The sequence below is a fragment of the Bos indicus x Bos taurus genome, chromosome X, assembly GCF_003369695.1.
Source record: "Bos indicus x Bos taurus breed Angus x Brahman F1 hybrid chromosome X, Bos_hybrid_MaternalHap_v2.0, whole genome shotgun sequence".
Classification (NCBI taxonomy): domain Eukaryota; kingdom Metazoa; phylum Chordata; class Mammalia; order Artiodactyla; family Bovidae; genus Bos; species Bos indicus x Bos taurus.
The window spans coordinates 66915096-67036991 of record NC_040105.1 but is presented as its reverse complement, the minus strand read 5'-3'; the positions used below and the strand labels follow the sequence as shown (position 1 = coordinate 67036991).

The following is a 121896-nucleotide window of genomic DNA, read 5'->3' as shown; positions in this document are numbered from 1 at the left end:
TGCTTCCTTCAACATAAAATGTTATCTTTATTCAAAGACGACAAGGCACTTCTCCATCTACTTCTAACATTTGACTACAATGGTTTCTTCCTAGATTAGTATAGAGGGTAGAAAGAATCAAAGAGTAGCTTAAAAATGTTAAAGCTTATTTCATTTTATACACAATTTATGGGGGTAGAGATGCATAATGGAAAGTCAGAGAAGGAACAGTTTTAACTTGTAACCTCAAAACTTTGTAAGATTTATATAGTTCAGCAGATACATGTTATTTTCTCTGGAAACATCCATAGCAGGTTTCACAAATGAATATTATATAACAAAGAAAACTCAAATTTGTTTCTTTAATCTAAAAACAACTGGCACAAAAATACTTCATTAACTTGATGTGCTCTATCCTGAGGATATAAGAAAAAAGTCAGTGAGTGAGAAATTAATGTCCACAGTGTACTCTGTCATTTCAGCATTCACTGCTGCCAATATCACTGAAAAGAAAACAAGTCTCTTAAAGGACTCAAAAATACTCAACTGCTAATTAGTCCCCTCCAAAGGAAAAGAGCTTGAAAAAGTAGTCATAGAAGAAAGAAAAAAATTGGGTATTTTCTGAGTAGTTCAAGAAAATAAGTCAATCAACATAATGAATAATAAGATAATAAATTTAAGAGTTACTAGAATAGGTTTTAAAATTAAGTTTACACATGCTGGTAAATTTTTTTATGATAAATACTACTGTAACTTGAATTATATACTCTGTTACCTCCAGATGCACTCTATTCCTGTCTCAATATTTGTTTTATAGAAACAATTCACCACTTCCTGCTGTTCTTTGAGCAAAACAAGTGTGATCTATACATGGCAGAAAAAGTTACTATGACCATCATATGGCCAAATTCTAAGTTTACAGGAAAAAAATGAGATTATAAGGGTTGACTCAAAGTAATTATTCTATCAGTGATAATTAGAAATTTTGTATTATGCTGAAATCAATTTTGGTATTAAACTGTCATAATTTGAAACCTAAACATGATATTAGCTGGAACATAAACCACAGATGCAATTTTTCCCCGTATTAATCTATAAAACAAGACATTTGGTACACATTTTCAGAGGTTTCCACTTTGTCTATAAAAATACACCTTCAATTTTGCAGCAGACAGACAAATGATATTTGCAGGCACACACAATATATTAAAAGTTAGAGATTCTGGGTGGTATGGGGGTAACAGGGTTCTACAGAGAGAGGTGGAAAAGTTGTTCATGCAATTATATTCACATATCAAAAATCTCTTTTTTCCCCTCTTCTTTTACTGGTCCAGGACTGTGGATTTCAAATTAGGCATAAATTTTAAAAGTGGCTTTAAAAGGCTTGACCTTGTATGAAAAAATGATTGCTTCTTCATTGGGATTAATGTTTGCCTAAAAAAGTTAACTAATAGACTAAAATAATAAATAAAATATTATTCAGTCTCAGATACTTTTATTTTTAACACTAGGAATTACAAATAGTGTCTGCATACAGGCATAAATTTGCAGTTGAACTAATGCAATGTAAAGCTTTCATTATGTTAAAAACTCAAATTCTAGAAGAATTAAGAGTGCCTGCTCTTATTCCAATGTGAAGAGAAATAGAGAAATATGCACATACCAATGAAAAGGCTGCATGTGTGGCTACTTTAGAAACTATTTTAGTTAAATTCTTGTCTTTCCTCATTAATAGTATCCATACCTTTACAAAAGATCCCCAAAATGAGGACTAAGAATATTTAATCAATTATGAATCTGCCACTTTAGGTAGAGCTTTTCAATTAGCTCTCTCTTTCTCAAAGTGGATCATAACTCCAGATAGGGGTTAGCGGTGGCTTTCCTGGGGATGGGGTCTGCTGCTGCTGCTGCTAAGTCGCTTCAGTCCTGTCTGACTCTGTGTGACCCCACAGACGGTAGCCCACCGGGCTCCCCCATCCCTGGGATTCTCCAGGCAAGAATACTGGAGTGGGTTGCCATTTCCTTCTCCGATGCATGAAAGTGAAAAGTGAAAGTGAAGTTGCTCAGTCGTGTCCGACTCTTAGCGACCCCATGGACTACAGGCTACTAGGCTCCTCCGTCCATGGGATTTTCCAGGCAAGAGTACTGGAGTGGGGTGGGTGGGGTCTAGATACTTCCTAAAACACCTGAAACTTGAGACACTCCTTAAAAGGTCATAATCCTGTGTATTTCCAAGTGAAGAAAAGGATACATAAAGGGAGACAAATGAGGAGAGTGAGGCTGTGAAATGTGTCAGACGTCAAATGAATTCTTTTGTAAGTGGAAGACAAAATGGGATGTATTGAACTAAATGGAAAAAATAAGGTTCTTGGTTTCAGGTGCAATGCAGAAGATCTCAGACAATGATTTCAATTTTAATCTTCTCATTACAAAGGGCCATCCTGCCCACACCTGAAATTTTTAACATACTTATTATGGCTTTGCCATAACACAGCATGTTAACAATCTATACATTCGAAAGGATGCTTGCAAACTTCATTCACATTAAAATTTATGCAGAATTGTTGGCAACATATTAAGAATAACAGTACATTCTGTAAACCATGACATATCACATTTTTTTACTTTATGCAAAGAAACAATATTTACAGGTCTTTAGGAGTTTAAATATTTTATCTACTAATGTAAGTGATAATTAAGCAAAGTGCAGGACAAAACCAGTGCTATTAACCGCATGTCCTTTAAAAGCAGGTAAGAGTAAAACCGTTTCTAAAAGCTACCAAAAGCTTATTTATGTATGTTCAGTAAGGGATTACAGAGCATTAAATAGCCTAGAAAAATGATGCATATTTAGAAACAGTTAAGTATGAAAATTATAAGGCAGCATGCTCAGAACATGTTTTTGTTTTTTAAACACCTGCACTGATGTTATATTTAGTGGCAACTATATATATATATATACACACATATACACACACACACACACATATATATGTGTGTGTATTTATTTAAAAATTGACAGTGCAAAATACAAGCCTCATTTAACAACAACAAAAAGGATGTGCAAAATTTCTTCTTAAACCAACACAAATGAAGTGTGAGGAGAATATTCTACGATTATAAAGAATAAATTGAAAACAGCAAAGGAGACCATCTTCATTCCAAAATCATCTACAAGGCACTAAGGGTAGGAAATGACAGGTAAAACAGAAGTGACTGAATAAAATTCCTCAGTCAGGTCGGAATATGGGATATTTTGGTAAGAATTCTATTAGTATTACCTGTAAAATAAAAATAAACAAGAATATATTGACAAAATTTTCATTTACTGTAACTTATACATAACCCAAAAAGTCTATAATCATTTCTCACAGGACTATGTTTTGGTCTTATACTATAAAGCAAGTGAAATATATAAAACAGTTACAAAAGGAACTTACCACAAGTTATTGTTAGATTGGCAATTAAACTGAAAAACATAATTACTTGCTATAGCTCATAGTTTTTATTATCTGATTTACAGTAACCGTTTAGTTAACAGAAAAGCAAACCCTATTATATTTTAATGTCTTTTCCATTTTCCCTTGGTTCCCTTTTTTTGTAGCAAAGTGGAAGGGATTAAATGGGAAGGATACAAATTTTATTAGAATCTCTAACAAAAATTTATTAGGATTAGGATTAGAAAAAAATACCTTCACTTATATTACATTTATATATTTTTCAATTAAAACAGCTGATATTGGTTGAGTATTACTATCTTTTAGAAGCTTTTTTGTAAAAAATAGTGTTCAAATGGATTGATTAAAACATTTTAATTTAAAAAAGGTTTGGGAATAAAAACAATATATTTATAAAGTTACATAAAGTTACAATAATTTATACAAGGTTTTACCTACAGAGAATTTTAGATTTGTGGTCATTTGCACATTATCCTCAAGACTATTCAAAGTGGAGAAAGATACATAATAATCCTTACTTATGAAATAGAAATGGAATGTTTATTATTAAATATATATTACATGTCAGCAACTTAAAGTTTGGATAAATTTCATATTCTTTTGAATGTTAATGATATTCAATTTATCACATTGGCTATATGTGACTTTATGCATTGTGACTAAGATCGCAGATCTTTCAGTTTAAAAAAATTAGAATCTATAGTTTCTTCACTGAAAGCTATTAATAAATATCAGCTAAGGGAACAAAAAAAAGCCAGGAATATGAATCCAGAAGTCAATTCCTATTTTATGTAAGTTTTGACAAGATTACATTTAGGAATATTTGTTCATCTGCGCCCATCAACATGTGTTATGGTTTGCACCCGCGTTAGAAGATTAAGGTTTTACCACGTTTTCATCTGAGCATAGTAGCTAAAGTTTCTCTAAGATATAAATAATTGTCAGCTTTCAAGATATTTTATGTTGGCTACAAACCTAAAAATGTGGAAGGAAATCTCTATGTTCCAAATGACAAAAGTTCAAGCTGAGAAGAAAAAAGGTAGAAAGAAGATGTGACAAATGATAAATACAGTAAAATGTAACATTCAGGATGGAATCCAAAAATACGCAATTAAAGATAACTGCATACTTACATACTCCATCATATTGCTAGTTTCACATTTCCTTTTAGTCAACTTCCAGTGCAAAGCAAGCTAAGAAGGTAAAGTTTGTTAAGAATTTTAACAACAATTTATATTAATTATTACCTACACATTAGAATAAACCACTGAACAACAATCCAGGAATAAGATACTTTTAAAAACACTTTGTAAAGAATAAATATTAAAAAGTGAGTATTCTCTAATCCATGCTTTTGTGGCTGAAAACTTTCCATTTTTTCAATTTATTAATGCAAATATGAATGGAATACTTATTTGCTTAAACTTTCTTACCTTGTGATACAATCTGTTATTTTCCCATTCTAACAACTTCTGAATTGATCTTCTGGTCTATGAGAAAGAATAAGACTTTGTTACAAGATGAAGAGCTTTGTAAACTATGTGTATATTCTTCTGCATACTTGTAAGATCCCATTATTTTCTCCTCTTGCCTTTTCTTTTCAAAACAAAATATGTACAAATTACTCTGTGTTGTGAGTCCATTAAATGGACTATATAAAAACATTACCAGTACTGCTAGTAGTCCATTTATGAACCTAAATCTAGACTTTCGTATATCTATTCACAAGGTTAGTTTTTTAATATACATATAATATGCCAAGCTAATCTGATTACTCATCAAATGTTTTCCTATCAGAGTTCTTAGCATAATACCTGACAAATAGTAGTCAAGGTCTACAAGTTCAGTAAAACAAACCAACACATATCAGAATTTACACTGAAAAGAAGTACAAAATCAGGCAGTTGAAAAATTTGTATTTAGAGGAAAAAGTAAAAACAAGAGAAGCAGTACTGTAGTAAACAGGAGGACAGAGGCTGAGTTTATCATTTGGAGTGCATGTATTTTGAAAGGAATAAGAAAAGTTCGCAAAATGTTCCAAAACATTAAAAGACTGTTAGGCATTTTTGATTTTTAACCAAACTTGGGTCTCCTGCATTGCAGGTGGATTCTTTACCATCTGAGCCATCAGGGAATCACAATAAATGGAGAGAGACTAAATATTTTCCTCCTAAGATTAGGAACAAAACAAGGATGTCTCCTCCCGCTAGTTTTATTCAACAGCATATAGATGTTATAGCCAGGGCAATTAGACAAAAATAATAAAGGCATCCAAATTGTAAAAGGAAACATGAAACCATCTTCATTTGCAGAGGACATGATCTTGTATAGAGAAAACCCTATGGAATCTAAAACATTACTTGAACTAATAAATAAGAATTCTGGCCCCCATGATCTTTACTTCCTGGAGTTACACCTGTGAATGTTATACTACATTGCAAAAGGGACATTGCAATTGTAATTAAAGTTATTAATCATTTGGCTTTAAAATAGGGAGATTATTCTAGATTATTTTGGCAGACCCAATGTAATTCCATGAGCCCATAAAAGCAGAGAATTTTTTCCAGCTGATGGAAGAATACCCAGACGGGTCTGAAACACAAGAAGTACTCGAACCATCATTGCTGGCTTTAAGATGGAAAGGTCACATAGAAAGTCTAAGGAGGAGATGATTTCTGAAATCTGAAAGAGGCTGGGAGTAAGTTCTTTCCCAGAATCTCCAGAAAGGCATGCAGCTTTGCCAACACCCTGATTTTGGCCTTATAAGATTCTAATAAAAAAAAAAATGTGAAAGTGAAGTCACTCAGTTGTGTCCAACTCTTTGTGAATAAGAGAACCCAATTAAGCCACACTGTACCTAGACTTCTTACTGTGAATTAATAAAATAGTGTTAAGTCATTAAGTTTGTGGAAATTTGTTATGCTAGACAAAAAAGTAATACAAGGTTCTTACATATAAAAATCAATTATATTTCTATATACTATCAGTGAACAATCTGAAAAAGAAAGTAAAAGATTAATTCCATTCACAATAGATTTTTCTTTTTATATGTTAATCCCATACTCCTAATTTATCCCTATTCACAACAGATTTAAGTATAAAATATTTAGGAATAAATTTAACAAAAGAAGTATAAGATGTGTAAGGTGAAAACTAAAATACATTGCTAAAGGGAATTCCCTGGTGGTCCAGGGAGCCTGGGTTGGATCCCTGGTTGGGAAATTAAGATCCTGTAAGCTGCACAGTGTGGCCAAATAAAAACTCCAAAGAACAAAAAACACTGCTAAAATAAATTTCAAAAGAGGTAAATAAATGGAAAATATCCCATATATATATATTCATGAGTCAGTCCTCACATTGACATTCTGGGTGGGCTCTTACTAACCTGATGTTATATTTGACACATAAAAACTTTTAATTTGATTAAGTCAAATTTATCTTTTAAAGTAGTGTATGCACAAAACTAACTTAAAATGGATCAAAGACCAAGTCATAAGAAACATTAAAACAACTAGAAAAAAACACAGGAGTACATCTTTTAAATCTTGAGTTAGGCAAAGCCCTCTTAAGATATGATATAAAAGGCACAAGCAACACTATTTTAAAAGATAAATTTGACTTAATCAAATTAAAAGTTTTTATGTGTCAAATATAACATCAGGTTAGTAAGAGCCCACCCAGAATGTCAATGTGAGGACCTTAGGGAAATCTCTTTCCTGGAGAGACAACTATTAAGCTTATCAGTATTACCAAGTACAATCATTCAAATGTTCTAGAGATTGATCAAAGGGTTTACAACAGATTGAGAAGTAGTTATTCAACAAAATCTATGGGAAATAAGTAATAACAGTGGGAAGCCTTGGCATTGGAGCTAGACACTATACTCATATCTGCCTTGTGGAAGAACTGCTTCAGTGTAAGGCAGTTTCCACATCTCCCAGATACGTGGAGTAGAACAGTTCTTCTGGTTAGTTTGGGCAGACAATGAAAATAGGTAGATCCCATTTTCTATAGTTCTGTGCAATAAAAGGCCTAAATCAAGTGGGTGATGTCAGGAGAGCAGCACCTATTTCCCTACCCACAGCTTCTGAAAAATAGGCAGGATAGTTGGCAAAGAATGCAGTCCCTCTTTCTGGTACACATCTATGTTGTAGGTGAGCTGTTACAGTTGCTCTGACAACTGAGTGGCAGTTGCTATCTTCCCAGCGTCCTATGGCAGACATATTCTGGGTAGATATGAAAGATGGGGAATATTAGCAGACCCCACTCTCCCTGGCTTTAGGTTAAGAAAAAAGCCACAACTAATATCATACTAAATGGTGAAAGATTGAAAGCTTTTCCTCTAAGACAGAAAGAAGACAATGATTGCCACTTTTATTCAACATATTACTGGAAATTCTAGACAGAGAAATTAAGCAAGAAAAGAAATAAAAGGCATCCAAATCAAAGAGGAAGAAATAAAATTATCTCTCTTTGAAGGTGACATTATATTATGTGTAGAAAACCTTAAAGAATCCACAAAAAACCCTGTTAGAGCTAGCTAACAAATTCAGGAACATTTCAGAATATGAAATCAACATGCAAAATTCAAATGCATTTCTATATAACAGCAGTAAACAATTCAAAAAAGGAATTAAGAAAACATAACATTTCTAATAATATCAAAAGAAGAAAATACTTAATAATTAATTTAAGCAAGGAGGCAAAAGACTTGTACATATAAAATTATAAAATGATACTAAAAGAAACTAAAGACTTAAATAAATGTAAAGAATCCCATGTTCATAAATTGGAAGACTTAATATTGTTAAGAAGACAATATTATCCAAAATGACCACAGATCCAATGCAATCCTTATTAGAATCCCAGTGACTTTTTATATAGAAATAGAAAATTTCATCTTAAAATTCACATGGAACCCCAGAAGACTCTTATTAGCCAAAAAATCTTGAAAATGAGAAACAAATATAAAGGACTCACATTTCCTGATTTTAAAACTTATTACAAAGCAATAATAACCAAAAGAATATAGTACTGGCATAAAGATAGACATATAGACCAATGGAATAGAACAGAGAGCCTAGAAATAAACCCCTCAAATAAACAGTCAACAGATTTCTGACAAAAGTGACAACCGTTCAATGGGGGAAAAGGACTTTTAAATACTGCAAAAACTAGATATCCATATGTGAATGAATTAAGTTGAATTTTAAATTTATGCCATATGCAAAAATTAACTCAAAATGGATCAAAGAATTAAACATAGGAATGACAATCACAAAAGTCTTAGAAGAAAATACAGGAGACAATCTTCACGACACTGAATTTTGCAATTATTTCTTAGATATGACACTGAAGCACAGGCCAAAAGGATGGCAGAAAATATCTGCAAATTACATATCTATAGGGAATTAATAACAAGAATATATATGCCACAACTCAACAACAAATAACTAAACAAGCTAGTTACAAAATGGGCAAAGTACCTAATAGACAAATGGTCAATAAGCAAATGTAAAATGCTCAACACTACTAGTCATTAAGGAAATACAAATCAAAACCACCATGAGATATCACTTCACACTCATTATGGTGGCTATTATCAATAAAATGGAAAATAGTGAATGTTGGTGAAGATATGGAGAAACTGGAAACCTTGTGCACAGTTTACCAGAGTAGAAATGCAGAAGAGGAAAACTCTGTGGGAACTAGGACTAGGATAGCAATTTTTGTTGTTGCTGTTTGTTTGATATCAATGCCTGAACTTTAATTGATGAATTGTTGGAAGCTCAGTGGGGACAAGTTTGAGAGTTTGAAATTCCAAAGGGGTCCAGTCTTGGTGGAGACTCCCACACTTTTATGACTTTATTACCAGGAGACCTATCAGGTTCTCACAGTGATTGCAGAAAAATCCCCTCATCCTTCCAGCAGGAGAAAGGGAAGAACAGTCAGTCACATTTATATATGCCCATAACATTCTGTTCTTCTTAGCAAAGCCTGCTCTTCAGAGAAACTACTGTACCAGAGCCTAATCTACTAGGATATTACTAGAGCCTAACCAATCTCGGAGAAGGCAATACACAACTCTAGCATCCTCTAGCTTTCCTGTCCCACCTAAAGGGGAAAACAAAACAAAAAAAATCTGAGAAGCACTTCTGTAGGGTACAGCCGAGGAGCACAGTCTCAATAAAAAATTAAGCCTAAACAGAATACAATAGAACATGTCCAGTCCCCCAACACCTTGTTTAGTTGTTAAGTTGGTCCTACTCTTTGAAACCCCATGGACTGTAGCCTGCCAGGCTCCACTGTCCATGGGGTTTCCCAGGCAGAAATACTGAAGTGGGTTGCCATTTCCTTGTACTTGGGATCTTCCCAACCCAGGGACTGAACCTGCATCTCCCTCATTGGCAGATGGATTCTTTACCACTGAGCCACCAGGGAAGCCTCCTTCCCCAGCACCTTACTACTAAATCAATAAGGCTTCTGTATTATAATACAAGGAATACAATTAAAAGAACTGTGCATCTCAGATGATATCTAAGAAGTCTGTAGGGAAATCCAAGGAAAATAGGCCAGACAAAAACAAGGACACTAAGAAATATTTAGCCTTCGATTTCTAATAGCTATGTGCATGTGTGCTCATTTGTGTCAAACTCTTCGCAACCTCACAGACTGTAGCTCTCCAGGCGCCAGTGTTCATAGAATTTTCCAGGTGAGAATACTGCAGTGTACTGCCATTTCCTACTCTAGGGGATCTTTCCGACCCAGGGATCAAACTTGTGTCTTCTGCATTGGCAGGCAGATTTTTTTTTATCATTGCACCACCTGAGAAGCCCTGTAACAGCTACAGTAAACAGTAACACAGTCAAACAAAAAAATAAAATCTCACTTTAAACGCCTATTTATCTCAGTTCCTTTTACCTAGGACATCATGTATAGCTTTCAAACAAAAATCAGAAGTCATACTAAAAGACAAAAAGTTTGAAAAGACAGAGCAAGCATTAGAATCAGACTCAGAAATGGCAGAGATGTTGAAATGATCAGACTGGGAATATAAATCAACTATGAAAAATATACTACATGCTCTAATGAAAAAAGTAGATAACATGAAAGAACAGATGGATAATGTTAGAAGAGAAATGGAAACTATAAGAAAAAAATCAAAAGGAAATGGCAGAGAGCCAAAATATCATAACAGAAATGAAGAATGCCTTTGATGGGCTCATCAATGATTGGAAATGGCTGAAGAAACCACCAAAGAAGATTGAAGGCATATCAGTAGAAACTTACAAAACTAGAAGAAAAAGAAAAGAAAAAAGAAAAACAAAACAGAATATCCAAAAACTATGGGACAATTACAAAAGGAGCAATAGACCCATAATAGAAACTCTACTTCTGTGCCACCAGGGAAGCCCTACATAATAGAAATATCAGAAGGTAAAGAGAAAAAAGAGGAGACGAAATAGTTAAAGCAATAATGACAATGACAATACAATTTCCCCAAATTAATGAAAGGCATCAAACTCATAGATAGAAAAAGCTCAGAATACAAAGCTGGATGGTGGTGGTAGTTTAGTCGCTAAGTTGTGTCCCGACTGTTGTGACCCCATGGACTGTAGCCTTCTCCAGGCGAGAATACTGGAGTGGGATGCCATTTCCTTCTCCAACAAAGCTAGATAAATACTCCAAAATCTACACCTAATCATCTCATATTCAAACTACAGAAAGTCAAGGAAAAATGTTCAAAGATGCCAGGGGAGAAAATACCTTACATATAAAGAAGCAAGGATAAGAGTCATATTAGCCACCTCCTTAGAAACTATTCAAGCAAAGAAAAAAGTGGAATGAAATGTTTAATGTTTTAAAATAAAATACTACCAATCTAGAATTCCATCTGTGCCCAGCAAAACTGTCCTTCAAAGATCAAAGGGAAATAAAGACTAAGACCAAAAATTAAGGGCCTCTGTTGCTACTAGACCCTCCTTGCAAGAAATGTTAAAATAAGTTTTATTTAGAAAGAAGTAAAGCCTGACGTGCTGCGATTCATGGGGTTGCAAAGAGTCGGACACGACTGAGCGACTGAAACTACTGAACTGAACTGAAAACACTACAACTAAGAAATCTGGATCTACATACAGAAAGAGTGTAGAGAAGAAACAAATGGATATAAAATAAAATCTTTTATTTCTTCTATTCTCAACTGATCTAATAGCAGTTTGTTAATAACAATAATGTATTCCATGATTATAGCTTATGGATAAGTAAAGTGAATGACAGCAATGTTATAAGGGATTGGAGGGAAGAGCTGGGAATATTCTGTAATAAGGTAATTGTTCTACCTGGGAAGTGGTACTGTGTTATTTGAAAGGGGACCTGGATTGGTTTTATATGTATATATATTGCAAACTCTCTTTAGTGAGCAACCACTAAAAAGATTAAAAAGTAGGATTAGTGATATAGTAAGGGAAGATAAATAATACTGTCATACAAAAATAATTAAGCAGAAGGCAAAAAGACTGCAAGATGAAAATATGAACAAAGAACAAGAGTAATGAATAGAAAACAGTAACAAACAAGGTAAATATTAGTCAAATTATAACAATAATCACTTTAAATATCAAAGGTTTAAATATATCAATTAAAAAACAGAGACTGTCAGAAGGGATCAAGAAATAAAACAACTAAGTGCTGTTTACAAGACAACCACTTTAAATATGAAGACATACAGAGACTATAAGTAAAAAGACGGAGAAAGATACACCATAGTAATACTAATCAAAGGAACGCTAGAGTCACTTTAGCAATTTTAAACAAAGCAGACTTCAGAGTAAAGAAAATATTCAGAAATAAAGAGATATTACATAATGAAAAAGGGTCAACTTTCTAAGACATAACAATTCTTAACTGAATTTAACTCAGATGACCATTATATTACTACTGTGGGCAAGAATCCCTTAGAAGAAATGGAGTAGCTATCATGGTCAACAAAAGAGCCTGAAATGAATTACTTGGATGCAATCTCAAAAATGACAGAATGATCTCTGTTTGTTTCCAAGGCAAACCATTCAATATCATGGTAATCCAAGTCTATGCCCCGGCCAGTAATGCTGAAGAAGCTGACGTTGAATGGTTCTATGAAGACCTACAAGACTTTCTAGAACTAACACCCAAAAAAGATGTCTTTTTCATTATAGGGGACTGGAATGCAAAAGCAGGAAGTCAAGAAATACCTGGAGTAACAGGCAAATCTGGCCTTGGTACAGAATGAAGCAGGGCAAAGGCTAATACAGTTTTGCCAAGAGAATGCACTGGTCATAGCAAACACCCTCTTCCAACAACACAAAAGAAGATTCTACACATGGACATCACCAGATGGTCAATACCAAAATCAGATTGATTATATTCTTTGCAGCCAAAGATGGAGAAGCTCTACACATTCAGCAAAAACAAGACCGGGAGCTGACTGTGGCTCAGACCATGAACTCCTTATTGCCAAATTCAGACTTAAACTGAAGAAAGTAGGGAAAACCACTAGACCATTCAGGTATGACCTAAATCAAATCCCTTACAATTATACAGTGGAAGGGAGAAATAAATTCAAGGGATTAGATCTGATAGACAGAGTGCCTAATGAACTATGGACAGAGGTTCATGACATTGTACAGGAGACAGGGATCAAGACCATCCCCAAGAAAAGAAATAGAAAAAAGCAAAAAGGCTATCTGAGGAGGCCTTACAAATAGCTCAGAGAAGGTGATGGCACCCCACTCCAGTACTCTTGCCTGGAAAATCCCATGGACAGAGGAGCCTGCTAGGCTGTGGTCCATGGGGTTGCTGAGAGTTGGACACGATTGAGCGACTTCACTTTCACTTTTCACTTTCATGCATTGGAGAAGGAAATGGCAACCCACTCCAGTGTTCTTGCCTGGAGAATCCCAGGGATGGGGGAGCCTGGTGGGCTGCCGTCTATGGGGTTGGAAAGAGTCGGACATGACTGAAGTGACTTAGCATAGCATAGCATACAAATAGCTGTGAAAAGAAGAGAAGCAAAAAGCAAAGGAGAAAAGGAAAGATATACCCATTTGAATGCACAGTTCCAAAGAATAGCAAGGAGAGATAAGAAAGCCTTCCTCAGCAATCGATGCAAAGAAATAGAGGAAAACAACAGAATGGGAAAGATTAGAGATCTCTTCAAGAAAATTAGACATACCAAGGGAACATTTCATGCAAAGATGGGCTCAATAAAGGACAGAAATGGTATGGACCTAATAGAAGCAGAAGATATTAAGAAGAGGTAGCAAGAATACACAGAAGAACTATACAAAAATTATCTTCACGACCCAGGTAATCACGATGGTATGATCACTCACCTACAGCCAGACATCCTGGAATGTGAAGTCAAGTGGGCCTTAGGAAGCATCACTACAAACAAAGCTAGTGGAGGTAATGGAATTCCAGTTGAGCTACTTCAAATCCTAAAAGATGATGCTGTGAAAGTGCTGCACTCAATATGCCAGCCTATTGGGAAAACTCAGCAGTGTTCCACAGGACTGGAAAAGGTCAGTTTTCATTCCAATCCCAAAGAAAGGCAATGCCAAAGAATGCTCAAACTACCACACAATTGCACTCATCTCACACACTAGTAAAGTAATGCTCAAAATTCTCCAAGCCAGGCTTCAACGTAAATGAAGCATGAAATTCCAGATGTTCAAGCTGGATTTAGAAAAGGCAATAGGAACCAGAGATCAAATTGGCAACATCCACTGGATCACTGAAAAAGCAAGAGAGTTCCAGAAAAACATCCATTTCTGCTTTATTGACTATGCCAAAGCCTTTGACTATGTCGATCACAATAAGCTGTGGAAAATTCTGGAAAATATGGGTATATCAGACCACCTGACCTGCCTCTTGAGAAATCTATATGCAGGTCAGGAAGCAATAGTTAGAACTGGACTTGGAACACAGAGTGGTTTGAAATAGGAAAAGGAGTACATCAAGGCTGTATACTGTCACCCTGCTTATTTAACTTATATGCAGAGTACATCATGAGAAACGCTGGGCTGGAGGAAGCACAAGCTGGAATCAAGATTGCTGGGAGAAATATCAATAACCTCAGATACACAGATGACACCACCCTTATGGCAGAAAGTGAAGAAGAACTAAAGAGCCTCTTGATGAAAGTGAAAGAGGAGAGTGAAAATGTTGGCTTAAAGCTCAACATTCAGAAAACTAAGATCATGGCATCCAGTCCCATCACTTCATGGCAAATAGATGGAGAAACAGTGGAAACAGTGGCAGACTTTATTTTTTTGGGCTCCAAAATCACTTCAGATGTTGACTGCAGCCATGAAATTAAAAGACACTTACTCCTTGGAAGAAAAGTTATGATCAACCTAGACAGCATATTAAAAAGTAGAGACATTACTTTGGCAACAAAGTTCCATCTAGTCAAGGCTATTGTTTTTCCAGTAGTCCTTGTATGGATGTGAGAGTTGGACTATAGAGAAATCTGAGTGCCAAAGAATTGATGCTTTTGAACTGTGGTGTTGGAAAAGACTCTTGAGAGTCCCCTGGACTGCAAGGACATCCAACCAGCCTATTCTAAAGGAAATCAGTCCTGAATATTCATTGAAGGACTGATGTTGAAGCTGAAACTCCAATACTTTGGCCACCTGATGCGAAGAACTGACTCATTTGAAAAGACCCTGATGCTGGGAAAGATTGAAGGCGGGAGGAGAAGGGGATGACAGAGGATGAGATGGTTAGATGGCATCACTGACTCAATGGGCATGAGTTTGAGTAAACTCCAGGAGTTGGTGATGGACAGGGAGGCCTGGTTGCTACAGTCTATGGGGTCGCAAAGAGTCTGACGTGACTGAGTGACTGAAGTGATGCCTAACAAAAGAGCATCAAACTACATGAGGTAAAAACTGATGGAAATGCAAGGAGAAACAGAGGAGTCCCCTATTATAGTTGGCAAATTCAATAGCCCTCTATCAGAAACAGATCAAGTAGGCATAAAGTTGGTAAGGACACAGGTGAACTCAAGAGCACTACTGATCTACTGGATATATTTGACATCTACAGACTACTTTATCTAACAACAGCAAATGATAGATTATTCTCAAGCTGAGGTGGAACATATACCAAGACAGACCACATTGTGGGTCATAAAACACATCTTTAGAGATTTCAAAGAACAGAAATCATACAATATATGCTCTCAGACCACAAGAGAAAAATAGTGGAAAATCCACAAACACTTGGAGATTAAACAGCACGCTTCCAAGTAACACATGGCTAAGAAGACATCTCAAGAGAAATTTTAAAATATTTTGAACTAAATGTAAATGAAAACAAAACATCAAAATTTGTGGGATGCAGTAAAATCAGTAGCACTGAATGTATATATTAGTAAAGAAGAAATACCTTGAATCAACCATACATACTTACACCTTAGGGGGAAAAATAGCAAACCAAAGTAAGAAGAAAAGAAATAAAAATTAGAGTAAAAATCAATCAAACTCATAATAGGACTTCAATAGAGAAAAGCCAACAAATAAATAACTGGCTCTTTGAAAGATCAGTAAAATTAATGTGTCTAGGCAGGTTAACTACAAAAAAAAGAAAGGAGACAAAAATGTTACAAAGTTTCAGAAACAAAATACAGGTTATCACTACTGAAGCCATGGAGATCAAAAGGAAAATATAGGAACGTTATTAACAAATCTATGCCCATGAATCTGATAAGCTAGATGAAAAGGGTGAAAGACACTGTCTACTAAAGCCCATGTAAGGAGAAATAGACAATCTTGATAGGCTTATATCTATTAAAGAAACTGAGTCAATAATTAATAACCTCCCCAAATAGAAAACATCATGCCCAGATGGGTTCAAACATTTAAGGAAGAAATACCAGTGCTCTACTGTTGCAGCCTGGTGGAACAGAGACCAGACTCGAGGGTGTGGCAGACTGTGCCCTTGTGATCATCCAAGTATGCCGAACAGACATTCTTGGGGTGGGACCTGCTCTCTGCTCCACTTCACTGCATAACCCTGCATCCATCTCCATGGAAACAAAACAAGATATTCCTGATCAACAGCAGAGCCTGTGCTAATCAAACTCCCCAGTATAGCTATTCCCTAATGAGCTCATGTGACTTCTGCCAATAAAAGTGCAGGCTGAAAGGAGCCATTTTGTCTTCCTGCCATGGAGAGCAGGAGGGCCCCCTGATTCCTCATTTGCCAAATTATATGTGTCTGTCTTTTCATTATGTGCTCACCCCTGTTTTAGGTCTTTCTCACCTGTTGTGCTGGATGTGGCACTCTACAATCTCTTCCATAAAACAGAAACAGAGAGAATATTTCCTAATTCATTCTATGAGGCCAGTATTACAGAACCAGACAAAGGTATTATATGAAAAGAAAACTGCAGACCCAATATTTCTCATGAACATAGATGCAAAAACCTGTACAAAACATTAGCAAAGAAATACAACAATATACACTACAATAAGTGGGTTTATCTGGTTTATGTAAATCTGGTTCATCATTCAAAAATCAATTAATATGTAAGCCATCCCATTAACAGATTAAAAAATAAAAATCACATAATCACATCAACGGAGGCAGAAAAAATATTTGACAAAATACAACACTCATTTACGATAAAAATTCTTGGCAAACTAGGAAGACAGGAACTTCTTCAAGTTGATAAAGAACATCTTACCAAAAAACCTACAGTTAATATCATACTTGATGATGAGAAACTCAAAGCTTTCCTATTAAGATCAGGAACAAGGCAAGGATATTCCCTCTCACCACTGCTTTTCAATATCATTCTAGAAGCCCTAGGTAACGCAATAAGATAAGAAAAAAAGGTACACATAATAAGAAAGAAGAAATAAAAATTATCTTACTTCATAGATGACATGATTGTCTATGTAGAAAACCTGAAAAATCAACAAAACTCCTTGAATTAATATGCAATTATAGAAAGGATGCAGGATACAAGATTAACATACCAAAGTATACTGGTATACATGATGGTACACATCTTTATACATCGTCAAAACCCATGGAATGTACAACATGAAGAGTGAACTCTTATGTAAACTATGGACTTTAGTTAGTAATAATGATGTGTCAATACTGGCTCATCAGTTTTAACAATTGTACTTCAATAGAGCAAGATGTTAATAACAGGGAAAATTGGGGGTTGAGTGAGGGAAGTATATGGGAACTTTGCTTTTTCTCAATTTTTTCTGTAAACCTCAAATTGTTCAAAGATAGTCTATTAATTAAGATATTATCTATAAAAAGTACTAATGAAATGATATTCTTGGATAAAAACTGAGAGAATCCACTGCCTACAGACCTACCATATAAGAAATACTGTGGGGAGTTCCTCAGGCTGAAACCACAGCACATCAGGTATTAGTATGAGTCCACATACAGAAAAAGGAAAACTGAGAAGCTCAATGAATTCCAAGTAGGATAAACTCAGAGACCAATACTTATAGAAACTTTATTCAAACTTTTGAAAGCCAAAAACAAAAAGAAAAATCTTGAAAGCAGCAATAGAGAAGCAACTTATGTATAAAGAGCTCTTCAGTCAGATTAACAGCCAATTTCACATCAGCAACCAAGAGGTTCAGAAGAGGTAGAATGACATTTTTAAAGTGCTAAAGGAAAAAAAAAAATGTCATTCAAGAATTCTATACTTAACAAAACTATCCTTTCAAAAAAAGGAGAAATTATGATACTCCCAGATAAGCACCGAGGGAGTTCACTGCTATTAGAATTGCCTATAAGAAATGATCGGAGAAGGCAATGGCACCCCACTCCAGTACTCCTGCCTGGAAAATCCTATGGATGGAGGAGCCTGGTAGGCTGCAGTCCATGGAGTCGTTAAGAGTCAGGCATGACTGAGCGACTTCACTTTCACTTTTTACTTTCATGCATTGGAGAAGGAAATGGCAACCCACTCCAGTGTTCTTGCCTGGAGAATCCCAGGGACGGGGGAGCCTGGTAGGCTGCCGTCTCTGGGGTCACACAGAGTCGGACACGACTGAAGCGACTTAGCAGCAGCATAATAAATGATAAAAACTGTCCTTCAGACTGAAATGAAAGAACACTGGACAATAACTCAAGCTATATGATGAAATAAAGAACATTAGTAAAACTGAATAAATAAATACAAAAGCCAATATTGTTGTTTTTGTTTTGAAATTTATATTTTCATCCTATATGATTTAAAAGACAAATGTATAAAATGATAATTATAAATACATATTAAAAGATATATAATATATAAGATGCAATTTGTGATAATAACACATATGGGGAGGTATATGCATGGACAGAAGCAGAATCTGTGTATTACTGAAGTTAAAGTGGTATTAATTCAAACTAGTGTGTTATAAGTTTAAGATATTAGTTATAAACCCCAGGGTAACAAATAAGAAAATAGCTAAAAATACATACAAAAAAGGAAATGAGAAGGCACATGGCACACTATAAAAATTATTTAAATATAAAATAAGGAAGTAATGGAGTGAGTATAAAAAAAAAGATATGACACATGGAAAACAAAAGACAAAATGACAGAAGTCCTCCCTTATCTATTACAGATTGAATTATGTTCCCCCCAAATTCATATATTCAAGTGTCACAATCACCAGTACCTGGGAATGTGACTATATTTGGAGATGTGGGCTTTAAAGTGGTAATTAAGCTAAAATGAGATAATTAGTGTTTGTGTGTTTAGTCACTCAGTTGTGTCCGATTTTGCAATCCCATGGACTATAGCCCACCAAGCTCCTCTGTCCATGGGGATTCTCTAGGCAAGAATACTGGAGTGGGTTGCCATGCCCTCCTCCAGGGAATCTTCCCAACTCAGGGATTGAACCCAGGTCTCCCACACTGCAGGCATTTTCTTTACGATCTGAGCCACCAGGGAAACCCCAAAATTAGGGTTTGCCCTAATCCAATATGCTGCTGCTGCAATATGACTAGTGTCCTTATAAAAAGAGATTAGGACACAGATATGTATAGAGGGAACCAGGTGAAGGCACATGAAGACCCAGGGAAAAAAACAGCCATCTATAAGCCAAGGAGAGAAGATTCAGGAAAAAAAATAAAAAGCATCAGCTTTCCGAAAACCTTGACTTCAGACTTACAGCTTCTGGAACTTTGAGAAAATGCATTTCTGTTGTCTAAACCACCTAGTCTGTGGTACTTTATTAAGGCAGCCCTGGCAAACTAATATATTATCATTAATGACTCTAAATGCAAATAGATTAAACTCTCAATTAAAAGGGAGAGATCTACAGCATGGATATAAAAATATGATCCATGAGTCTACAGGAAACTCAGTTTAGATTCAAGACACAAGTAGGTTGAAAGTGAGAGGACAGAAAAAGACTTTCCACTGTAAATAGTAACCAAAAAAAAAAAAAAAGGGCTAGGGTAGATAGTACTGGACAAAATAGATTTCAACTAAAAAAAAGTTACAAAGATGCTCAGTATATGTGTTAATATACTCAGGCTACTATGACAAAAGACCATATTCTAGGTGGCTTAAACAACAGCTCTAAAGTATGGGAAGTCTTAGATCAGAGTATCAACATGGTTGGTTGAATTCTTATGGGAGCACTCATCCTGGCTTATGGATAACTTCCTTTTTGCTGTATCCTCACACAGTAGAGAGATAGAGAACAGCTCTCTGATCTTTTCTTATAAGGGCATTAATGCACCATGAGGACCCCATGTTCATGACTTTATCTAAATCTAATTACCTTCCAAGGGCCAAAGTACCAACCACCTGTAAATACCATTAGATTAAAGGGGAGGGCTGGAACATATGACTTTTGAGGGAACACAATTCCATAACAATATATAGTGATGAAAATAAAATCTTTCATTTCTTATACATGTTTTAATGCCATTCTCCCAAAAAAATAAAATAAAATTAAAAAAAGAAAAATAATAATAAAATCTTTCAAGAGGAAATGACAATTATAAACATATATACAACTATCAACAGATCTGCAAAATACATGAAGCAAAAACTGACAGAACTGAAGGGAGAAATAGACAATTTTACAATAATAGCTAGGACTTCAATACCCCACTTTCAATAGTGGATAGAACAATTATGCAGAAGATCAATACAGAAAGGCAGGACTTGAACAACACTGTGAAACAACTAGATCTAACAGGCATATATAGAACCTTCCACCCCACAACAATACAATTTTCTTCTTGAGTGTACATGGAGTATTCTCCAGGATAGGCTATATGTTATACCACTAAATAAGCCTCAATAAATTTAAAATGATTAAAATCATACAAAGTATCTTTTCTAATAACAATGGAATTAAATTAGAAATCATAAGGAAAACAACATTATTGGTTCATGTTGTAAGCCTGAGATAATAGTCCCTTCCCTCTGAACATCCCTCTCAATTTAGTAAATATTATAGCAAAAACAAAGGTAAATGTTAAAAGTAATTTCAAATTTAAGGATGGTAGTATGCTTAGGCCTGAAAATTGATGTAATATCACTGTGGTAAATATAAAAATGGTTAAGTGAAAACCTTCATTTCATATATCATGTAGCCATAGAATCCTATCAGAGCCAAGAGAGACTAGGAGCAGCTCAGGGCATTCTGGTTTGTATTTCTTTTCTTTCAACTAATTTGCTAGAAAAATAACCATGATGTATACTGGCAAAAAATAGTTTACAAGGCAGACTGTTTACATAGTTCTTTCTTGGAAACATTTTATAATCATTCATTTATACAGCAATGACCTTTGACACAGGGCAGATTAATTATATTATTTCCATTTTATTTTGTGGCTAAACACAGACATGACTGTCATGAAGCTAGATTCCTCATTAGAAAGGCAAGAGCCGCTCTTAAATTGTTGCATTTTATTTTTTATTTCTCCATGTAGACAAAAAAAGCAGTGAGGTATCTTAAATCTCTTCATCTTCACAACCACCTTAAAGTAAGTAATATTATCTGGATTTTATAGGTGAAGAAGTTGAGGCTCCAAAAAGGACAGTGTCTTGTACAAGGTTACTAGAATATGCTTGCTGCTTCATTGTCTAGTGTGTTTAACAAGTTAGTATGTACAACATTGAGGGTCCTAACGATAAAGTGTACAGAGCAAGGCAGATAATGTAAATGCTGGGTAGTTCTGTGGTGAATCAGAGACCACATGTCCTATTTAAAGGAAGCAGCCACCACTCAGCAAGGGCCAACTGCTGAAATGTAGGCATGTGGGTCCCATATTGCCAGACTTTTAGATTTGACAAGAGACACTGGCTATTTCAAATTTTATTTATATATGGAATTTAGAAAGATGGTAACAATAACCCTGTGTACGAGACTGCAAAAGAGACACTGATGTATAGATCAGCCTTATGGACTCTGTGGGAGAGGGAGAGGGTGGGGAGATTTGGGAGAATAGCATTGAAACATTTATAATATCATGTATGAAACGAGTCGCCAGTCCAGGTTTGATACACAGTACTGGATGCTTGGGGCTGGTGCACTGGGACAACCCAGAGGGGAGGGTAGGGGAGGGAGGAGGGAGGAGGGTTCAGGATGGGGAATGCGGGTATACCTGTGGTGGATTCATTTCGATATTTGGCAAAACTAATACAATATTGTAAAGTTTAAAAATAAAATAAAATTAAAAAAAAGAGAAATATTCTAATTTTTAAATGCTAGCAATTGATTTAAATGTTTAAAGAACAGAGTGGGCTGGATTTAGCCCACAGGACTACAGTCTGCATATCTGTACTTAATAGACTGTAAAAATTGACAGATCAGTGATCTAAGAATATACTGATACCTTAATTTCAATATGAATACTTAATTAACCATAGAGGGCGTAGGGAGAAATCATAGCATCAGCGTTAATGTCAAATCAGTAGTGCTCATAGTGAAATCACATGACTGAATAAACTGCTTCTATTTCAGGCCTTGTGGTGGAGGTGTTAATAAACAGGCAACTATGTAAACAGGTCATCAGAAAAAAAGATCCTGGATAATATTAAAATCAAAAACTCTGTTCTTAAAGTAACTGAAATTGGCTATATCTGTGTGATGAAAAAAATCCCATAATTTAACTTACAGAAAGCCATTTGAGAACACTGTTCATGCTTTGACAAACAATAAACTAAGCTCTATTTAAAATAAAGCTCTGACCTACTGGTAGTGACCAAAACGATTAATAAAATGTCCAATTTTCCATTCAAAAAATGATAGGGGTGGCAGCATTTTATTTTTTGAAGCAGACATTAAGAAGGGCAGGAGAAAGATGGAGAGGAAAATATGAGTACTTGGTGGGAATCTTTCTGGTTTTTATGAAACAACTGTACCATTAATTATACCCCATCAAGGTGCTGTGAATTTGAATATGCTTATTATTTAGAAGTTTAAGTGAATCATCAATGTTGTACAGGGAAAAGAATTGGAGGTAAATGAATTAATTTTCCTCACTGACTTGAATTAAAAAGTGTAAAGATATCTTTCCAGTGGGTAAAATATCATTCTGAAGATCAAAATAAAATTTTAAAGAAAATCAGATTAAGATAGTAGTCTTAAATCTATGCTGCAATGAGTAATGTCATGCCAGAACGTTGTTTCAACATGTTCAAAACTAACCAAGATTTCCCCCACCAACTTTGTAGATTACTTTCACTTCTTCAGATCAAGAAAAAACTCTCCCGTACACTTGTGACTTGGAAATACTTTAAATCATAACTTCAGATTTTGTAAAAAGAATAAGTAGCCAAGTTACATTTACTTAAGCACTCCACTTACTTTGTACTTATTTAAAATAATGACTGGAACCCATATTAAGTAATAAAATGTTGATAAAGATTGGACAAATGGCTCAGTATCACTGGCCCTGAGTTTCTTTATGTCTAGAATGAGGACAGCATTGCTAGGAGAATTAAATCCTGTAAAGTACTTGGCACACAACAAGTGTTCAATAAATGTTAGCTCATTATTATTACACAATAAAATGGTTACTCACTCTTTTGTTGAGACAAATAACAGGCCACAGGCTGCAACCCAATGTGCAACAGCAGCAGAGACAACCACAGAGCAACCATTTCACATTGACTGGGAGAGCCTTTTTCAAACATGCATTCACACGGCCAATGCTGGTCTTAAATTCTTCTGGGGCCACCTACAACAAGGGCACAATCTTTAACACTTTGAGGGCAGCTTTCTACTATTTATCTCTAAACCTAAATAAAATGTTTGTCTTATTACAAACACTTTAAGGAATTAACATATTTATTTCCTCCCTATCTTTTCCTATAAATAGGTATTACACGCTCTTGGATGACATTAGAAAGCAAAACAATGTAATTTCATGTTTACAGAACTTATTCTGATGTTTGAAAACAATCTTCTGAAATTACCAATAATAAAATGACAACAGTAAAATTCGTAGTAAAGGATACCGTCACACAGTTTTCTTACCAGTTATTCTCATTATTATGGCAATATTATTTATAGTTTCCAGTCACTCTGACTAAAGGTTGAATAAGACTAGAAGCATAAAATAACAATAAAACCTCAATACTACTAGAGGAAATAGAATTAAATTTAGACCTCGGTAATATTCCTGGATTACTTTTAAAAAGGCAACTCTCAAATCTTTTCTCCCTGGTAAATTTGCAACATAACAACTTAAACACTTGCCATTGTTTGTAGGGAAAAGGTACATTAACAAAAGACAGTGAGAAATGATCACATTCAAAAAACACTTTAGCGTAAAATGGATTCATAACTGCTGTAAATTTTAGAAGTTGAGAGATCCTTAAATATACAAATTTAATATTTTTAATTACTACCTCCATTCCTGGAAGTGGATGCTTATGGTTCTCTGTAAACAACGACAAAGTCAGTTCAAAGGCACGATCATGACAAGCATAATTAGATTTATACCGAAAATTCTGCTTGAAGGTTATACAATTCAAAGGTATACTAAAAAGACTGCTTTCAGTGAAATCACATTTCTAGATCACAAAAATGATTCCCTTTCATTTAGAAAGCTGTCACACTGTAAAATCTATAAGAAAAAATTCTACCATCTGGCTATGCAGGCAAGAATTAGGAAATTGTTAAGAAAAATAAGTTGCTGTAAAATAAAAATCCCATTAGCATGTTTGGCATCAAAAATATAGAGCTCCACAAACCTTCTAAGTAAAAACTGTTCTACAGGAATCAAATTATTACATTTTTGTCTTTTAATAGACATGTCTTAGAATCAATAATACATACTGATTAATGGATGTTAGAAAGATACACGACCACAGAATTCAGTACCATCATGATTAAAACATTAAGTAATTATATTAGCTTTATTAGAATTGTTCATGCTACCTAATAATGCTGCTTGCTTAACCTATAAATTTTCCTTTTCTCCTAATATGTTAATTAGTTATGAACTTGTAAGGCTCAAAATTGTATTTACAAGAGGAAAGTAAATTTATTTCATTCTCCAATATGATTTAAAGACAATCACCGAGGAAAAAGAGTTCCAAATAAATAACTAAATTTCTAGAGTCAATATGAAAATAAATTCAGGGAACTATGGCTGACAACTGGAAACAAAACACCAACAGGCTAAGCACATTAAGACAATAAATCAAGATCTAGATTCTTTCTTATTAGTTATAAAAAATTCTAGGTAAGTTCATTTAATTTTTGTGAGCTTTAGTCTCCCATCTGTAAAATGAGAAAAATAATATTTCTATTATATACCTCATGGGGAATGGAAATTATACCTTAGAAAGAACCTCCTACCTAGAATGCTTTGAAAAAGGACGATAGTGAATCATATCTCTGCTTAGATTTGGGGAAAAAAAGCAAGGCTTTTTTTTGCATGGAGTATCAACTGAAGGTTTGGATCAGGTAACTTAACAGTGTTAAACTCCACAGGTTTTCTACACATTCTATTCTACATAAAAGGATAATCTGCTACATTTTGAATGCAAATTTAATGGTTTTCAATTCTTTAGAGAAAAAAATGTTCTTTTTAAAAATCTAGGTACTAAGTTGCTATCTTCATTTACCTCTTAAACAGTGACATTCAGCTTCTTTTTTCCTAGTGAACCAGTGAGCAACCAAATGGAAGCTAAAATAAGGAAAATGTATTTATATATTTAGCTCTAATCTGTAATACACCATTATCAATTTTCTTTAAATTGTGTATCTAGAAACACTAATACATTTTTAAAATATGGCAAATTTTGATATACTCATATTAAATCTGTCCATTTACAAATTTAAGTACCTGTAATTAGAATTTAAATTTTGTTTAAAAAGTAAAATTTTTATATATAACTTTTATTTAAAAGTGTGTAATGTAAGCACAGATGAAAAAAAGTAAAGAATGAGGCTAAAGCCAGAAAAGAATCAATCCAAAAAGTAAAACTTGATTTTTGTTTAAAACACTGTGAATGAAATAAATTGCATGCCAAGGTATGTAAAATTTGTTATAAGATTTATCTGTCATTACATGCTTCTGGAAATGAATTAATAAAACCATTTCTAAAATGTGGCAATTTTCCTTCTTCCCCACCAATATTTTCCATATGTAATACATAATATTCATAGCTTGTACTCTATCACTATGGACAAATTAAAAACTAAAACATTCAAGTTTCTAAAAATGACAATTCAAATTTTTTGAAGTCATAACATAAACATACCGAAAATAAAACTTTTACTAGAATTTCACACAATAAACTAAAATCTGCATTTTGACTTTAAAAGGAAGCCAGAATTGTCTTTGAAAAAAAAAATCTGTATTTGAATAACAGTAAAAGTCATAAAACAGAAATAAAGGCATAGGAAATGAGAACTGGTTAACTCCCAATTTTAAACAATGTGAAAGAAATGTTTAGTTAATTGTGTGGAATCAGAGTTAATAACATTTTACTCATTTACTTCCATATAATTTGAGTATCACTAGTAATGAAGGTTAGATGGAAGTCTTTTACTTTGTAGCTGAATGGCAGGTTGTAAAGAAACATTTAATTCCTCTTGACTTTCTTAGAAAAAAGAAAGTCACATCATGAAAGTGGGGGAAAGGGTCATAATATTTTATAACAGGATGCAAGAGACTTTGCAAACAGAAGAAAATCTAAGCAAAACCCAGCAGGACTGATTTGCCTCCTTCAGTCACGGGGAACACAACCCCATCAATCACTTGTCATACTGGATCACAATAGTAAAGGTGGATTTTATGGTTTACAATTCCCAACACTGCACGCTAATTTCCTTGTAACACCATTTAACTGTTTCAAGCTGAGGGCTGAAAGCTTTTATTTCTTTTCTGAAATTCTGTGGTTCTTTCATTTTCTGGTCACCAAAATTTGTATGTACACACCTGTTCCATACATCCTATCATGACAGGACTTATCTTAGTGAAAGATGGAAACAATCTTTGCTTAATTTAATGTAAAAGATTATCTTTTTATTTATATTAAAAGCACTAACACATAAGAAGCACAAAATTAATACTAAGCCATAGAGCTTAACAAAATGGCTTTTGAGATTTTTGGAATTCACCCTGCAATTTTGCTTAGTTTAGGCATAAAAGCTATTTAAGAATTCCATTCATGCTAGAATACTGGTTTTATAAAATACAGATTTAATTTTCTATTTTAGCTACTGCATTTATTCATTGTGAAATATATTTACACTGCTGCTCAGTCTGGAATTCAAACTTTTTTTCTTTAGCTTTTTCCTGAAACATGTAAATTTTTTTTTCTGCTTCTTCTTCATAGTTATCAGAGATGCATTTTGATAATCCAGAATAACCTTTACACGTGAAATAGTGCCTACTGGAGAAAAATAATCTCATGAAAGGGAAAATAAAGAGAAAACAAAGCCACCATATGATTTTTCAAAATCAGATTTTCAGAATTCCTTCAGCATTTTCCATCATCAAACACTAAACTAGGATCACTGTATCATTTATGCCTCATTCAACATATGAGAAATTTTGTGCATTTAAATAATGTACACTAGAATAAATATCCAATCATTATGTGTTACAAAAGTGGTCACCTGAAAAGAACGGATGTCTTTAAGAACAGTTCATATCCAGCTTAATATTCCTGGTGCTTCTGCTTAGTTACTTCAGTTGTGTCTGACTCTGTGCGACCCTATGGACTTCAGCTTGCCAGGCTTATGTCCATGGGATTTGCTAGGCAAGAGTACTAGAGTGGGTTGCCATGCCCTCCTCCAGGGGATCTTTCAGACTCAGGGATCGAAACCAGGCCCAGGTTGCAGGCAGATTCTTTATCAATGAGCCACCAGGGAAGTCCAATATTCCTACTTCCCTAGTTTAAAGAACTGTACTATTCTTTGCGCTGGTGGAATTTCAGTTTTTAGAAGACTTGGAAAGGTGAAGAAATATTCTGAAGATTACTTGAGCATATAAAACTGGCCAATTTCAAAGATGGAAAGATGGATAAGTCTTATACCTGGAAACTCTATTCTCTGACTTTTTCAATTATTCAGTTTTTAGAATTACTTGGAATTGTAATTCAAACTCTTTCTAACTAAACCAATATTAAAACTGGATGCAACTGCTAAGACCACACATTTGGCAGCAACAAGGGAAATATAAAGAACAAGTTTTCCATTGGAGACATCTTAATTCACATTGTCTTTAATTTTAATATTGAATTTGCCATCTTTCTACAAACCAATTATTATTCAAGAGATTTTTTTTCCCATAGCTATTTTTCCTTGGAAAAAAAGTTTATCTAAAACAAATCTAAATCTGAACTGCTGCTTAAACTGGTGAACTATTCTATATGATCAGGACAGGAAGGTATAACATACTAGAAAATGAGGCCAAAATCTCAAACCAAAGGGCTCTTTGTAACCTAAAAAGATAAATGGCCACATATTTTCTAATGTTCACTTAGCCAGGGACTATCACTACTTGTTTATTACTGTATGGAATGATTTGACATCATATATCAGGAGAGAGAACAAATTATTGGTGGGACTGAGAACAAAAAATTACTCAGAAGAACAAGGTTAAAGTAGCAAAAGCAATTAAAATGGAAAGATGTTGAGTAGAGAAAACTGGAAAAACAATCAGGGTGAAACTAGGATATACTGATGAAGAATTGTCAATAACAATCACAAACTTACACTGTGAAACTAATAAGTACCTGACAATACACTAGGCGTTCTATATACTCTCTTTTGTCTTATCACAGCCTTTTCCTTTGGGCTTAGAAGTTAGCATTACTGTTGTAAGAGGATTTTCCAAACACTTTTGAATCCTAGAAGCTCTCTGAAGATTGAACCTCAATGCTAGAAGATACTACTGAGTGTAGAGGAACCAGGAAACAAAAAGGTTGGTAACAATTTATTGCAGTGAGTCTAATTATAGAAACTCAAACTGTCTAAAGTGCAGAAAATTTTGATTTTTTTTTTTATGTACTGGTATAACAAATCACATCACAGGATACTTTAAAATTCACAGAGTGATACAAAGTTGAACAATAATTTTGTTAACTCTAAAATCACTGGAAATTACTGATCTAAATTAAAACAATCATAGCTACCAGTGCTGAGAAAAAAAAGCAAAACTGGAAAAACTGAATAGATAAGTAAATGATAGCTGGCATTATTAGACAATGAACAAAATAACTGGTCATAGGCTAGTAGTCACGGAGACAGTTTTCAGTCACTAATGATACAGCCTAAAATTATCCTGGCCTCTTACTATTAGACTTCATTACAGTGCATCAAAGCACCTGTCATAACACTAAATCAGCCATACACCAATGCTTTTAGAATTGAAAAGTTCAATGCAAACTCTCACTTACCTTCCCTGTTAGAACTGAGGGAAATTCAGTATCAAACTTGTTGCTCAAGCCAAACCTTAAAAACAAAGAACAAAATACATTCTACCCAGCGTATTTAACTCTTTTCCTTAAAAAAGTTACAAAGCCATGCATTTTTCCTTTGATTCTGTGACCTAAAAGCATGTCCTATAAATAATTTTATATTTATAGAAAATAAGTGTTTGACTATTAATCCAAATTAAAAGTAAAAGGAACTTAAGGAGCCAATGTTAAAGTAGGATTCCAACAAGAGCCATGATATGAGATTAAAAAATAATACAGAAACACTGATATAGAGCTGGAAATATTATACTTTTTGATTGAAATATTTCTATTAAAACCCATTGTAGTTGATAACTGTTGGAACTGATGGGTTGTATGCGGGAGTGGATTATACTGTTTTCTTCTACTTCTGTGGATATTTCTGGTAAAACCCATTTTAGTTGATAACTGTTGGAACTGATGGGTTGTATGTGGGAGTGGATTATACTATTTTTTTCTACTTCTGTGGATATATAAAAATTTTCCTAATAAAAATTAATGCAGCTTTTGGAACTATAGAGCTTGATAACTTATGATCAGTGACTATTCAGATAATCAAAGGTTGATCCTTATGAATGGCTTTTATGTATATGCAACCAATTTTAAGAAGACAGATCCCAGCCTCAAAAGCTCTGACTTTCTTTAAGTACACTTAACTGAAATCTGTACTATGTCAAGATGATTTTTATAAGCCTTCCTTCACCTCCTTGTTGATTTCAGTAGGAACAACAAAAGTCACTTCCTGCACATTAGATGATATATCAGAGCGACTACAATTTATGTTAGTGTAAGCAAAAGGAAAAAAAAAAAACATCCAACAGTTAATAAGAACTCATTGTGAGGTAGACAATAATAGTAACAGTTATTAGTAACTATCTATTTACCATGAGTTAGACACTGTTATAGGTAAATATATTACCTCTAAACTTTACAACCCTGCAATAGAGGTATTGTTATCTCTGTTTTACAGAGAAGGAATCTGACAGAAAATTTTTATTTCAAAAAGTAATTAAATGATTTGCCCAAAGTTATTATAGTAAGAGATTGTGCTTATTTATTTATTTTGTATTCTCTTGTGCTCAGTCGCTCAGTCGTGTCCAACTCTTTGAGACCCTGTGGACTGTAGCCCACCAGGCTCCTCTGTTCATGGGGATTCTCCAGGCAAGAATACTGGAGTGGCTTGCCATTCCCTCCTCTGGGGGATCTTCCCAACCTAGGGATGGAACCCAGGTCTCCCACATTGCAGGCAGATTCTTGACCCTCTGAGCCACCAGGGAATAAGGACAACCAAAATTCAAATGCTAATCCTTAAATTCTTTCTGTTCTATATTAAGCTCCTGAAGAACAAAAACTATGGCTTATTTACTTTGCTATCTTCCATTATGCTTAGCAGCACAATGGAATCTAAGTGCTTAATAAAAGTTTGTTGAAAAATGAGCTACTGTGTGTACTGTTTGATTCTACTGATGTATGGCATTTCGGTCTTAGGGTCATTTTATAGACATCTTAAGAATCCAATGTCCTATTAAAACTCTGTGAGAATATCATAGTCTCCTTGTATTATTTATGCTAATAGCTCCTTTACAAGGACCCAAGTGAGTCTTAAACACAAAGACTCTATACTTAGTAGCTAGCAGCAAGGAACACATCCATACATAAATAAATTTTACTTTATATGTTTAAAATGTATTTTAAAACAAAAAATTCCAGTTTTTAAAAGAGTTGAGAAAATTAATTAGCAATTATAAAAAGACCATAACTTCATTAAAAATATCATTACTTCTCTAGGTGTCAGTACATGTAATGAAAACATAGTATTTTCAGGATAACATCCTCATAATAACATTTTCTTTAAGTCTTTACGTAGAGGAGTACAGTCAAACTTAAAACAGTACTCTTGTACATAAATTTTTATGACAACTTTCATGTGCTGTTAGAGAAATTGATAACTCTAGTATTATTTATATATTTGCAACTGTGTACTAAGTGATCAGTAAAACAGCAAATATTTAACAGAGCAAGAAACATTTCATTTAAATAATATTTAGCTAAACAGTGGCTTTATCACTAGTCAGGAAGGTGTAATTCAATTCATTATTCCACAGAATTCTTATTGTATAACAAAGAAACAGATATAGTTTTCATGAAAATAGACATGATACATTTGAAAGTAGAGTTCTATTTCCATTCTTTTACCTTGTCTTTTATTTTTCAAATCCAATTTTATTTATGTATTCATTTATGACCATGCCACCTGGATGTTAGTTTGACAGGGGATCAAACCCATACCCCCTGCAGTGGAAGTGTGGAGTCCTTTTCCTTCTTGTCTTTTAGATGCAATGTTTATAATTTGTTTCTACCCCTATTAGAGATTGCCGCCATTATAGATTTTTCCAAGTTGCCATTCTTTTATCATATACCAAATACATAGAGGATATAGACATATGTGTTCCTCAAAATGTATGGAATATTTCTATTATTAAAAAAATTAGCTTTGCTATTCTCTCTTTGCATTTATCATCAGACAAATGAACTCAGACAAAAGAACTTTTTGTCTCTGTTTCCATTTCCTTAATATCCCATCCTTTAATCTTTTGGTTTGTCTTTTGATATTATTTTACTGAAAATAATTCCTTATTTGGCAAATTTATTTAGAAAGACAAGTTAATCTTACTGCTAAGTCTCTTCAGTCATGTCCAACCCTGGGCGGCCCCATAGATGGCAGCCCACCAGGCTCCCCCATCCCTGGGATTCTCCAGGCAAGAACACTGGAGTGGGTTGCCATTTCCTTCTCCAATGCATGAAAGTGAAAAGTGAAAGTGAAGTTGCTCAGTCGTGTCAGACTCTTGGCGACCCCATGGACTGCAGCCTACCAGGCTCCTCCATCCATGGGATTTTCCAGGCAAAAGAGTACTGGAGTGGGGTGCCATTGGCTTCTCCGAAGTTCATCTTATTTATTGCTAAATTCAATACCCTCTTTTCAGAACTTCCCCTCCTGACTTTGCACTCTGTGATGCTGTTTACCACTCCCTTCTCAACACTCTCCCATTTGTTCACTCTCTCCTAACACTCTTATCTTTTCCCAAAATTTAGCTTTTAGTCATCTGCTTCTCTTTCTAAAGGAATTATAACAGTTCATCTATTTTAATAGCTTTGAAAAATCACTTCTATTCTGATGACCATCAAATCTATATCTCCAATTCTATATTTCCCAACATGCTCTAGACCCTCACCTCTAACTGCATACTAAAAATTTCCATTTGGAAATAATGCCTTTTGCAACAAGATGGATGAACTTAAAGGTTATTTACTAAGTGAAATAAGTCAGAAAGAGAAAGACAAATACCATATGATACCACTTATATGTGGAATCTAAAATATGACACAAACAAACTTATTTATGAAGCAGACACACAGACATAGAGAACAGACTTATGGTTGCCAAGGGGGAGGGGAGTGAGGGAGGGATGGAGTAGGAATTTGGGGTTAGCAGATGTAAACTAACATACATAGAATGGATTAACAAGATCCTAATATATAGCACTGCTGCTGCTGCTGCTGCTAAGTCGCTTCAGTCGTGTCCGACTCTGTGTGACCCCAGAGACAGCAGCCCACCAGGCTCCCCCGTCCCTGGGATTCTCCAGGCAAGAACACTGGAGTGGGTTGCCATTTCCTTCTCCAATGCATGAAAGTGAAAAGTGAAAGTGAAGTCGCTCAGTCGTGTCTGACTCTTAGCGACCCCATGGACTGCAGCCCACCAGGCTCCTCCGTCCATGGGATTTGCCAGGCAAGAGTACTGGAGTGGGGTGCCATCACCTTCTCCGAATATATAGCACAGAGGACTATATTCAATATCCTGTGATAAACCACAGTGGAAAAGAATATGAAAAAGAATACATACATATGTAAATGAATCACTGTGCTGTACAGCAGAAATTAACACAACATTGTAAATAACTATACTTGAATACAATAAATTAAAACAACAACAAAAATAAAAACTTCCATTTGGATAGCTTTATACCTCATGTGAACACATGTAAAATTAAATGTTACCTTTTATTTGAAACTGGCTCCTTCCTTTCAAATCCTTCATCTCTTTCAATGGCGCATTGACTCTCTTTAACCTAGATCCTGGTATCATTTTTGTACCTTTTATCTCCTACTTTTCACACCTTGCTTATATCCAAGTGGTCCCAAATACTGTTATTTGTTCCTTTGAAATCATTCTTATAACATTTACTTCCTTTCCACTGCCACTGTTACATTGGCTCTTTGCTTATGAGGTTTCTCTTGCTTCCTCAGTTCAGTTCAGTTCAGTCTCTCAGTTGTGTCCGACTCTTCGCGACTCATGGACTGTAGCACGCCAGGCTTCCCTGTCCATCACCAACTTCTGGAGCCCACTCAAACTCATGTCCATCGAGTCAGTGATGCCATCCAACCATCTCATCCTCTGTTATTCCCTTCTCCTCCTGCCTTCAATCTTTCCCAGCATCAGGGTCTTTCCCAATGAGTCAGTTCTTTGCATCAGGTGGCCAAAGTATTGGAGTTTCAGCTTTAGCATCCTCTTGCTGGTTTTGCTTCCTCTCCCTGGTTTAAATCCAGTGCAGTCTTTATGGCTCAAGCCAAGTTCCAACCCTTGCTGCAAGTCTTCATGGATTTCCCTTTCTCTGAAAACTGATAGCCAATTTTAATCTGTACTATACAATTCAAAAGTATTAAAGATATTTTCCTTTATTCTTTGCTGATCCACATGAGTTTCTTAAAGGCAAATTTCCTGTAACTTTGTAAAGCAAGACCTATTCTTTGCTTTTTCTGTATTCTTCATAGTGTTTATCTCAGTGCTCAGGTTCTCAAAAAATTCTTTCTAAATTCACATTACAAATTTTCTTCTCTAATATAAAAAGAGATTGTCTTTTCTAACACATAAAAAGTATATTAGAAATGGTAAAGCAGGGAATTTCCAGGCAGTCCAGCGGTTAGGACTTCGTGCTTTCACTGAGGAGGGCCCAAGTTCAATCCCTGGCTGGGGAACTAAGACCCCACAAGCTGTGCAGCATGGTCAAAAAAATTCAAAAAATAGAAACGGTAAGGGAAGGGAAGGAAATGGTACGGAAGTCATTTTACTTCTTAAAATACTCCATTATGGCCTACATTTATCTACTTTAAAAGGTATAAAGGTAGGCAAACTAGGGCCAATATATTCTCATGCTACTGCTAAGTCGCTTCAGTCATGTCCGACTCTGTGCGACCCCTTAGATGGCAGCCCACCAGACTCCCCCGTCCCTGGGATTCTCCAGGCAAGAACACTGGAGTGGGTTGCCATTTCCTTCTCCAATGCATGAAAGTGAATAGTGAAAGTCAAGTCACTCGGTTGTGTCCTACTTTTAGCGACCCCATGGACTGCAGCCCACAAGGCTGCTCCGTCCATGGGATTTTCCAGGCAAGAATACTGGAGTGGGGTGACATTGCCTTCTCTGATACATTCTCATAATTTTGGCTAAAAGGCAGTAGCAATTGCATTCTTGCCTACCAGCGTTTTTTTCCCTTAACTTTTACATTAGATATTTATTAAGCACCTAAAATGAGGACTTAAATAATCTGTGGTACAACATTTTACTTAGTAGTTACTAGGAAAATGTTGAAATGGCTACTGCTAAATGATGAACATCTCAGCACCATTAAGTTAATAAGATCTGTGAGTTCACAGAGGTTAGATAAACTCATCTACCCATTAGTGAGTGATCAGTGAGAGACATGAGTAAAGATGTGGAGTTTGTCAGCATTAGACAGAAGAATTTGAGAACTGCTCACATTTTCATTTTATCAGGTTCATTAAATAAAGAGCATATTATGTGTTTGAAGCTGACCCACTGGTGGTTCTTAATGATTGTATTTGTCAAATGTCTGCAATGTCCCAAGTTTTAATTTCTTGGACAATTCTTTGCAGTAAAGGAAATTGAGGCAAAGAAATGTGGGTCCTCTAGTTGCTCTTCTGCTTTTCTTCCTCTTTACACCTTGCACTGTCTTTAATTCTTTTGAAAATGGCTGTACATCAGCCTCTGAAAATCCTGCACAAATTTTAAGTTTATATGTTAAGTTGTTTAAGAAAACAGATAAAATGTATTAAAATTCTGCCAAAGAAAAACACATTTCACTAGAAAACTTTGCACTTATAGTAACACTGTTTCTGAAGCATGTGCATTGAATTCTATTTACTACACCAAGAAAAAGGAAAGTCTATGACATATGATTAAAAGATATTTTGAAAAATTAAATTTCTCTAATCTTCCATATGGAAATATGTCTTGCTGCTTTGTAAAATGACAAATTACTATAGCTTCAGTATTCTCAAAGCCTAAAATCTTATAAAAGATTTACCTTATACAAACACAAATTAACAATGCTTCACTGTTATTTCTCAAAGACAGCTGTTTACAGAAAAGGCAACATTTGCATTGCTATTTAACTTTTTGCAGAAATGCACTGTTTGACAAATTTGGCTATCTTTTGAAATTCTATATGTAATAACTTCAGCTTTTTTAGATTAATTTTAATGAGAATTTTATATATCTGAGCATTGACAAACTCTCATCTCTACTACTATATACCTCTACTATAGAGGAACCAGAGATCAAATTGCCAACATCTGCTGGATCATGGAAAAAGCAAGAGAGTTCCAGAAAAACATCTATTTCTGCTTTATTGACTATGCCAAAGCCTTTGACTGTGTGGATTATAATAAACTGTGGAAAATTCTGAAAGAGATGGGAATACCAGACCACCTGATCTGTCTCTTGAGAAACCTGTATGCAGGTCAGGAAGCAACAGTTAGAACTGGACATGGAACAACAGACTGGTTCCAAGTAGGAAAAGAAGTACATCAAGGCTGTATATTGTCACCCTGTTTATTTAACTTATATGCAGAATACATCATGAGAAACGCTGGACTGGAAGAAACACAAACTGGAATCAAGATTGCCGGGAGAAATATCAATAACCTCAGATATGCAGATGACACCACCCTTATGGCAGAAAGTGAAGAGGAACTCAAAAGCCTCTTGATGAAAGTGAAAGTGGAGAGTGAAAAAGCTGGCTTAAAACTCAACATTCAAAAAACAAAGCTCATGGCATCCGGTCCCATCACTTCATGGGAAATAGATGGGGAAACAGTGGAAACAGTGTCAGACTTTATTTTTCTGGGCTCCAAAATCACTACAGATGGTGACTGCAGCCATGAAATTAAAAGAGGCTTACTCCTTGGAAGGAAAGTTATGACCAACCTAGATAGCATATTCAAACGCAGAGACATTACTTTGCCAACAAAGGTTCATCTAGTCAAGGCTATGGTTTTTCCAGTGGTCATGTATGGATGTGAGAGTTGGACTGTGAAGAAGGCTGAGCACTGAAGAATTGATGCTTTTGAACTGTGGTGCTGGAGAAGCCTCTTGAGAGTCCCTTGGACTGCAAGGAGATCCAACCAGTCCATTCTGAAGGAGATCAGCCCTGGGTTTCTTTGGAAGGAATGATGCTAAAGCTGAAACTCCAGTACTTTGGCCACCTCATGTGAAGAGTTGACTCACTGGAAAAGACTCTGATGCTGGGAGGGATTGGGGGCAAGAGGAGAAGCGGATGACAGAGGATGAGATGGCTGGATGGCATCACTGACTTGATGGACGTGAGTCTCAGTGAACTCTGGGAGTTGGTGATGGACAGGGAGGCCTGGCGTGCTGCGATTTGTGGGGTCGCAAAGAGTCGGACATGACTGAGCGACTGATCTGATCTGATAGAGGGTAAATAATTATATACTTTAAGAAAAATAAGGAGTTTAATAATACCTAAAAATAAGAAAATAATCTCATGAGATAAAATTTTTCTTGTATTTCAATACACTGGATCCAAATATTTACCCTAAAAATATCAAGAAGAAAAATCATAGCTATTAAGCTATATCACTCAGATGTACAGTGTTTTTGAAACAACTCTTACAAGAGACATTTCATTATTTCTGTTTTCTAAAACCTTAAATCTGTGGGAGCTAATTTAGCCATGTATGTATTTTGGAAAAAGATCATTAAATATCCATTTATGATCATCATCATCTCAGATTTAGAACTACAATTATTGTGGTTAGGTTATTCGACTTCCCCAAAATTATAATTCATTGATAAGGTATTAAATAACTCTTGTTAAATATATTTAATATTAATTAGAGACTAAAGATCTCTTCAAAAACATTAGAGATACCAAGGGAACATTTCGTGCAAAGATGGGCACAATAAAGGACAGAAATGTACGGACCTAAAAGAAGCAGAAGATATTAAGAAGAGGTGGCAAGAATACACAGAAGAACTATACAAAAAAGATTGTAATGACCCAGATAACCACGATGGTGTGATCATTCACCTAGAACCAGACAGCCTGGAGTGAGCGGTCAAGTAGGCCTTAGGAAGCATCACTACGAGCAAAGCTAGTGGAGATGATGGAATTCCAGCTGAGCTATTTCAAACCCTAAAAAGATGACGCTGTGAAAGTGCTGCACTCAATATGCCAGCAAATTTGGAAAACTCAGCAGTGGCCACAGGACTGGAAAAGTCAGTTTTCATTCCAATCCCAAAGAAAGGCAATGCCAAAGAATGTTCAAACTACCGCACAAGTGCACTCATCATACACGCTAGCAAAGTAATGGTCAAAATTCTCCAAGTTAGACTTCAACAGTACATGAACTGAGAACTTCCAGATGTTCAAGCTGGATTTAGAAAAGGCAGAGGAACCAGAGATCAAATTGTCAATATCTGTTGGATCATAGAAAAACCAAGAGAATTCCAGAAAAACATCTACTTCTGCTTCATTGACTATGCTAAAACCTTTGACCACATGGATAACAACAAACTGTCGCTGCTAAGTCGCTTCAGTTGTGTCCGACTCTGTGCAACCCCATAGACGGCAGCCCACCAGGCTCCCCCGTCCCTGAGATTCTCCAGGCAAGAACACTGGAGTGGGTTGCCATTTCCTTCTCTAATGCATGAAAGTGAAAAGTGAAAGTGAAGTCGCTCAGTTGTGTCCGACTCTTAGCGACCCCATGGACTGCAGCCCACCAGGCTCCTCCATCCATGGGATTTTCCAGGCAAGAGTGCTGGAGTGGGGTGCCATTGCCTTCTCCAACAACTGTGGAAAATTCTTAAAGAGATGGGACTACCAGGCTACCTTACCTGCCTCCTGAGAAATCTGTATCATGTCAAGAAGCAACAGTTAGAAACGGACATGGAACAATGGACTGGTTACAAATTGGGAAAGGAGTATGTCAAGGCTGTATATTGTTACCCTGCTTATTTAACTTAAATGCAGAGTACATCATGAGAAACGCTGGACTGGAAGAAACACAAGCTGGAATCAAGATTGCTGGGAGAAATATCTGTAACTTCAGAAATGCAGATGACACCACCCTTATGGCAGAAAGTGAAGAGGAACTCAAAAGCCTCTTGATGAAAGTGAAAGTGGAGAGTGAAAAAGCTGGCTTAAAACTCAACATTCAAAAAACAAAGCTCATGGCATCCGGTCCCATCACTTAATGGCAAATAGATGGGGAAACAATGGGAACAGTGACAGATTTTATTTTCTTGGGCTCCAAAATCACTGCAGATGGTGACTGCAGCCATGAAATAAAAAGACGCTTGCTCCTTGGAAGAAAAGCTATGAGCATGCTATGAATAAGAAAATACAAGCAGTAAAGGGAAATGTCAGGAGATTAGGCTGATGGATAGGCAGGGTCTAGTCATATATTCCATGCTTTAAAGCTTAGACTTGATCCTACAGATGAAGAGAAAATGACAGAAGTCTTAAAGAGGAAAGTGGTGTCTCCATTTAGCAGCAGACTGAGGGACGACTCGATGCACATGAGTTTGGGTGAACTCCAGGAGTTGGTGATGGACAGGGAGGCCTGGCGTGCTGCAATTCATGGGGTCGCAAAGAGTCAGAAACGACTGAGCGACTGAACTGAACTGAGGGATCGATGTGAAGGTGATTAGGATGAAGACAAGATGATGAGTAGAGTGGTGAAAGGGGCTTGAATCAGGGAAGTAAGTGGTGGTAGGGAGGAAAAGAAGAAAAATTTAAGCCATATATTGTTTATACTCACTGATTTCTTAGATGTGAGAAGACTGAATGGGGAAGATGAACCACTTGCCAGAGTTAACTGGGTTGGAGAACTCAGAAATAGAAGGAATTTTTTGAGGGGTTGGGATGGGGGTGTGAGGATATGTTGTAGGAGAGGGGAGGATGAGTTCTGTTTTGAACACGTTGAATTTAAGATGTCAGTGACTCATTAGGTGAGGAAGCCCAGATAAGAGTCTTAGCAGAGTCTGGTATAGCAATACATATTTGGGAGACATCAGATAACTGAAACCATGGGAATCAAGATGAGGCCACCTATCTAGAGTAAGGAATGAGAATAGTGGGATGAGAACAAAACTCTGGAGATCACTGGTATTCAAGGAGCAAAGGAGGAAGAAAAACCCATGAATGAGACAGTTCAGGAATAACCAGAAAAATAAAAGGAAACCAGGGAGAGTAAAGTGGCCAAGAAATTCCTAGGTTTGTTTGGCTGGTAAAATGTTTTGTTTTTTAACAGAATTTGAAACCCTTGAGGCAAAACACATACCTTCCAGTTCAACTAAGGCCCATCATTACTCAAGCTGCAACCATTTTCTGTGACCTGTCTTGCCTCTGAAGGCCTGTGTGTTTGTGACCCCTGGAGTAAAAGCCTCTAAGAGAGAGTCATTATAAGTCTCATATGCAATAGAGAGGACCAGAAAGATAGAAAATGGAAGATGCCCATTAATTTAGCAACAGAAGGTCATGATGATCTTATTGATGCCAGTTTGTCTGAGGTCATGGTGGCAAAATCCAGGTAACAGAAGGGTGAAGAGGAAATAGACATGGTGAATGTAGCTACTCTTAAGAAATCTGGAGAAAGAAAAGAGATTAGACAGTAGCTAATGGGGAACATAGGTCTAAGAAGGCTATTTTATTTTTACAGAATTAGATTCTGAATACAGTTATAGGCTGAGCTAATAGAGGACAAGTGAGGTAATAGTATATAGAGAGGGGCTGCCTGGAAGGAGGTTGCAAAAGAAGGTTTTGGAAGGCATCAGTGGAGGGGTGAGCTCTGAACAAGTGGAGGGACTCCTTGACCTCTGAAAGTGGAGAAGGAAAGCATAAAATTCAAACCTAATTAAGATCCAATGCAGGTTTTTCAGCAGGAAAGTGACATTTTAAACTGTGTTTTAAGAAAATTAGTTTGGCATAAGCATCCAGATGGATTGGAGTGGGAAGACGCAGCAGACTGTGGCTGCAATTCAAGTAGAAGATGATGATGACCCAAACTAGCAAGGTGCCAGTAGAAATGGAGAAAAATGAATAATCTAATAGACTTTTTAAAAGGCATGAAGACATAATTCTGGGACAGACTGGCAATGGACAATTGAAGGAGAAGGAAGAGTTAAAAATGACTCAATAACTTGAAATATTACCTGGGAAGATTGGAATGGTAGTATCAGAGTCAGAAATGGGGCAACTGGAATACACAGACAATGTAAGGAGAGAAAATATTAGGTTTAAGATATACTGAATCTGAAGTGATGGTTCTCAGATCTTAAACTTTGAAAAGAAACAACATCCTCTAAAGAACAAGTGACTACACAAAGAATGAAAAAAATAAGGATGGGAGAGAATAAGAAATATTTCATTCAGATAGGGCAACTAATACTCCCATGTCAGAAAAAATTAAACAAAGGCTGATATATTAGACATTTCAAAATTAAATTTACTATTTCCTAAGGACTTTACTTTATCTGTTGTAAGGAAGATTTTACTATCATAGAAAGACCAGTTTCTCAGATCCAGTAAAACTTTCTCCTAAACATTCAACCTTTTTTTTTTTTTCTCCAAATCTCAGACATTTAACATCAAATGTTCTCTCTAGGTCAGAGAACATGTACAACGAAATACTTTTCCAAACTATGTACATTGGTTAGCAATTCAAGTACTGGTTTGCTGCTTTTCAGGTTTTGCCTTCAATTAATGCCAACAGTTACTAAGAGCACCACTATTTCACGCTCTTTATTCCATAATTATTAAGCTAGGAGGGACATTACACTTATCAAAAGGGCCTGAGCATGGCAAGTGTCATGGCAAGTGCTTTTAATTGAAAATAGATTTATAAGTTGTGTGAAGAGTAAAATGAAACCACAAATAAGTTTTGGAGAACTTAAATTCTGTTTTCTTGCTTGTTCTTTGTTTTCTGAATTTTAGAAAATAATGAGGGGAAGGAGTGTTGGAATATAAAATTACAGACTAGAATAAAAAGTCTTTTTCTGTTTAGTCATGTGAAATAATCTGCATGAAAGTAAACTTTGGTGCCAGAATCATAATCAATTTGAGTAATAGATTGTCTCCATAGTGATGAAAGGAATCTAAGTAAAACTGTGTAGTAAGCTGGCATCTGAACATTGTAGACTATCTGCAAAATTCTTGAACCAAAAAAATTGTGTTAAACTTGCCTAACCAAATGGCAGATCTAAAAATCTCCTCACATTCTTCCACAATTTCAAAATCTTTCTTGCAAAATCTTTTCATGCAAAGATCACAAAAGTATATTACAATCAAGATACTCAACATCTTAAAATTAAAAGCTAACATGATGGGGGGAGGTGGTGCATATTACATGATTTCAGATAATATGGACTCAATTTAAAGTCAATGTGGTAGGTGAGGCATTATCAAAATTATAGGCAGCATGACTTAATAGGAAAAAATAGTCCTGTTTTTTAAATGCAGTAAATGACAGCATATTTAAGATGATGAACATGATATAATACTCAAACTTTCAAGTATTTACAGTCCATTGCATTACATAAAAATGAGAAAGCACTCTTCAAAGCCCAGAAAACCACTACATTTTTCTCTGGCTTTGCAACTACTATGCTATGAGGGCCCTCTCCCTTTTATTTTCTCAAATATGATCCAAGATTTCAATTTTTAAAAACTCTGCATAAGTTTTCAAAAAATCATCCTCAGCTCCTAGGGGATTCATGTCCATACATATTTAATGTTTGCATATTTACTATTTGCACATACAAAATCTCCTGAAGGTATCTTAAATTATCTCAGAGGTGAAAGAGTTTAGAAACCATCTAACTCCAAACCCCTCATTTTATGGATAGAGATATTACGGCCCAGAAATACGAAGTAACCTGACCAAGGTCACAGGGCCAGTAAGAAGTAAAGCTGGGACTAACATACAAGAGCCCTCACTCTCAATCTATTGCTCTTTCAACGTTTCATAGCTGCCTCTCAACCTGAACATCTAATTGTGTGATATTCAAGGAATGTCAGAGTGATCAACACATAGAAAGGATTATTGTATTCATTTACATAAGAATTAAACAGAAGAATGGATGCAAACGTAGGTGAGTGGATATTCTATAACGTTATTCACAAAATATATCCTGTTTCTGTTTTGAAGAGTCCAAGCCTCAGTCTTGTCACTTGTTACAGCAGTCACCGTTTTCCACTAGACACCAATCTTAACAGCAAAGAATCCGCTGGTACATCCTGCAGTTTAGACTATTCTCGCCAGCATACACAGAAGCAAGGAGACTCACCTCTACTCCAATCCCTCTGGCTCCGAACCCCAGACTTCCCTGTCTTATACTCACTCTTTACCTGGTGTTGGTGCATCGCATTTGCATTCTCCTCACTTCCTTTACACCTATCTCCCTCAGTTTCTCCATTTAGACTAGGTGTCCTTTTCTAACTGTATGCCTCAGTCACCCTCCCCCACACCACACGCCCCTCGATCGCCTTATTCCTCTGTCGCCAAATCTCAGCCTTTTCAAACCCCATAGCTCCCTCTGGCTTACACAGTGATGTGGCCGGCGCCCCGCACCAATACAGGGTCGGGGGCATATCTCCGTAGATGCTCTTCGCTCACTACCCGAGGCGGGGGCGGCGTTTCCTCCACCTGCTCCTCTTCTTCCTCCTCCTCCTCTTCGTTTTCTTCCTCCTCCTCCTCCTCATCTTCCTCGTCATCGTCAGGCCCTGATACCGACGACGACGACGACGGCGACGACGACGACGACGTTGCCGCTTCTTCTTCCTCCTCCTCCTCCAGTTCCGAGATGGTATCGAACTCCGCCATGTTGGGCAGCAAGATGCTCATCACGTGACCTCTCTATCGCCGCCACCCTCACGGAGAAGAGTGAACCTGCTGAGGTGCAGAAAGAGGAGGGAGAACTTAATGCAGGCAAACAGGAGGGGTGTAGGGACTGGATTTAAGGAGATGCGCCTGCGTGGTGGGGTGGACGTAGGGGTGGCGGGGGGAGGCGAGGGCACAAGGGAGAGAGGAGCAAAATCAGTGTACGCTTGCGCGGCTCCAAGGGAAAAGGGACGTTAGAGGTGAACTCCAGGGAATTATCGAGGTCCGGTATGCGGGTGCTGCTCTTAATACTGCTGTTTGGGCTTCTGCTGCTTGTCTCCCAGGGATGTATCTTCTGATTTTACTTCCTACTAATTAATAATGGTATTATTACCCGGTTTGCCTCCAGTGCAGAGAAAGGATAGTCTATAAAAGTGAGGTTAGAACTTTGCATCATATATCTTAAAATATTCACCAATCCCTTACACTTGTTCAGCATTACAGTTTAAAAGACTTGCTGCAGAACTTTGCCACACCTTGGGAGGCATTTTTATTAACATTTTACTGAAAGGGAAACTTTCTATTACTTCTTCTACTATGTAATACTTATGGAGGACTTACTAAGTGTCAGGGACTGTGCTAAGTGCTCTGTGTACATGTCTCATTTAATACTAAACAACCCTATGAAATATGTACCATGATTTCATTTTATGCATGGGAAACCTAGATGCAGAGAGGAGAAGTAACTTGCCCAATGCTTCTGATTCCAGAAGCCCAGCACTCTTAACTAAAGGGCTATACTTCCTAAAGTTGTTTGGAAGAGCTTCATGGAGTGGTGCCTTTTGGGCGTCTTGAAAGATGTTTGAATTTTGAAATTTATTTCTTTTTCCGCGGGGAGGAGGGAAATGGGGGGAGTAAAGGGAGCGTTCCAACCCAAGGAAACATCGATAAACATCATCCATTTTCCAGACATTGGGCTAGACTCTAACATACAATATCTCAATTAACCCTTAAACAATACTGTGGGGGTAGGCATCATCATCATTATTTTATAGATGACAAAGCAGTCTCAGGAAGTTTAAATAATGTCTTAAGGTCTCTGGTGACCTTTCGTCTAAGATTTTCTTTTTCAAACACCTCCTTCCTTACATCTGCTAAATGTTACAGAGATCACATATTTTGAGTTTCCAATCCATGTCTCAAACTATTTCATATTTGGCAATAGCACAAAAATTCATGCCATAATTCAAGGATCATTAAGACAAAGTAACACAGCTGCTAAGTGATAAAACAAATACTGTAATCCAGGTATTCTAATATCAGTTTCACTGCTCTTTCTGCTACAAGACGGCTGCATCCCAATTAGTTGATGAGACTGAAGAAATAGATGTAGCCAAGCCACACTTTAATGTATGGTGAGTATTATATTAACAGTATAGCAGTGAAAACAAAGCATTTAGGCTGTCTGAGTCAAATCATCATTATTATCAAGAAATTTGTGTTATTAAAAAAAAAAAAACTTGTACTCAAAAACTTGATTATTTTGGAACTTTAAAAATAAGTTGCAACACTCTCAGCAAAAAAATCTAGGTTTTTATAACAGAGAGAACTTTATCTACTAACCAGAAATTGTAATTAAAGATGGAATGTTAAAGAATTTTATAATAGACTTCTGTTAGGTCTGTTATCTTGGGCATTGATAATTTGTCATATGTCATTTATCAGAGCAAAATACCTTAGACTTAAGATCAAATCAATATTCTGCACCAGTTCTCTTTCAAAAAGCAAAAGACAAAAACAAAAAACCCCACAGGCAATATTTAAAAAAATTTCCAAACATCTTATATTATCCATGAAAGTCTACCAAGTCAATCTCTAGAGGGAAGTATTATGCTGATGACTACTTAACTGGTCAGTCGGTCAGTCAGTTCAGTCGCTCAGTCATGTCCGACTCTTTTAGTTTCTTCTTTTCACCACTCAGGATTAGACTAGGTAGGGATATTTGAAGGGAAAGGATTATAAGGAGTGTACTTGTGATAGGTATAAAATAGGTATTGGAACTATGGTGAAAGTGAAGAAATTAAGGCTGTGGGAGATGGGAGGGAAGGAGAGGAACAGTGAAATTCCATAGTCAAGATGCAAAGAAGCCCCTGACAGTCAGATGTCAAAAGAACAAAGCAGTTAAGAGAAGTGCTATGCTTTGAGAAACTCACAAGTATAGTTAAATTTGCGCATCTGTTTTTACTGTATATATGGTGGGCTGAAAAGGCATATATGATTTCAAGCTTAATTTGTTTTGCAGAACTATAGAAGAATTTGGAATTGGTCAAGCTGAGAAAAACACATTTTTTTCAGCAAAACACAAGAACATGATTTTCAAATGATACTTGAGCTGCCATCAAGGATAGTAAAGCTAGGAGTGGATGGAGAAGAAAGCGCACAACTTCTGTCCAACGTGCTAAGCAGGGCATGGGGGTAATTGTCCCATCTGATGGCAGGGGACCTGAGGCAAGAGATCACAAGTTTAACTATTTGAGGGGGTGGATTTCAACCTTAAAACAGCTGAAACCAATTGCAACTTATGAAAAACAACTTTCATCCTCCCTCCCTCCTTCTGTTCCTCCCTTCCTCTTTTTCTATTTAGATATTTATTTATTAAAGCATATGACTTGGTGATTTTAGTGAATTTGCAGAGTTGTGCAACTATCACCACAAACTACTTTTAGAACATTTCTGTCACATTCAACAGAAATCACAGTCCCACTTTCAGTCATTCCTCACTCTTTACCCCAGCCCCAGGAAATAATTAATCTACTTTTTTTTTCTGTATAGATTTCTTTTCTGGGCATTTCAAATAAATTGGACCATACAATATGTGCTCTTTTGTGTCTAGCTTTTTTCACTTCAGTTCAGTTCAGTCGCTCAGTCATGTCTGACTCTGCGACCCCATGAATTGCAGCACGCCAGGCCTCCCTGTCCATCACCAACTCCCGGAGTTCACTCAGACTCACATCCATCGAGTCAGTGATGCCATCCAGCCATCTCATCCTCTGTCATCCCCTTCTCCTGCCCCCAATCCCTCCCAGCATCACAGTCTTTTCCAATGAGTCAACTCTTCGCATGAGGTGGCCAAAGTACTGGAGTTTCAGCTTTAGCATCAGTCCTTCCAAAGAAATCCCAGGGCTGATCTCCTTCAGAATGGACTGGTTGGATCTCCTTGAACTTAGCATAATGTTTTTGAGGTTTGGTCATGTTGTGTCTTGTATGAATACTTCATTGCTTTTAATTGATGAATAGCATGCCTTTGTAAGGATATATCACATTTGGCTTATCCATTCACCAATTGTTGACATTTGGATTGCTTCCACCTTTGGATATTATGAAAATGCTGTTACGAAAATTCACATACAAGTCCTTGTATGAACATATGTTTTGATTTCTCCAGGGTGAATACCCATGGGTGTAATTGCTAGGACATATGGTAAGACTGTTTTGAATTTAAGAGAACTGACAAACTGTTTTCAAAGTTGCTTACTCAGTTTACATTCTCATCAGCAATGTATGAGGATTCCATTTTTCTCCACATCCTCTCCAACATTTGTTATTGTCTTTTCGGTTATAGCTATTCTTGTGGGTATGAAGTACTATTGCTTTGTAGTTTTACTTTGCATTTCCTGAATGACTAATAATGTTAAGCATATTTTCACGTGCTTGTTGTTCATTTACAAATGAACTTTCTTATACTTTCTTTGATAAAATGTCTATTCAAATTTTTTGGTCCATTTTAAAAAATAAACTTTAAGATAACTGGAGATTCATATACAATTGTAAAACATAATACAGAGAAGTCCCGTTTAATCCTTTACTTAGTACCCTGAATGGTAACAACTTCCATAACTATAGTACACTATCACAACCATGAAACTAACATTGACACAATCTACCATCTTACTCAGATTTCTAGTCATACATGTACTCATTTGTGTGTGTGTATTTAGTTCTATACAATTTTATCACAGATGTAGGTTCATTTAACCACCACCATAGTTGAGATACAGAAGAGTTACATCACCACAAGGATGCCAGTTGTTATCCTTTTATAATCACCTTCTCCCTTCTCATAACCATTAAGCTGTTTACCACCTTTAATTATTAGAGTTTCAAGAATATTATGTAAATTGTATTATACAGTGTGTGACCTTTGGGCCTTGGCCTTTTTCACTCATTATACTTGTGAGAATCATCTAGGTTATTGAGTACATCAGTGGTTCATTCCTTTTTATTGCTGTGTACTATTCCACAGTATGACTGTACAGCAGTTTGTTTACTTATTCACCTACTATTGTTTCCCCACATTTTAAATATTATAAGTAAAACTACTATGAACATTTGTGTATAGCTTTTTCCTTCTTAAGACATTGGTTATTTGTTTACATATTATTGGGTTATAAGGTGCCTGTTCTTTATTCTAGATAGAAATTATTTATCAGATATATGGTGTACAAATATTTTCTCCCAGTCTGTGGCTTGCCTTTTCATGTTGTTAATGGTGTCTTTTGAACTAAAAAAGTTTTAAATTTTGATGAAATTCAATTTATCAATTTTTCTTTTATCACTTGTACCTTTGATAATATATCTTAAGAAATTTTTGCCAGTGCATTGTCTAAAAACTTGGTCTTTGTTTACTTCTAAAAGTTTTTCTAAATATCTGTGATGAATTTTGAGTTAATTTTTGTGTATGGCATGTAGCATGAGTCTAAATTCATATTTTTGCATGTCCCAGCATCGTTTCCTGAAGACTGACTTTTTTCCCCCTGTTGAATTGCCTTGATACCTTTGTTGAAAATCAGTTAACCATAAATGTATGGGTTTATTCCTGGACCCTTAATTCTATTCAGTTCATCTATGTCTATCTTCATGCCAGTACCACACCATCTTGAATACTATAAATTTTGTTAAAATTGGAAAATGTAAGTCCACCAAATTTGCTCTTTTACAATAATATTTTGCCCCCCGAATATTTTACATTTCCACAAAAATTTTAGGATCATCTTATCAATTTCTTATAGAAAAAACAAGTGGAATTTTGATAGGAATCACATTGAGTCTGCATATGAATTTGGGAATATTGGCAACTTAATAATGTTAACGCTTCTCCTCTGTTAAGGTGGGATACCTCTTCATTTATTTAGATCCTTAATTTCCTTCAGTGATGTTTTATAGTTTGCAGTGTACAAAATTTGTAATTTTTTTTGTTAAATTTATTACTAAATTATTTTGTTCTTTTTAATACTATTGTGAATGGAATTGTTCAATTGATTTCCTTTTGGATTGCACATTGTTAGTTTATGGTAATACAATTTATTTTTGTGTATTGACGTGTAGCCTGTGTATGTGTGTCTATGTGTATGTGAAATCCTTAGGATTTTCTACATATAAATTGTGTAACCTGTAAATAAGCATAGTTTTATGTGTTCCTTTTCTTCTCCTTCCCTTCCTTTCTTCTCCTTTCCTTCTCCTTCTCTTCCTCCTCCTTTCCTTCTCCTTCTCTTCCTCCTCCTCCTTTCTCTTCTCCCTCCCTCTCGTTTCCTCCCTTTCCTGTCTGATTACCTGGCCTTAAATTTACAGTAAAAAAATATTGAACTGAATGGTTGAGAGCAGAATTCCTTGACTTGTTCCCAATCTCAAGAGAAAATGACTCAGTCTTTCACTTAAAATATTTTATTTATTTTAATTGGAGGCTAATTACTTTGCATTATTATAGTGGTTTTTGCCAAACATTGACATGAATCAGCCATGGGTGTACATGTGTTTCCCATCCTGAACCCCACCTCCTACCTCCCTCCCCATCCCATCCCTCAGGGCCATCTCAGAGCCAAAGCAGTCTTTCACTTTTAAGTATGATGTTAGCTGTAGTTTTTTTTTTTTTTTTTTTTTGTAAATGTCCTTAATTAGGTTGAACAAGTTTCCTTCTATTCCTAGATTGTTGAATTAAAAAAAAAATTAAATCATGAATGGGTCTTGGGTTTTTATCAAATGCCTGTTCCATGTCAATTGAAATGATCATTAAGTTTTTGTTCATTATTCTCTTATATGTTTTATTACATAATATAATTTCTAGTTTTTGTTTTGTTTTGTTTTAGCTTCCTCTCGTGGCATGTGGGATCTGAGTTCCCTGACTAGGGATTAAATCCATGCCCTGCAGTGGAAGCATGGAGTCCCGACCACTGGACCAACAGAAAATTCCCTGATTTTCAGTTCTTAAACCCACTTTTCATTCCTGGAGTAATTCCCCTTGGTCTTAGTGTATAGTCACTTTTATATGTGGGTTGATTCAATTTCTTAATATTTAAATTTTTGCATCTATCTTCATGAGGGATATTGGGCTCTATTTTTTCCATGTGATATTGGTCTGGATTTGGTATTATGGTAATGACAGGCTTTTATAATCATTTGGGGATTTTGTTTTCCCTTTTCCTTTATTTCCTGGGAGAATATGTGAAGAATTGTTATATTTCTTCTTTAAATGTTTGAAGGAATTAACCAGGCCTAGGCTTTTTTTTTTTTTTTTCCTTAAAATGGGTAGTTTTTAGTTACTAATCCAATCTCTTTGTTAAAAATCTATTTAGATTTTCTATTTCTGCTTAAGTCAGTTTCAGTACTTTTTGTCTTTCTAGGAATTTATCTGTTTCTTATAAGTTGTCTGATTTGTTGGCTTAAAATTGTCCATAGCATTCTCTTATAATCCTTTTAGTTTCTGTAAGTTTTGTAGTAATAGCTCATCATTTACTATGTTTTTAAAATTTTTTATCTTATTTTTCTTTCTTTATTAATTTTTTTTATCTTTTGGCCATGCCACACAGTATGCAGGATTAGTTCCCTCATCAGGGAGTGAACCGTACCCCCTGCAGTTGAAGCGTGGAGTTTTAACCACTGGACCACAAGGAAAGTCCTGTCCTCATTCATTATGACTTAGTAATTTATATATTCTTTCTCATTTTTCATGTTTTCAATTTTGTTTATCTTTTCACAGACGCTTTACTGTCTGAGCCACCAGGGAAGCCCCTTTTCACAGAACCAACTGCTGATTTCATTGATTTTAAACTATTTTTTCTATTATCCATTCCATTGATTTATGTAGTAATTTTTATTATTTCCTTCTTTTTGATTTCTTTAGTTTAATTTGCTCTTTTCTTCTGTTTATTAAGATAGACATGTAGATTATTGATTTGAGACCCTTCATATGCATTATATTTACTCCTATTAATTTCCTTTTAGGGACTGCTTTAACTATCAGAGAAATTTTTCTCTGTGTGTTTTTGTTTGCATCTAGCTCAAAATTGTTTCTACTTTCCTTGGTGATTTTTCTTTGACCCATCGGTTATTAGGAAATGTTTCCATATATTTGAGGATTTCCAAAATTTTGTCTCTTGCTGATTTCTGATTTACTCCCAGTGTTGTTTGAGACCACAAATTGTGTGATAGCAGTCCTTTTAAATATACTGAGACTTGTTTCATGGCCTGTCATATCATTTACTTTTGAGAAAGTTCCATCTACATTCTGCTCTTATTGGTTGGATTGTTCTAAAAACGTCAGTTATGTGTACATTATAGTGCTCTTCATGTCTTCTATGTGTTGTTCAGTCACTAAGTTGTGTCTGACTCTTTGTGACCCTATGGACTGTAGCACCCGAGGCTCCTCTGTCCTCCACTATCTCCCAGAGTTTTCTCAAATTCATGTCCATTGAGTCAGTGATGCTATCTAACCATCTCATCCTTTGCCACCCCCTTCTCCTTTTGCCTTCTAATATCTTCTATACCCTCATTGATTTTTTGTCTCATTTTGCTGTTCATTTCTTAGAATGGGTCACTGAAGTCTCCAAATATTATTGGTGAATTTTCCATTTCTTATTCATTTTTGTTAGCTTTTGCTTCATGTAGTATGGGACTCCTTTGTTAGGTGTAACTATTTTTTCATACTGTATTTTAAATTGATCCTTAATAATTATATAATATCCCTTTATATCTCAAGTAAAAACATTATTTTTTGTATTACTGTAGATACTTCAACTCTCTTATTGTTGCTGTTTCCATAATATTTTTCCATTCTTCTACTTTATTAAAATTTTTATTGATATATCATTGATATATAAGTTTAAGATGTACAACATATTGATTTCATAAATTTATATTGCAAAAATATTGCCATTGTAATGATAGGTAACACTTCTGTCATATCACATAGTTATCATTTCTTCTAGAGGTGATAATTAGAACAATTAAGTAGAACAATTAAGATCTACTCTCTTAGTAAGTTTAATATTTATAATACAGTTTTGTTGTCTGTAATCACTGTAGTGTATATTATATCTCTAGGATTTACTTATTTACTGCTTGCTAAGTATGTACCCTTAAACAACATCTCTCCAGTTCTCAGTCTCCAACCTCTGGTAACCACTATTCTACTTTCAATTCTTTTGCGATCCCATGGACTGTAGCATGCCAGGCTCTTCTGTCCTCCACTATCTCCCAGAGTTTAGATATCATACAGTAGTTTGTTTTTCTCTGTATGACTGATCTCAGCAAAAAGTATTCAAGGTCCATCTGTGTTGTTAAAAATGGCAACAACACCAAATCTTTTTTATCCACTCAGCCACTGATGGACACTTAGGCTGTTTCCATATTTTGGCTATTTTGAATAATACTACAAAAACCATGGGAATGCACATATCTCTTAAATAACTTGTTTCCATTTCCTCTGAATATATATCCATGTGGTAGTACTAGTTTTAACTTTTTCTCGAACCTCCATACTGTTCTCTATAGTGGCCGAACCAATTTACAATCCTACCAACAATGTACAAGGATTCCTTTTTCTCCACATCCTCACCAACACTTATCTCCTGTCTTCTTGGTAACTGCCATTCTTAAAAGTCTGAGGTGATATCACATTGTGGCTTTGATTTGCCATTTCCTTGATGAATAGTGATGTTGAGTACCTTTTCATGACCTACTGGCCTGCTGGATATACCTGTTGGATTCTTTGGAAGAATCTTTATGTAGTTCCTCTGCCTATTTTTAATTAGATTGAGTTGTGTGAGTTCTTTATAAATTTTGGATATTAACCCTTTATTCAATATATGCTTTGCATATTTTTTTTATTCTGTATTTTTCATCTTGTTGATTCTTTTTTGTGGTGCAAAGCTTTTAAGTTTAATGTGCTCACGTCTGTTGATTTTTTGTTGTTGTTGTTTGTCGTTTTGGTGTCAAATCCAAAAAATCATTAACACCAAAGAGATTCTTCCCTATGTTTTCTTTTTTAAATTATTAAGATATTGTTGATTTACAATATTATGTAAATATCCAATGTACAACATAGCGATTCACAATATTTAAAGGTTACACTCCATTTATAGTTATGATAAAATATTGGCTATGTTGCCTATACTGTACAATATATCCTTGTAGCTTATATAATACATAGTAGTTTGTACCTCTTAATTCAATACCCTTATCTTGCCCCTCCTCCCTTCTCTTTCCACACTGATAACCATTAGTTGTTCCTTATATCTGAGTGTTTCTTTTTTATTATATTCACTATTTTGTTTTATTTTTAGATTCCACATATAAATGATATCATATAGTATTTGTCTTTCTCTGACTTATTTCACTTAGCATAATACCCTCCAAGTTCATACGTGTCATTGCAAATGGAAAAATTTCATTCTTTTTATGGCTGAGCATTATTCCATTGTGTGTATGTGTGTGTGTGTGTGTGTGTATGTAAAGAAGATGTACTTCTTTATCTATTCATCTGTTGATGGCCATCAATGTTGCTTCCATATCTTTGCTATTGTAAATGCTGCTGTGAACATTGGGGAGCCAGTATCTGTTCAAATTAGTGGTGTGGTTTTTTTTTTTTTTTTTGATATATCTACCCAGGAGGGGAATTACTGAGTCATATGGCAGTTCTAATTTTAGGTTTTTGGGAAACTTCCATACTGTTTTCCACAGTGGCTGCACAAATTTACATTCTCACCTGCAGTGTATGAGGATTCCCCTTTCTCTGCATTCTTACCAACATTTGTTATTAGTGTTCTTTTTGACAAAAACCATTCTGGCAGATGTGAAGTGATACTTCATTGTGGTCTTAATTTGCATTTCTCTAATGATAAATGATGCTGAGCATTTTTCCTGTGCCTGTTCACCATCTGTATGCCTTCTTTGGAAAAATGTCTATTCAGGTCTTCTGCCCATTTTTTGATTGGATTGGGATTTTTTTTTTGATAATGGGTTGTATGAATTGTTCATGTATCTTGGATATTAACCTCTTGTTGGTCACATTATTTACAAATATTTTCTCTCATTCCAGATGTTGTCCTTTGGTTTTATCGATAATTCTCTTTGCTATGCAAAAGGTTTTTATCTGTTTAAAAACTTAAAAAATGTTTATTAGGTCCCATTTGTTTATTTTTTCTTTTATTTCTTTTGCCTTAGGAAACTTATCCAAAAAATTTGATATGATATATGTCAACATGTGTTCTGCCTATGTTCTCTTCTATGAAGTTCTGTGGTTTCTGTTCTTATATCCAGGTCTTTAAACCATTTCAATTTTTTACATGGTGTGAGGGAATATTCTAATCTCATTCTTTTACATATTGCTGTCCAACTTGCCCAGCACCACTTGTTGAAGAGACTGTCTATTCTGCATTGTATATTCTTAACCTCCTTTGTTATAGATTAACTGACTATAGGTGCAATTTCTGGGCTCTATTCTGTTCCACAGAACTATGTAACTGTTTTTATGCCAGTACCACACTGTTTTGACTACCATAGCTTTGTTCTTTTTTTCTCAAAATTGTAGTCTTTTGTGGTTCCATATGAGTTTTAGAATTATTTGTTCTAGTTCTTTGAAAAATGTCATGAGTATTTTAATAGTGATTGCATTATGTCTGTAGATTGCTTTGAGTAGTAAAACCATTTTAACAATATTAATTCAATACAAAAGCAAGGGATATCTTTCCATTTTTTGTATCATCTGCAATTTCCTTCATCAGTGCTTTATAGTTTTTAGGGTACAGGTCTTTCACCTATTTGGTTTATTCCTAGATATTTTATTCTTTTTGATGCAATTTTAAATGGGACTGTGTTTTTACTTCCTTTTCTGATATTTCATTATTAGTGTATAGAAATCCAAGAAACTTCTGTATATTAATTCAGCAAAATTTCTGAATTTATTTATCAGGTCTAATAGTTTTGATGTGGAGACTTTACTGTTCTCTATGTAAAGTATCATGTCATCTGTAAATAGTGACAGTTTTACTATTTCCCTTACAGTGGGGATATCTTTTATTTCTTTTGCTTCTCTGATTGCTGTGGCTTGCCTTCTTGCTATTCTGTCTGTGATCTATCCATTGATGTTAGTGGGGTTTAAAGTCCTCTACTATTATTTTTTTAGGACTTCCCTGGTGGCTCAGACGGTTAAGCATCTGTCTACAATATGGGAGAGCCAGGTTCAATCCCTGGGTCGGGAAGATCCCCTGGAGAAGGAAATGGCAATCCATTCCAGTACTATTGCTTGGAAAATCCCATGGACAGAGGAGCCTGGTAGGCTATACAGTCCATGGGGTCTCAAAGAGTCGGACACGACTGAGCGACTTCACTTTCACTTTCACTTTCATTATTATTTTAGTTATGGCTTCCCAGGTAGCAGAAGTGGTAAAGAACCTACCTGCCAGTGCAGGAGGTATAAGCAACACAGGTTCGATCCCTGGGTCAGGAAGATCCCCTGGAGGAGGGAATGGCAACCCACTCTAGTATTCTTGTCTGGAGAATTCCAAGGACAGAGGAGCCTGGCAGGCTAGAGTCCATAAGGTCGAAAAGCGTTGGACACAACTGAAGTGACTTCGCATGTAGCACTTGATTTAAACTAAAAAACTTGATTTGATAGTCATTTAAGTTCAAACACACTCTAAAAGATCTATGTTTTTAATCCCCTGACCTACATTTTTGTTTTGATGTCATATTTTATATCTTTCTGCTTATTCTTTTACTGTTTATTGTAGTTATAGTTGCTTTAACAATTTTTTTTTGTCTTTTAATCCATATACTGGCTTATTTAAGAAATTTTCGATTCTTACTATATATTTGCTTTTCCTATTGGGATTTTCTCTTTGCTATAGATTCTCACTTTTTCATTTAGACAAGACCCTACAACGTTTCTTCTAGGGTAGATTTAGTATTGATGATTTTTTTTTAGTATTTGCTTGTTTGAGAAGTTCTTTCTCTCTCCTTCTATTCTAAATAATAATGCTGCTGAGTAAAGTATCCTAGGTTGCTGATTTTCCCCTTTCAGCACTTTGAATATATCATACCACTCTCTTCTGACTTGCAAAACTTCTGCAGAGAAACCAACTGATAGCATTATGCTGTTGCTGCTGCTGCTGCTGCTGCTGCTAAGTCGCTTCAGTCATGTCCGACTCTGTGTGACCCCATAGACGGCAGCCCACCAGGCTCCTCTGGCCCTGGGATTCTCCAGGCAAGAATACTGGAGTGGGTTGCCATTTCCTTTTCCAATGTGTGGAAGTGAAAAGTGAAAGTGAAGTCGCTCAGTCGTGTCCGACTCTTAGCGACCCCATGGACTGTAGCCTACCAGGCTCCTCCACCCATGGGATTTCCCAGGCAAGAGTACTGGAGTGGATTGCCATTTCCTTCTCCAGATAGCATTATAGGGACAATTTTATATGGCTGTTTTTCTCTTGCTGCCTTTAGACATTTCTCTTTATTTTTAACTTTTGCCATTTTGATTATGATATGTCTTGATGTGTGTGGACCTGTTTGTGTTAATCTTGTTTAGGATCCTCTGTGCTTCCTGTACCTGGTTATCTGTTTCCTTCTTTAGGTTTAGGATATTTTCTACCATCATTTCCTCAAATACAGCATTAATCCCCTTCTCTCTCTTCTCCTTCTATAACCCTGTAATGCAGCTGTTGACACATTTAATGTTATCCCTTAGATCTCCATGTTGTTGTTGTTCAGTCACTCAGTCATGTCCGACTCTTTGCAACCCCATGGACTGCAGCACACCAGGCTTCCCTGTCGTTCATTATCTCTTGGAGTTTGCTCGTACTCATGTCGATTGAGTCAATGATAGCATCCAACCATTCTCATCCTCCTTCACCCACTTCTCCTCCTGCTCTCAATCTTTCCCAGCATCAGGGTCTTTTTCAATGAGTCAGTTCTTCACATCAGATGGCCAAGTACTGGAGCCTCAGCTTCAGCATCAGTCCTTCCAATGAATTTTCAGGGTTGATTTTCTTTAGGACTGACTGGTTTGATCTCCTTGCTGTCCAAGGGACTCTCAAGAGTCTTCTCCAGCACCACAGTTCAAAAATATCAGTTCTTTGGTGCTCAGCCTTCTTTATGGCCCTACTTTCACATCTCAGATCTCTATGTTACTTTCTTTTTTATTTTCCATTTGTCTTTCTGTCTGTTGTTCTGATTGGATAATTTCCCTTATTCTATCTTCCAAATCACTTATGCATTCTTCTATGTCAGTTAGTCTGCTCTTCATTTTCTTTAGAGTGTTTTTTAATCTAAAATATGGAGTTATCTGTTTTTGGTTGAGTCTTCTTTATATTTTCTAGCTCCTTATCAAGTTGATCTCTTTAGATTAATTATCTTACCTAATTCAGTTAGCATTTTTATTATCAATGTTTTGAAATCTTTATCTGATAGATTATTTTTATTATTTATTTTTTCAGAAGTTTTATCTTATTCTTTCATTTGAGAGTAGTTTCCCTGTCTTTTCATTTTACTTAACTTCTTCCTTCACTATGAATTTAGATGACAGAATTATTATTGTAGCCTTGAAGCTGTGTTCTTGGGTGGAGCATCCCTTTCCAGACTCTGTGTACCCATTGTGTTTGGTGAGAGGGCTGGATCTGAGGTGGATGCCAGTAATGTCTTTCCTTAGGGTGTGCTGGCAGCTATCGTTTTTGTAGCAGGTGTGGCTGTGAGGTGGGACTTTTCTATTCAGTGGCTGCCACCATCCTGTCAGGGGTAGGGCCTGATTCCAGGTTGCTGGAGTGGAAGCCCTGAGAGTTGGTCTCAAGCTGGCTTTCTTTACTTTAATTGTGTATTTTTCCTTCTTCCCTAATGGGACTTTCATGCCAAAGGAGTGGAGTGCTCAAACAAGTGGAGCTTGTGCACTTACAGAGATTGGATGCTTTTCTTGTGCAGGCATCTGTGGTTAAGTTCAGGTGCAGCCCACAGTCACATCATTTCCCTGGGCATGACTATCCCAGATCTAGTGTTATACCATAACATGGAGTTTGTGGGGCTGGAGCATTTGCTTGGCTTGGCTGGAGTGCACAGCAAGGTAGATGTGAGAATTATGGTATCTGCACTGCCATCAGAATTCTGGGGTGCTTCTGGGACCCCATTTGAGCAAATGTCCAGCAGCTACTACACCCTGTCCTGGAATATGCCCTGGGTGGCCACTGTGTCCATAGGTCTCAGTCTTTTCCCAGGTTGTGGATGCCCTAGATCCAGTGCCAAGTTGTGGCCTGGGGTGAGCAGTGCTAGGGTGTTTACTCAATTCACGTTGGGCTGCATGGCTATGTTACAACCAGTGGGTCAGACCTCTCTCTGCCCTTCCTATGGGCAAGCCAATATCCTCACACTTCTCATGAGCTCAGTGTAAGCTTCTCCATCCCTTCTATCCATTTCAGTGGTTCTCTAAGTAGCTAAGGGTCTTGTCTCTTACGTGTAAGATCCCAGGACTGGGATTCCCAGTCTGTAGCTTCATCTGCTCACTCCCCAGGGAGAGTATCCACCCTTGTGATCTCCCTTTTCCTCTGAGTCCCCTACTTGGGGCACAAGTCCCAAACCAATCACTCTTCTTCTCTTCATAATTGATTATATGTGTATCTTTCTTACTACCTTGCTTGTACAGAAGTCCTTCTTCCAGTTTCCTGTTAGTTTTCCATGTCTAACTGAAATAGCTGTCCCACATATATATGTATTTTTGATGTGTTCATGGGGGAATGTGAACTCCATGTCCTTTTATTCTACCATCTTGATCTCTTACATCTAAAAACCTATTTTGATATAGAGTTGCAATTTTATGATTCTTTCTGTATATTTATTCAGTTCAGTTCAGTTCAGTTGCTCAGTCGTGTCCAACTCTTTGCAACCCCATGAATTGCAGCACGCCAGGCCTCCCTGTCCATCATCAACTCCCAGAGTTCACTCAAACTCATGTCCATCGAGTCAGTGATGGCATCCAGCCATCTCATCCTCTGTCGTCCTCTTTTCCTCCTGCCCCCAATCCCTCCCAGCATCAGAGTCTTTTCCAGTGAGTCAACACTTCGCATGAGGTGGCCAAAGTATTAGAGTTTCAGCTTTAGCATCAGTCCTTCCAATGAACACCCAGGACTGATCTCCTTTAGAATGGACTGGTTGGATCTCCTTGCAGTCCAAGGGACTCTCAAGAGTCTTCTCACCACAGTGCTTTTGAACACCACAGTTCAAAAGCATCAATTCTTCGGCACTCAGCTTTCTTCACAGTCCAACTCTCACATCCATACGTGACCACTGGAAAAACCATAGCCTTGACTAGACGGACCTTTGTTGGTAAAGTAATGTCTCTGCTTTTTAATACGCTATCTAGGTTGGTCATAACTTTCCTTCCAAGGAGTAAGCGTCTTTTAATTTCATGGCTGCAATCACCATCTACAGTGATTTTGGAGGCCCCCACCCCCAAAAAATAATCTGACACTGTTTCCACTGTTTCCCTATCTGTTTCCCATGAAATGATGGGACCAGATGCCATGATCTTAGTTTTCTGAATGTTGAGCTTTAAGCCAACTTTTTCACTCTCCTCTTTCACTTTCATCAGGAGGCCTTTTAGTTCCTCTTCACTTTCTGCCATAAGGGTGGTGTCATCTGCATATCTGAGGTTATTGATATTTCTCCTGGCAATCTTGATTCCAGCTTGTGCTTCTTCCAGCCCAGCGTTTCTCATGATGTACTCTGCATATAAGTTAAATAGGCAGGGTGACAATATACAGCATTGACGTACTCCTTTTCCTATTTGGAACCAATCTGTTGTTCCATGTCCAATTCTAACTGTTGATTCCTGACCTGCATATAGGTTTCTCAAGAGGCAGGTCCGGTGATCTGGTATTCCCATCTCTTTCAGGATTTTCCACATTTTATTGTGATCCACACAGTCAAAAGCTTTGGCATAGTCAGTAAAGCAGAAATAGATGTTTTTCTGGAACTCTCTTGCTTTTTCCATGATCCAGTGGATGTTGGCAATTTGATCTCTGCTTCCTCTGCCATTTCTAAAACCAGCTTGAACATCTGGAAGTTCATGACTACAAGTTTTGTGTACTTTTTCCTTTTTGTTTCTGGTAGAAGAACTCCCTTCAACATTTCTTGTAAGGCAGGTCTAGTGTTGATAAACTCAATTTTTGTTCTAGGAATCCCTTTAGTTCTCCTTCATATCTGAATGATGACCTTACTGAATAAAGTATTTTTGGCTGACACTTTTTATCTTTCAGTATTTTGAGAATGTCTTTCTACTCCCTCCTGGCCTGGACAATTTATGCTGAGAAACCTGCTTATTGCACAACAGGGGTTCCTTTGTAGGCTTCCATCTCTTTTTTCCCTCTGGTTGCTTTTACAGTTTTCTTTGTTGTGGATTTTGACAGTTTTATTATAATGTGTCTTGAAGAAAATATTTATGTGTTTAATCAATTTGGTGTTTTCTTAGCTTCTTAAACTTGTATATTCATTTCCTTCCCCAGGTTTGGGAAGTTCTCAACTATTATTTATTTAAATAAACTCTGTTACTTTCTCCCTCTCTTCTTATTCTGGGATACCCATTACCATGATGTTACCCTTCCTAAAAAGGTAGTTCTAATGAAATTTCACTTTTTTTGAACTTTCTATTTTGTACTGGGGTGTAGCCAGTTAACAATATTGTGATAGTTTCAGGTGAACAGCAAATGGATTCACTGATACATATACATGTATCCATTCTCTCAACCCCCTCTCCCATCCAGGTTACCACATAACACTGAGCAGAGTTTCACATGCTATATAATAGGTCCTTGCTGGTTATCTGTTTTAAATATAACAGTGGGCATATGACCATTCTCCTCAAATCCCTAACTATCTCTTTTCCCTGGCAACCAAGATATACTGAGAGAGTCAATTCCTAGGCAGGTTGATAAGAAGTCCAGCGGTCCCCAAGGAGAGAGGGGTCTGAAATTCTCAAGGAGGAAGAAAGGACAAACTTTTTTTTTTCCCCCTCTATATTCCTTAGGATTATATAACAAAAATGTATCCTGCTTGAGGACAGTCTCTGGAAAAAACCTTCTGGCTAATCCTGTTATCTTAAAATGTAAATTATGGGAGTGGGTCTAGTAAGGTCTTTACAACCTCCAGACATTCTTTTGATTCACTGTAATAACTAATTAAAAGTATATAACTTCATTGCTAACAGTAGCGAGGGGGTACTCTTTCTGCCCCCTTCTGATGTCTATGTCAGAAGCTTTACCCATCCCTTTATACTTAAATAAAACTTTATTAAACAAAAGCTCTGAGCAATCAAGCCTCATCTCTGGCCCTGGATTGAATTCTTCTCCTCTGGAGGCCAAGAATCCTGGTGTCTTTCATGGTTCAGCAACAACCTTTCATCTTGGGGGCTCATCTGAGATTCTTCAGGACAAGGTAAGGATGCTTGGAGCTCTAGTTCTTTGTTCTCCTAGCGAACACATTTTTCTGCTGTACTTTACTAACTCTATGGTGTGCTTGTATGAATGAATGACATGGCATGTGTGAAGCAATTGAGGAGCCCTGCTCTCCAGTTCCATGGTGACCTCATATGGCTTATGGCAGAAACTTGTTGGGGGTTTATACCGACCTGCCAATGCCAAGAGGCACCCAGCGTCTCCTTTGTGAACTGACCAGAAATGGGCAAAGCGTGTGGACCAAACTCCTTTATTGGTAAAACTTTCCAGTCTCTTTGACCAATTCATAACTTCTTGGGAATTAGAACTACTAACCTAATCTGTCAGATCATAGACTTTGAAGGGACTTGTGATCTATGCTGTTACTATGTACTCTTACTTAGGTCCCAAACTTGGATTGGTAGTCAGGAAGTGCCTAGCCTTGCTAGGGATTGAAAGTTTGGAAGTTAGATGGAGCTCTAGCTCCAAGAGCATCTCTGAGGTTAAAGGTTACTCAAATTGGAAGTGCAATGCGTTTCTTCCTTTAGTAACACTAGCTCTTAGTGGACCAGAGGAGGCTTTCCAATGGCTTTGGTCCCAAACTCCTTAGATATTCTTTCTGTGGAATCTGTGGGAATGGACTAGAAGGACTGGCCCTAATAACTTGAGGACAAAAATCACTTTTTCCTCACTGGCCAGCCTTTTACCATCTCTTTTGCTATTGCTTATACTAGAGAAGGAAATGGCAACCCACTACAGTATTCTTGCCTGGAGAATCCCAGGGACAGGGGAGCCTGGTGGACTGCCGTCTATGGAGTCGAACAGAGTCGGACACGACTGAAGCGACTTAACAGCAGCAGCAGCATACTGGTGTGGTGACTCTTGGAAGGAACATCTCAGTTTTATGTTCGTACCAGTCTTACTGTGGTCAGGAATATACTCAGGGTTGTGCACAGGCACTCAGGTGATGAATGTTTCCCCCAGCAGTCTTAGCTTGGGAGGAATTCTGGAAGGTTACTCTGATTGCACCCCAGGTGGCATCAGAGGCAAGCAAGGTTTTAATGATGAGAAACTGGACATCAGTCTAGGATGCCATCAGGTCTACCCCTGGTGCATCTGTACCCCATCTTGGTGGTAGAACTGCGAGGGACGTGTATGGTGCCTGTGTCAGTAAGGGACAGACTAAGTCTGACCAGGGAAGGAAAGTTTTGGTGTAAAGTCTGTCTATACCCCCATCTAGAGCTGGGAGGAACACCTCTGGTAGAAAGATGGCACTGGTCACTTTTTTCTCTCTTACAGATGGGAGCTAACAATTAAAGCCTCACTCCTTTGAACTGTATCCTGAAAAACTGGGATAGGTTCGATCCCCAGAGCTTAAAGAAGACACGCCTGGTCTTCTTATGTTATACTGCATGGCCACAGTATCCATTGGAGGATGGCAAATGGTGGCTGGTTGAAGGATCTCAATTATTGCTGTTCTACAATTAGACCGGCTCGGTAGAAAACAAGGGAAATGTGTAGAAGTAGCATATGTATTGCCCTTTTTCGCTCTGTGAGGTATGCCAGACTTATGTCTTAAGGGTATAGAGTTGGGTGTGAAACCTTCAACTCCCTCCTGTCCTCCTACTTTAACCCTATGGGGCTCCAAACTAAGCAAATTGAAAGTCAGGGAACCTCCCTAGGAAGGGTTGCCTTGGTCTCAGTAAAAACCCAGACTGAGATTCAAACAGCCCAAGTAGAGGTCCAAACAACTCCTGTCTCAGTATGACCTCAGACTACTCTGGTTTCAATAGAAACTCAGACAATTGAAGTAAGAGAAGCTCAGACAGTAAAAACTAAGGGTGAAATGCAGGATGAGATGGAGGACAGGAAGCAAAGAGATCAAGAAAAGCAGGTTTCTCCAATCTACCCCTGGGATTGTATGTGCAGAGCAGCCAGAGTGGCTGAGGAACAGCCACACAAGCTGGCCTCTTCATGAAGCACCCACCAGGAGAAGTAATCAGTCTATGAGAGTTAATAAGCCCTTTTCTTATCAAGAAGTACAAAGAATCAAGGAGGATCTGGGAGACTATTTAGAGGACCCAGAAAATATATTAGAGCTTTTAAAGGTGTTTTATGACTGCTTTATGACCTTACTTTGAAGGATGTGATGTATATCTTGGGACAAACGCTGACTCCCGACTCAAAAAGTCGAGTTTTGGGGAAAGCAGTTGCCTATGGAGATGAATGGCTTGGTAATGAATCAGTAGGGAAGAGGGAGAACGAGATAGCTGCCCTCCCCACTGGGATTCAGGTGGTCCTAACTATAGAAACAGATTGAGACTATAACAAGGCTAAAGGAAGATGGGATCAGAGTCATTTTGTCATATGTATTCTTGAAGGATTCAGGCAAGTGCTTGCTAAGACTTTAAATGGTGCCAAATTGGCAAACATAGAACAGGAGGAGAAGGAAGCTCCTGGTAAATTCCTAGATAGACTGAGAGAAGCCCTTCGCAGGTTCACTGAGATTGATCCCAAAAGTGAAGAGGGAAGAGTGATCTTACAAGATAGATTTCTCACTCAATCGGCTCCAGATATCTGCCATAAGCTATTAAAACAGGCATATGGACCAAGTCAGTCTTTTGATAATCTGTTGCAACTGCCTCAGTCTATTATGGTAGGGAATATGAGGAAAAGAAAGAAAGGCAGAAAAAGACAAAGGAACAGGTGGAAGCCCTTGTAATGGCTGTCAAAACCATTCTTAAACAGCCTGAGAAAAATGCCCAGAGGAACCCAGGTGAAAAAGGATGGGCTTGCTATTACTGTGGAAGGGAGGGGCACCTCAAGCAAGATTGCCCTCAGGCATCTAAGCTGCCCACAGCTCCATGTCCGGTCTACAAGGGACCACACTGGAGGAGAGACTGCCCTCAGAAGTGTAGGTTTCAGGGGTTGGACTCTCAAGACAATCAGGACTGAAGGTGCCCGGGGGTCCCCACACAAGCTCCCGTCCTAATTACACCTGAGGAACCCTGGGTATTAATAACTGTGGGGGGCCAATCCATTGATTTCCTTTTAGATACTGGGGCAACTTACTCTGTGCTTACTGAAGCCCCTGGCCCTCTTTCTTCCTAATCCGCTTCCATAGTGGGACCGTCTGGACGAGCCAAAAGGTATTACTTCAGTTGTTCTTTAAGTTGTAACTGGGACTCTGTGCTATTTTCACATGAGTTTCTGATTGTGCCAGAGTCTCTCTCATCCCTTTTGGGGAGGGATATACTGAGCAAAGTCCATGCCTCTGTTTTCATGAATATGTAAATCCTAGAGTGTGGGCTGATCGAAAATCTGTGGGTCGAGCACAAAATGCTATTCCTGTAGTTGTCAAGCTCAAAGACCCGCACTTAGTTCCACATAAGAAGCAGTATCCACTGAAACCTGAGGTTAAGGACGGGTTAAAACCCATCACTGAGAATTTAAAGAAACAGAGATGGGAGTAAAGTAGCCAAAGGTAATCAGCTGGCTGACTGTCAAGCCAGAAAAGCAGCACTTTGCAAAACCCCTTCACTGCAGACGCCTTTGATCTGGACAGGTCCTGTGGAACAGGAAAAACCACAATATACTGAGGAAGAATTAGAAAGATATGAGAAAAGAGGAGCAAAGATTACTGATAAAGGATGGTTACAGTCTGCAGATGCACTATTAAGAATTCCTGAAAATCCTCAATGGAAAAGTTTTCCTGAAGCCTTCAGTTTCAGTTCAGTTCAGTCACTCAGTCGTGTCCGACTCTTTGCGACCCCATGAATTGCAGCATGCCAGGCCTTCCTGTCTATCACCAACTCCCGGAGTTCACTCAAACTCAAGTCCATTGAGTCAGTGATGCCATCCAGCCATCTCATCCTCTGTCGTCCCCTTCTCCTCCTGTCACCAATCTCTCCCAGCATCAGAGTCTTTTTCAATGAGTCAACTCTTTGCATGAGGTGGCCAAAATATTGGAGTTTCAGCTTTAGCATCAGTCCTTCCAAAGAAATCCCAGGACTGATCTCCTTTAGAATGGACTGGTTGGATCTCCTTGCAGTCCAAGGGACTCTCAAGAGTCTTCTCCAACACCACAGTTCAAAAGCATCAATTCTTCAGCACTCAGCTTTCCTCACAGTCGAACTCTCACATCCATAGATGACCACTGGAAAAACTATAGCCTTGACTAGACGGACCTTTGTTGGCAAAGTAATGTCTCTGCTTTTGAACATGCTATCTAGGTTGGTCATAACTTTCCTTCCAAGGAGTAAGCGTCTTTTAATTTCATGGCTGCAATCACCATCTGAAGTGATTTGGGAGCCCCCAAAAATAAAGTCTGACACTGTTTCCACTGTTTCCCCATCTATTTCCCATGAAGTGATGGGACCAGATGCCATGATTTCAGTTTTCTGAATGTTGAGCTTTAAGCCAACTTTTTCACTCTCCTCTTTGACTTTCATCAAGAGGCTTTTGAGTTCCTCTTCACTTTCTGCCATAAGGGTGGTGTCATCTGCATATCTGAGGTTATTGATATTTCTCCCGGCAATCTTGATTCCAGTTTGTGCTTCTTCCAGCCCAGCGTTTCTCATGATGTAATCTGCATATAAGTTAAATAAGCAGGGTGACAATATACAGCCTTGACGTACTCCTTTTCCTATTTGGAACTAGTCTGTTAGAATTAGCTAATTATGTAGCTCAGCCCTCAGCTTTTCAACAGGCATTAATGGAACTCCAGGAGGTGACTCCTGACCCAGCATCTGAGTCAAGCAAGCCTCTATTTGAGCCAGGAACCAAGGTCCTGATAAAAAAACATTAGGATCTGGGGGCCAATCTCTTGAGCCCCTCTGGGAAGGCCCTTACCAGGTTATTCTTTCTTCTCCCACAGCTGTCAGAGTGCCAGGAATTGATTCGTGGATGCATTACACTCGAGTTAAGAGGCGGAACCCTGACCAGAGCTAAATGACATCATTTTATGTCTTTTCTTTCTAGGCTCTGACTTTGTACTTTTCAGATGGGCCTGATAATCTATGTGAGCCTACTTCTGCTGACTCCAAAAATCCTGAGTCTGCCATTTGATTCTCAAGACAATGCCTTCTTGTCCTGGGCTCATTCCTCTGCTGCATTCCACAATTGGTCTAACTGCTGGGTTTGTACAGCGCTCCCCTCTTCATCAGTGGAACGTGGGTTTCTCTACTTCAAGGAAAGGACTTTCTTCAACTCTGTGGTGACATCTAACAATCCTAAGATGGACTGATGTAACTATGGACATAATGTGACTTATAATTTTGATTTTAACTTGGTTTAATGACTATTTTGCCTTACATCTGTAACTGTAAAACAGGGCTTGTTTCTAACCATCTGAAAGCTTTTAAGTTACAAATGGTTGTCCAAGCTCCTATGAATGGCACAGCCCCCTCCAACTATTACTTGGGGCCCCTGGATCAGAGATCCTCAATATGAGGGTTAGAAGAATATGTTGCCTCAACAACTTAGGGACCATGCCCCTAAACAGCAGGAAGTAGTTATGGAACGAAAATGATGCCCCTTTCCCTTGGCAACAGAATTCTCCTAAAAGAAAAGGGGGAAATGAGACAGTCAATCCTAGGCAGGTTGATAAGAAGTCCGAGGGTCCCCAAGGAGAGAGGGATCTGGAATTCTCAAGGAGGAAGAAAGGACAAACATTTTTTCCCCTCTACATTCCTTAGGATTCAGTTCAATTCAGTTCAGTTCAGTCGCTCAGTTGTGTCCGACTCTTTGTGACCCCATGAATCACAGCACGCCAGCCCTCCCTGTCCATCACCATCTCCCAGAATTCACTCAAACTCACGTCCATCGAATCGGTGATGCCATCAAGCAATCTCATCCTCTGTCGTCCCCTTTTCCTCCTGCCCCCAATCCCTCCCAGCATCAGAGTCTTTTCCAATGAGTCAACTCTTCCCATGAGGTGGCCAAAGTACTGCAGTTTCAGCTTTAGCATCAGTCCTTCCAAAGAACACCCAGGGCTGATCTCCTTTAGAATGGACTGGTTGGATCTCCTTGCAGTCCAAGGGACTCTCAAGAGTCTTCTCCAACAACACAGTTCAAAAGCATCAATTCTTCAGCGCTCAGCTTTCTTCACAGTCCAACTCTCACATTCATACATGACCACTGGAAAATCCATAGCCTTGACTAGATGGAACTTTGTTGCTGCTGGTGCTGCTAAGTTGCTTCAGTCATGTACGACTCTGTGCGACCCTAGAGAAGGCAGCCTACCAGGCTCTGCCGTCCCTGGGATTCTCCAGGCAAGAACACTGGAGTGGGTTGCCATTTCCTTCTCCAATGCATGAAAGTGAAAAGTGAAAGGGAAGTCGCTCAGTCGTGTCCAACTCTTAGCGACCCCATGGACTGCAGTCCACCAGACTTTTCCATCCATGGGATTTTCCAGGCAAGAGTACTGTAGTGGGGTGCCATTGCCTTCTCCGAGATGGACCTTTGTTGGCAAAGTAAAGTCTCTGCTTTTCAATATGCTATCTAGATTGGTCATAACTTTTCTTCCAAGGAGTAAGTGTCTTTTAATTTCATGGCTGCAATCACCATATGCAGTGATTTTGGAGCCCCAAAAAATAATGTCTGACACTGTTTCCACTGTTTTCCCATCTATTTCCCATGTAGTGATGGGACCAGATGCCATAATCTTCGTTTTCTGAATGTTGAGCTTTAAGCCAACATTTTCACTCTCCTCTTTCACTTCCATCAAGAGGCTCTTTAGTTCCTCTTCACTTTCTGCCATAAGGGTGGTGTCATCTGCATATCTGAGGTTATTGATATTTCTCCTGGCAATCTTGATTCCAGCTTGTGCTTCTTCCAGTCCAGCGTTTCTCATGATGTACTTTGCATATAAGTTAAATAAGTAGGGTGACAACATCCAGCCTTGACATACTCCTTTTCCTATTTAGAACCAGTCTGTTGTTCCATGTCCAGTTCTAACTGTTGCTTCCTGACCTGCATATAGGTTTCTCAAGAGGCAGGTCAGGTGGTCTGGTATTCCCATCTCTTTCAGAATTTTCCACAGTTTATTGTGATCCACACAGTCAAAGGCTTTGGCATAGTCAATAAAGCAGAAATATATGTTTTTCTGGATCTCTCTTGCTTTTTTGATGACCCAGCGGATATTGACAATTTGATCTCTGGTTCCTCTGCCTTTTCTAAAACCAGCTTGAACATCTGGAAGTTCACGGTTCACGTATTGCTGAAGCCTGGCATGAATTTTGAGCATTACTTTACTAGCGTGTGAAATGAGCGCAATTGTGCGGTAGTTTGAGCATTCTTTGGCATTGCCTTTCTTTGGTATTGGAATGAAAAATGACCTTAAGATTATATAACAATAATGTATCCTGCTTGAGGGCAGTCTCTGGAAAAAAATCTTCTGGCTAATCCTGTTATCTTAAAATGTAAATTATGGGAATGGGTCTAGTAAGGTCTTTACAACCTCCAGACATTCTTTTGATTCACTGTAATAACTAATTATAAGTATATAACTCCATTGCTAACAGTAGGGAGGGGGTACTCTTTCTGCCCCCTTCTGATGTTTCTGTCAGAAGCTTTCTCTATCCCTTTTATACTTTAATAAAACTCTATTACACAAAAGCTCTGAGCAATCAAGCCTCATCTCTGGCCCTGGATTGAATTCTTCTCCTCTGGAGGCCAAGAATCCTGTCGTCATTCGTGGTTCAGCAACAACCTTTCAATACCACGTTTGTAGATTGAAGAATCAATATTGTCAAAATGATTATACTATCCAAGGCAATCTATAGATTCAATGCAATTCCTATCAAATTATCAATGGCATTTTTCACAGAACTAGAACAAAAAGTTCTAAAAATTTGTATGGAGACCACGAATAGCCAAAGCAATCATGAGAAAGAAAAACACAGCTGGAGGAATCAGGCTCCCTGACTTCAGACTGTACTGCAAAGCCACAGTTATCAAAACAGGGTGGTACTGATACAAAAGTAAATATAGATCAATGGAACAGAACAGAAATATAGATCAATGGAACAGGAGAGAAAACCCAGAAACAAGCCCATGCACCTTTGGTCAATTAATCTATGACAAAGGAGGCAAAAGTATACAATGTTGGAAAGACAGTGTTTTCAACAAATGGTGCTGGGAAAACTGGACAACCACATGTAAAAAAAAATGAAATTAGATCATTCTTTAACTCCATACACAAAAATAATCTGAAAATGGATTAAAGACCTAAATGTGAGACCGGACACTATAAAACTCCTAGAGGAAAACATAGACAGAACGCTCTCTGACATAAATCACAGTAACATCTTTTTTGATCCGTCTCCCAGAATAATGGAAATAAAAACAAAAATAAACAAATGGGACCTACTTAAACTCTAAAGCTTCAGCACAGCAAAAGAACAATAAACAAAAGGAAAAGACAACCCACAGACTGGGAGAAAATATTTGCAAGTGATGTGACCAATAAGGGATTAGTTTCCAAAATTTACAAACAGCTCATGAAGTTTAAAACAGCATCAAAACAAAGACTCAAGCAAAAAATAGGCAGAACTGATTCAAATGTATTCTTTTTAATGGCTGAGCAATACTCCATTGTGTATATGTACCACAGCAAAACCAATACAATATTGTAAAGTAAAAATAATAATAATAATAATAAATAAAAATAAAAAAATAAAAAATAGGCAGAAGACCTAAATAGACATTTCTTCAAAGAAGACATGCAGATGCCCAGTAGGCACATGAAAATGTGTTCAACATCGCTAATTACTTGAGAAATGCAAATCAAAACTACAATGAGATATTGTAGTATACCTCACACCAGCCAGAATGGCTATTATCAAAAAATCAACAAACAATAAATGCTGGAGAGTGTGTGGAGAGAAAGCAACACTCCTACACAATTGGTGTGAATGTAAATTGGTACAGTCACTATGGTTAACAGTATGGAGGTTCCTTAAAAATCTAAAAGGAGAGCAACCCTATGACCCTGCAATCCCACTCCTGGATATATATCCACGTATTTCATTCTGAAAAAAGGTCTTAATTCTTTTCTTTCTCTGTATGCATACTGAGTCACTTCAGTCATGTCCGAGTCTTTGAGACCCTATGGACCGTAGCCCACCAGGCTCCTCTGTTCATGGAATTTTCCAGGCAAGAATCCTGGAGTAGGATGCCATTGCCTTTTCCAGGGGATCTTCCCAGCCCAGGGATTGAACCCTTGTCTCTTACATCTCCTGGGTTGGCAGGCGGGCTCTTTACCACTAAAGCCACCTGGGAAGCCCTCTTTCCTCTCCACCTGTTAACATTTGAAGATTTGTAAATTCAAGCTCACTAATACTCTTTTCTTTATAGTATGCTCTATTTCAGTGCTTCCTAATACATTCTTCATCTTATTTATTGAATTATTCAGCTCCAGAATATCTGTTTGTTTTCATTTTAACATTTCAATCTTTTTGGTAAGATTAATTCTGTTCATTAATTTTATTCCTGAGATCACTGAATTGCCTTTCTGAATTTTCTTGTATCTTGTTGAATCTCTTCATGACAACTGTTATAAATTTTCTATCAGTTAGAACACAATGATTTTATCTTCTGTTTCTGGAGAATTGTCATTTTCTTTTTTTGATACATTCTTACAGTGGTTCTTCATGGTGCCTGATGAGTTAGTTGTTCCTTAGTCTGACGTTTGACGTATCAAACACCTTTATTCATTAGGTAAAATTTTATTTATCTTAAAAACTTAATTCTGTAATTCATCAGGGTAGAAATTAAAAACTTTTATTTTCCAGTAGGTGGCAATATACTACAAGTTTTTTTTTGTTTTTCTTTACCAGCACTACTTCTGATTATATTTGTGTGCCTGCATGCCCAGTTGCTTCAGTTGTGTCGATTCCTTGTGACCCTGTTGACTGTAGCCCATCTGGCTTCTCTGACCATGGGATTCTCCAGGCAAAATGCTGGAGTGGGTTGCCATAGTGGGCATTTTCTATCCTGTCAGAAGTGTTGCCCAGTACCCTTGTTATTACTGTTTATGCCTCCAGGGTTATTGGTGCCTTGTTGCTGCTGGTGTCACTGCTTGAGGCCTTAGGATGGCAGGCAATTCCACTGCATTCTCTATCTCCTGAGTCACAGGCTCTACCATTGCAAAGGAGGGAGGAGGTGGTGGCAGCCAGGGTCACAGGTGCCTCTAACCATGTTGGGTGTTGTTGGCATCACAGGTGCCACCTGTGAAGGGTAGAGGGCACCTCCATGCCTGGAGGGAAGGGATTACAGGGTCTGCTGCCACTGCTGCCTAGTTGCTGGGGTCCTGCCCCGGCTGATCCAGGGTATTCGAAGCGGGGACGGCATCGGCGACCTATTTATTTAAATATTTTATCAAAGATATAAAGAGTAATAGGATGAGGATAGCTCAGTAGGAAAATTCAGTGGAGAAAAGAGGCTGAGTAGCTTGGTTTACGTGGGAGACCAATAAAACTTCAAGACAAGAAGTTTGCACCACTTACGTAGGCCGCAGGCATCCTTCCGTTCTCCCAAAGGAGAGGAGACACTGAGGCCTCCCCGGTCGGATCTTAGAAGCCCAGGCATAATTAGTAAGCATGGTGGGTTCCGCGCTCCAGATGGAGACTCAACCAGAGTGAGAGAGAGCGCGACATGGGGAGACCAGTATTTCGAGAAACTGATCCCAATTCTTTATTTTCCAGAGTCTGTTTTTATACACTGAGATGTTATACAAAAGTCACGTGGGGACAGCAGTCCTGACTTTTATTAAAGTCAGGTGCTTCACACAAATGTATACAGAGGTCTTAGGGGTGTTACCTCATCTTCTGGCCAGGGGGGCCTGCTGACAATTTATGACCCTCTCCTTGTGACAGCGGTCAGTCAATCAGGACACTTATTTCTCCAGGGCTGATTATTCTCAAAACAGACGCCACCCAAATAGTTACATTCCTATAGGGTGAGGGTGTAGTGGGTTTTAGTTAAGGAAAGAATTTACTTAGCCTAAGGTCTAACGTGATTAATATCAAAGGTTAATACTTATTCCTTCTATATATTCATTAATGTGTGTAAGGGCAGGGGATATGGAGACTTAGCAACAAACGTTGGCTCAACAAATGAAAAACCCTTCACCAACACAATTTCTAATTAGCCCACTATACTTATAGTTTTCTAACTTCTCTAAAGAACCTGTTTTTAGAGGGTTTAAAGCATCTCGTGCCTCTCACGGTTGGGAGGCTGTGAGCAATCACATGTGGCCCGACGAGCCTGTCAGGCAGGCTAGAGAACCTTCAGAGGAGTTTGTAGGTTAAAACACTCTTGTCACACCCAAGAGTTTTTATTGACTGGAGCTCTAGGTTAACTCCTTCTCCGAAAGAGGTGGTGGGGGACAGCCCCCCGTAAAGTCAGAGGTGTAGGTAAGAGCACAAAGTAGTAAAGTAGGCAGGCTCTGGTTATGGGGGTAGACGCTCGAGGATTTCCAGGGGGACTCCTGAGGCTCGATCCCGCCTTTGCGTATGTCGAGCCTCCTTCCTCATGACCTTTGCCATGGGCGGAGTACCTCACTCTGGCCCCCAACACCTAGTTAATTGTAGATTCGAGTACTGAAGTCATGTGCTTTCCTGCTTCAATGGGGTTCTCTGGTGCTGCCATGGCCAAGGGCCAGAATTGCAGTCACCACCTCTACTGTTCCTTCATTTGTGCCTCCTCTGCGTTCCAACTCATTCACCTTTAAACATATAGATGTGAGGAGCTCTTTGGCATTCTGTTGTGTTAGGTGGGCTGAGGCATATTTGTTGAGTTGTGGATGTTTAACTGGTTGTATATTGGAAGGAAGAGACAAAGAGAGCATCTCAGTCTGCCATCATACTATTGTCACAGGCTGTTTAATGCATTTCTTATCCATCCTCCCCCCCCCTTATCTATTTTCTTTAATTGAACATTTTTATTGTTCCATTTAATCTCATCTGTTTATTTGTACCTCTTTGTAAAAGTGTATTAGTGTTCTACCTTGAGTTTACAATATGCATTTGAAAAATCTCAGTACACCTTTGAATAATTTTGCACTGTTTCATATGTAAAGACTTTGCTAGAACATATTTCCAATTCCTCCTTCTTGTCTCTTGTACCATTATTGTCATACATTTCATTTTACATAAGGTATAAGTATCTGATACATTGTTAATATTTTTTGCATTATAGTCAGTTATACTTAGAGCAGTTAAATATGAAAGTATTTTATCCTCATTTATTCTATTTCCTGGGGGCTTCCCAGGAGGCACAGTGATGAAGAATCTGCCTGCCAATACAGGTGACACAGGAGACATAGTTTTGATCCCTGAATCGGGAAGATCCACTGCAGTAAGAAACGGCATCCTGCTCCAGGATTCTTGCCTGGAAAATCCCATAGACAGAGGAGCCTGACAGGCTACAGTCCGTGTGGTTACAAACAGTTGGACACAACTAAGTGAGCACATGAATGCATTCTGTTTCCTATGCTTCCACTTCTTTTTGTAGATGGAAGTTCTTGACACATCAAATTCCTTCTGCCTGAAAAACTTAAAAGTATATTTTTGTAATGTAGGTGTGTTGGTAATAAATTTCGCCAGTTTTAATTTGTCCAAGAAATCTTTATTTCTTTTTACTTTTGAAGGATTTTTAAACTTTATATAGAAGTCTGCATTGACAGTTTATTTCTTTCAATGATTTAAACATTTCACTCCATTTTATTCTTGCTTGCAGGATTTGTAATGAGAATTATGCTGTAATTCTTATGTTCTGTAGGTTTTCTTTTTTTCTTTTTGATTTTTTCTGGGGGGGTCTGGCTGTCTTCAAGATTTTCTCTTGCTTTGTCTTTACTAGTTTGAATATGATATATTTCTGTCAATGTTTTTGTTTGCTTGGCATTTGTTCTGTTTGGTATTCTCTGAGCTTTTGGACAGAACATTCTGCCCAATATTGGTATAATATACATTCTTCTATCAATAAAATGTGAATAGAACACTTTACAGTAGATCATATATTAGACAACAAAACAAGTCAAGTAATTTAAGAATACTGAAATTGTATCAGGTATCTTTTCCCATCATATTGATTTGAAACCAGAAATCAATAAGAGGAGGAAACTTGGAAAATGGAAAAATGTCTGTTCAAGTCCTTGCCTATTTTAACATTGGGTTATCATTGTCGATATTTTGCTATACAATTGAGTACATTATACAGTTTACTTTACTCTGTTGATTATATCCAGTGTTGTGTAGAAGTTTTTACTTTGAGGCAATCCAGCTTGTCTATTTTCACTTTGGTTGACTGTTTTTCCAGAGTCAAATACAAAAAAAATCATTTTTTTTTTCTCATTTGTCTTCTTCTAGTTTTACAATCTTGGCTCTTATGTTTAAATTAAAAAATTTTTAAAAATTATGAAAGTATAACTTCAGTTCAGTTCAGTCGCTCAGCCATGTCCAATTCTTTGTGACCCCATGGACTGCAGCACACCAGACCTCCCTGTCCATCACCAACTTCCAGAATTTAATCAAACTCATCCACTGAGTTGGTGATGCCATCCAACCATCTCGTCCTCTATCATCCTCTTCTCCTCCTGCCTTCAATCTTTCCCAGCATCAGGGTCTTTTCCAATGAGTCAGCTCTTCCCATCAGGTGGCCAAAGTATTGGAGTTTCAGCTTCAACATAAGTCCTTCCAATGAATATTCAGGACTGATTTCCTTTAGGATGGATCTCCTTGCAGTCCAAGGGACTCTCAAGAGTCTTCTCCAACACCACATTTCAAAAGCATCAATTCTGCAGGGTTCAGCTTTCATTATAGTCCAACTCTCACATCCATACATGACTACTGGAAAAACCATAGCTTCGACTAGACAGACTATTGTTGGTAAAATAATGTCTCTGCTTTTTAATATGCTGTCTAGGTTGGTTATAACTTTTCTTCCAAGGAGCAATCGTCTTTTAATTTCATGGCTGCAGTCACCATCTGCAGTGGTTTTGGAGCCCCCCAAAATAAAGTCCGTCACTATTTCCCCATCTATTTGCCATGAAGTGATGGGACCAGATGCCATGATCGTAGTTTTCTGAATGTTGAGTTTTAAGACAACTTTTTCCACTCTCCTCTTTCACTTTCATCAAGAGTCTATTTTCTTCTTCACTTTCTGCCGTAAGGGTGGTACCATCTGCATATCTGAGGTTATTGATATTTCCCAGCAATCTTGATTCCAACTTGTGCTTCCTCCAGCCCAGCATTTCTAATGATGTACTCTACATATAAGTTAAATAAGCAGAGTGACCATATACAGCCTAGACGTACTCCTTTCCCTATTGGAACCATGTTGTTCCATGCCAGTTCTAACTGTTGCTTCCTGACCTGCATACAGATTTCTCAAGAGGCAGGTCAGGTGGTCTGGTATTCCCTTCTCTTTCAGAATTTTCCATGGTTTGTTGTGATCCACACAGTCAAAGGCTTTGGCATAGTCAATAAAGCAGAAGTAGATATTTTTCTGGAACTCTCTTGCTTTTTCTATAATCCAATGGATGTTGGCAATTTGATCTCTGGTTCTTCTGCCTTTTCTAAATCCAGCTTGAACATCTGGAAGTTCATGGTTAATGTACTGTTGAAGCCTGGCTTGGAGAATTTTGAGCATTACTTTACTAGTGTGTGAGATGAGTACAACTGTGTGGTAATTTGAACATTCTTTGGCATTGCCTTTCTTTGGGACTGGAATAAAAACTGACCAATCCTGTGGCCACTGCTGAATTTTCCAAATATGCTGGCATATTGAGTGCAGCACTTTCACAGCATCATCTTTTAGGATTTGAAATAGCTCAACTGGAATTCCATCACCTCCACTAGCTGTGTTCATAGTGATGCTTCCTAAGACCCACTTGACTTCACATTCCAGGATGTCTGGTTATAGGTGAGTGATCACACCATCGTGTGTGTCGTGAAGATCTTTTTTGTATAGTTCTGTGTATCCTTGCCACTTTTTCTTAATATCTTCTGCTTCTGTTAAGTCCATACCATTTCTGTCCTTTATTGAGCCCATTTTTGCATGAAATGTTCCCTTGGTATCTCTAATTTTCTTGAAGAGATCTATAGTCTTTCCCATTCTATTGCTTTCCTCTATTTCTTTGCATTGATCATTGAGCAAGGCCTTTTTTTTTTTTTTAATCTCTCCTTGCTATTCTTTGGAACTCTGCATTCAAATGGGTATATCTTTCCTTTTCTCCTTTGCATTTTGCTTCTCTTCTTTTCTCAGCTATTTGTAAGGCCTCCTCAGACAGGCATTTTGCCTTTTTACATTTCTTTTTCTTGGGGATGGTCTTGATCCCTCCTTCCTGTACAATGTCATGAACCTCCGTCCATAGTTCATCAGGCACTCTGTCTATTCCCTTGAATCTATTTCTCCCTTCCACTGTATAATCGTAAGGAATTTGATTTAGGTCATACCTGAATGGTCTAGTGGTTTTCCCTACTTTTTTCAATTTAAGTCTTAATTTGGCAATAAGGTGTTCATGATCTGAGCCATAGTCAGCTCCTGGTCTTGTTTTTGCTAAGTGTGTAGAGCTTCTCCATCTTTGGCTGCAAAGAATATAATCAATCTGATTTCGGTATTGACCATCTGGTGATGTCCATGTGTAGAGTCTTGTGTTGTTGGAAGAGGGTGTTTGCTATGACCAGTGTGTTCTCTTTGCAAAACTGTATTATCCTTTGCCCTGCTTCATCCTGTACTCCAAGGCCAAATTTGGCTGTTACTCCAGGTATCTCTTGACTTCCTGCTTTTGCATTCTATTCCCCTAAAATGAAAAGGACATTTTTTGGGGCGTGTTAGTTCTAGAAGGTCTTGGAGGTCTTCATAGCACCATTCAATTTCAGCTTCTTCAGCATTACTGGTTGGGCATAGACTTGGATTATCGTTATATTGAATGGTTTGCCTTGGAAACGAACAGAGACCATTCTGTTGTTTTTGAGATTGCATCCAAGTACTGCATTTCAGACTCTCTTATTGACTATGATGGCTACTCCATTTATTCTAAGGGATTCTTGCCCACAGTAGTGATTATAATGGCCATCTGAGTTAAATTCACCCATTCCAGTCCATTTTAGTTCACTGATGCCTGAAATGTCAGCATTCGCTCTTGCCATCTCCTGTTTGACCACTTCCAATTTGCCTTAACTCATGGACCTAACATTCCAGATTCCTATGCAATATTGCTCTTTACAGCATCAGACTTTACTTCTATCACCAGTCACATCCACAACTGGGTTTTGTTTATGCTTTGTCTCTGTCTCTTCATTCTTTCTGGAGTTAGTTCTCCACTGATCTCCAGTAGCATATTGGGTACCTACCGACCTGGGGAGTTCATCTTTCAGTGTCCTATCTTTTTACTTTTTCATACTGTTCTTGAGGTTCTCTTGGTATTCTTCTCAAGGCAAGAATACTGAAGTGGCTTGCCTTTCCCTTCTCCAGTGGACCACAATTTGTCAGAACTCTCCACTATGACCCATCCATCTTGGGTGGCCCTACATGGCGTGGCTCATAGTTTCATTCTGTTAGACGAGGCTGTGGTCCATGTGATTAGATTGATTAGTTTTCTGTGATTGTGGTTTTCAGTCTGTCTGCCTTCTTATGGAGAAGGATAAGAGGCTTATGGAAGCTTCCTGATGGCAGAGACTGACTGAGGGGGAAACTGGGTCTTTTTCTGATGGGTGGGGACATGCTCAATAAATCTGTAATCCAATTTTCTGTTGATGGATGGGACTGTGTTCCCTCCCTGTTATTTACCTGGTGCCAGACTCTTGTGGAGGTAATGAAGATAATGGCGACCTCCTTCAAAAGGTCCCATGCTACCCTCAGTGCCCCCAACCCTGCAGCAGGCCACCACTGACCCATGCCTCTGCTGGAGACTTTTGGACACTCACGGGCAAGTCTGGGTCAGTCTCTTGTGGGGTCACTGCTCCTTTCTCCTGGGTCTTGGTGCTTACATGTTTCTGTTTGTGCCCTCCAAGAGTCTGTTTCCCCAGTCCTGTGTAAGTTCTGGTGGCTCTGTGGTGGGGTTAATGGCGACCTCCTCTAAGAGGGCTTATGCCATACCCAGGTCTGCTGCACCCAGAGCCCCTGCCCCTGTGGCATCCCACTGCTGACCCATACCTCCATAGGAGACACTCAAACACCGTTCTGTCTCTGTCTCTGTGGGGTCTCTGGGTCCTGGTGTACACAAGGTTCAATAAGCTTAGAAGCCTGAAAAAATATACAGGGTGATTGCAGAGAAGAAAGCATTTAAATGAGAAATTAATATCAAGCATACTTTTTAAAAATCCCATGTAATTGGAAATTAAATGTCCACTTTTAAATGATGGATGCATCTAAGAAGCCATAGCAAGGAAAGTTAGAAAATATTTGTAATAGAATAAGAATGAAAAGATAATTTACCAGAATTTGTTGCATGCAGCTAAAGCTGCTCAGTGCAACTAAATACAATGTGGAGTCTTGAATAAGGTATGAAAACCAATAATGAACACTAACATAAAATTTTGTGAGATTTGAACAAAATTTGTACTGTAGTGATTAATACTGTATCACATGTTAATTTTCTTTTCTTTTTTCCCCCCCCTTTTTACCACATAGTATTTCTTTATATTCTCAGAATTGGGTTAGAAGTTTTAAGCCTCATTCAAAAAAAGTTTTAAAAATCACTAAGATAATAAATTTTCTAGACTTTTAACAGTAATACTAGATGCCAAGATACATGGAAGTATATTAAAGTTTTGAATGACTATAAATTAAAAATCTAGCATTCTATTCCTATTAAGTCAAACAAGTGGAATCAAATTGTCTTAATTTTTTTAGCTAGGCAAAAATTCATAAATTTTCTAAAAAAATATATATGTTATACATACTATACATGTTTGTATACAAAAGTTTTCTAATATGCTTAATAAAGGCTTGAGAAAGAACAACAACAAAAAAAGAGATGGAGAAATTGGGACTTCTTTGTCTTTGAATGTGAGGTATCTTTCTTTGATTGTTTCCAGCTTCCTCCTGTCAATGGTTGTTCAAAAACTAATTGCAATTTTGGTGTTCTCACAGGGGGAGATGAGCTCATGTTCTTCTACTCTGCCATCTTGAACCAGTGCTTACATTAAAAATTTTAATTTAGATATCTGTATATTATATGAGAAAAGTTGTCTAAATTCATTCTTTTGCATGTGGAAATCCCAGTTCATGATACAATTTATACTGTTTCCATTGTGTGTTCTTGGCACTTTTTCAAAGATCAGTGAACCATAAATGAATAGATTTATTTTCTGGACTCTCTTTCCTGTTTCTTTGTTCTATATGTCTGCTTTTATACCAGTACCATACTATTTTGATTATTATAGCTTTGAAATATATTTTGAAATCAGGCAGTATAATTGCTGAAACTTTATTCTTCTTTTTCAAGATTGCTCTGACTCTTCAGGTTCTTTTATATTCCCATATGAATTTAAGGATTTCTTTTTCTGTTTCTGTGAAAAACATTTGAGTGTTATGGGTATTATTGCCATATTAACAAAATTAATCCTTCTGGTAGATGAACACAAAATATATTTCCATTTACTTGTATCTTTAATTTTTTTCATCTGTGTTTTGTATTTTTCAATATAAGATTTTTCACCTCCATGGTTACATCTATTCTCAAGTATTATATTGTTTTTGGAAGTGCATGCATGTTCAGTCATATCCATTTATGATACCATGAACTGTAGCCCACCAGGATCCTCTGTCCATGGAATTTCCCAAGTAAGAATATTGAAGTGGGAAAAAAAAAAAAGAATATTAAAGTGGGTTGCCACTTCCTATGTCAAGGGATCTTCCCAACCCAGGGATAGAGTCTGTGTCTCTTGTGTCTCCAGCATTAGCATGTGGGTTCTTTAACACTACACCACCTGGGAAGCTTTTTTTGATGCTGTAGTAAATTAGATAGCTTTCTTAATTTTTTTCAGATAGTTTGTTATCAGTGTATAGCCACATAACTGATTTTTGTATGTTCATTTTTATTCTGTAACTTTACTGAATTTATTACTTCTAACAGGTCTTTGGTGAAGTTGTTAGGGTATTTTTTAAATATAAGATCATATAATCTAAAAACAGAAAATTTTCCTTTCCTGTTTATATACCTTTTATTTTTTGTCTGCCTAATATTTCCATCTAGGACTGTCAACATTGTGTTGATCAGAATTAGCAATAACAAAATGGCACTCTCATCTTGTTCTTGATCTTAGAGGAAAAGTTTTCAATATTCATTGTTTGGTTTGATATTAGCTATGTATTTCTAATATATGACATTTGTTATGTTGAGCTACACTCTTTCTACAAGTAATCTGTTTACAGTTTTTCAAAATAATAAATGTATTCTGAATTTTGGGAAAAAAATTTTTTTTTTGCATCTATTAAGAAGGTCATAAACTCTTACACCTTCATACTATTAGTTAGTGTCAATTGCAATTGACACTGCAATTGAACCATTTGTGAACCTGAGGGATAAATCCCAGATGGTCATGTTGGGTGATCCTTTTGACTTGTTGGCAAATTTGAATTGTTAGTAATTTTAAGGGTCATTGCATTTATGTTCACTTAGCCTGTAATTTTCTTGTACTGTCCTTTCCTTGCTTTGGTATCAGGCAATACTTGCCTCATAAAAAGAGTTTGGAAGAGGGGAAGTCAAGATGGCAGAGTAGGAGGACATTGAGCTCACCAAGCCCAGTGAATACATCAAAAATACATCTACAGGTAGAGCAACTCTCACTGAAAACAAAGTGGAGATGGGCAGAAAGACCCTTCTATGATCAAGACTATAAAGTAAGATCCACACAGAGTTGAGTAGGAAGACAGGAGAAGCAATTAGGTCAAGAGCCATGCTCCTAGCAAGGGACACAGAAGAGGAAGGGGTTATCATGTGATCAGAGATCCTGCCCAGGGAGTGAATATTTGAGCTATATATTTGGCAACCCAGCCCTGAGATCCAACACCAGAAAGATGAGTTTCTCTAGCTGGTTTGAAAACCAGTGGTACTTACTGGAGAGTTGTAAGAAACCAAGACTCCATGCATGAAGAACACACACACACAGTTACTCCTGACACCAAGGTGGATGAAGTGGATTAAAAATTCCCTGGGGTTCTGCCTGGCCTCCTATGTCCACCCCAGCTCACACTGGGTACCTGATCAAGCCCCTTTTACTCTAGTGCAGCTCCCCACTAGGGCAAAGGCTGCCCTTGATGAGGGTGCACACATGGAGAGGACAGGAGCCGGCTTAGATGCAACACTGCATGTCAACAGGATGAGGATAGCCATTGCTGGAGCACCTATAGGCAAAGACTTGGGAGCAGCCTGGGGCTCTTACGGGCATGCTGGGTCCTTCCTAGCATGTGCAGCAGCCTTCACCAGATGCCCATTCCAGTTCATCTTTCTCAGGCACTGCTCCTCATTGGGGTGAAATTGCTCTTGCTAGGAGAGGCACATGTGCTTGGAGGAAGCAGAGCTCACTCAGATATGGCCCTGCCTGTGAATAGGGTGGGGTCAGCCATTGCTGGCGAGCTTGTGTAGGCAGCAGATTGGAAATGAACTGTGGCTCTGACTGACTTGCTGGAGTCATCCCAGAATAAACCCCAACTTGCACCAGGTACCCATACCAGCCCTTCTTGTTTTGGCACTGATCTCCAATGTAGTGGAAGTGTCATTGTTGGGGGAAGAGTGCACACTAGTTTGGACCCAAACCTCAGGTCTTCTTCTCTAGCTTTTTGGGCCCCAATACCACGCCCCCCATAAGACAGTGGTGGCGATTGAGCATAAGAAAAGCTCCAACTCACACCTGGCTCTGGCTGTAGCCCTTTCATCTCCCCTCTTACCTGCCATTAAGGTGGTAGCTGCCAGCACATTCAAAAGGAAGATTGGACCTATGCTCACTTCAGATCCAGCTGTCTCACCAAAAGCCACTGGGCACACACAGATTGTATAGGGACATACCCACATAAGGACACCCCTTTAAGATCAGAATAGTTAACTGTTTCATCTAAGTTCATAGAAACAGATAAAGTTAAATAAAATCAGAAGAATTTGTTTCAAACAGAAGAAAAACTGAAAAAAAAAAACAAAACCCTCATGAGACACAGAGAAGTAATTTACCAGGTAAAGAGTTCAAAGCATTAGAATAATAAGAATAGCTTTAGTAATAATAATGCTAATGTTACCTGGGCAAAGAATAGATGAACACAGTGAGAATTTAAACAAGGTAAACAAGTAACTAGAAAATGTGGGGGAAAAAACCCCAGTTAGGACAGAAAATACAATAACTTAAATGAAAAAGACACTAGGAATTAACAGACAATGTGTTACAGAAGAATTCATAAGCAATCTGGAAGATAGAGTAATGGAAATCACCCAATCAGAATAGGAAAAAGAAAGACAAATTTTAAAAAATGAGGGTAGTTTAAGGTACTTTGGGAACACATGAAGCATACTAACATTTGCATTATCCGGGTCCCAGAAGGAGATAAGAAAGAAAGGGGGATAAAATGTATTTGATGGCTGAAAATGTCCCAAAGCTGAAAAGAGAAACATTTCCAGATACAGCATTAGAGAGTTCCAAAAATGATGAACCCAAAGAGAGGCACATAAAGACGTATCACAAATAAAATAGCAAAAGTTTAAGAGAAAGAACTTTAAGAAAGCAAGAGAAAAACAAAGGTCACATCCAAGGGAACTCCCATAAGGTGACAGATTGATTTTTCTGCAGAAACTCTACTGACCAGAATGGAGTGGCATGATATATTTAGAGCACTGATAGGAAAAAATCCTACAACCTAAGATACTTTACCCAGCAAATTTATCAGTCAGAATTGAAGGAGAAATGAAGAACTTCTCAGACAAGCAAAAACTGAGTTCATCAGTACTAAACCAACCCTACAAGAAGTGTTAAAAAAAATCTCTAAGTGGAAAAGAGAAAAACTACAACAAGAATATGCAGAAAAGCAAGAATCCCACTAATAAAGGCAATATATAGTAAAGGTTATGGATCAACCACTTAAATAAGTAAACACAAAGATTTAAGTACAAAAATTGTAAAACCAAATACAACTACAATAAACGGTTAAAGGATAGACATGAAAATGTATAGTATAACATCAAAAATGCAAACCCAGGGGAGGGGAATAAAACATATAGATCTTGAAGAATGTGTTTGAACTTAAAGGACTATCAGTTAAAACAAGTAGATGTAATTACAGGTTAATGTGTATGAACCCCATGGTGACCACAAACAAAAACTATAATAGAGACAAAAACAAGAGAGAAAACATCACAAGCATACTACTGAGAGAAATCATTATATCACAAAGGAAGAAGCTAAAAGAAGATCTAAGAAGAACAAAAACAACAGAAAACAAATAACAGCAAGTTATTAGAAAGCAAATGGCAGCAAGTAAAAACCTATCAATAATCAGTTTATATGTCAATGGACTAAATGCTTCCATCAAGAGATATAGGGTGGCTGATTGGGTGAAAAACAAGACCCATCTATATTTTACTTACTAGAGACTCTTTTCAGAGCTAAACACACACATACACAGACTGAAGGTGAAGGGATGGAAAAAGATATTTTATGTGAATAGAAGACAAGAAAGCTGAGCTAGCAATTTTCAGCCAAGCATACTTTAAAACAAAGTCTATAAGTAAAGACAAAGAAGGGCATTAAGTAATGATAAAAGAATCAAAACAAAAAGTGAATATGACATTTCTAAATATATATGCTCCTAATATAGGAACACATAAATAAAGCAAATATTAACAGACATAAAGAGAGAAAATGATGATGATACAATAATACTAGGGGCATCAACACCTCACCAATATAAATGGACAGATCTTCCACATAGAAAATCAATAAGGAAACAATGGCATTAAGTGACACACTAGACCAGTTGGACTGAGTGGAATAGTAAATGAATTTGATAAAGTTGTAGGTTACAAGATTAATATACAGAAATCTGTTGCTTCTCTACACACTAATAATGGAGTATCAAAAAAAAGAAAGCAAGAAAAGAATATCATGTATTATGCCATCAAGGGACTTCCCTGGTTGTCCAGTGATTAAGACTCTGCACGTCCAATGCAGGGGCTGCAGTTTCAATCCCTGGACAGGAACTGAGATCCCACATGCTGTGCAGTGTGGCAAAAATCCCATCAAAAAGAATAAATACTAGGAGTAAACTCAACGAAGGAACGTGAAAGACTTATACTCTGAAAACTATGAAACACTGGTGAAGGAAATTGAAGATTACATAAAGAAATGGAAAGATATCCTGTTTTCATAGATTGAAAGAATTAGTATTGTTAGAATGTGTATTGAAAGCAATCTACATACTTAATACAACATCTGTTGAAATACCCATGGCATATTACATAGATGAAGAACAAATAATTGTAAAACTTATATGGAACCACAAAAGAATCTGAATAGCCAAAGCAATTTTGACAAAAAATGTACAAAGCTAGAGGAATCACCCTCTTTGAATTCAGACTATGCTATAAAGCTAAATTTATCAAAACAGTATGATATTGGCACAAAAACAGACATATAGATCAATGCAACAGAGAGACAAACTCATGTACATATGATAATCAACAACAAAGAAGGTAAGCATATACAACAGAAAAAAGTCTCTTCAGTAAAAAATGGTATTTAGGATAACTGTGTGTTGTCATTGTTCAGTTGCCCAGTCATGTCCGACTCTTTGCAACGCCATAGACTGCAGCATGCCAAGCCTCCCTGTCCCTCACCGTCTTTTGGAGTTTGTTCAAGTTCATGTCCATTGCATCAGTGATGCCATCCAGCCATCTCATCCTCTGATGCTCTCTTCCTCTGCTCTCAATCTTTCCCAGTATCAGGGACTTTTCCAATGAGTCGTCTGATCACATCAGATGACCAAAATATTGGAGCTTCAGCTTCAGCATCAGTCCTTCCAGTGAATATTGAGGGTTGATCTCCCTTAAGATTGACTGGTTTGATCTCCTTACTGTCCAAGGGACTTTTAGGAGTCTTCTTCAGCACTGAGTTCGAAGGCATCAGTTCTTTGGCACTCTGCCCTCTTTATGGTCCAGCTCTCACAAGCGTACATGACCACTAGGAAGACCATAGCCTTGACTATATGGACCTTTGTTGGCAGAGTGATGACTCTGCTTTTCAATACACTGTCTAGGTTTGTCATAGTTTTCCTGCTAAGAAGCAATCGTCTTCTGATTTCATGGCTGCAGTCACCATCCCCAGTGATTTTAGAGCCCAAGAAGAGGAAATCTGTCACTGCTTCCACCTTTCCCCCTTCTATTTGCCATAAAGTGATGGGGCCAAATGCCATGATCTTAGTTTTTTGTTTTTTTAATATTTAGTTTTAAGCCAGCTTTTCCACTCTCCTCCTTCACCCTCATCAAGAGGTTCTTTAGTTCCTCTCCCCTTTCTGCCATTAGAGTGGTATCATCCACATATCTGAGGTTGTTGATGTTTCTCCTACCTATCTTGATTCCAGCTTGTAACTCATCCAACCTGGCATTCTTCATGATGTGTTCAGCGTATAAGTTAAATAAACAGGTGTGGCAACAGACAGCCCTGTCATACTCCTTTCTTGATCTTGAACCAATCAGTTGTTCCATACAGGGTTCTAACTGTTGCTTCTTGACCTACATACAGGTTTCTCAGGAGGCAGTTAAGATGTTCTGGTATTCCCATCTCTCTAAGAGCTTTCCACAGTTTGTTATGATCCACACGGTCAAAGGCTTTAGTGTAGTCGACGAAACAGAGATAGATGTTTCTCTGAAATTCCCTTGCTTTCTTTGTGATCCAGCAAACGTTGGCAGTTTGATCTTTAGATCCTCTTCCTTTTCTAAACCCAGCTTGGACATCTGGAAGTTCTTGGTTCACATAGTGCTGAAGCCTAGCAAGCAAGATTTTAAGCATGACCTTACTAGCACGTGAGATGAGTGCAATTGTCTGATGGCTAGCACATTCTTTGGTACTACCCTTCTTGAATTTGGGGATGATGATCGACCTTTTCCAGTCTTGTGGCCACTGCTAAGTCTTCCAGATTTGGTGACATAATGAATGCAAAACTTGATGGCATCATCCTTTAGGGATTTGAATAGTTCTGCTGGAATTCCATCGCATCCACTAGCTTTAACAGCAGTACTTCTTAAGGTCCACTTGACTTCACACTTAAAAATGTCTGGCTCTGGGTAACTAACCACATCATTGTAGTAATCCAGTTCATTGAGAGTTTGTTTTTTTTTTTTTTTTTTTAATACAGGATAACTATGTAGCTATATATAAAAGAACAAATTTAGTATATTTCTCACACTATATACAAAAATAAACTCAAAATAGTTTAAAGACTTAATTATAAGACTGGAAAACAGAAATCCTAGAAGATAGCATAGGCAGTTCATTCTTTGACATAGGTCTTTTAAAAAATTCATTTATTTTTAATTGGAGGATAATTGCTTTACAATATTGTGCTGGTTTCTACCATATATCAACATGAATCAGCCATAGCCATATGTATGTCCCCTCCCTCTTAAACTTTCTTCCCACCTCCCATTCTATCCCTCCTCTGGTTGTCACAGAGCACCAGATTTGAGCTCCTTGATTCATACAGCAAATTTCCACTATCTATTTTTACATATGGTATTGCATATGTAACAATTCTATTCTCTCAATCATTTCACCCTCTCCTTCCACCCTGTGTCCACAAGTCTGTTCTCTATGTCTGGGTCTCCATAGCTGCCCTGCAGATAGGTTCATCGGTACCATCTTTCTAGATTCTATTACTCTTTTCCACAGTGGCTGCACCAATTTACATTCCCTTAGATAGTGTACAAGTATTCCCTTTTCTCCACATCCTCGCCAACATTTGTTTAGTCAGTTCAGTCGCTCAGTCATGTCCGACTCTTTGCGACCCCATGAATCACAGCACGCCAGGCCTCCCTGTCCATCACCAACTCCCGGAGTTCACTCAGACTCATGTCCATTGAGTTGGTGATGCCATCCAGCCATCTCATCCTCTGTCGTCCCCTTCTCCTCCTGCCCCCAATCCCTCCCAGCATCAGGGTCTTTTCCAATGAGTCAACTCTTCGCATGAGGTGGCCAAAGTATTGGAGTTTCAGCTTCAGCATCAGTCTTTCCAATGAACACCCAGGACTGATCTCCTTTAGGATGGGCTGGTTGTTACTTGTGGTCGTTTTTATGAAGCCGTTCTGACAGGTCTGAAATGATACCTCATTGTAGTTTTGATTTGCATTTCTCTGATGATTAACCATATTGAGCACCTTGTGCCTGTTGGCAATCTGTAATTCTCTGGGAAAATGTCTGTTAAGATCATCTGCCCATATTTTATGGATTGTTTGTTTTTTGATGTTGAGTTTTATAATATTGTTGAGTTTTATAATATTGAGTTATATAATATTTTATGTATTAACCTCTTATCAGTCATATCATTTCCAAATATTTTCTATCATTCAGTGGATTGTCTTTTTGGTTTTTTTTTGGTAGTTTACTTTGCTGTGTGAAAGCTTTTAAGTTTAATTAGATCCTATTGGTTTATTTTTGCTTCTGTTTCAATTGCCTTAGAAGTCATATCCTATATATATATATATATATATATATATATAGTTGAGACTTATGCCAAAGAGCATTCTGCCTATTTTTTTCTAGAAGTTTTATGGTTTCTAATCTTACATTTAGACCTTTAATCCAGTTTGAATTTCTTTTTGTATATGTTGTCAGAAAATACTCTAACTTCATTCTTTAGCACATAGCTGTCCAGTTTTCCCAGCACCACTTATTGAAGAAACCATCTTTTCTCCTTGGTATAGTCATGCCTTCTTTGTCATAGATGAATTTACCATAAGTGTTTGGGTTTATTTCTGGGTTCTCCATTCTGTTCCATTGATCCATGTGTCCATTTTTTGTGCCACTACCATACTGTTTTGATTACTTTAGCCTTGTACTATACTCCACAAGGAACGTGACTCCTCCAGGTCTGTTCTGCTTTCTCAAGATTGTTTTAGATGTATATTTCCTTGATGATTAACAATATTGAGCATCTTTTCTTATACTTGTTGGCCCTCTGCATATTCTTTTCAGAAAAATGTCAATTCAGGTCTTCTGTGCATTTTTAATTGAGTTTTTTTTTTTTTTTATGTTGAATTGCACAAGCTGTTTTGATACATTGGATATTAACTCCCTATTGGTCAACATATCATTTGCAAATATTTTCTACCATTCTGTAGGTTTTCTGTTCATTTAAATTAATGAAACAATCTCCTTTGCTATCACACCAAACAGAATATACCTAGGAATAAACCTGTACTTGGAAAACTATAAGACACTGATGAAAGAAATTAAAGATGATACAAACAGATTGAAAGATATACTGTGTTCTTTGATTGTAAAAATTAATATTGCTAAAGTAACTACTCTACCCAGGGAAATCTACAGATTCAATACAATACCTCTGGACACACCAAGGTATTTTTCACAAAACTAGAACAAATCATTTAAAAATTTGTATGGAAACAGAAAAGACCCCAAATAGCCAAATTAATCTTGAGAAAGAAAAACAGAGCTGAGGAATCATGCTTATTTATTTCAGACTACATTACAAGGCTACAGTAATCAAAACAGTATGATATTGGTGCAAAAATAGACAAATAGATTATTGGAACAGAATAGAGAGCCTAGAAATAAACCCAAACACTTATATTATTAACCTTTGACAAAGGAGTCATGAATATATCATGGAATATACCTTGAATATACCAGTCTTTTCAATAAGTGATGCTGTGAAAAGTGGGCAGTTATATGTAGGAGAATGAAATTAGAGCACTTGCTGGCACCATATAGAAAAATAAACTCAAAATGATTTAAAGACCCAAATGTAATACAAGAAGCCATAAGACTTCTAGAAGAGGCAAAACACTCTTTGACATAAATTATAGCAGTATTTTTTCATCTGTCTCCCCAAGTAAAGGAAATAAAAACAAAAGTAAACAAATGGGACCTAATTAAATTTAAAAGGCTTTACACAGCAAAGGAAACCACCAAAAAAACAAAAAGACAACCTATAGAATGTTTCAAGATTTCTTTTTTTTTTTTTGGCCTCATAGCTTATGGGATCCCAGCTTCCTGACCAGAGGGACTGAACCCGGGGCTTTGGCAGTGAAAGTATGGAGTCATAACCACTGGACCACCAGAGAATTCCCTTAAGATATTTTTTTATTTCACTTTTGTTTTCTTCTTTGGCTCATCTATTGTTTAGGCATGTGTTGTTTAATTTCTACATATTCAGAAATGTTCCAGCTTTTCTTTGTTATTGTGGTTGAAAATGAGTGATACTTGGCATGATTTTGTAGCTGAGCAGGACAGACACCTCCCTCCCCGAACCCTGCCGGCCTCCCCGCCCTACACACCCCTGCCCCCCCGCCGACTCCTGTTCAATGTCCTCCACCTGCCTCTTGTTTGTAGAGAAATTTTAACATCCTGAGACTTCTTCAAGTTCCAAAGAAAAAATTTAAGCAGAGAAATGAGAAAATGAAGGAGCAAAGGCAAATAGTCTAGCAAGACAAAATATTAAGAATTTAGCCATTAAACAAAGTTGAGGACTTTCAGTTTCTATTCAAAGGCTATAAATAATATTCTGAGTTATATTATTTGAGCTCTTTTGTGGATACTGAAACCTGCACCAGGTGAAAGAAGTTAACTGCGTGATGACCAGACTGTAACCATGACGTAGGCTGCTCCATCTTACACAATTCCAATAATTTAGCTCAAGGAAATGGGAAAAAACGAACCCTGGAATTGAAGATTAACTGTACTTAAAACAACCAAGATGTTGCTAATCAGATCACCACACGACCTTTTTCAAAATGATTGTCAGAACTGACTCTGCCCTTCTACACATAGCAACCCTCCCCCCTTGCCTAAGCACCCCCATTGCCTATGCACTTCTTGTCCCTTGATGGGCAATGAGGAGTTAGTTTCTTGGCATAAAGTGAGTTCACCTTCTCCTGAAGATTGCCAGCTTCCTCAATAAAACTATCTTTTCTTTTACCCAACGCTTGTCTCTCAATATTGAATTTTTGAGCAATGAGCAGCTGAACCTGAGGTGAGTAACAATTTTAGTCTTTTTAAATTTGCTAAGACTTGTTTTGTGATCTATCATATTATCAACACTGGGGAATGTTCCCTCTGCACTTGAGCATAATGTGTATTCTGCTACTGTGGGATGGACTGCTCAATTTGTTTCTGTAAGGTGTACTTGGTATAAAGTCCAAAGTTTCCCTGTTGAATTTTTGATCTGAATTGTCTACTCATTGCTGAAAGTGGGGCATTAAATTGCCCTTGTATTATTGTGCTGTTTTTTTTTTATTTGCCTTTCTGGCTTGTTAGTATTTGCTTAATATATTTAGGTACTCAAACACCCTCTTCCAACAACACAAGAGAAGACTCTACACATGGACATCACCAGATGGTCAACACCGAAATCAGATTGATTATATTCTTTGCAGCCAAAGATGGACAAGCTCTATACAGTCAGCAAAAACAAGACCAGGAGCTGACTGTGGCTCAGACCATGAACTCCTTATTGCCAAATTCAGACTTACATTGAAGAAAGTAGGGAAAACCACTAGACCATTCAGGTATAACCTAAATCAAATCCCTTATGATTATACAGTGGAAGTGAGAAATAGATTTAAGGGCCTAGATCTGATAGATAGAGTGCCTGATGAACTATGGAATGAGGTTTGTGACATTGTACAGGAGAGAGGGATCAAGACCATTCCCATAGAAAAGAAATGCAAAAAAGCAAAATGGCTGTCTGGAGAGGCCTTACAAATAGCTGTGAAAAGAAGAGAAGTGAAAAGCAAAGGAGAAAAGGAAAGATATAAGCATCTGAATGCAGAGTTCCAAAGAATAGCAAGAAGAGATAAGAAAGCCTTCTTTAGAGATCAATGCAAAGAAATAGAGCAAAACAACAGAATGGGAAAGACTAGGGATCTCTTCAAGAAAATTGGAGATACCAAAGGAACATTTCATGCAAAGATGAGCTCAATAAAGGACAGAAATGGTATGGACCTACCAGAAGCAGAAGATATTAAGAAGAGGTGGCAAGAATACACAGAAGAACTGTACAAAAAAGATCTTCATGACCCAGATAATCACGATGGTGTGATCACTGACCTAGAGCCAGACATCCTGGAATGTGAAGTCAAGTGGGCCTTAGAAAGCATCACTACAAACAAAGCTAGTGGAGATGATGGAATTCCAGTTAAGCTATTCCAAATCCTGAAAGATGATGCTGTGAAAGTGCTGCACTCAATATGCCAGCAAATTTGGAAAACTCAGCAGTGGCCACAGGACTGGAAAAGGTCAGTTTTCATTCCAATCCCAAAGAAAGGCAATGCCAAAGAATGCTCAAACTACTGCACAATTGCACTCATCTCACACGCTAGTAAAGTAATGCTCAAAATTCTCCAAGCCAGGCTTCAGCACTATGTGAACCATGAACTTCCTGATGTTCAAGCTGGTTTTAGAAAAGACAGAGGAACCAGAGGTCAAATTGCCAACATCCGCTGGATCATAGAAAAAGCAAGAGAGTTCCAGAAAAACATCTATTTCTGCTTTATTGACTATGCTAAATCCTTTGACTGTGTGGATCACAATAAACTGTGAAAAGTTCTGAAAGAGATGGGAATACCAGACCACCTGATCTGCCTCTTGAGAAATTTGTATGCAGGTCAGGAAGCAACAGTTAGAACTGGACATGGAACAACAGACTGGTTCCAAATAGGAAAAGGAGTATGTCAAGGCTGTATATTGTCACCCTGTTTATTTAACTTATATGCAGAGTACATCATGAGAAACGCTGGACTGGAAGAAACAAAAACTGGAATCAAGATTGCCGGGAGAAATATCAATAACCTCAGATATGCAGATGACACCACCCTTATGGCAGAAAGTGAAGAGGAACTCAAAAGCCTCTTGATGAAAGTGAAAGTGGAGAGTGAAAAAGTTGGCTTAAAGCTCAACATTCAGAAAACGAAGATCATGGCATCCGGTCCCACCACTTCATGGGAAATAGATGGGGAAACAGTGGAAACAGTGTCAGACTTTATTTTTCTGGGCTCCAAAATCACTACAGATGGTCACTGCAGCCATGAAATTAAAAGACGCTTACTCCTTGAAAGGAAAGTTATGACCAACCTAGATAGCATGTTCAAAAGCAGAGACATTACTTTGCCAACAAAGGTTCGTCTGGTCAAGGCTATGGTTTTTCCAGTGGTCATGTATGGATGTGAGAGTTGGACTGTGAAGAAGGCTGAGTGCCAAAGAATTGATGCTTTTGAACTGTGGTGTTGGAGAAGACTCTTGAGAGTCCCTTGGACTGCAAGGAGATCCAACCAGTCCATTCTGAAGGAGATCAGCCCTGGGATCTCTTTGGAAGGACTGATGCTAAAGCTGAAACTCCAGTAGTTTGGCCACCTCATGCGAAGAGTTGACTCATTGGAAAAGACTGATGCTGGGAGGGATTGGGGGGCAAGAGGAGAAGGGGACGACAGAGGATGAGATGGCTGGATGGCATCACTGACTTGATGGACGTGAGTCTGAGTGAACTCCGGGAGTTGGTGATGGACAGGGAGGCCTGGCGTGCTGTAATTCATTGGGTTGCAAAGAGTCGGACACGACTGAACGACTGATCTGATCTCATCTGATGTTGAGTGCATACATCTTTATAATGGTTCAGTATTGATTGACTACTTTATCATTATATAATGACCTTCTCTGTCTCTTGTTCCCATTTTTGACTTAAAGTCTATTTTATCTGATGCAAATATAGCTACATGTACTGACTTTTCGTTTCCATTTGCACATTAGTATCTTTTTCCATTCCTTCACTTTAAGCCTATTCTTCAGGTTTAAATGAGTCCGTTGTAGGCAACATAGTTATTTTAAAGTTCATTCAACCATTCTAAGCTTTTTTATTGGAAAATTCAAGCCACTTGTGTTCAAAACATTATTAATAGGTGTGGGCATGCGTGCTCAGCCATGTCCGACTCTTTGTGATCCTATGGAATGTAGCTCGCCAGAGTCCTCTATTCATGGGGCTTTCCAGGCAAGAATACTGGAATGGGTTGCTATTTCCTTCTTCAGGGGATCTTCTCTACCCAGAGATCAAACCCGCAACTCCTGTGTCTCCTTCATTGCAGGTGGATTCTTTACCACTGAGCTATCAGGGAAGCCCCATCAATAGGTAAGCATCTTCCCAATCCAGGGATCGAATCCAGGTCTCAATATCTGGGTTGGGAAGATCCCCTGCAGAAGGGAAAGGCTACCCACTCCAGTATCCTGGCCTAGAGAATTCCATGGACTGTATAGTCCTGGGGTCGCAAAGAGTCAGACATGACTGAGTGACTTACACACACTTTACTAATGCAATCTTATTTTTTTCTGGCTCTTTTGTATTTCCCTAATTTCTTTCTTCCTCTTTTGTTTTCTTCAGTTGTGAACTGATAATTTCCTGCAGTGGTTTGCTTTGATTCTCATCACTTTATCTCTTGTGAATATACTGTATATTTTTGTTTTGTGGTTACATTGGTACATAGATAAAACATCTTAAATATTACAGTCTCTTTTACACTGATAATTTTCCTTGATTACATACAAAAACTCTACCTTTTTGCTTTCCCCTTATAAATTTTGATGTCATACTTTACTTCTTTTCATATTGTTTATTCATCAACAAATTATTGTAGCTGTTATTTTGAATATTCCTGTCATTTAACTCTTATAATAGAGATAGGTGGTTAATACACCAACATATTATAGGGTTAGAGTATTCTAAATCTGACTATATAATTATATTTACAAGTGTGTATTATAGTTTTATATGTTTTCATGTCACCAATTAGCTTTCTTTCATTTAAACTTGAAGAACTCCTTTCAACATTTCATGAAAGGCAGGTATATTGATGATGAATTCCCTCAGTTTTCTTTTGTCTGGAAAACCATTTCTCCTTCATTTCTTAATGTTAACTAATACTTAATTAAGTGCTCTTGGTTGGCATTTATTTCCTTCAGCATTTTGTATGTATCATTCCACTCTCTTCTGGCCTGTAATTTTTCTATATATCATTCTCTCCTGGCCTTAAAAATCTGCTAAAAGCCTTATATGGGTTCCCTTGTAGGCAAAAAAAAAATTTTTTTTTCTATTGCTGCTTTTAGGTTTTCTTTTTTCTTTTTGATTCTTGACAGTTTTATTATGGTTTGTCTGGGAAAGGATCCCTTTAAGTTTAGTGGGTTTATTTTATTTGGTGATTCATTGCTATCTTTTTATTGTTTTTTTTTTGTGTTTGGGTTGAGAATTTTCTTGTCCTTGATATGACATTTGATTTTTTGAGTGAAATGTGGACATTTTGTGTATTATGACAGCCTGTATTTTAAAAGACATTTTTAGGTACAATTTACACAACATACAATTTAAAAAATTACAGTGTTCAATTCAGTCACTTTTAGTATATTTGTAATATTTGGACAATCATCACCAAAATCAACTTTAGAATATTTTTATAATTTCCAAAGAAAATCCATGCCATTTATCTTTCACCTTCTATTTCCCTCCATAGCACTAAGCAACCACTAGTCTACATTCTCTCTATATAGATTTTCACATTTTAGTTATGTAGTAGAATTGTAATCATACAATATTTCCTGCAAAGATATCTTTCAAAAATGAAAGCAAAATAAGAACACTCCTAATAAAGCACCATATGACCCAGAAATCCCACTCTTAGGCATATAACTTGAGGAAACCAAAATTGAAAAAGACACATGTATCCCATTGTTCATTGAAGCACTATTTACAACAACTAGAACATGGAAGCAACCTAGATGTCCATTAACAGATGAATGGATAAAGAAGTTGTGGTACATATACACAATGGAATATTACTCAGCCATAAAAAGGAATGCATTTGAGTCAGTTCTACTGAGATGGATGAACCTAGAGCCTATTATACATAGTGAAGTAAGTCAGAAAGAGAAAGATAAATATCGTATAAAGTTATGACCAACCCAGATAGCATATTCAAAAGCAGAGACATTACTTTGCCAACAAACTTCCGTCTAGTCAAGGCTATGGTTTTTCCTGTGGTCATGTATGGATGTGAGAGTTGGACTGTGAAGAAGGCTGAGCGCCAAAGAATTGATGCTTTTGAACTGTGGTGTTGGAGAAGACTCTTGAGAGTCCCTTGGACTGCAAGGAGATCCAACCAGTCCATTCTGAAGGAGATCAGCCCTGGGATTTCTTTGGAAGGAATGATGTTCAAGCTGAAACTCCAGTAGTTTGGCCACCTCATGCAAAGAGTTAACTCATTGGAAAAGACTCTGATGCTGGGAGGGATTGGTGACAGGAGGAGAAGGGGACAACAGAGGATGAGATGGCTGGATGGCATCACTGACTCGATGGACGTGAGTCTCAGTGAACTCCGGGAGTTGGTGATGGACAGGGAGGCCTGGCGTGCTGCGATTCACGGGGTCGCAAAGAGTCGGACAGGACTGAGCGACTGAACTGAACTGAACTGAACGCATATATACAGAATCTAGAAAAATGGTATTGAAGAATTTATTTGCAGGGCAACAATGGAGAAACAGACATATAGAATAGACTTATGGACATGGAGAGAGGGGAGGAAAGGATGAGATGTATGGAGAGAGTAACATGGAAACTTATGTTACCATATGTAAAATAGATAGCTAATGGGAATTTGCTGTATGTCTCAGGAAACTCAAACAGGGGCTGTGTATCAACCTAGAGGGGTGGGATGGGGAGGGAGATGGGAGGGAGGTTCAAAAGGGAGGGGACAAATGTATACCTCTGGCTAATTCATATTGAGGTTTGACAGAAAATAACAGAATTTTGTAAAGCAATTATCTTTCAATTAAAAACAAATTCAAAAAGAACATTCCTAGATAAAACTAATATAATTATTTCCTAGCATACTCACCTTATAAAAAATACTAAAGAAATTTCTTCACAATGAAAGAAAGTGACTTCAGATAGTAATTTGAATCCACATGAAAAAACGAAGACTACTGACAAAAGCAATTGTGTAATTATAAACGATAACTTAAATGAGTATTTCTTTCTCAAGATTGCTTTAGCTATTCAGGGTCTTTTGCATCTCCATACATATTTTCAGATTTTTTGATCTAGATCTGTGAAAAGTGCCATTGGTAATTTGATAGGGATTGCAATGAATCTGTAGATTTTCTTGGGTTCAGTTAAGTTCAGTCACTCAGTCATGTCCGACTCTTTGCGACCCAAAATTTAGGAATGGCTCATGCAACTCAATATCCAAGAAGGAAAAAAACTAAATCAAAGAATGAGCAGAAGACCATTTCTCCAAAGAAGACATACAGATGGCCAACACACACATGAAAAGATGTTCAACATTGCTAATTATTTAAGAAATGAAAATCAAAACTACAATGAGGTATCACCTCACACTTGTCAGAATGACTATCATCAAAAAATCCACAAATAAAAAATTCTGGAGAGGGTACAGAAAGAAGGAAATCCTCCTACACTGTTGGTGGGAATACAAATTGGTAAAGTCACTATGGAAAACAATATGAAGGTTCCTCAGAAAGCTAGGAATAGAGCTACCATATGACCCTGCAATCCTACTCCTCAGCATATATCCAGAGAAAAACATGATCTGAAAGGATACATGCATCCCAATGTTCACTGCAGCATTGTTTACAATAGCCAAGACATGGAAGCAACCTAAATGTCCATCAACAGAGGAACGGTAAAGAAGATGTGGTACATATATACAATGGAATATTAGTCATAAAAAGAGTGAAATAATGCAATTTGAAAGAACTTGAATAAGCCTAGAAAGTATCATACTGAGTGAAGTAAGTCAGACCAAGAAGGAGAAATATCATATGACATCCATTATATGTGGAATGTAAAAAGAAATGATACAAAGGAACTTGCTTACAAAACAGAAACTCACAGACTTAACAGACAAACAATGATTGCCAGAGGGAAGGATGAGGGAAAGGGATAATTACAGAGTTTAGGATGGGCATATACACACTGCTATATTTAAAATGGATGGCCAACAAGGACATACTCTGTAGCACATGGAACTCTGCTCAATGTTATGTGGCAACCTGGATGGGAGGGGAGTTTGGGGAAGAATGGGTACATGTATATGTATGGCTGAGTCGCTTCACTGTTCACCTGAAACTACCACAACATCGTTTGTTAATTGGCTATACCCAAATACAAAATAAAAAGTTAAAAAAAAACTACAAACAATAAATGCTTTAGAGGGTGTGTGGAAAAGGGAACCCTCCTACATTGTTGGTGGGAATGTAAATTGGTACAGCCAATATAGGAAGAGTATGGAGGTTCCTTAAAAAACTAAAACTCGAGCTACCAAATAATCCAGCAATCCCACTCATGGGCATATATCTGGAGAAAAGCATGTTTCAAAAGGATACATGCATCCAATATTCATTGCACCACTGTTTAAAATAGCCAGAACATGGAAGTAACCTAAATGTACATTGGCAGATGAATGGATAAAGAAGATATGGTACATATATACAATGCAATATCACTCAGCCATTAAAAAGAATGAAATAACAACATTTGCAGCAGCATGGACGGACCTGGTGATTATCATGCTAAGTAAAGTAAGTCAGACAAAGACAAATATCATATGATATCTCTTATAAGCAGAATCTAAAAATATTGATAGAAATGAATTTATTTATAAAGCAAAATCACACAGACTTAGAGAATGAATTTATGGTTCCAGGAGGAAGGATGCAGTGGAGGAGCAGATTGGGAGTTTGGGACTGACATGTACACACCTCTATATTTAAAATAAGTAACCAACAAAGACCTACTGTTAAAAACATCAGAGAAAGAGAGAAAAGTGTGTATTTCTTTTCTGATGTGATTTAAAAAAAGTAATAGTGTACGTGTGTGCATGCAAAGTCTCTTCAGTCGTGTCCAACTCTTTGTGACCCCATGGACTATGGCCTGCCAGGCTCCTCTGTCCGTGGTATTCTCCAGGCAAGAATACTGGGGTGGATTGCCATGCCCTCCTCCAGGGGATTTTACTGATCCAGGGATCAAATCCATGTCCCTTACGTCTCCTGCATTGGCAGTGGGTTCTTTACCACTAGCACCACCTGGGAAGAGATGTGCATATACTAATAATTGTACTATTGGCTTGATAGTGCATAAAATATAATATTTGGTCAATAATAGCACAGAAGATGTGGGTTGAGTCAAGCTATGTTGTCTAAAAAATGGATCGTACATAAATCTCCTGTTTTAGCTGGTTTTTCTGACCACAGCTCCAGCAGAAGGAAGGACGCAGCCTTACTTTTGCCAAGCGGAGTTAGAAGTCTCAATTCCTCAACTATTCTACATTTCAACTGGAGAGATGTGAGCTCCTCATTATTTCTGGGTAGACATGAAGTTTCTGGTTCCCTACTATGCTTCTACTAATGCCTCCTGGGCTAAGAATGTAGTTTTTCTCTCTTCACATGGCCTCTGCTGATATCAAAGGACATGAGAAGTGTAGTTATTGCTTAGCAATTTTGAAAGTTATTCTCCCCCTAGGCATCTGCTGCCATCACCTAAGTGGGAAAGAAGAGAGATACTTCATTTTTAAGAGGTGAGAGCGGAAATCCAGGCTATCTTTATGGTCTACACTGACACCATGTGGAAAGGGTGACTCATTACAGTGTGGAGGGTATAAGTTTTATGCTTCATACTTGGCCTTTTTTCAGAATCCTCTTTCCATCCCCCACCCCCCACCAAACTTGTTACAACCTTCAAAAGGTTTAAGTCTGGGCTGTTGGTGTTTGCTGATATGGAAGTGGGTCGTGCCATTTTTTTGAATGGTGTTCAGCTGAAGTAGTGAAATTATTGTCTAAAAGTTCTATACCTTATTAGCCTAACTTACCTTGATTTTTTTAAAAATTGAAGTGTAATTGATTTATAATACTGTGTTAGTTTCAGATATACAGAGTGGGTGATTCAGTTATTTTTCTGATTATATTCCATTATGAAAGTGAAAGTGTTAGTTGCTCAGTCATACCTAACTCTTTGCGACCCCAAAGGAGCCTGCTAGGCTCCTCTATCCATGGAATTCTCCAGGCAAGAATACTGGAGTGGGTAGCCATTCCCTTCTCCAGGGGATCCTCCCAACCCAGGGATCGAACCTGGGTCTCCTGCATTGTGGACAGATTCTTTACCTTCTGAGCCACAAGGGAAGCCCCCATATTCCATTATAGGCTATTGCAAGATATTGAACATAATTCTGTGTGCTGTATGGTAAATCCTTGTTGCTTATATATTTTATGTACAGTGGTTTGTTTCTGTTAATCCTATACTCTTAATCTGTCCCTCCCCCGTCTCTCTCCCCTTTGTTTACCATAAATTTGTTTTCTATGTCTGTGAGTCTGTTTCTGTTTTGTATATAGATTTATTTGTATTATTTCTTAGATTGCTTGTGTAAGTGATATCATATTGTATTTGTCTTTCCCTGTCTGACTTACTTCACCAAATATAATATTTTCTCATTTATCCATGTTGCTGCCAATGGCAACATTTCATTTTTTTGAAGTATAGTTGATTTATAGTATTGTGTTTGTTTCAAGTGTACAGCAAAGTGATTCAGATCTATCTAGATATATTTGTGTTTTTCTGACTTTCTTCACTAAGTATAATATACTCTAAGTCCATCCATTTTGTTGCAAATGGCAATATTTCATCTTTTTATAACAGTAATATTTTGTTGTATATATGTACAATATCTTCTTAAGCCAATCCTCTATTGATGGACATTAGGGTTATTTCCATGTCTTGGTTACTATAAATAGTGCTTCTATGAACATTGGGGTGCATGTGTTTTTTTAAATTCAAGTTTTTATATCTTCTAGATATGCAGGAGTAGAATTGCACAATCACAAGATAGCTCTATTTTTAGTTTTAAAGGAAACCCCATACTGTTCTGAGAGGGTAAGAGGCAGGAAGGCCAGGAGTCTCCAAACGGAGGAATTAGGCTGCAAGCGTCAGACATTTCTCTCTTCCTTAAGCGGCAGAAGGAAACAAACTCTCTATGGAACTGTTTTCTTCTTAAGCTATACTAATGAAACTATGTATTTGCTTTGGAATTTGCCTTTCTTCAAAATGGTTCCACCTAACTTTTTAACAAAAAGACTAACTTTTTTTCTTTGCTCCAACCTTGGGCTGATAATAGCTCAACAAACCAGTATTCATATCAATTGTTTTATGGCTGGGGGATGACACACCTTGTGCCATCCTATCTCAAAAATGCATATTGTGGAGAGGGGCCTGGTGAAACTCCTTCAGCCTTGAGATGTCTCTCTTATCTGATTAATAGCTTTCTAAGGCAATGGCACCCCACTCCGGTACTCTTGCCTGGAAAATCCCATGGATGGAGGAGCCTGGAAGGCTGCAGTCTATGGGGTCGCTGAGGGTCGGATACGTCTGAGCGTCTTCACTTTCACTTTTCACTTTCATGCATTGGAGAAGGAAATGGCAACCCACTCCAGTATTCTTGCCTGGAGAATCCCAGGGACGGGGGAGCCTGGTGGGCTGCTGTCTATGGGGTCGCACAGAGTCGGACACGACTGAAGTGACTTAGCAGCAACAGACATAAAATGGCTTGTTAAAACTAGCAAGAGGGGGCACTCTCCATCCCCCTTCTGATGTCTATGTCAGAACCTTTCTCTGTCCCTTTTCATACTTTAATAAAACTCTGCTACACAAAAGCTCTTGAGTGCTCAAGCCTGGTCCCTGATCCTGAAGCTAAATCTTTTTATTTGGAGATCGCGAATCCGACATCATTCACCATAAGCTATCAGTTTTCCACAGTGGCTACACCAATTTACACGCCAGCCAACAGTGTCAGTGGTTTCTTTTATCTCTATATCCTTCCCAGCATTTATTAATTGTACACTTTTTGATGATAGCCATTCTTACTGGTGTGAGATGATACTTCATTGTATTTTTGAATTGCATTTCTTGAATAACTGGTGGTGTTGAACATATTTTCATGTGCATGTTGGTCATCTGTATGTCTTCTTTAGAGAAATATCTATAGGTCTTCTGCCCATTCTTTGATTGGATTGTTTGCTTTTTTAATATTGAGTCGTATGAACTTTTGTGTATTTGGGATATTAGCCCCTTGTTATTTGCATCATTTGTAAATATTTTCTTCCGGTCCATAGGTTGTCTTTTTGTTTTATTAATGGCTTACTTAACTGTGCAAAAACTTTTAAGTCCGATTAGGTCCCATTTGTTTATTTTTGCTTTTATTTCTTTTGCTTTGGGAGACTGACCTAAGAAAATATTGCTACTATTTATATCAAAGATTGTTTTGCTTATGTTCTCTTCTAGGAGTTTTATGCTTTTATGTCTTATATTTAGGTCTTTACCATTTTGAGGTAATTTTTATATATGGTGTGAGGGAGGATTCTAATTTTATTGATCTCCATGTAGCTGTCCAGGTTTCCCAGGCCACTTGTTGAGGAGACTGTCTTTTCTCCATTGTATATTCTTGCTGCCTTTCAGTTAATTGACCATAGGTGTGTGGATTTACTCTGGGCTCTCTATTCTGTTACATTGGTCTCTGTGTATATTTTTGTGCCGATACCACATTGTTTAGATTCCTGCAGCTTTGTAGAATAGTCTGAAGAATGGAAGGCTTATACCTCTAGCTTTGTTTTTTTTTTTTTTTTTTCTCTCATGATTACTTGGTGTATTCAGGGACTTTTGTTATTTCATATAAATTCTAAGATTATTTTTTCCAATTCTATGAAACATGTCCTGGGTATTTTGATAGGGATTGCATTAAATCTATTGATTGCTTTGGGTAGTACAGACATTTTAACAATATTAATCCTTCTAATACAAGTGCACAAGATATATTTTCATTTTTTGAATCATCTTCAATTTCCTTTATCAATATTTTATAGTTTTCAGCACATACATCTTTCACCTCTTTATTTATTCCTAGGTGTTTTTTAGTGTGATTTTAAACAGGATAGTTTTCTTTTTACTTTCCCTTTATGATATTTATTTCTGTATGTTAATGTTGTATCCTGCTACCTTTCTCAATTCATTTATTAGCTCTAAGTATTTTTGGGTGGAGCTTTTTAGAGTCTACATGTGAAGTATCATGTCATCTGCACATGATGACAGTTTTGCCTCTTCTTTTACAATTTGAATATCTTTCATTTATTTTTCTTCTCTGATTGTTGTGGCTAGGACTTCCAATATTATGTTGAATAAAAGTAATGAGCATGGGTTTTTGTCTTGTTCCTGAATTTAATAGAAAGGCTTTTTCTTTTTTACCACTGAGTATGATGTTGGCTGTGGGTCTGAGATAAATGGGCATAATAATGTTGAGATATGTTCCCTCTAGACTCTAATTTTCCCACTTTGATGATTTACTCATGACCAAAATTCATGAGTAAATGTTTAATTTTGTTAAAATGCTTTTTCTGTGCTTATAGAGATGATCATGTGCTTTTTGTCTTTTGTTTGTTTTTGTTAATGTGGTGTATAACATTGTTTGAAATGCTTATGATAAGCCATCCTTGTGACCCTAGAATAAATCTCACTTGATCATGGTGTATGAGTCTTTTTATGTATTGTTGAATTCAGTTGTTCTTCCCTGGTGGCTCAGCTGGTGAAGAATACGCCTGCAATGTGGGAGATCTGAGCTTGATCCCTGGGTTGGGAAGATCCCCTGCAGAAGGGAAAGGCTACCCACTCCAGTATTCTGGCCTGGAGAATTCCATGGACTGTATAGTCCATAGGGTCACAAAGAGTCAGACATGACTGGGTGACTTTCACTTCAGTGGCCTGTAATTTTCTTTTCTTTTTTTTTTTTTGTGTAGTGTGTTTGTCTGGTTCTGGTACAAGGGTGATGGTTGCTTCATAGAATGACTTTGGGAATGTTTCCTCCTTTTCAGTCTTTTGGGACGGTTTCAAAGGATAGGTATGAATTATTCTTTGCATATATAGTAGAATTCCCCAGTGAAGCCATCAGGTCCTAGAGTTTTGTTTGCAAGGGTTTTTTTTTTTTTTTTTTCCATTACAGACTTTATTTCGCTTCTAATGGCCAATCTGTTCCCCTTGTCTGTTTCTTCTTGGTTCAGTTTTGACAGTCTATATGTTTCTAGAAACTTGTCTGTTTATTGTAGGTTGTTCAATCTGTTGGCATATAACTTTATATCATTCTCTTATGATTTTTCTTTGCATTTGTGGTATCAGTTGTTATTTCTTCTCTTTTCATAAAATATTTATTAATTCACTTATTTGGCTCTGTTGGGTCTCAGCTGCATCATGTGGGATCTTTCAGTGTAGGGCACAGACTCTCTAGTTATGGCACACGCAGTCTGTAGTTGCAGTGCATGAACTCCAGAGCATGTGGGTTTCAGTAGTTGTGGCACTGTTCCATGGCATGTGGTATCTTAGTTCCCTGATCAGAGATTAGAACCTGTGACCCTTGCATTGCAAGGTTGATTCGTAACCACTGGACAACCATGGAAGTCCCTTTTTCATTACTTATTTTATTTGGGTACTTACTCTTTTTCTTTGTGAACCTGGGTGGAAGTTTATTGACTTTTTTTTATCTTTAAAAAAAAAAAAACCTCTTGGTTTTATTGATCTGTTCTATGTTTTAAAAATCTGTATTTTTAAATTATTCATCTATTTTTGACTATGCTGGGGTCTTCATGGCTGCACTGGGTCTTTGTTGCTGCATGTGGGCTTTCTCTAGTTGTGGAGAGTAGGGGCTAGTTTCTAGTTGTGCTGCATGGGCTTCTCATTGAAGTGGCTTCTCTTGTGGAGCAAAGGCTCTAGGCGCATGGGCTTCAGTAGTTGTAGCACATGGGCCATAGGTCATGGGCTCAGTAATTGTGGCCCAGGGGCTTAATTGCCCCATAGCATGTGGAATCTTTCCAGAGTAAGGACTGAACCTGTGTCTCCTGCATTGGCAGGCGGATTCTAAACCACTGGACCACCATGGAAGTCCCTCTTCTCTTTCAGCTCTTATTTTGAGTCCTCACTGTTTTTCTTGTTGAGCCTGGCTAGACGTTTGTCAACTTTTTTATCTTTGAAAAACAAGCAGCTATTGGTTTTATTGACATTTTCTATGTTAAAAAAAAAATCTCGATTTTCTTTATCTCCTCTCTGATCTTTATTATTTCCTTCTTTCTGTTGCCTTTGGGTTTTGTTTGATTTTTTCATAATTGTTTTAAGTGATAGCCCTCTGTTTTATACTCAGTTTTGTCTGATATGAACTTTCTTACTCCTGCACTTTTGTCATTTCCATTTGCATGAAATATTTTTCCGTTCCCTCACTTTTAATCTGTTTGTGTCTGTCGCCCTGAATTGGGTCTCTAGTAGACAGCATATTGCAGGTTATTTTTTTTAATCTGGCCTGCCACTCTATGTCTTTTGATCGGAGTGTTAACCCATTGACTTTAAAGTAAATATTGATAGGTTTGTATTTATTATCATTTTAATATTTGTTTTCCAGTTGTTTTTGTAGTTCTTTGCCCATTTCTTTTTTTCCTTTTGTAGTTGGATGATTTTCTTTTGTAGCATGCTTCAGTTCTTTTCTCTTTGTTTTTTGTGAATCTATTACATATTTTTGATTTGTGGTTACCATAGAGTTTATGTATGCTGACCCGTAACTATATGTCCTTGCTTTTATCTGATAACCATTGAAGTTCAAACACTTTCTAAAAGATCTCCATTTTTATATTCCCCTCCCTCATATTTTGTGATTTTGATTTTTTACATACTCATGCTTACTCTTTTGCTGTTAATTATAGGAACAACAGACTGGTTCCAAATAAGAAAAGGAGTACATCAAGGCTGTATATTGTCACCCTGCTTATTTAATTTATATGCAGAGTACATCATGAGAAACGCTGGACTGGAAAAAGCACAAGCTGGAATCAAGATTGCTGGGAGAAATATCAATAACCTCAGATACGCAGACGACACCACCCTTAAGGCAGAAAGTGAAGAGGAACTAAAAAGCCTCTTGATGAAAGTGAAAGTGGAGAGTGAAAAAGTTGGCTTAAAGCTCAACATTCAGAAAATGAAGATCATGGCATCTGGTCCCATCACTTCATAGGAAATAGATGGGGAAACAGCGTCAGACTTTATTTTGGGGGGCTCCAAAATCACTGCAGATGGTGACTGCAGCCATGAAATTAAAAGACGCTTACTCCTTGGAAGGAAAGTTATGACCAACCTAGATAGCATATTGAAAAGCAGAGACATTACTTTGCCTACAAAGGTCCATCTAGTCAAGGCTATGGTTTTTCCAGTGGTCATGTACGGATGTGAGAGTTGGACTGTGAAGAAAGCTGAGCGCTGAAGAATTGATGCTTTTGAACTGTGGTGTTGGAGAAGACTCTTGAGAGTCCCTTGGACTGCAAGGAGATCCAAGCAGTCCATTCTGAAGGAGATCAGCCCTGGGATTTCTTTGGAAGGAATGATGCTAAAGCTGAAACTCCAGTACTTTGGCCACCTCATGCAAAGAGTTGACTCACTGGAAAAGACTCTGATGCTGGGAGGTATTGGGGGCAGGAGGAGAAGGGGACGACAGAGGATGAGATGGCTGGATGGCATCACAGACTCGATGGACGTGTGTTTCAGTGAACTCTGGGAGTTGGTGATGGACAGGGAGGCCTGGCGTGCTGTGATTCACAGGGTCGCAAAGAGTCGGACACGACTGAGCGACTGAACTGAACTGAACTGATAGTTATAATTGCTTTTACAAAAGTTTTTTATTATCTTTAAATCTGTGTGCTGACTTATTTAAATGATTATCAATCCTTTTATTTGTTTGCTATTCCTATTGTGACTTTCTATTTCCTGTAGATTCTTGTTTTTTTCTATTTAAAGAAAACCTTTCAATATATATTTTAAGATAGGTTTAGCACTGCTGAATTCTTTTAATTTTTGCTTGTCTGAGAAATTCCTTATCTCTCCTTCTATTCTAAGTGGTCATCATGCTGGCTAGAATATCATAGGTCGTAGGTTGTTCCCTTTCAGGACTTTAAATATATCATGTCACTTCCTCCTGGCCTGCAAATTTTCTGCAGAGAAATCGGCTGATAGCCTTATGGGCATCCCCTTGTAACTGACTGGTTTTCTCTCTCTGTCTTTAGAGTCCTGTCTTTAACCTTTTCCCTTTTGATTATGATACCTGTGTGCATTCATCTGATTTGGGACCTTCTATGGTTCCTTCACTTGCATATACTTTTTTCTTCTTTAGTTTTAGGAAAGTTTTAGCTATAGTGTCTTCAAATACACTTTTTATCCCCTTTTCTCTCTCTTCTCCTATTGTGTGCAGGTTGGCATGTTTTGTTTTATATCATAGGTCTTGTATGTTACTTTCATTTTTTTCATTTTCTTTTTGTCTGCTTTTTTAAAACATTAATTTTGATTGGGTGATTTCCATTATTCTGTCTTCCATATCAGTTTTTCATTCTTCTGTGTCATTTAGTCTACTATCATTACTTCTAGAATATGTTTTAAATTTTTATTTATTTATTTATTTTGGCTGTACTGGGTCTTCCTTGCTGCATGCAGGCTTTCTCTAGTTGTGGCAAGTGGGAGCTAGTCTTCGTTGCTGTGCACAGGCTTCTCATTGTGGTGACCTCTCTTGTGGTTCTCAGGCTCTAGAGTGTGTAGGCTTCAGTAGATGCAGCACTTGGGCTTAGTAGTTGTGTTGTGTGGGCTCAGTAGTTGTGGCACAAAAGCTTAGTTGCTCCAAGGCATGTGGGATCATCCTGGGCCAGGGATCAAACCTATGTCCCCTGCATTGGCAGGCAGATCTTAACATCTGGACCACCAGGAAAGTCCTAAATTGGTTTTTATATTGGCAATTGCATTGTCTGCTTTTCATTGATTTATCTTAATAAGTTTTTAGTTTCCTGTTACAGTGATCTACATTTCTATCAATAATCTTTCTTAATTTGATTAGCATTTTTATTATCATCCTTTAGAATTCAGAATCTAATAGACCAGTGGGCTCTGTTTTATTTGTTTTTTCAGGGGATCTTGCCTAGTGCTTTTAATTGGGAGTAGTTCCTTTGCCTTTTCATTTTACTTAACTTTCTCTGTCTCTGTGAATTTAGGAGAAATGATTATTTACTATGCTCTTGAAGTCATGTTTTTTACATTGGAGCACCCTGTATAGACCCTGTGTATTGAATTGTGCTTGGTGCAAGGACTGGTTTGGGCATGGATCCTAGCCTTGTCTTTCCTCAGACTGTGCTAGCTGTTATCTGCAACACAACACGAGTATGTGTTGTTGCTGTTGAGGTACCTAGAGTCTGTTCAGGATGTGAGGCAGAGCTTTCTCTGTGTTCCATGGCTGTCACTGCCTCAGTGGTGTGGCCTGCTTCCCAGCTGTTAGAGTATAAGCCCTGAGAGTTGGATTTGATCAGGCTGTATTGTCCTTGTGTGTTTGCTGTGCCCCAAAGGAGATGATTGCTGAAGCAAGTGAGGCCTGTGTGGTCATGGAGAATGTATGTATCCCTTATGTATGTGTTCATGGTTCTGGTCAGAAGTAGTCCAAAGTTGCATCATTTTCACTGTTGTGTTGGGACTGGGGATCAGGGTGTTGTGGTTGAAGGAACTGAGTTGGCTGCAGTGCTGCCTGAGATCTGGGCTGCTCCTGTGGCAATCTTCTCCCAGACCTGTCTGCCCCAGATGTAGTGTTCAGCTGTGGAGTGGAGTGGGCAGAACTGGGGTGCTCTCACTGAGAGAGGACCCGCTGTCTTCTGCTGAATGCACGGAAAGTCTGCTGCTACTCCCCCCATACCACACTGAGGTTCCTCAGGCTACCTCCACAAAGTTAGATGCATCATCTCCCAAGACCTGTCTGCCAAAGATTCAGTTCAGACCCTGCATGCTCTTGTGGCACTGCTGTATGTATTTGCTGACAATGGCCACAATGCCACCCACCACTTTGTGTGTGCACTGGCAATTAAGTCCATGGCTCCACTCAGATCACATCCCAGGCACACTGGTTTGTCTCTGAGGCTAGACTGAGCCTTTACTCAGATCTTACGCTAGGCTGTAGTATGGACGGAGTGGGCACAGTGTATTCACCCCTTTGGATTAGGAAGTACAGTTAGGCTGCAGGTACTAGTGTAAGGCTCTCTCTTTTCTGATTGTCAACAAGCCAGCAGTGGCTCTGTCTTTTTGACTAGAGTATAGGATTCTCCAGCCCTTCTGTCTGTCCCAGGAGATTTCCCAACAGGCAAAGGAGCTTATCTTCTCTGTGCAGGATTCCTGGACTAGGATTCCCAAATTGTGGCTTGGCCTGCTTACTTACTAGGGCAAGGGTCTGCCTGTGTGGACTTCCTTTTTCTTACATATCCTTTCCAGGGGTGCAGGTCCTGAATTGATGCCTTTGTTTTTTGTTCTACCTGGTTACATGGAACTCTTTCTTGCAGTTTTTGTTGTGTAGGAGTTCTTCTCAGTTCAATATAGTTCACTCACTCAGTCATGTCCAACTCTTTACAACCTATGGACTGCAGGACACCAGGCTTCCCTGGCCATCCCCAACTCCTAGAGCTTGCTCAAACTCATGTCCATTGAGTATGTGATGCCATCCAACCAGCTCATCCTCTGTCATCCCCTTCTCCTCCAGCCTTCAATCTTTCCCAGCATCAGGGTATTTTCCAATGAGTAAGTTCTTTGCATCAGGTGGCCAAAGTATTGGAGCTTCAGCTTCAGCATCAGTCATTCCAATGAATATTCAGGACTATTTCCTTTAGGATTGACTGGTTGGATCTCCTAATCCAAGTCCAAGGCAGTCCAAAGAACTCTCAAGAGTCTTCTCCAACACTACAGTTCAAAAACATCAATTCTTCAGCGCTCAGCTTTCTTTATAGTTCAACTCTCACATCCATACATGACTACTGGAAAAATAATAGCTTTGACTAGACAGACCTTTGTTGGCAAACTAATGTCTTTGTTTTTTAGTACACTGTCTAGGTTGGTCATAGCTTTTCATCTTTTAATTTCATGGCTGCAATCACCATCTGCAGTGATTTTGGAGCCCAGAAAAATAAAGTCAGCCACTGTTTCCACTGTTTCCCCATCTATTTGCCATGAAGTGATGGGACCAGATGCCATGATCTTCGTTTTCTGAATGTTGAGCTTTAAGCCAACTTTTTCACTCTTCTTTTTTACTTTCATCAAGAGGTTCTTTAGTTCTTCTTCACTTTCTGCCTTAAGGGTGGTGTCATCTGCATATCTGTGGTTTCTCTTGGCAATCTTGATTCAGCTTGTGCTTCATCCAGTCTGACATTTCAGGTGATGTACTTTGCATATAAGTTAAATAAGCAGGGTGACAATATACAGCCTTGACACACTGCTTTCCTGATTTGGAACCAGTCTGTTGTTCCATGTCCAGTCTTAACTGTTGCTTCTTGACCTGCATATAGATTTCTCAGGAGGCACATCAGGTGGTCTAGTATTCCCATCTCTTCAAGAATTTACCACAATTTGTGGTGATCCACAAAGTCAAAGGCTTTGGCAGTCAATAAAGCAGAACTACATGTTTTTCTGGAACTCCCTTGCTTTTTCAATAATCCAACAGATTTTGGCAATTTGATCTCTGATTCCTCTGCCTTTTCTAAATCCAGCTTGAACATCTGGAACTTCACAGTTCACATACTGTTGAAGCCTTGCTTGGAGAATTTTGAGCATTGCTTTGCTATCGTGTGAGATGGGTGCAAATGTGTGGTAATTTAAGCATTCTGTAGCATTGCCTTTCTTTGAGATTGGAATGAAAACTGACCTTTTCCCGTCCTGTGGCCACTGCTGAGTTTTCCAAATTTGCTGGCATATCGAGTGCAGCACTTCCATAGCATCATCTTTTAGGATTTGAAATAGCTCAACTGGAATTCAGTCACCTCCACTAGCTTTGTTCGTAGTGATGCTTTCTAAGCCCCACTTGACTTCACATTCCAGAATGTCTGGCTCTAGATGAGTGATCACAGCATCGTGGATATATGGGTCATGAAGATCTTTTTTTATAGTTCTTCTGTGCATTCTTGCCACTTGTTCTTAATATCTTCTGCTTCTGTAAGGCCCATACCACTTCTGTCCTGTATTGTGTCCATCTTTGCATGAAATGTTCCCTTGGTATCTCTAATTTTCTTGAAGAGATCTTGTGTCTTTCCTATTCTATTGTTTCCCTCTATTTCTTTGCATTGATCATGGAGGAAGGCTTTTTTCTCTCTCCTTGCTATTCTTTGGAACTCTATATTCAAATGGGTATATCTTTCCTTTTCTCCTTTCCTTTCACTTCTCTTTTCTCAGCTATTTGTAAAGCCTCCTCAGACAACCATTTTGCCTTTTTGCATTTCTTTTTCTTGGGGATGGTCTTGATCCCTGCTTCCTGTACAATGTCACGAACCTCCATCCATAGTTCTTCAGGCACTCTATCAGATCTAATCCCTTGAATCTACTTGTGACTTCCACTGTGTAATCGTAAGGGATTTGATTTAGGTCATACCTGAATGGTCTAGAAGTTTTCCCTACTTTCTTCAATTTAAGTCTGAATTTGGCAATAAGGAGTTCATGATCTGAGCCACAGTCAGCTCCTGGTCTTGTTTTTGCTGACTGTAGAGAGCTTCTCCATGTTTGGCTGCAAAGAATATAATCAATCTGATTTCGGTATTGACCATCTGGTGATGTCCATGTATAGAGTCTTCTCTTGTGTTGTTGGAAGAGGGTGTTTGCTATGACCAGTGTGTTCTCTTGGCAAAATTCTCTTAATCTTTGCCCTGCTTCATTCTGTACTCCAAGACCAAATTTGCCTGTTACTCCAGGTATCTCTTGACTTCCTACTTTTGCATTCCAGTCCCCTATAATGAAAAAGACATCTTTTTTAGGTGTTAGTTCTAGAAGGTCTTGTAGGGCTTCATAACACTGTTCAACTTCAGCTTCTTCAGCATTACTGATTGGGACATAGACTTGGATTACTGTGATATTGAGAGGTTTGCCTTGGAAAGGAACAGAGATCATTCTGTTGTTTTTGAGATTGCATCCAAATACTGCATTTCAGATTCTTTTGTTGACTATGATGGCTACTCCATTTCTTCTACGGGATTCTTGCCCACAGTAGTAAATTTAATGGTCGTCTGAGTTAAATTCACCCTGTCCAGTCCGTTTCAGTTCACTGATTCCTAAAACGTCGATGTTCACTCTTGCCATCTCCTGTTTGACCTTGATTCATGGACCTAACATTCCAGGTTCCTATGCAATATTGTTCTTTACAGCATTGGACTTTACTACCATTACCAGTCACATTCACAACTGGGTGTTGGTTTTGCTTTGACTGTCTCTTCATTCTTTCTGGAAATCATCTTGATTTCCCTTTATTTCCTGAAATAAATATTTGCTGGATATAGGATTTTGGGTTAACATTTCTTTTTTTGTTTCAGCACTTGAAAAATATTGTGCTGCTTCTTTAACGCATCCATGTTTTCTGATTGAAAATCTGATGTCATTAAAATTGCTTTTTCCCTATCAATGAATATTTTGGTCTTCTCTGGATACTTTCAACACCATTTCATTGTCTTTAATGTTCAAAGTTTTAATTATTATGCAATTTTGCATTTTTCCCCTTTCTTTATGTTTGTTCACCTCTTTTGAATATGAAGGTTTACGTCTCTTGCCAAATTTGAAAAACTTTTAATGCTTATTCCTCAAATTTTTACCCATGGAGTATTTTTTCACTTTTTCAGCACTATCCATTTTCTCCTCTCCTCCCAGGAGTCCAATGACACAAATGCCTTTTGTTGTTGTTGTTGTTGTTGTTGTTATTGTTCTTATAGTTTCACAGTTTCTGCAGACTATGTCATACTTTTCAGCCTTTTTTATCTTTTGTTCAGATTTGGTAAGTTATATTATTTTATTTTTCTGCTCACTGATTCTTTCCTCTGTCCCCTACATTATATTATTGACTGCATGCAATGAGGTTATTTTGGTTATTGTATTTTGTCTATTTTAAACTTTATATTTGACTCTTTGTTATATCTTTTCTTTCCTTATTGAGACTTTCTATTTCTTTGCTGAGACTTTTTATTTTGCATTTGTTTAAAGTGTGTTCATTCTTGCTCATTTAAGCATTTTTATGATGGTTGCTTTAAAATCTATGCCATTTAATTTTAACTTTTCTGTAATCTCATGTCTGATATTTAATTGTTTTTGAAAACTGAAACAAAGAGGAATATTTTTAATTACATAAGGTTCAACTTCACAAAGAAGATATACATCATAAAACATTAGACACCTTAACAACAAAGAATCAAGCAAAAATCAGGAGAAACATAAGGGAAAAGAAAAAATATATAATCATAGTGAGACATATTAACATTTCTCTGAGAATATTTTAGCAAGTGCAGAAAAAATAAGAATAGCAGCATCTTGAATTATGTCATTAATAGTTTATATATAATAGATTTATATTTAATTAATTTATATTAATCATATCCTACACAAATATATTTGAACTTTTGTAACTAATATGTTGTTATTAGATGTCCATAGGGCATTTAGAAAAACTGGCAAAAAGATAAACATTACTAAATTTCAAAAAGTAGAATTCTTTTTTTGTGTGTGTGATTCAGTTATACATATACATATGTTATTTTTGAAATTATTTTCTATTATAGGTTATTACAAGACAGTGACTATAGTTCCCTGTGCTAAACAGTAAACCTTTGTTGCTTGTTGCATATTTATTTTTTTAAACTAGAAATCTAGCATTCTATTCATACTAAGTCAAACAAGTGGAATCAAAATGTCATAAACTTTTTAGTTGGGCAAAAATTCATAAGTTTTCTAAAATATATATATTACATGTATATACAAAATCTTTTATACTGTGCTTGATAAAGGCTTGAGAAAGAACATCAAAAGAAAAAAAAGAGATGGAGAAGTTGAAAATCATAAAGTAAATGAAATGGGACCACTGAATATGAAATAGAAAAAGTGCAACAAACTAGATAAAATTAAAAGATCCTCATATAATCCAGTTGTTTTTAAGTATGGCTACTCATTAAAATCATTTGTAGCTCTGGCAAAAGAAAGCAATACTTGGGCATTTGTATTTTCAAAAAATTCCAAGATAATTCTGGTAAGCATATGGACTTTAAAAAGTGATTACAGGTTTTTCTCTTAAATGGCAGTTGGTGATATAGGATTCTTTAATTTTTCTGTTCATCAATCATGATACAATGGTATTAACTGATTAATAGTTACATAATCACAATAGTAAAAGATATTTATCAGTTTTTGCAATCAAGAGCCAGACAAAAAATAAAAGATAATTACAATTCAAGCCATAATGGGAACATGACTAACCTAACAATATAAAATAATTACATACAATTTAGGGGGTCAAGCAGATAAATGTGGTAAGTGGAAGTACATACATGCACATATTTTCATCTTCTCAGCCAGTCTATGTCTTTTGATTGTTGAATTTAAGGTAATTATCTATATGTATCATCTTATTACCATTTTATTAATTGTTTTGGGTTTATTTTCTGTAGATAGGGTTTCCTTCTCTTGTTTTCTGCCTAGAGAAGCTCCTTTAGCATTTATTGTAAAGTTGGTTTGGTTGTGCTGAACTCTCTTAACTTTTGCTTGTCTGGAAACCTTTTGATTTCTCTATCAAATCTGAAGGAGAGTCTTGCTGGGTGGAGTACTCTTGGTTGTAGGTTCCTTCCTTTCATCACTTAAAATATGTCATGCCATTCCCTTTTGGCTTATAGTTTCTGTTGAGAAATCAATTGAGAGCCTGATGGGAATTCCCTTGTGTGTTATTTGCCGATTTTCCCTTGCTGCTTTTAATATTTTATCTTTGTCTTTAATTTTTGTCAATTGATTACTATGTGTCTTGGTGTGTTCCTCCTTGAGTTTATCCTGTCTGGGACTCTCTGTGCTTCCTGGACTTGATTGATTATTTTCTTTCCCATGTTAGAGAAGTTTTCAGCTATTATCTCTTCAAATATTTTCTCAGGTACTTTCTCTCTCTCTTTTCCTTCTGGGACTCTTATAATACAGATGTTGGTGCATTTAATATTGTCCCAGAGGTCTCTTAGGCTGTCTTCATTCCTTTTCATTCTATTTTCTATATTCTCTTCTGTGTCAGTGATTTCTGCCATTCTGTCCTCCAGATCATTTATCCATTCTTCTGCCTCAGTTATTCTGCTATGGATTCCTTCTAGTGTCTTATTCATCTCTGTTTGTTTGTTCTTTTGTTCTTTAGTTCTTCTTGGTCTTTGGTAAACGTTTCTTGCATCTTCTCAATCTTCACCTTCATTCTTTTTCTGAGATCCTGAATCATGTTCACTATCATTTTTCTGAAAGATTGCCTTTCTCCACTTTATTTATTTGTTTTTCTGGGGTTTTATCTTATGCCTTCAACTGGGACATAACTTTCTACTTTTTCATGCTGATTAATTTTCTGTAATGTGGTTTTGTTTTACTTGCTGTGGGATTGTGGTTCTTTTTTTTTTTTAATTTATTTTTTATTTTATTTTTTAACTTTACAATGTTGTATTGGTTTTGCCATATATCAACATGAATCTGCCACATGTATACACGTGTTCCCCATCCTGAACCCTCCTCCCTCCTCCCTCCCCATACCATCCCTCTGGGTCGTCCCAGTGCACCAGCCCCAAGCATCCAGTATCGTGTATTGAACCTGGACTGGCGATTCTTCTTGTTTCTTCTGCCTGCCCTCTGATGGAGGAGGCTAAGAGGCTTGTGTAAGCTTCCTGATGGGGATGGGAGGAACTGTGGTGGGAAAAACAGGGTCTTGCAACCAATTATCTGCTGACGGGTGGGGTTGAATTCCCTCCCTGATAGTTTTTTGGCCTGAGGTGACCCAGCCCTGGGCTCTATGATCTGGTAAACCCAAGAGTGTTTACACCAAAGGGGAACTTTCCAGACAGCCGCGCCAGTGCCCCCATCCCTGTAGTGAGCCCTGCTGACCCATGCCTCCACAGAACACCCTCCAACACTAGCAGGTGGATTTGGTTCAGTTTTCTGTAGAGCCACTGCTCCTTTCCTCTGAGAATTGGTTGGTGTGTGCAAGATTTTGTTTGTGCCCTTCAAGACCAGAGTTTCTGTTTCCGCCAGTCCTGTGGAAGTCTTGTAATCAAATCTCCCTGGCCTTCAAGGTCAGATTCCCTAGCATTTCACAGTCTCTTTGTCAGGTCCCCAGGCTGGGAAACCTGATGTGGAGTTCCAAACCTTCACAACAGTAGGAGAACTTCTTTGGAATTATTCTCCAGTTTATGGGTCACCCACCCAGTGGATTGGGATTTGATTTTATCGTGATTGTGTCCCTCCTACCATCTTTCTGCTGCTTCTTTTTGTCTTTGGATGGGGGTTATCTTTTTTTGGTAGGTTCCAGTGTCCTCCTGTCCATGGTTGTTCAATAGCTAGTTGTGATTTTGGTGCTCTTGCAGGAGGAGATGAGCACATGTCCTTCTACTCCACCATCTTGAACTGGAAGTCTCTGGTATTTATTGATTGTATTTTTTCTTCAGTTTGAGGTATTCCTGTTTATGGCATAATGAGCTTTCTCTTTTAGATTATTTTGTATTTTATTTAATCATAGTAACATCAATTTGTAGAACAAATAAGTGAAAAATATATTTTAAGAGTTTATTCATTCATTTATTTAATAAATATTGATTAGGTACAGACTATATGCCCAAGCTTATCCTGGAAGATAAAGCAATGAACAAGAAAGACACTTTCTTTGCCAAAGATGGAAAACTTTAATTAAGGATTTCTAAGGAATAAAACCTAAACAAACATTACCATGGTTTTCAACAGCCAAAACTCCAACTTTCACAGTGGTGAACCAATAACTGAGAAGGTGATTTTCATAATAGATTTATTCTTATCATAACACTGAACAACATGATTATCAGAAGAGAAAACTCAGCAAATGAAATGGAAGACATGGAAGTTGAAATATCTTCATGAAGATTATGAAAGAAATCATATAAGCTTGCAATTGGCAATTGCTATATTTAGAGTCACTGCAAAGAGTCTGGGTAAAAAGATTTTTATGTTTATTTCCTAGCACATTTTTATATTCCTTGATTTAATCCTCACAGACACTCTGAGAGGTAGGTAGGGCAAATGTATTATAATACCCACTTTATGGTTTAGGAAATTAAGGCACATAGGCATTAACTGGCTTGCTTTTCTTCACCTTATAAATTAGTGACAGAAGAAGACTTGAAATCCATTCTTACTGACTTTAGGCCAACGTAGTAACAAATGTAATTAGGTAAGCTGTTCAGGATATGGTTTAAGAAAACAGCACAGTGTTCTCATATGCTATGACCCTGGCTTATTTGTGTTTTAAACAAAGGTGTAGAAATTGCAGCTGAATCAATGTAACTAGTGTGGTTATCCACCATAAATGGCTTCTTCCAATTCTTTGATTAAAAAAAAAATTCTAATCACTGCTACTAGAGGATTTTTTTCTGGAAACAGTTTTATAAAGTTTATTGAAGTACTTATGATATTGAAATACCTGTGTTTCTCTATTTTTAAATTGTTTTACAATTTTGTGTTGATTTCTGCCATAGAACAATGCAGATCAGTCATAATTTTATATATATATATATATATATATATCTCCCTTCCCTCTCCTCCCTGACCCCACCCCTCTAGGTCATCACAGAGCACAAGGCTGGGCTCCCTGTGTTATATAGTAACTTCCCACTAACTATCTATTTTATACATGATAATGTATATATGTCAATGTTACTTTCTCAATTCATCTCACCCTCAGCTTCCCTTGCTGTGTCCACAAGTCTGTTCTCTAATAGGTTCATCAGTACCATTTTTCTAGATTCCATATACATGCATTAATATACAATATTTGTTTTTCTCTTTCTGAGTTGCTTCACTCTGTATAAGAGACTCTAGGTTCATCCACTTCACTACAACTGACTTAAATTCATTCCTTTTATGACTGAATAATATTCCATTGTCTACATGTACCACAACTTCTTTATCAATTCACCTGTCTATAGAAATCTAGGTTGCATCCATATCCTGGCTATTGTTGCACTGAACACTGGGGTACATGTGTCTTTTAGAATTGTGGTTTTCTCAGGGTATATGCCCCATAGTAGGATTGCTGGGTAAAACAGTTTTATTCCTGTTTCTTAAAGGACTCGCCAATGGCTATATCAGTTTACATCCCCACCAACAGTGCAGGAGAGTTCCCTTTTCTCCACATTCTCTCCAGCATTTATTGTTTGTAGTTTTTTTTGATGATGGATTAATTATCAAAATATACAAGCAGCTTGTATAGCTCAATATCAGAAAATGACCAGAAGACCTAAACAAATATTTCTCCAAAGAAGGCATACAAATGTCCAATAAACCCATGAAAAGATACTCAACATTGCTCATTAATACAGAAATGTAAGTCAAAACTACAATGAGATGATACCAGTCAGAATGGCCATCACCAAAAAAAATCTACAAACAGTAAGTCTGTGGTTTCTTTGGGATTATTTATTATTCCTAGGATAATTCATGATTCATTATGAATGCTTATCTAGGTATCCATGCCACTTGAAATTTAAAGGCTTCTCTGTACACAAGTGTAGTTATTAATACAAAGAATGGCCAAATATGTATGACAGTTTATTAATTTTCTTTCCTCAGAAGCAAAGCATGCTGCCAGCATAGCATCTACTCATTCATTCTGAAATTCTTAGGAGAACATGCCATATGGCCATATATAAGAATCACTTCAACATTGAACCGAGAGGGGTTCATTGATAAGTAAGGAAGCCTTGATATGAATCAAGCACTCTAAATAGGTACTGTGTGGGTCTGTCATATGTAAAATTGGGCTTACAGTCAGTAGGAGGTTAAGGTCAGACACCAGCACCTTGAACTTGGCTCTGAAAATTCAGTTGTGATATAATCAATCTGTTGCTCCCAAAAAGCTCAGAACATGCTTCACTGGGCCCAGACCCTACTTCTCAGATGAGTTTCTTAGTGGTACAAAAGAGCTTCGTGATCAGAGGACTAGTGTCAACTTACTATATGACTCTTTGTGACCCCATGGACTGTAGCCCACCAGGCTTCTCTGTCCACAGAATTCTCCAGGCAAGAATACTGGAGTGGGTAGCCATTCCCTTCTCCAGGGTATCTTCCCAATGCAGGGATCACACCCCGGTCTCCTGCAATGGCAGGCAGATTTTTACCATCTGAGCCACCAGGGAAGCCCCAATATCTGACTACAGAAGCACAAGGACGAAACAGAAGCAGAAGAGATTAGGAAAAACTTGCAAGAATGCACAGAAGAATGATACAAAAAAAAGGTCTTAATAATGTGGATAACCACAATGGTGTGGTCACTCACAGAGTCAGACATTCTGGAGTGTGAAGTCAAGGAGGCCTTAGGAAGCATCACTACAAACAAACCTAGTGGAAGTGACAAAATTTCAGCTGAGCTATTTAAAATCCTAAAAGATGATGCTGTTAAAATGCTGCACTCAATATGTCAGCAAATTTGGAAAACTCAGCAGTGGCCACAGGACTGGAAAATGTCAGTTTTCATTCCAATCCCAAGCAAGAGCAATGCCAAAGAATGTTCAAACTACCCTACAATTGTCCTCATTTCACATGCTAGCAAGGATATGCTAAAAATCCTTCAAGCTAGGCTACTGCAGTGTGTGAGTCAAGAACTTCCAGATGTATAAGCTGGTGTGAAGAGGCAGAGGAACCAGAGATGAAATTGCCAACATTTGTTGAATCATGGAGAAAGCAAGGGAGTTCCAGATAACATCTGCTTCTGCTTCATTGACTGCTATATAATGCTAAAGCCTTTGACTGTGTGGCTCACAACAAACTGTGGAAAATTCTTAAAGAGATGGGAGTACAAGACCCCCTTACCTGCTTCCTAAGAAACCTGTATGTGGGTCAAGAAGCAACAGTTAGAAACTTTCATGGAACAACTGACTGGTTCCAAATTGAGAAAAGAGTGCAACCAGGTTGTATATTGTCACTGTGCTTATTTAACTTCTATGTAGAGAACATCAGGCAAAATGCTAGGCTAGATGAATCACAAGCTGGAATCAAAATTGCTGGGAAAAACATCAACAACCTCAGATATGTAGAAGATACCATTCTAATGGCACAAAGCAAAGAGGAACTAAAGTGTCTTTTGTTGAGAGTGAAAAAAGACAGTGAAAAAGCTGGCTTAAAACTCAACATTCAGAAAACTATGATCATGGTATCTCATCCCATCACTTCATGGCGAATAGATGGGGAAAAAGTGGAAGCAGTGGCAGATTTTATTTTCTTGGGCTCCAAAATCCCTGTGGATGGTGACTGCAGACATGAAATTAAAAGACACTTGCTCCTGGGAAGAAAAACTGACAAACATAGACAGCATATCAAAGAGCAGAGACATCACTTTGCCTGCAAAGATCTGTGTAGTCAAAGCTATGCTTTTTCCAGTAGTCATGTATGGATGTGAGAGTTGGGCCATAATGGAGGCTAGGCACTGAAGAATTGATGCTTTTGAACTGTGGTGTTGGAGAAGACTCTTGAGAGTCCCTTGGACTGCAAGGAGATCCAACCAGTCCATCCTGAAGGAAATCAACTCTGAATACTCATTGGAAGGACTGATGCTAAAGCTGAAGCTCCAATACTTTGGCCACCTGATGCGAAGAGCTGACTCATTCAGTTCAGTTCAGTTCAGTCGCTCAGTCGCGTCCGACTCTTTGCAACCCCATGATCCGCAGCATGCCAGGCCTCCCTGTCTATCACCAACTCCCAGAGTCCACCCAAACCCACGTCCATTGTGTCAGTGATGCCATCCAACCATCTCATCTTCTGTCGGCCCCTTCTCCTCCTGCCCTCAATCTTTCCCAGCATCAGGGTCTTTTCAAATGAGTCAGCTCTCCTTATCAGGTGGCCAATGTATTGGAGTTTCAGCTTCAGCATCGGTCCTTCCAGTAAATATTCAGGACTGATCTCCTTTAGGTTGGACTGGTTGGATCTCCTTGCAGTCCAAGGGACTCTCAAGAGTCTTCTCCAACTTCAAAAGCATCAATTCTTCAGTGCTCAGCTTTCTTTATAGTCCAACTCTCACATCCATATGTGACTACTGGAAAAACCATAGCCTTGCCTAGACAGACCTTTGTTGGCAAAGTCATGTCTCTGCTTTTTAATATGCTGTCTAGGTTGGTCATAACTTTCCTTCCAAGGAGCTGACTCATTAGAAAGACTCTGATGCTGGGAAAGATTGAAGGCAGGAGGAGAAGGGGACAACAGAGGATGAGATGGTTGGATGGCATCACCGACACAATGGACATGAGTTTGAGCAAGCTCCAGGAGATGGTGAAGGACAGGGTAGTCTGGTGTGCTGAAGTCCAAGATGGTGAATGACAGGGAAATCTGGCCTGCTGAAGTCTGTGGGGTCATAAACAGTCAGACACAACTTGGCAACTGAACAATGACAAGAGAATTATTCAGTGAAAATCAGAGTTTCTCACTGACTTCAGAGGCCTTATCTGAGTTTCTAAATGCTTTTCCTTCATTTTTCCACTTTGCCTTATAATTCTCCAGTGATGGATTGATATTTCCAAAAAGTGTTTTAAGTTTACTCCCTTTAAAATCGAGAGTCTTATGTAAACAAAAATGGAATTTGGAAGAATCAGCAATGTCCTTACAATCTTTTGACACATCATATGACTTCCTACTGATTTCAGCCTTGTTGGTGTTCCTTCCCAGCCATTATGTAGTTTCTAAGGCAAAATGACCTATTCCAAAATATATTAATTATCTGGTCTACAGAAATATGTAGGTAGGGCAAATGTGGACTTGCACATCCTTTCTGTTAGATTAGTAGTCAGAAGCTAGAGCCCATGGGCCAAATCTAGCCCATGAACTAAGGCTGGTTTTTAATAAGTGAATATTTTGATAATAAGAAACATAATATTGAACCTAAATTAAGTAAAATGCTATTCCCACCAAAGAAAAAATTCCATTCTTTAAAAAATTTTGAGGTATAATTGACATATAGCACCATATAAGTTTAAGATGTACAGCATAATAATTCGACTTACAAATATTGTGTAATGATTGCCACAATAAATTTAGTTTAAACTCCTACAAGACAACATAAGAGAAAAACTAGATGATCATGTCAACGACTTTTTAGATAGAATATCGAAAGCACAATCCATGAAAGAAAAAAATGATAAACTGAACTTCATTATAATCAAATACTTCTGCTCTATGAATGACAATATTCAAAGAGTGAGAGGGCAAGCTATAGACTGGGAG

The 121896-nt window shown here is 37.6% G+C and overlaps 1 protein-coding gene and 1 long non-coding RNA gene across 6 annotated transcripts; one reads left to right on the top strand and one right to left on the bottom strand.

Moving 5' to 3' along the window:
- Window positions 1-2374: 2374 nt before the first annotated feature.
- Window positions 2375-43760, bottom strand: CHIC1 (cysteine rich hydrophobic domain 1). 5 transcript variants are annotated; one of them, XM_027534431.1, is made up of 8 exons: window positions 43317-43760; window positions 29335-29389; window positions 23496-23651; window positions 17357-17389; window positions 4871-4927; window positions 4571-4630; window positions 4413-4461; window positions 2375-3260 (listed from the first exon to the last, which is right to left on the bottom strand). In XM_027534431.1, exons 1-7 carry the CDS (start codon window positions 43613-43615, stop codon window positions 4435-4437), a joined length of 687 nt encoding a protein of 228 aa, XP_027390232.1. In that variant the 5' UTR covers window positions 43616-43760; the 3' UTR covers window positions 2375-3260; window positions 4413-4434. The 5 variants fall into 5 exon arrangements, with proteins under 5 accessions (XP_027390232.1, XP_027390231.1, XP_027390234.1 ...); XM_027534430.1 differs by lacking the exon at window positions 4413-4461; XM_027534433.1 differs by lacking the exons at window positions 4413-4461; window positions 4571-4630.
- Window positions 43761-43895: 135 nt separating this feature from the next.
- LOC113887338 lies at window positions 43896-46465 on the top strand. Its single transcript, XR_003509709.1, has 2 exons — window positions 43896-45006; window positions 45894-46465. It is a non-coding gene; the product is annotated as an uncharacterized LOC113887338 (long non-coding RNA).
- The last annotated feature ends 75431 nt before the right edge of the window (window positions 46466-121896 follow it).

Excerpts from the sequence above, each read along its gene's own strand:
- CHIC1 (XM_027534430.1), bottom strand. The coding sequence starts at position 43,615 with ATGAGCATCTTGCTGCCCAACATGGCGGAGTTCGATACCATCTCGGAA. Across the intron at positions 29,390-43,316 it reads GGCGCCGGCCACATCACTGT|GTTTGGCTTGAGCAACAAGT; the intron begins GTAAGCCAGAGG and ends TTTGTTTTTAAG. Across the intron at positions 17,390-23,495 it reads TTATTTGTCTCAACAAAAGA|GTTTTCTACATAGACAATCA; the intron begins GTGAGTAACCAT and ends TTGATTTTTCAG.